We start from the raw sequence: 124,967 nt of genomic DNA on the forward strand, positions 1-124,967 counted from the left end.
AATATTTTTATTGTCTGGATAGTCCATCTGTACATGGTCATACTATCAACAAACTATCTGTTGATAAGCAACTGCTTGCTAAGGTTACTGTTAGGCTTAGGGTTCAGTTTAGGGCTAGGATAAGGGTTAAGGTTAGGGCTAAGGTCAGGGCTAGGAGATACAGCAGTTAGTTGAAATGTTACTGATGTAGTCTGTAGCACATACACAGACGGACCACCCAAATAAAGTTTTACCAATTTCTGTCCATGGCTGATAAGTGTTTGGTTCAGGTACTGTGTAAACAATGATGAAGGGGAATGAGATGACTTCTGCCCATTTGTCCTGCTCCTCTACCTCTGGTCCCTCACCCTTTACGGGGTAGAGAGAGGACCACCTTCCCTATGGTGAATATTAAAAAAAAAAAAAAAATGTACCTTTATTTAACCAGGCAAGTCAGTTAAGAACATATTCTTATTTGAATGTAGGATCCTTTTTGTGTGTGTAAGGGACTGTGCATGCATGCGTGTGTGTGTGTGTGTGTCTGTGTGTGTGTGTGTGTGTGTGTGTGTGTGAGGGACTGTGCATGCGTGTGTGTGTGTGTGTGTGTGTGTGTGTGTGTGTGTGTGTGTGCATCATTACTGCTCTTTCCCCCGCTGTAGCTCGAGCGGGGGCTTCACATTGTGTCAGGCTCAATGGAGTGGAGCAACGATTAATTGCTGAATTGCATTCTGGATCTGTTCTGTTTGCCACCATTTTACAGTTGTTCCTTTTCACACTGTTCATTAAGATGATATCTCACCCTCAGCCCCTGATGAATAAAAGGCTTACAGAAAGGCAAGGTCAGTGTTTCTTACTACAAGCCAGTCACTTAGACCTATCCAACAAAACAAGCCTTGTTGTAGGCAAGCTAGCAGTGTACATTGTGGCTTCATTTCAGTTACATTTTCCAATGCTTTGTCACTGTTTGTCTATCCCCATTGGATACCAAGACCTTCTAAGCCATTATGTGCTGTAGGTCTACAACGGTCTCTGATCTCACATCCATTTGGAGTGAAAATCCCTCCCTTGTTTTGGTTTCATATCCCTGCATGCCAGTGAAAGGTCACTCTCTGAATACAGGAGATGGGAGGAAAATAAAAAACAAATACAGACATCCCTTTGGGGGAGAGATTTCTATTAGTAATGGAAACACATGGAAATGTGATTTTGTCTGATCATATGAAGATGCTTGTTGTCATGAGGATGTGCACAAGGGGCTTCTTTGACATAAACCTTAGCGCCTGGCACCTTTTACCATACCTTGTTCAAAGGCATTTACATTTCTTGTATTGCCCATTCACCCTCTGAATGGCACACATATAGTCCATGTCTCAATTGTCTCAAGGCTTAAAAATCCTTCTTAATCCTCCCGGGTGGCGCAGTGGTCTAAGGCACTGCAATGCCACCAGAGACTCTGGGTTCGAGCCCAGGCTCTGTTGCAGCAGGCCGCGATCAGGAGGTCCATGGGGCGACGCACAATTGGCCTAACGCAGTGCACGCTAATCAGGTCACCAGGTGCATGGTGTTTCATCCGACACATTGGTGCGGCTGGCTTCCGGGTTGGATGCGCGCTGTGTTAAGAAGCAGTGTGGCTTGGTTGGGTAGTGTTTCGGAGGACGCATGGCTTTCGACCTTCGTCTCTCCCGAGCCCATACGGGAGTTGTAGCGATGAGACAAGATAGTAACTACTAACAATTGGATACCACGGAATTGGGGAGAAAAGTGGGTAAAAATTTTAAAATCCTTCTTTACCGTCTCCTCCCCTTCATCTATACTGATTGAAGTGGATTTAACAAGTGATATCAATAAAGGATCATAGCCTATGTCATGGAAAGAGTAGGTGTTCTTAATGTTTTGTATACTCAGTGTATATCCTTAGAGGGATAGGATCATAGCCTATGTCATGGAAAGAGTAGGTGTTCTTAATGTTTTGTATACTCAGTGTATATCCTTAGAGGGATAGGATCATAGCCTATGTCATGGAAAGAGTAGGTGTTCTTAATGTTTTGTATACTCAGTGTATATCCTTAGAGGGATAGGATCATAGCCTATGTCATGGAAAGAGTAGGTGTTCTTAATGTTTTGTATACTCAGTGTATATCCTTAGAGGGATAGGATCATAGCCTATGTCATGGAAAGAGTGGGTGTTCTTAATGTTTTGTATACTCAGTGTATATCCTTAGAGGGATAGGATCATAGCCTATGTCATGGAAAGAGTAGGTGTTCTTAATGTTTTGTATACTCAGTGTATATCCTTAGAGGGATAGGATCATAGCCTATGTCATGGAAAGAGTAGGTGTTCTTAATGTTTTGTATACTCAGTGTATATCCATAGAGGGATAGGATCATAGCCTATGTCATGGAAAGAGTAGGTGTTCTTAATGTTTTGTATACTCAGTGTATATCCTTAGAGGGATAGGATCATAGTCTATGTCATGGAAAGAGTAGGTGTTCTTAATGTTTTGTATACTCAGTGTATATCCTTAGAGGGATAGGATCATAGCCTATGTCATGGAAAGAGTAGGTGTTCTTAATGTTTTGTATACTCAGTGTATATCCTTAGAGGGATAGGATCATAGCCTATGTCATGGAAAGAGTAGGTGTTCTTAATGTTTTGTATACTCAGTGTATATCCTTAGAGGGATAGGATCATCTCAAATGTATGACAGATTCATCCTTCATCATATTTAAACTCCGATTTTAAGGGTGTGTAATCTTTTGTTGCTAAACCAGACAGAGAAGACCGTCCTTTCTAATCACTATTTCATTTGTTTAAGCTTGAAGGCTTCGTTATCTTGGATTATTTTAAAAACATGTAGGCATACATTTCTGAACACTTCCATTTCAGCAAGGGGTCCAATCTCATCTTAAGGGTGGAGGAAGGATGGAAAGCGAAAGAGAAGATTAGAAAGAACGCCACAGATAAAACCACTTTTTTGAAAATCACTGGTTATGAAAGTGATGTTTGTAGCTGTTTGTAGCTTCTTCTGGTAAAGACACACTTCTGGACACACTTCTGGACACACTTCTGGTAAAGATACACTATGCAGAAATCGCTCCGCCATTTCCTGGGTGCAAAAATGTGAATAGTTGGAAAAACAAGCAAGTATAGCGTAGAGAATCATTGTAACATCTAAACCGCTGTGAAATATATTTTACATAAGCAAAATTATTGTATTTTCAGCTGTTTGAAGTTGGTGTACAAAACTGAAAGTAAAAATGAAACTTAAGACTGGGAAGCATAGAAATAGCACATCGACCTTGGCCAGGTCGATGAAGACGGCTGCCCAGTACTGTCTTTTATCGATGGCAGTTATGATATCGTTTAGGACCTTGAGCGTGGCTGAGGTGCACCCATGACCAGCTCGGAAACCAGATTGCATAGTGGAGAAGGTGCGGTGGGATTCAAAATGGTTGGTGATCTGTTTGTTAACTTGGCTTTCGAAGATTTTAGAAAGGCTGGGCAGGATGGATCTAGGTCTATAACAGGTTGGGTCTAGAGTGTCTCCCACTTTGAAGAGGGGGATGACCACGGCAGCTTTCCAATCTTTGGGGATCTCAGACGATATGAGAGATGGAACAGGCTAGTAATAGGGGTTGCAACAATTTCGGAGGATATTTTTAGAGAGAGAGGGTCCAGATTGTCTATCCCAGCTGATTTGTAGGGATCCAGATTTTGCAGCTCTTTCAGAACATCAGCTGTCTGGATTTGTTCGAAGGAGAAGCGGGGAGGTGCAGACCTGTTGGCCGGGGTAGGGGTAGCCAGGTGGAATGCATGGCCAGCCGTATAAAAATGCTTATTGAAATGGTCAATTATTGTAGATTTATCGGTGGTGACAGTGTTACCTAGCCTCAGTGCAGTGGGCATCTGGGAGGAGGTGCTCTTATTCTCCATGGACTTTAGTGTCCCAAAACTTTTTGGAATTAGTGCTACAGGATGCAAATTTCTGTTTGAAAAAGCTAGCCTTTGCTTTCGTAACTGACTGTGTATATTGGTTCCTGACTTCCCTGAAAAGTTGCATATCGGGGGGCTATTTGATGCTAATGCAGTACGCAACAGGATGTTTTTGTGCTGGTCAAGGGCAGTCAAGTCTGGGGTGAACCAAGGGCTATATCTGTTCTTAGTTCTATATTTTTTGAATGGGGCATGCTTATTTAAGATGGTGAGGAAAGCACGTTTAAAGAGCATCCAGGCATCCTTTACTGACGGTATGAGGTCAATATCTTTCCAGGATAGCCGGGCCAGGTTGATTAGAAAAGCCTGCTTGCTGAAATGTTTTAGGGAGTGTTTGACCGTGATGAGGGGTGGTCGTTTGTACGCGGACCCATTACGGACGCAGGCAATGAGGCAGTGATCACTGAGATCCTGGTTGAAGACAGCAGAGGTGTAGTTAGAGGGCAAATTGGTCAGGATGATATCTCTGAGGGTGTCCATGTTTACAGATTTAGGGTTGTACTGTTCACTGAGAATGACATATATATAACTTACTATAACTATGTGAATTTGGTCAGGATGCCAAAAAAGTTACATATTGCAGTTAAGTAAACTGTTTTAGGTAACCATACCAAACATAACATGTCATAGTAATTTGAGGATGTAAAAAAATCGTTTACTATGTTATGTCTAGTCGATGAGACCAGGCTGGAATTATAAATCCTGCAAACACTTTGTAATGTCTGCACAGCTATTTGCTCACCCCGACAAATGGACAATAACCCGCAACCTTAAACTAGATAGTTCTAACTGTGAGCAAGTTCTCTCCTGTTCTCAAAAAAAGTAATGTACAGTACAGTATAATGATGTGAATCCAGGTTTTAGAACATATGACCAAACTGTCATATTCTCTTTTGCCATTACTGCCAACAGGGGTGAATTATTAGGGACCGCAAAATGTGCTTGTCCCCCTTGGATTAGGAATGTTCTGTCGGTAAACATTCCAAGGCTCAGGACATTTATTTTCATTGGCCACGTCATAGCGGGGGGAGACTGTAGACCACGAATTCCTCAGCGCTCCTGAAATCACAGACCTCTCTCTCGCCTCTGTTACCCGCACACATTCATCGAAATCCTCCTCGCAGCAGACGTTTGAACGAAGCCGCTTTCCAGAAGGGTATAGCATAATTGGCATAACAATAGATTCAATATTGCTCTTTATTCCTTGATTATTTAACCATTTTACCTGGCATTAACCTATAACAGTATTTCATTTTCCTTTCTCTCTCTTCCTTTCCTTTTTCTCTTCCCAGATGTTGCGAAGTGTCCCCTTCCTTGTACTGCTGGCCGTAGCGCTCTGTCAAACCGAGGTAAAAGTTGGACTCCAGATTGTTTTGTTAACTTGTGATCAATGCAAAACTTCATGTAATATTACGATTGTCATAGGTGATGCTACTCCGATATTAAACAGGAAAGGCTGTGTTCCCTTTACGGGCTTTCTGGTTTGGGGCTTTTATGCTATTCAGTCACATGACGGCACAGCTGAAGCACTTGAAATGTAGGCTAGTCTAGTTGTGTTTGTGATAAACGCAATAATTATAGTCTTTGTAGATGTATTTTAGATGCACTACAGCACCAAAAGTATGTGGACACCCCTTCAAATGAGTGGATTCTGCTATTTCATTACACCCGTTGTGACAGCTTTATGAAATCGCGCACATTGCCATGCGATCTCTATAGACAAACATTGGCAGTAGAATGGCCTTACTGAAGATCTCAGTAACTTTCAAAGTGGCACTGTCATAGGATGCCACCTTTCCAACAAGTCAGTTTGTCAAATTTCCGCCCTGCTATAGCTGCCCTGGTCAACTGTAAGTGCTGTTATTGTGAAGTGGTAGCTCAGCTGCAAAGTGGTAGTCCACACAAGATCACAGAATGGGACCGCAGAGTGCTGTAGTGTGTACAAATAATTTGTCCTTGGTTGTGATACTCACTACGGAGTTCCAAACTGCCTCTGAAGCAACGTCAGCACAAGAACTGTTTGTCGGGAGCTTCATGAAGCCTAAGATCACCATGAGCAATGCCAAGCGTCGGCTGGAGTGGTGTAAAGCTCACCACTATTGGACTCTAGAGGAGTGGAAATATGTTCTCAGGAGTGATGAATCATGCTTCACCATCTGGTAGTCCGACAGACAAATCTGGGTTTGAGAACTAATGTATAGTGCCAACTGTAAAGTTTGGTGGAGGAGGAACAATGGTCTGGGACTAGGCCCATTAGTTCCAGTGAAAGGAAATCTTAACTCTACAGCATACAATTACATTCTAGACAATTCTGTGCTTCCAACTTTGTTGCAACAGTTTGGGGGAAGGCCCTTTCCTGTTTCAGTATGACAATGCCCCCGTGCACAATGCAAGGACTATAAAGAAATGGTTTGTCGAGATCGGTGTGGAAGAATTTGCCTGGCCTGCACATAGCCCTGACCTCAACCCCTTCGAACACCTTTGGGATGAATTGGAACGCCGAATGCGAGCCACCAGGCCTAATCGCCCAACCTCACTAATGCTCTTGTGGCTGAACGGAAGCAAGTCACCGCAGCAATGTTCCAACATCTAATATAAAACCTTCCCAGAAGAGTGGAGGCTGTTATAGCAGCAAAGGGGGGACCAACTCCATATTAATTCCATTGATTTTGGAAGGAGATGTTCGACAAGCGGTGTCCATACTTTTGGTCATGTAGTGTATATTCTTCATGATGGTTCAAAGGTTGTTTTTTTTTATGGGAGAATTAAACGTGGCATTATCCAGGGCACATTTCACATTATGAGACTTAATTAGGGAGACAATTAGTCCTAGCCAGTTCAATTAAACTACAACAGGGACCATTACATTTTAATTGCAAGAGCGTTTTCCAAATCCATTTGTAGATTGATGCCCACACAGCACATTATTTTATCATCATGATTTGTAGGCCAACTAAAACAAGCAGAGATATTTCTCTTTGATGATGTAGTTTAGCTATGTTCGTGTCTTCTATATCCCATGAATTTCCCCTCTCAGTGTTTGTTAAATTGATGAAATGATAGTGTTGCATGTAGATGAGGATGCTCATTGTTTTCTTTGTCGCCATGGGTAACAAGCAGAGTTAATAGACAGCTGTGTGTGTGTGTGTGTGTGTGTGTGTGTGTAATAATGCTCTCCCGGGTGGGTCTCACACACTGGTGCTAAGTAAACACTGAACTAAAGTGATGGGAGATGAGGTGTCTTGAAACTGCACACTGTTAGTACTGTCACACACAGGCATGCGCACACAAACACACACCAGGTGTATGGGTCAGCACCGTACCTCATTTGGCTGTTGAGCACCAGCTGTTGAACACCTGGTTTGATGTCATGTATTTGGGACGTTCTCATGTTGACCTGTTTTAAGTGGGTCTAGATGTCACGTGTCAGTAATGTATTTGTCAATTGCTGTGTAAAGTAGGGCTAGGATTAGGTTGCATGTCATTGCAGATTATGGGGTTAGATTGTGGAAAACACAGATTTTCAGGAGTTAGGCTACTTTGTAATTGATTTGCTTTTCAGGATTACCATAGTGTTTGGAGTGAGATTATGGATCATGGTTTAGAAGGGGTTTCTTTTGGAGGTGACGTTTTTCAGGGTTGTAAGCACTCTGTCTAGACCTTGGAGGTAGACTGCAGGGTTAAGTAAGTGAGCCTCTACTCTACATTGTCCTTACATGTCCAGACAGTCATCATCACTATCAGTACCACTGTCTGCCACATTACTCACAGTGGAAACTCTACCTCCAGGCCCTCCGCTGACCTCCTAGTGCTGCCCCTGTCATTGCCTGCTGAAATATGTCCTTTTGTGTGAGTCTTTATTGGATCCGTGACCTCTCTCATTGGTGTGCTCTCTCATTGGTGTGCTCTCTCATTGGTGTGCTCTCTCATTGATGTGCTCTCTCATTGGTGAGCTCTCTCAGTGATGTGCTCTCTGATTGGTGAGCTCTGATTGGTGAGTGCTCTCATTGATGTGCTCTCATTGGTGAGCTCTCTCAGTGATGTGCTCTCTCATTGATGTGCTCTCTCATTGGTGAGCGCTCTCATTGATGTGCTCTCTCATTGGTGAGCTCTCTCAGTGATGTGCTCTCTGATTGGTGAGCTCTCTCATTGGTGAGCTCTCTCATTGGTGTGCTCTCTCATTGATGTGCTCTCTCATTGATGTGCTCTCTCATTGGTGTGCTCTCTCATTGGTGTGCTCTCTCATTGGTGTGCTCTCTCATTGATGTGCTCTCTCATTGATGTGCTCTCTCATTGGTGAGCTCTCTCAGTGATGTGCTCTCTGATTGGTGAGCTCTGATTGGTGAGTGCTCTCATTGGTGAGCTCTCTCAGTGATGTGCTCTCTCATTGATGTGCTCTCTCATTGGTGAGCGCTGTCATTGATGTGCTCTCTCATTGGTGAGCTCTCTCAGTGATGTGCTCTCTGATTGGTGAGCTCTCTCATTGGTGAGCGCTCTCATTGATGTGCTCTCTCATTGATGAGCTCTCTCATTGATGTGCTCTGTCATTGATGTGCTCTCTCATTGGTGTGCTCTCATTGGTGTGCTCTCATTGATGTGCTCTCTCATTGATGTGCTCTCTCATTGGTGAGCTCTCTCAGTGATGTGCTCTCTGATTGGTGTGCTCTCTGATTGGTGAGCTCTCTGATTGGTGAGCGCTCTCATTTATGTGCTCTCTCATTGATGTGCTCTCTCGTTGATGTGCTCTCTCATTGGTGATCTCTCTCATTGATGTGCTCTCTCATTGATGTGCTCTCTCAGTGATGTGCTCTCTCATTGGTGTGCTCTCTCATTGACGTGCTCTCTCATTGACGTGCTCTCTCATTGACGTGCTCTCTCATTGGTGTGCTGCTCTCTCATTGATGTGCTCTCTCATTGGTGTGCTCTCTCATTGGTGTGCTCTCTCATTGATGTGCTCTCTCATTGGTGAGCTCTCTCAGTGATGTGCTCTCTCATTGGTGTGCTCTCATTGGTGTGCTCTCTCATTGATGTGCTCTCTCATTGATGTGCTCTCTCATTGGTGTGCTCTCTCATTGACGTGCTCTCTCATTGACGTGCTCTCTCATTGGTGTGCTGCTCTCTCATTGGTGTGCTGCTCTCTCATTGATGTGTTCTCTGATTGGTGAGCTCTCTCATTGGTGAGCGCTCTCATTGATGTGCTCTCTCATTGATGAGCTCTCTCATTGATGTGCTCTCTCATTGATGTGCTCTCTCATTGGTGTGCTCTCTCATTGGTGTGCTCTCTCATTGATGTGCTCTCTCATTGATGTGCTCTCTCATTGGTGAGCTCTCTCAGTGATGTGCTCTCTCATTGGTGAGCTTTCTCATTGGTGAGCGCTCTCATTGATGTGCTCTCTCATTGATGTGCTCTCTCATTGGTGTGCTCTCTCATTGGTGTGCTCTCTGATTGATGTGCTCTCTCATTGATGTGCTCTCTCATTGGTGTGCTCTCTCATTGGTGTGCTCTCTCATTGGTGTGCTCTCTGATTGATGTGCTCTCTGATTGATGTGCTCTCTGATTGATGTGCTCTCTGATTGATGTGCTCTCTCATTGGTGAGCTCTGGCATTGAGAAGACTGAGTACAAGCCAGAGTGTGTAGAATGTGGCTGTGGAGTATACGGGGGAGGCATTATAAAGACATCTATTGTTTAAAGGTAATTGCCCTGGTAATATGCAGCCTGTTGACAGACCTCGGTGGGGAATGTTAAGGTGGGCCGCTAGTGCACTGTTTTAAGGCTGGCTAGGGGATTAGTTTAGTTATACAGTGTATTGGTATGGTGGTCTTCAGTGATCATTTCAAGTCTCAGTCCCTATTGTGTACTTAGTGTAGCAGCAGATACTGTACCTCAGGGTGTATGTGTGCGTGTGTATGTTTGTGTGTGTCTGCATGTGTGTGTGGAAAGGGACTGTGTGAGTGTCTGTGAGTGCTGTTGTTTGATGGCTTTTTATATTGCTGGCATGAGAATGCTAAGTTATTAAAATGTAGATGCGGACTTTAGATTTATTATGAAGGAGAGAATGCCCGGGTGCTTTCTGTGGCGAGACATTGCTGTGTTCGCAGATAAAAGGCTCAGAGACAGTACTTCTGAGCTCACGGCTATTCTCCGCATCTGTGTGGAGACTGAGGAGAGATATGCATCTGGTAAAAAAAATCCCCCCAAACGTTGACAGTGAGATGACAAGGCTGTGTGGAAACACATAGGCACACACACACATTTTCAAAGCCAGATCCATAACACCCACACACTTCACCTTTCTCTTCTCCAGGCATCCTGTGTTATTGCGTTAACCATGGTGGCCGGTGTAATGACACAATAGATCATTCAGTCATCACAACCACGGCTGGATCTGGCTTTGAAAATATTAGGCTTCAGGAGAGAAACAGAATAATGGCCCTCAAGGACACAGTGTACAACCCCCCTACTCACACACAGTGGATAGATACTCTACTCACACACAGTGGATAGATACCCTCTACTCACACACACAGTGTATACATACTCTCTACTCACACACAGTGGATAGATACCCTCTACTCACACACAGTGGATAGATACTCTCTACTCACACACACAGTGGATACATACTCTACTCACACACGGTGGATAGATACTCTCCACACACACACGGTGGATACATACTCTCCACTCACACACGGTGGATACATACTCTCTACTCACACACAGTGGATAGATACGCTCTACTCACACACAGTGGATAGATACTCTCTACTCACCCACAGTGGATAGATACTCTCTACTCACCCACAGTGGATAGATACGCTCTACTCACACACAGTGGATAGATACTCTCTACTCACACACAGTGGATAGATACTCTCTACTCACCCACAGTGGATAGATACGCTCTACTCACACACAGTGGATAGATACGCTCTACTCACACACAGTGGATAGATACTCTCTACTCACACACAGTGGATAGATACGCTCTACTCACACACAGTGGATAGATACGCTCTACTCACACACAGTGGATAGATACGCTCTACTCACACACAGTGGATAGATACGCTCTACTCACACACAGTGGATAGATACTCTCTACTCACACACAGTGGATAGATACTCTCTACTCACACACAGTGGATAGATACTCTCTACTCACACAGTGGATAGATACTCTCTACTCACACACAGTGGATAGATACTCTCTACTCACACACAGTGGGTATATACTCTCTACTCACACACAGTGGATAGATACGCTCTACTCACACACAGTGGATAGATACGCTCTACTCACACACAGTGGATAGATACGCTCTACTCACACACAGTGGATAGATACTCTCTACTCACACACAGTGGATAGATATGCTCTACTCACACACAGTGGATACATACTCTCCACTCACACACAGTGGATATATATGCTCTACTCACACACAGTGGATAGATACTCTCTACTCACACACAGTGGATAGATACTCTCTACTCACACACAGTGGATAGATACGCTCTACTCACACACAGTGTGTCAGGACCCGGTTACGAACCCGGGTCTCCGGAGTGAGAAACAGTCACTTAACCAACTGAGCCACGAATAGTCGGCAGAACCCAGAAGATGAGGCAGACACAGCAGTACTTGAGACGGTGTATTTAATGAAGTAAAAAGTGAAGTCCTTCAGGAACACATGTAACTCCACAACCTCAAAAGGAATTCCACAAGAACAAAGGTAATCCTCCAAGACAAAAAGGTAAATCCACAAGGTGGTAGGTATAGCACAAAAAGCCTCAAAAGATACTCAAAAATAAATAAACAAGAACAAAAAACAGAATTCCACAAGAGCGTCCACCGGGATCAACAAGAGTTAACAGAATACTAGGGCTGGGTGCTAACATACAAACACAGAGCAAAGGACTGAAGAAAACAAAGGGTTTAAATACAATCAGGGGAAACGAGGCACAGGTGCAAATAATAATGGGGTTCAAGGGAAAACAAAAGGTCAAAAGGCACAATGGGGGCATCTAGTGACCAAAAACCGGAACAACCCTGGCCAAATCCTGACAGAATCCCCCCCCTAGGAACGGCTCCTGACGTTCCTACCAGCTCTCTCAGGGTGGAGAGCCCTGAACTGACGAATGAGGTCAGGGTCCAGTATGTCTTTGGCAGGAACCCAGGAGCGCTCCTCGGGACCGTAGCCTTCCCAGTCCACCAGATACTGCCAGGACCGCTGCACCCGGCGGGAATCCAGTATCCGATGGACGGTATAAGCCGGCTGGCCTCCAATGACACGAGGCGGAGGGGGAGGTCTGTCTGCCGGGACAAGGGGAGAAAAAACAACAGGTTTTAATAAGGAAATGTGAAATGTGGGATTAATCTTAAGGGATCTGGGTAAGTGTAGGCGATAAGAAACTGGGTTAACTCTCCTGGCAACCTTAAAGGGACCGATGTATTTTTGGGACAGCTTGCGAGACTCCACCCGTAGTGGTAAGTCTCTTGTGGAGAGCCAGACTCTCTGGCCGGGGCGCAGGGTAGGCCCGGGACGGCGACGTCTGTTGGCTTGTTGTTGGTACCTCTGTGAGGAACGCATAAGATTAAGACGAGTCTTCCTCCACATAAGCCGACAGCGTCTGACGAACTTCAAGGCTGAAGGCACTCTGACTTCTGTCTCCTGGTCCGGGAACAATGGAGGGGCATAGCCAAACTGACACTCGTGCGGGGACATACCAGTGGAGGAGGAGCGCAAGGTGTTGTGCGCGTATTCGGCCCAAACAATGAAGGACGACCATGTGGACGGGTTGTTACGAGTCATACATCGGAGGGTGGCTTCCAGCTCTTGATTCATCCTCTCTGTTTGGCCGTTGGACTCCGGATGGTACCCTGAAGATAGACTGGCAGAAGCACCCATGAGTTGGCAGAAGGCCTTCCAAAACCTTGAGGCGAACTGGGGACCTCTGTCAGAAACCATATCTTGAGGAATGCCGAAGACTCGGAACACATGATTAATTACCAACTCAGCCGTCTCCTTGGCAGAAGGTAACTTAGTCAGAGGGACGAACCTGGCCGCCTTTGAAAACCTGTCGATTATGACTAGGATAGTAGTATTGCCATGGGATGGAGGAAGGCCAGTAATAAAGTCCAACGAGATATGGGACCAGGGTCTGTGGGGAATAGGTAAAGGGTGAAGGAGTCCTTGAGGGCGGAGGTGAGAAGATTTGCCCTGGCAGCACACGGGGCAGGCATTGACGAAAGAGGCAACGTCTTCTCTTATGGTAGGCCACCAGAACTTACGCTGGATGAACTCCGAGGTGCGACCTACGCCCGGGTGACAGGTGAGGCGAGAGGAGTGCCCCCACAGAAGGACCTGAGTCCTCACTGCCTTGGGGACAAACAACCGATTGGCAGGACCCCCTTTCGGGTCCGGTTCGATAGCTTGAGCTCGTCTCACGGTATCCTCAACTTGCCACGAAATCGGAGCCACGATCTTAGCAGCAGGAAGGACAGGCATGTCCGTGTCATCTCGAATGGCAGGAGCATAGACTCGGGACAGGGCATCCGGTTTGAGATTCTTCGACCCGGGCCGATAGGTGAGGATAAACTGGAATCGATTGAAGAAAAGAGACCATCTAGCTTGTCTAGAGTTCAACCGCTTCGCCTGCTGGATATACTCCAGATTTTTGTGGTCCGTAAGCACTTGAAACGGGTGAGAAGCCCCCTCGAGCCAGTGTCTCCATTCCTTCAATGCCATCTTAACCGCTAGGAGTTCACGATCCCCCACATCGTAGTTCCTCTCAGCCGGGGTAAGCCGGTGTGAGAAGAAAGCGCACGGATGAAGCTTCTTGTCTTCACCCCTCTGAGACAGGACAGCTCCAACACCAACCTCTGAGGCGTCAACCTCCACCACAAACGGTTCATCCGTAGTCGGTAGTATCAGGATGGGAGCAGAGAGGACGCGCTGCTTGAGTCCTTGGAAGGCCGTCTCAGCTTCTCTTCCCCACAAAAACCTTGCATTGCCACCCTTGGTTAAAGCTGAGAGAGGGGCTGCCACCAAGCTGAAGTTCTTGATGAACTTGCGGTAAAAGTTTGTGAAGCCCAGGAAACGCTGAACTTCCTTAACGGATTTGGGGTGGGCCAATCCGCTACCGCCCCTACCTTCCTGGGGTCCATTTGGACTCGACCGGGTTCCACTACAAATCCCAGGAATTGTACTCGGGATGAATGGAATTCACATTTTTCCGGCTTAACGTACAGATGGCTGTCTAGGAGGCGTTTGAGTACTTGTCTGACATGCTTTGTGTGTTCTTGAAGAGAGCTCAAAAAGATGAGGATGTCATCCAAGTAAACAAACACAAATATGTTAAGCATATCCCTAAGCACATCGTTTATGAGCGCTTGGAACACCGCTGGGGCGTTGGTCAGGCCGAAGGGCATCACCAAGTATTCATAGTGACCAGTAGGCGTGTTGAACGCGGTCTTCCACTCGTCACCAGGTCTGATCCGCACAAGATGGTATGCGTTCCACAGGTCAAGCTTAGTGAAAACAACTGCTTCCTGGAGCAGCTCGAAGGCTGTGGCCATAAGGGGTAGCGGGTAACGGTTACGGACGGTTATGGCATTGAGTCCCCGGTAGTCGATGCAAGGACGTAATCCACCGTCTTTCTTGGCCACAAAGAAAAACCCTGCTCCCGCCGGGAGGTGGATGGACGCATGAGGCCTGCTTCCAGAGCGTCCTTGATGTAGGTATCCATAGCAGCTCGTTCGGGTGGAGATAGGGAAAAGATCCGACCCCTGGGGGCAAGTGCCCGGAAACAGTTCGATGGGGCAATCATAAGGTCTATGGGGTGGTAGCATGGTGGCCCTCTGTTTGCTAAATACCAGTTTGAGGTCATGGTAACACTCGGGAACTCGGGTCAGGTCGATGGATTCTAAAGACTCGGGAGTAGAACTCGGGAATTCGGGAAAATACATGTAGCTTGGCACGTAGGGACCCCACTGCTTGATAGTGCCCACAGACCAGTCGATGTGAGGGTTATGGCTGTGAAGCCAGGGGTATCCAAGGACGAGAGGGAACTCGGAACAGGAGATCAAATGAAAGTTCATCAATTCCTTGTGTTGTGAAACTGAAAGTCGCAAGGAGGTAGTGACATGAGTGACAAGTCCAGATCCCAAAGGGCTTCCATCCAATGTAGTAACCCTCATGGGGTCACTTAGAGGTTCAAAGGGAACGCCATTCTCCTTCGCCCAGACACCATCCATGAAGTTACCTGCGGCTCCAGAGTTCACCAAGGCTTGAAGGTGAAGCTTGTGGTTGTCCCAGGAAAGGGTGACTGGAATGAGCAGACGGGAGTTGGACGGATGGGAGGAGGTTATGTTTCCCGTTACAGTTCCCCCCGGTCTGTACGGGACAGAGCGTTTCCCTGGAGCCCGGGACACGTGGAACGGAAATGGCCCGGTTTGCCGCAATATAGACAGCGTCGCTCCCTCATCCGGCGGTCTCTCTCAGCCTGGGAGATGCGTCCAATCTGCATGGGTTCCGGTGGAGCCAGCGAGGATAAAGGTGGGGACTCGGAGCTGGGACTGATAGGGGCTAGACGTCTACGGTTGAGTTCTCTCTCTCTCAGACGCTGGTCAATGCGTGAGGCCAACTTGATCAGGGACTCGAGATTGTCCGGTGGTTCCCGAGTGGCCAGTTCATCTTGGATAGTGTCGGAAAGGCCTTTCAGAAAGCACACAGTGAGCGCCTCGTTGTTCCAACCACTCGCTGCTGCCACCGTGCGGAACTGGATGGCATAGTCCGTCACGCTGCGCCGACCTTGGTGGAGAGTCAGGAGCTGTTTGGCTGAGTCAGGACCACTGCTTGGGCCTTGAAACACTCGTTTGAATTCCTCAGCAAAGGCAGAGTAGCTGGCACAGCAGGAACTATGGGCATCCCACACAGCAGTAGCCCAGGCCAGGGCTTTTTCCGACAGCAGGGTGATGATATATGCGATCTTAGACCGGTCGGTGGGGAACGACGAGGGTTGCAGCTCGAAGGAGAGAGAACATTGGGTGAGAAACCCTTTACAAGCACTTGGATCACCTGAGAACCGTTGGGGAGGTGGAAGACGAGGTTCAGCCAGAGGGTTAACTGCCATGGGTACGTGAATCTGAGGTACTGGGACGGGAACTGTTGCCGAGGTAAGTCGATCAGATATCTGCTTTATGGAAGTCAGCATCTCCGACAGAAGATGAGAATGTCTAGCCATTAAGGCCTCTTGCTGAACCAGGGCGGCTTCGTGGCGTTGGACAGTCTCCTGGTGGTGGGACAGCATGGCAACAAGGTCCTGGGAACTGGCTGCCTCTGGGTTCATTTTTGGCTCTGTGTTTCTGTCAGGACCCGGTTACGAACCCGGGTCTCCGGAGTGAGAAACAGTCACTTAACCAACTGAGCCACGAATAGTCGGCAGAACCCAGAAGATGAGGCAGACACAGCAGTACTTGAGACGGTGTATTTAATGAAGTAAAAAGTGAAGTCCTTCAGGAACACATGTAACTCCACAACCTCAAAAGGAATTCCACAAGAACAAAGGTAATCCTCCAAGACAAAAAGGTAAATCCACAAGGTGGTAGGTATAGCACAAAAAGCCTCAAAAGATACTCAAAAATAAATAAACAAGAACAAAAAACAGAATTCCACAAGAGCGTCCACCGGGATCAACAAGAGTTAACAGAATACTAGGGCTGGGTGCTAACATACAAACACAGAGCAAAGGACTGAAGAAAACAAAGGGTTTAAATACAATCAGGGGAAACGAGGCACAGGTGCAAATAATAATGGGGATCAAGGGAAAACAAAAGGTCAAAAGGCACAATGGGGGCATCTAGTGACCAAAAACCGGAACAACCCTGGCCAAATCCTGACACAGTGGATACATACTCTCTACTCACACACAGTGGATAGATACTCTACACACACACACACAGTGGATATATACTCTCTACTCACACACAGTGGATAGATATGCTCTACTCACACACAGTGGATAGATACTCTCTACTCACACACAGTGGATAGATACTCTCTACTCACACACAGTGGATAGATATGCTCTACTCACACACAGTGGATAGATACTCTCTACACACACACAGTGGATAGATACGCTCTACTCACACACAGTGGATATATACTCTCTACTCACACACAGTGGATAGATACGCTCTACTCACACACAGTGGATAGATACTCTACACACACACACAGTGGATACATACTCTCTACTCACACACAGTGGATAGATACTCTCCACACACACAGTGGATACATACTCTCCACTCACACACAGTGGATAGATACGCTCTACTCACACACAGTGGATAGATACGCTCTACTCACACACAGTGGATATATACGCTCTACTCACACACAGTGGATAGATACGCTCTACTCACACACAGTGGATAGATACGCTCTACTCACACACAGTGGATAGATACGCTCTACTCACACACAGTGGATAGATACTCTCTACTCACACACAGTGGATAGATACTCTCTACTCACACACAGTGGATAGATACGCTCTACTCACACACAGTGGATAGATACCCTCTACTCACACACAGTGGATAGATACACTCTACTCACACACAGTGGATAGATACGCTCTACTCACACACAGTGGATAGATACTCTCTACTCACACACAGTGGATATATACTCTCTACTCACACACAGTGGATAGATACTCTACACACACACACAGTGGATATATACTCTCTACTCACACACAGTGGATACATACTCTCTACTCACACACAGTGGATAGATACTCTCTACTCACACACAGTGGATACATACTCTCTACTCACACACAGTGGATAGATACGCTCTACTCACACACAGTGGATAGATACTCTCCACTCACACACAGTGGATAGATATGCTCTACTCACACACAGTGGATAGATACACTCTACTCACACACAGTGGATAGATACTCTCTACTCACACACAGTGGATATATACTCTCTACTCACACACAGTGGATAGATACTCTACACACACACACAGTGGATATATACTCTCTACTCACACACAGTGGATACATACTCTCCACTCACACACAGTGGATAGATACTCTCTACTCACACACAGTGGATAGATACTCTCTACTCACACACAGTGGATAGATACTCTCTACTCACACACAGTGGATACATACTCTCTACTCACACACAGTGGATAGATACGCTCTACTCACACACAGTGGATAGATACGCTCTGTTCTGAAGGAGATGAGGATGAGGACGTAGGATTAAAATGTTAGAATCCTGACTGTTTGTAATTAGTTTTACACTTGTTCTACAGTGTAGCCAAATACGAATTCTTGCGTCTACATGTTTATCTATTGTTTGTAGAATCAAAAATCCTAATGTTGGCGAGTAACATTTTTAGCAATGTACAAAACTACATTTAGCAGACTACTTTAGAGTCCTTGTAGAGGAGCTGCCTCTCAGGCTGAGGTATATTAGCTGACTAGAGCTGACAGTGACAGAGTTGCTGTCTCCCAGGAACCATGCTCTGTAGCTGTTGATGACTGTTCTCTCATTGGTAGGTGCTGCCTGGCTATAAATACCAAGCCCAGGTGGAGTGAATAGAGCAGGACCATGGGGGATTGAACAGCCTCTATTAGTCAGGACTGTTCTCATTTTTCTAGCTCTAGACACACAAATACAGAGAGAGAGAGAGGCAGGAGAGGTAGCATAGATGTCATGCGTCACTGTCTTCTAGGGTTGTTTTATAACACCATCCTCTCTCTCTCCTCTGTTTTCTGTAGCTAACAACGTTAGCTCCATCTCTCGTCATCTTGTGTGTGTTTATTTGTGTGTCTGTCATGGGAATGGACCAGGCACAGAGATAGCACTTGGCAGCATGCCCAAACATCAGGCCAAAAATGGCAGGCAGTTAATACCAAGCAGATACACACACACACACACACACAGCCTCATTTCAGTGCAGCTTCAATATGAAACGGTTTATGACTCACAGTAATTGAATGTGGACAATAGGACATGGTTGTTTATGCCAGATGAAATGTCACGGACATATCTAACTCAGCAGAATACTTGAATTGACACCTTGATGATATTTGTGTTCTCCAACAATCATCTGAACATTCCACTCCCTAAAATGGCTGTCCATTCTAAACATTCCATCATATATTGTAGAGGTCTGCAAACAGGCACACTTCCTTCTCCAAACACACTTCCAGCCATTAGCCCTGACTATGGCCCCATGGGGTAGTGTCTGGGGGCAGGGAAGCTACCCATTCCATGGCCTGGGCCCTCCTACCCAGAGAGACTGAAGCACTGCCCAGAACAGGCTGGAAGAGAAGTGAGGGAGAGAGAGGATAGAAAGAGAAAGGAGTGAGAAAATAGGAAGGTAGGGATTGAGAAGGGAGTTTAAGGGAGAGAGGGCCAGGGTTTGGAGTTGAGAACAAAAGAGAAAATGTATCATTTACAATAGAATTAAAAGATTTAGGCACAATACAGGAGACAATAAAGAGGGGGATATGGATATTGAAAGTGGGACAGCACGAGGGAGAGAGAGAGAGGGAAGCCTCCTCAGATTAAACAATGGAAGTGGGGGGACAGGGGTGTCATTGTCCTGCCTGTGAGACTGTGCCGTGTGCCCACAGGAGTAGAAAGGATGGCAGTGACACTCTGTTTTAGGGACTTTATTTTCTCAGTGACATTTTAACTTATAAGCTAACTTCCTTACTAATACCTTTCTTTGTCTCTCCATCTCTCTTTGTTTGTTTGTCTGTTGCATTTTGACACGTTCTTGAATCTCAAGGGCTTATGGAATATAAAATGTGGCAATGACATCACACTAACTGTCTTCCATTCCATACACGTATAAGAAAACAAAGTCTGGGTCCAAATACCCATACTTAGGTTTTAAATAGTAGGCTTTTTGAGTAGGATAAACGTTTTCTAGAAACACTAACAGCACACAGACAAGAAACAGAAACAATAACACCCGGGGAAGGATCCAAAGGGAGTGAGAGATAGGTAAGGTAATCAGGGAAGTGATGGAGTCCAGGTGAGTCTGATGACACACAGGTGCGCGTAACGATGGTGACATGTGTGCGCCATAACGAGCAGCCTGGTGACCTAGAGGCCGGAGAGCGAGCACACGTGACACAGATACCAGAGCATATACCACCAGAGAGTTTGTATATATGGATATTATATTTCTCTGTAACTCTCATATCCCCCTGACACTTCCTCCAGACTTACAGCTACGTTCACTCCTATCTCAATCTCCCTCCAATAGAAATGCTTGGGACATGATCCAGGCATTTCAACAATGTTATGCTCTAGTCTGTAGACCTTATAGTGTGGTGTCTAATGCTCAGCAGGGACTCCCTCCCTAACTCCTTTAACTGTAACTCAGTGGAGTGGAGTCTTGATGTCTCGAAAGTGTGAGGATACATATACAGTAGGATACAGACCCCTTTCGGTGGATATTTAAAAGTAGGATTTTAGAAATGGTGGTGCTGGCAACAGAAATGGTAAAACTCTAAAACTTTCTCTGGTTAACAGCAGTGATTCACTATACAGATAGCCACGCTAGCTTCACCCTCATGTTGGTGCTAGCAAGCAGGCTAGGTAGTGCTAGGTATCAACAGCCAATCCAGCAGGGGCTGGAAACTATAGTGAGCTTCGATTGGTCAATAAACTGTATGTACTTTTATTTCCCTCTCTTTTTCACTTTGCCTCCCCTCTTGTCCTCCCTCCCCTTCTTTCCTCCCTCCCCTGTTGGAGCTTAATAAGAAATGTGTGTCGGAGAGCTACGTGGGGACCGTCTTCTCTCTGACTGTTTAATTGGGAGGGGGAGTATAGGCATGATGTCATCAATGGTGAGATGCAGAGCATCTGTGAGTCATTTGTTTAAAACTCCCCTTACACACTTCTATAGAGGGGTGTAATGTGTAGGGGCATTGGTCTGTTCATTCATAGTAGCATGGATTAACGCTAATCTCACTGACCTTTCATTTTGGTTGTTGTTAGAAATACTGTGGTCACAAAGGTAGCTACAGATTCAGCTGCAGGTGAAAAGAGAGGAGGCAGATTAAGTGATAGGAGTGAGGGATGGGTTTCATCCTTGCCTTTAATTGGCTACATTGTGGGGCATTATCAGTCAATGCATTGCGTCGCCATGTTAGCGTGTTTGTTTACTATCTCTAAATCAATGTTCTATATGCTAATGAGTTCAGTGGTACACTCTGGGAAGGGACTAATGGTGGTTGTAAAGTGACCCCTCAGCAGGAAGCATTGATCCAGCTGCTGACTCAGTGGATCATCACACACACACACACACACACACACACACAGTTCTCATTTGACAGATTCAGCCCGGTGCTAAGGATGTGAAGGGGACTCTTATCGGCAGTGGAAAATGAATGAGGGATTTTCAGAGAAAGGCAGGAAAGAACAGAGCACCTTTTAACTTCAATCTGCTTCAGCATGGGGTCAATAAACCTGCGGCAGGAGTAAAATTGAGTTCAGACCTCCCTACACCCATCCCCCCTTTTCTTCCAGTCTCTGACTCATTTTCTGCAGCTCAATTCCTATCACTTCTCCCTCTCTCGGTCTCTGTTTTCTCTTGCCATCCCCCCTTTTCTTGTTATCATACTCTCACTACCCCTTTTCCCTCTTCTCCACTCTCCTTCTCTTCTTTCTCTATCACTCAGTGACTCTCTTCCCTTCTCTCTCTCTCTCTCCTCCAGGCAGCATTGCATGGCTGGCCTCAATTCACAGGGACATCTTACCCAGCCCTACATTTAAACAAGGAGAAGAAGGATAGAGACAGAAAGCAAGTTGTTGAGAACAGAGAAATAAGATGTGAGAGAAAGAAATGGGAAAGGGAGGTATAAATGAGTGACTGATACTTTTTTTAGATAAGCTGTGATGTCTGTCTTTCTTGGAACACCTGTTATTTTCCCATAATACACATCTACCACATGTAAAGGGAGAGAGAGAGAAGGATGGAGAGAGTATGAGATCATTGACTCACCAAGTTCCAGGCAAGAAGCAACTCTCCAGTCACAATTTTCATTTATACCTCATATAATGACTTCCATCATATTAATAAAATTAAGCCTGGTTTGTTATAAGGTCACTTTAATACAGTAGCTAGTGTAAGCCTATAGGAGCTCCTATCTAGCTATGGTTCAGCTAAACAGTTTCTCTAGCTAGCTTTTAAATTTGAGATTCTTCGAAGTAGCCACCCTTTGCCTTGATGACATCTTTGCACACTCTTTGCATTCTCTCAACCAGCCTCATGAGGTAGTCACCTGGAATGCATTCCAATTAACAGGTGTGCCTTGTTAAAAGTTAATTTGTGGAATTTCTTTCCTTAATGCGTTTGAGCCAGTCAGTTGTGTTGTGACAAGGTATGGGTGGTATACAGAATATTTGGTAAAATACCAAGTCCATATTATGGAAAGAACAGCTCAAATAAGCAAAGAGAAATGGCAGTCCATCATTACTTTAAGACATAAAGGTCATTCACTCTGGAAAATTTCAAGAACTTTGAAAGTTTCTTCAAGTGCATCTGCAAAAACCATCAAGCGCTATGATAAAACTGACTCTCATGAGGACTACCACAGGAAAGGAACACCAGAGTTACCTCTGCTGCAGAGGATAAGTTCATTAGTTACCAGCCTCAGAAATTGCAGCCCAAATAAATGCTTCACAGAGTTCAAGTAACAGACACATCTCAACATCAACTGTTGAGAGGAGACTGCGTCAATCAGGCCTTCATGTTTGAATTGCTGCAAAGATACCACTAACACCAATAATAAGAAGAGACTTGCTTGGGCCAAGAAACACGAGCAATGGACATTAGACCTTGGAAATCTGTCCTTTGATCTGATGAGTCCCAATTTGAGATTTTTGGTTCCAACCGCTGTGTCTTTGTGAGATGCAGAGTAGGTGAACGGATTATCTCCGCATGGTTCCCACCGTGGAGGAGGACTGTGATGGTGTGGGAGTGCTTTGCTGGTGACACTGTCAGGGATTTATTTAGAATTCAAGGCACACTTAACCAGCATGTCTACCACAGCATTCTGCAGCGATACGCCATCCCATCTCGTTTAAGCTTGGTGGGAAAATCATCTGTTTTCAACAGGACAATGACACAACACACCTCCAGGCTGTGTAAGGGCTATTTGACCAAGAAGGAGGGAGATGGAGTGCTGCATCAGATGACCTGGCCTCCACAATCACCCGACCTCAACCCAGTTGAGATGGTTTGTGATGAGTTAGACCGCAGAGTGAAGGAGGGGCAGCCAACAAGTGCTCATCATAGGTGGGAACTCCTTCAACACTTTTTTGGTTACTACATGATTCCATATGTGTTATTTCATAGTTTTGATCTCTTCACTATTATTCTAATTTACATAAGTATTCATAAGAGTCAATACTTTGTAGAAGCACATTTGGCAGTGATTACAGCTGTGAGTCTTTCTTGGTAAATCTCTAAAAGCTTTCCACACCTGGATTCTGCAACATTTGCCCATTTATTCTTTTCAAAATTCTTCAAGCTCTGTCAAATTGGTTGTTGACCCTTGCTAGACAACCCTTTTCAGGTATTGCCATATATTTTCAATAGATTTAAGTCAAAACTGTAACTAAGCCACTCTGGAACATTCACTGTGTTCTTGGTATCCAATTCCAGTTTATATTTGGCCTTGTGTTTTAGGTTATTGTCCTGCTGAAAGGTGAATTAATCTTCCCGTGTCTGGTGGAAAGCAGACTGAACCAGGATTTCCTCTAGGATTTTGCCTGTGCTTAGCTTAGCTCCATTTAGTTTATTTTCATCCTGAAAAACTCTGCAGTCTCTGAACTCTGAATCAGAGAGGTGCGGGAGCTGCCTTAATCGACATCCACATCGCCTGGGAACAGTGGGTTGGTTAACCACCTTGCTAAGAGGCAGAATGACTTTTTTTTACCTTGTCAGCTTGGTGATTCGATCCAGCAACCTTTCAGTTACTCGCCCTATGCTCTAACCACTAAGCTACCCCATAGTGGTACTCAGTAATGTGTTGTATCTAATTGAGGACTCCTCAATTAGATACAAAGGATCTCCTTTGTCTTGATCACGTTGAGGGAGATGTTGTTGTCCTGGCACCACACTGCCAGGTCTCTGACCTCCCTATAGGCTGTCTCATGGTTGTCGGCAAATTTAATGATGGTGTTGGGGTCGTGCCTGGCTGTGCAGTCATGAGTGAACAGGGAGTACAGGAGGGGGCTGAGCACGCACCCATCAGGGGCCCCTGTGTTGAGGATCAGCGTGGCGGCTGTGTTGTTACCTACCCTTACCAGCTGGGGGTGGCCCATCAGGAAGTCCAGGAATCAGTTGCAGAGGGAGGTGTTTAGTCCCAGGGTCCTTAACTTATTGATGAGCTTTGAGGTCACTATGATGTTGAACGCTGAGCTGTTGTTAATGAATAGCATTCTCACATAGGTGTTCCTTTTGTCCAGGTGTGAAATGGCAGTGGGAAGTGAAATAGAAACGGCATCATCTGTGGATCTTTTGGGGTAGTATGAAAATTGGAGTGGGATAATGGTGTTGATGTGAGCCATGACCAGCCTTTCAAAGCACTTCATGGCTACAGACATGATGAGTGCTATGGGTAGGTAGTCATTTAGGCAGGTTACCTTAGTGTTCTTGGGCACAGGCACTATGGTGATCTGCTTAAAACATGTTGGTATTACAGACTCGGACAGGGAGAGGTTGAAAATGTCAGTGAAGACACTTGCTAGTTGGTCAGCGCATGCTTGCAGTACACTTCTTGGTAATCCGTCTGGCCCAGCGGCCTTGTGAATGTTGACTTGTTTTAAGGTCTTACTCACATCGGCTGTGGAGAGCGTGATCACACAGTCTTCCGGTACAGCTGGTGCAGTCATGTATGTTTCAGTGTTATTTGCCTCGAAGCGAGCATAGAAGTAGTTTAGTTCGTCCGGTAGGCTCGTGTCACTGGGCAGCTCTCGGCTGTGCTTCCCTTTGTAGTCTGAAATGTTTTGCAGGGCTTGCCACATACGACAATCATCAGAGCTGGTTTAGTACGACTCGATCTTAGTCCTGTATTGACGCTTTTGCCTGTTTGATGGTCCGTCAGAGGGCATAGCAGGATTTCTTATAAGCTTCCAGGTTAGACTCCTGCTCCTTGAAAGCAGCAGCTCTATCCTTTAGCTCAGTGCGGATGCTGCCTGTCATCCATGGCTTCTGGTTGGGGTATGTATGTACGGTCACTGTGGGGACGACGTCATCGATGCACTTATTGATGAAGCCAGTGATAGATGTGGTGTACTCCTCAATGCCATTTGAGGAATCGCGGAACATATTCCAATCTGTGCTAGCAAAACAGTCCTGTAGCTTAGCATCTGCTTCATCTGACCACTTTTTTTTTTATTTGGTACTGGTGCTTCCTGCTTTAATTTTTGCTTGTAAGCAGTAATCAGGAGGATGGAATTATGGTCAGATTTGCCAAATGGAGGGCGAGGGAGAGCTTTGTATGCATCTCTGTGTGTGGAGTATTGGGGGTCCAGAGTTCTTTTCCCTCTGCGTGCACATTTAACATGCTGATAGTAATTTGGTAAAACAGATTTAAGTTTCCCTGCATTAAAGCGTTTTCTTGTTTGCTTTTAGCGGAATACAGCTCATTCAATGCTATCTTAGTGCCAGCCTCTGACTGTGGTGGTATGTAAACATCTACAAAGAATATAGATGAGAACTCTCTCTGTAGGTAACGTGGTCTGCATCTTATCATGAGAAACTCTACCTCAGGCGAGCAATAGCTTGAGACTTCTTTAGATAGCTCGAGATTTCATTAGATTTCGTGCACCAGCTGTTGTTTACAAAAATACATCATCCTCCGCCCCTTGTCTTACCAGACGCCGCTGTTCTATCCTGCCGTATTACCAGCCAGCTGTATGTTGATATTGTCGTCGTTCAGCCACGACTCCGTGAAGCATAAGATGTTCCAGTTTTTAATGTCCCGTTGGTAGTTTAATCTTCACAATAACTCGGTCATTTTATTGTCCAAAGATTTCATGTTTGCTAGCAGAATTGAGGGGAGTGGCGGTTTATTTGATCGCCTCCGACTCCTCAGAAGGCAGCCCGCCCTCCAGCCTCTCTTTCTCCGCCACCTCTTCACGCAGATCACTTGGGTTGGGTTCTTGTTCCCAAGTGAGCCGTATATCCTCCGCCTCGGGCTCGTCAGAGTCGTGAAAGGAGAAAAAGGATTCTGCTTGTCCGTGGTGAGTAATCGCAGTCCTGATGTCTAGAACTTATTTTCGGTCATAAGAGATGGTAGCGGCAACATTATGTACAAAACATTGACTCGCTACTTGTACCCCGTGTATATAGCCAAGTTATCGTTATGTATTGTGTATTTATTCCTTGTGTTATTACCTTTCTATTATTTGAAAATGTTTCTCTCTGCGTTGTTGGAAAGGGCCCATAAGTCCACTGTTAGTCTACATCTGTTGTTTACGAAGCATGTGACAAATACAATTTGATTTGATAAAAATGACACTATGATAACGCTACTGTACTTTTATATTTATATGGGAGGAATAAACATTCATTATTGATATGCTAACATTACTTGATCATGAAGCATATTGTTAGTTAGTTAGCTAGCTAGCAAGAAAATAAACCCTTTAATTGTCTGCACATGCTTGTGGATTGTTGTATTGTTCAAGAGTGTAATATAGTTTGGTTGCTTTATTCAATACTGTAATATGTTTTAGAAGAAAAGTTGCTTGGATTGTTAAATAGTTTGTGCTTACTAGCTAGAGGCTACTGGGATATTTACGGTCAATTTGAGCTGCCAAGAACATTGCGTTGCCAGACACAATGAAAGGGAAGGATGTAATGTGAATTGAAAAGTAGAAATCTCTTTCACCACCACACTCCTCATGCTCCCCTTCATGTCTCGTAGTGGAAATAGGATCTAAGCTGATTGATACCCATTCATAAGCCAATCATTAATCACACCCAGACAACTCTTAATCGCTATTGGCTCAGATGGGACAGAATGTGTTTTACCTTTTTGATTCAAATGAACAAAGTTCATTACTTTACCCAATATTTTAAGAGCCTCTGTGTGTTGTGTGTGCAGTGGCATACTGCCATTTAACCAGGATCCTTGCTAGGTCTGAGCAATCCCCCCCACGTGTCTCTCACTCTGAGCCTTGCATCTCCTGTCACCATAGCAACTCCCCATTTAGAGCGGGTGGAACAAAAACTGCTCTCTCACTCTGAGCACTCATTAGCTAAATGTCAGGGTGGTTCTGCAGGCTTTAATTGGAGAGATGGTGCAGTGGCGCTGGAGCTAAGCTAAACTAAGGATAGCTAAGCTAAACTATACTAAGCTTAGCAGCAGCAACCCATCTATTACTCTGCTGGGGTTATCAGAGAGGAACTGCAGGTTTAAACAAGCTCCTCTCTCCGGCCATCTGTAGCTAACTGTCTGAATGGACCATACCACTCTACTAGCCCTCGGGGGTGGGCTTTGAAGATGGATTACAGTATGACTCAAGCAATGGTGTGTGGGGTTGGGGGGTGTTAGTGTGTGTTTGTTTGTGCTTGTCTTTGTTTTTCTTCCACCAAACAGGGTTGTTTGTTAGTTTGTGTGTAGGGTGCATTTTAGTTTTTCCACCAAGCAGGGTTGTGTTTGTGTGTGTTTGCTTTTCAACCAAAAGAACAAACTTGTAGTCTGGTTGGCAATGACATTCACCCATGTCCCCTTCCTCCTCAATCTCTCTAGTTAGTACAGTACAATAGGCTGTGTAACCATGACCTCCATGGTAGCCTGACATTAGATTCCTGAAAACTGATTGGACAGAGGGCAGGTCACAGGAGCCTCCAGGGAGTTCCAGTTGTGATCAATGTGGGGAAGAGTTTTACTACATCTAGCAATCTGACTATACACCAGAGAACACACACAGGCGAGAGATTATTTAGTTATAATCAATGTTGGAAGACATTCTGTGGTGTGTGTGTGTGTTTAAAACAGGGTGTATCCACATCTGGAGTCTGAGCTGTATTTTCCTTTGGGCCTATTCCCATGGTCTGTGTGATTCTCATTCCTTTGCTTTCCTCGCTTGTGTGTGCGTACATCTGTGAGTCATGGAATGTGGTGGTACCTGTTCGGTGGAAAAGCTAACACGGAACCCAAACCGTCTGTGTGCCTGTGCCATCGTGCGCTATCGTGCATACATTTATTTTATCTCCCTACACCAAACGCGATCACGACACGCAGGTTATAATATCAAAACAAACTCTGAACCAATGACATTAATTTGGGGACAGGTCGAAAAGCATTAAAGATGTATGGAAAATTAGCTAGTTAGCTTGCACTTGCTAGCTAATTTGTCCTGGGAAATAAACATTGAGTTGTTATTTTACCTGAAATACACTGCGCGAGCAGTGTGTGTACAATAATTGAATAACATGGATTTCTACATTTATTTTGCGACACTCGCACACGCGATGTGTCCGGTCTGGTCAGCATGTAAGACACTCCTACACAAGCAAATACACACTAACAAACAACCCTGTTTGGTGAAAGGCTAAGACACACCAACACAAGCAAATACACACCAACAAACAACTCTGTTTGGTGGTGTGTTTGGTGGACAAGTAAAACATACACACACGCAAACACACACAGTTAGAACGAGAAGGGGTAGTTGGGAGGGCTGTGCAGCTACTCTCAGAGCTATGCTTGGCAGCTGGTAATTGGCTGGCCTGTTGCTCATGTGAACTACTTGGCAAGTTTACTGCCCTTGTTTTAGGGGAGAGGAGGCAGAGATTTAAAGAAACAAAGAAAATAAAGAGCAACAGAAAAATAGAAAAGTATGGAGAGATTGAATGAAACCAATAAAATGAAATCAAAATCCTTTAGGATTTTCAGACCGTTACTGTGTGTTCTGCATGACACCATATATTTTCTACACAATACAGTTGGTAGAGTTCTACTGTTCACACACACTCACTTTTGCTCATGCCATCCAAAACTGCCTCTATCACCACATTATGTTGGCCGGGTTCTTCCACTGATGAGAAGTCATGTTACACCCAGAAGTTGAGATTTACTACTGGCCACTTCCTGTTTACACCCCTGCGTGTCCTCTCTTGAGATGAGCTTAAGCATGGGAAATTACCCATTGTCATGGCAATGAAAGAGTGTCTTCTGGGAGTTTGTGGCGAAAGTTGTGCTGCTCCAGTAAGACAGACATCAGCTCTCGACTCCATGGCCGATGTAAGTAATTTAATCTCACCAGCCCTATCCCACCTGGACAAGAGAAATACCTATGTAAGCATGATGTTCATCAACTACAGCTCAGCCTTCAACACCACAGTGCCCTCCAAGCTGATCACTAAGCTCAGGGCCCTGGGTTTGAACCCTTCCCTGTGCAACTGGATCTCGGACTTTCAGACGGGCTGCCCCCAAGTGGTGAAGGTAGGCAACAACACCTCTGCCAAGCTGATTCTCAACAGGGGGGCCCCACAGGGGTGCGTGTTCAGCCCCCTCCTGTACTCCCTGTAAACCCATGACTGCGTGGCCACGCAGTGGTGCCAGGAAAATAACTTCTCCCTCAACGTCAACCAAACGAAGTAACTGATTGTGGACTACTGGAGACAGCAGAGAAAGCACGCCCACATCAACATTGACAGAGCCACGATGGAATTATTTTTATTAGGATCTCTTTTAGTCCTCATTTGTTCTCATCTTCCAAGAGTCCTTAAACATTCAAATACAATTTATGATACAATCATATGTCCACATATAACACACTGTTATAAACAACAGAGATAATACACTGCCATATTGACCAGATAAATACTCATAAATATGACAGTCTGAAAATATATTGGTTCCTTCATATTGGTTCCTTCATCTACCACAGTGAAGTTCCTCGGCGTGCACATCACTGACAACCTGAAATGGTCCCTTCACACAGACAGTGTGGTGAAGAAATGTGGAGGCTGAAGAAATTTGTCTTTGTCCCTCATAAAGTTCTACAGATGCACCTTTTGGGCTTTATCACCACCTGGTACGACAACTGCACCGTCTGCAACTGCAGGGCTCTCCAGTGGGTGGTGCCAACACATCACCGGGAGCACTCTGCCTGCCCTCCAGGTCGTCTGCAGCACCCAGTGTCACAGGAAGGCCAAGAAGATCATCAAGGACCTCTGCCACCTGAGCCACGGCCTGTTCACCCTGCTACCATCTAGAAGGCAGAGACAGTACAGATGCATCAAAGCTTAGACCGAGAGACTGAAAAACAGCTTCTATCTCCAGGCCATCAGTTAAATAGTAACTACTAGCCGGCCTCCACACATAATCCTACCCTGAACCTTAGTCACTGTTACTAGCCAGCTACCAACGGGTACTCTACCTTGCACCTTAGAGACTGCTGTCGTATGTACATAGTCATTGAACACTGGTCACTTAAATAATGTTACATACTGTTTCATCCACTTCATATGCGTTGGATTCTAGCCATGGCTCATCCTATATACTGTAACGCCATAGGGCGGGGCACAATTGGCCCAGCGTCATCCAGGTTAGGGGAGGGTTTGGCTGGGGTAGGCCGTCATTGTAAAATAAGAATTCGTTCTTGACTGACTAGCCTAGTTAAATAAAGGTTAAAAAAAATAGTTTAAAAAAATACTGCGATACACCTTTTCTATTCCTATACTGTACATGCTGTCTATACCTCATTCCATTATTTTATATATATATGAGTCATGAAAAGGGCACGACAAACCCTATTCACCCTCAGGAGACTGAAAAGATTTGGCATGGGTCCTCAGATCCTCAAAGGGTTCTACAGCTGCACCATCGAGAGCATCCTGACTGGTTGCATCACTGCCTGGTATGGCAACTGCTCGGCCTCCGACTGCAAAGCACTACAGATGGTAGCGCATACGGCCCAGCTTCCTGCCATCCAGGACCTCTATACCAGGCATTGTCAAAGACATTAGCCACAGACTGTTCTACCGCACGACAAGCGGTACCAGAGTTCCAAGTCTAGTTCCAAGAGGCTTCTAAACAGCTTCTACCCCCAAGCCATAAGACTCCTGAACATCTAATCAAATGGCCACCCAGACTATTTGAATTGCCCCCCGTTTTACACTGCTGCTTCTCTCAGTTATTATCTATGCATAGTCACTTTAATAACTCTACCTACATGAATATATTACCTAAATTACATGGACTAACCAGTACCCCCTGTAGGCAAGTCAGTTAAGAACAAATTCTTATAAACAATGATAGCTTAGGAACAGTGGGTTAACTGCCTTGTTCAGGAGCAGATTTTTACCTTGTTAGCTCACGGATTTGATCTAGCAACCTTTCGGTTAATGGCCCAATGCTCTAACCACGAGGCTACCGATCGCCCCACAAAAGATATGAAGATTTTTCCACTTTGCCAGCTCAGGGATTCGAACCAGTGACCTTTCAGTTACTGGCTCAATGCTCTTAACTACAAGGCTACCTTCTGCCACAATGTGAATATGACTAACAACGCAGTTTCAAGAGAAATAGCTCTTTAATTATTTGTTACTTTTATTTATTATTTTTTAGGTCTTTTTCTTGAAAATGCATTGTTGGTTAAGGGCCTGTAAGTAAGCATTTCACTGTAATACCTTTTCGGGCGCATGTGACAAATAACATTTGATTTGATACAACATCTGATTTGATATGAGCTTGTATTCGCATGCGCACGACTATGCACGTGTGTGCGTTTGCTGGTTGTATTATTGTGGTTTCTGAGGGGTTGAGAGTGATGGTGTCATTTTCGTGTGGTTTTGTAGTGAAACTGACAGTGTCTTGATGGAGAGTATTTTAGTAGCACACTGAACCTCACCCTTCTGTTTGAAACCACTGGCTCTGAGAATAGTCTAACAGTTCCACCTTGTGTCTGATATATGTTATCACAGTATTTTATCCAGGGCGTGTGTCCTTAGTGCTGACAGTGTGCTTACGTGTGAGTTTTAAATGCCAAAGCTGTGTGTGTGTGTGTTTTCAATACTAACAGTGTGTGTTTTCTCTTTCCTCAGGAGGTGCAGACTAAGAGTAAGGTTTGTGCCAATGTGTTCTGTGGCGCAGGAAGAGAGTGTGCAGTCACTGAGAAGGGAGAACCCAGCTGCTTGTGTATAGAGGTGAGTCCAATCATGGTCATATGCACAGTATACAGTGTAACCGGTGCTATGAAATGCTTACTAGAAAACTTCCTCACCATGCAATGTTAACAACAAGTACAAGACTAGAGCAATAGTACGTAAATAGTCAACACAAATATTACACTACTGTTCAAAGGTTTGGGGTCACTTAGACATTTCCTTGTTTCCCATGAAAACATACATGAAATGAGTTGCAAAATTAATAGGAAATGTATTCAAGACGGAGGTAGAAGCTGTTTAGAAGCCTCTTGGACAAAGACTTGGCGCTACGGTACCGCTTGCCGTGCGGTAGCAGAGAGAACAGTCTATGAATAGGGTGGCTGGACAGTTTTTAGGGCTTTCCTCTGACACCGCCTGGTATAGAGGTCCTTGATGGCAGGAAGCTTGGCCCCAGTGTTGTACTGGGCTGGTCGCACTACCCTCTGTAGTGCCTTGCGGTTGGAGGCCGAGCAGTTGCCATACCAGGCAGTGGTGCAACCAGTTGTCGATGGTGCAGCTGAAGAACCTTGTGAGGATCTGAGGACCCATGCCGAATCTTTCAGTCTCCTGAGAGGGAATAGGCTTTGTCGTGCCCTCTTCACGACTGTCTTGATGTGCTTGGACAATGTTAGTTTGTTGGTGATGTGGACACCAAGGAACTTGTAGCTCTCAACCTGCTCCACTGCAGGTGGTCTTGATCACGTTGAGGGACAGGTTGTTGTCCTGGCACCGCACAGCCAGCTCTTTGACCTCCTCCCTATAGGCTGTCTTGTCTTTGTCGGTGATCAGGCCTACCACTGTTGTGTCATCAGCAAATTTAATGATGGTGTTGGAGTCGTGCCTGGCCGTGCAGTCATGAATGAACAGGAGGGGGCTAAGCACGCACTGCTGAGGGGACCCTGGGTTGAGGATCAACGTGGCGGATGTCTTGTTACTTACACTTATCACCTGGGGGCTGCCCGTCAGGAAGTGCAGGATCCAGTTGCAGAGGTAGGTGTTTAGTCCCAGGGTCCTTAGCTTATTGATGAGCTTTGAGGGCACTATGGTGTTGAACGCTGAGCAGTTGTCAATGAATAGCATTCTCACATAGGTGTTCCTTTTGTCCAGGTGGGAAAGGGCAATGTGGAGTGCAATAAAGATTCTTGCCAGTTGGTCAGCGCATGCTCGCAGTACACGTCCTGATAATCCGTCTGGCCTTGCGGCCTTGTGAATGTTGACCTGTTTAAAGGTCTTACTCACATCGGCTGCGGAGAGCATGATCACACAGTCTTCCGGAACAGCTGGTGCAGTCATGCATGTTTCAGTGTTATGAGCATAGAAGTAGTTTAGCTCGTCCGGTAGGCTCGGGTCACTGGGCAGCTCTCGGCTGTGCTTCCCTTTGTAGTCTGCAATGGTTTGCAAGCCTTGCCACATCCGACGAGCATCAGAGGAGTGCAATTGAGTAGTGCAATTGTAGTGTGCAATTGTAGTGTGCAATTGTAGAGTGCAATTGTAGTGCAATTGAGAGAGTTGGATAGCAAATACTCTACAGTTTCTAAAACTGTTAAGATAATGTCTGTGAGTATAACACAACTGATATGGCAGGCGAAACCGCGAGGACAAACAATCCCCCAAAAGAATTCAGCCTACCACTATTTTCAATGGCTGTCACTTTTATTATAAGGCGAAGTCCTCCCGGATTGTAGTTTCTAGGGCTTCCACTAGATGTCAACAATCTTTAGAAAGCGTTTCAGGCTGGTGTTTAGACAAATGAGCCAGAAAAGGTAGTTTTTCTAGGTGGCTCCCATTTTGGCTGTAGTGTTTCCAAGCGTGTAAATGAGAGCGCGTTCTTTGGTATTTTCCTCCGGTAAAGACAATAACGATTCTCCGTCTTAAATTGTATAGTTTAGTTATGTATTAGGGGACCTAAGGTTTGATTATAAACGTTGTTTGACTTGTTTGGAAAAGTTTATTAGTATCGTTTGGGATTCATTTTGTATGCATTTTGATGGAGGGAAACTGGCTGGATTATTGACTGAAGCGCGCCAGCTAAACTGAGTTTTTATGGATATAAAGAAGGACCATTTGTGATGTAACTGGGACCTTTTGGAGTGCCAACAGAAGAAGATCATCAAAGGTAAGGCATATTATATCACTATTTCTGACCTTCGTGTCGCACCTTCCTGGTTGAAATATGTGTTTCATGGTTTTGTATGCGGGGCGCTGTCCTCAGATAATCGCATGGTGTGCTTTCACCATAAAGCCTTTTTGAAATCCGACACAGCGGCTGGACTAACAAGAAGTTAGGCCTTATTTTGATGTATTACACCAGTGATTTTAGGAAAGTTAAATATTTATAATTCTGTAGTTTGAATTTCGCGCTCTGCAATTTCACAGGATGTTGGCCAGGTGGGACGCTACCATCCCACCTGCCCATAAGAAGTTAACACTTTGCCTGTTTGATGGTTCGTCAGAGGGCATAATGGGATTTCTTATAAGTTTCCGGGTTAGAGTCCCGCTCCTTGAAAGCGGCAGCTCTAGCCTTTAGCTCAGTGCGGATTCTGCCTGTAATCCATGTCTTCTGGTTGGGGTATGTACGTACGGTCACTGTGGGGACGACGTCATCGATGCACTTATTGATGAAGCCAATGACTGATGTACTGGTGTATTTCTCAATGCCATCGGAGGAATCCCGGAACATATTCTTGTCTGTGCTAGCAAAACAGTCCTGTAGCTTAGCATCTGCTTCATCTGACCACTTTTTTAATTTATTTGGTCACTGGTGCTTCCTGCTTTCATTTTTGCTTGTATGCAGGAATCAGGAGGATAGACTTATGGTCAGATTTGCCAAATGGAGGGCAAGGGAGAGCTTTGTATGCGTCTCTGTGTGTGGAGTATAGGTTGTCCAGAGTTTTTTTCACTCTGGTTGCACATTTATGTGCTGATGGAAAGAGATTGCACGTTTGCTAGCAGAATGGAAGGAAGTGGGGGTTAAATTTGATTGCCTACAAATTCTCAGAAGGCAGCCCGCACTTTGGCCCCTTTTTCACCACCTCCTCTTCACGCAAATCACAGGGATCTGGGCCTGTTCCCAAGAAAGCCGTATGTTATTCGCGTCGGGCTCGTCAGAGTCATGAAAGGGAGAAAAGGATTCTGCTAGTCCGTGGTGAGTAATCGCAGTCCTGATGTCTAGAAGTTATTTTCGGTCATAAGAGACGGTAGTGGCAACATTATGTACAAAATAAGCTTTTTTTTAAAGTTACAAACAACGCAAATAAACCGAACAAAAAAACACAATAGGTTGTAAAACTTCTGCCTTCCTCTCCGGCGCCATCTTACAGCTTCTTCCTCTTTCGAGTGTCTGTGTTCTTTTTCCCATCTTACTCTTTTATTTGTATTGGCCAGTCTGAGACATGGCTTTTTCTTTGCAGCTCTGCCTAGAAGGCCAGCATCCCGGAGTCGCCTCTTCACTGTTGACATTGAGACTGGTGTTTTGGGGGTACTATTTAATGAAGCTGCCAGTTGAGGACTTGTGAGGTGTCTGTTTCTCAAACTAGGCACTCTAATGTACTTGTCCTCTTGCTCAGTTGTGCACCGTGGCCCCTTTGCACTGATCTGTGAAGGGAGTAGTACACATCGTTTTACAAGATCTTCAGTTTCTTGGCAATTTCTCGCATGGAATAGCCTTCATTTCTCAGAACAAGAATACACTGACAAGTTTCAGAAGAAAGTTCTTTGTTTCTGGCCAATTTGAGCCAGTAATCAAACCCACAAATGCTGATGCTCTAGATACTCAACTAGTCTAAAGATGGCCAGTTGTATTGCTTCTTTAATTAGAACAACAATTTTCAGCTGTGCTAACATAATTGCAAAAGGGCATTCTCATGATCAATTAGCCTTTTAGCTACAATAGTCATTTACAACATTAACAATGTCTACACTGTATTTCTGATCAATTTGATGTTATTTTAATGGACAAAAAAATGTGGAAATTTCTAAGTGACCCCAAACTTTTGAACAGTAGTGTATATCACTCAAATATTGTATAAAACAACAGGACGTGATATATTGAAGAGAAATACAGAACATACTGACTTTAGTATGAATATACAGTCCTTGATAGTGAGCTTGTGCGTGCGTGTGTGTGTGTGACTATGCATGTGTGTGCCTGCATGTGTGTGTGTGACTATGCGTGTGTGTGTGTGTGTGTGTGTGTGACTATGCATGTGTGTGCCTGCATGTGTGTGAATAAGAGAGTTTATCAGCATGTGAGGGTGTTGTGTGTCCAGGTATGCCACTTTTGGCATGATTTTTTTTATTCAGGGTCATTAAGAAATTGATGATCTTTTTATTCAGGGTCATTAAGATGCCTGATCTTTTTATTCAGGGTCATTAAGACTATCTCTTTCTCTCTTCTCCCACCCTCTCCCTTTATTGCTCTCTCTCTCCTCCCACCCACCTTCTCCATCTCTCTCTGTCTCCCTCTCTTTCCTTCTCTCTCTCTCTAGAGCTGTAAGCCACACAAGCGTTCAGTGTGTGGCAGTAACGGTAAGACATACCGCAACCACTGTGAGCTCCACCGAGACGCATGTCTCACCGGCCTCAAGATCCAGGTGGCCCACGACAGACACTGCCAGGGTGGGGGAAAAACATGCACATACACACACACTTTCTTGTTAACTTTGTGTGTGTATAGCACATGACTATTGCTATCTGATGCCTATGTACTCAGGGGCATAATCTCTGGTTGTCATGACACAGTCAGTAATACGTGTGAGCTGTCAGGTCAGCTGTTGGCCATATAAGGCTATCCTATCATCATCCGACAGACAGGCGACATATATGGTCCCAGGCTCATCTTCGATTTAGCTAGTGTTGAACTTTGAACCTATACGCCCAATGACCTCTTGTCTGTCTGTTGGCCTGGACATTGATCAGCTTGAAGAATAAGTTACTCTCCTCTCCTAGTGTCACAGAGAGGCCATCATGTCATGATGTCCGTGGGCATTATTGGTTATTGTGGCAATGTGACAATGACATGATGAAAAACACTAGATGGGAAACAAACACTAGATATTGTAAAACAATGAAATAAAGCTGTTCTCTTTCTCTCTGTGTGTTCCTCTATTTTGTATCTCACTCTCTCTCTCGCTCTCTCTGGATCTCTCGCTCTCTGTCTTTGTCGTCTGCAGAGAAGAAAGCAGAACATGCAGCCGCCAGCCCAGGTGAGTGAGTGTGACTTGGGAGATCTGTGTGCTCTGAGCCAATAAGAGCTCTGTATCTCAGCTCTTATTTCCTCTAGTCCTTATGGAGCTTTATGAGACATAGTACACCTCTCTCATAGCTATATCAGTGCTCTACTGATCTCTTATTGCACTTGTGATAAGCACTCTTCAGTTAACTGATAGGGAATGTGCAAGGTTAGGGCTCAGGACTGTACATTTGGGCACATAATGAGCTGGGAGGTACTGGTGTGCTCTGGACAGAACAGATTGTGGATTTTGACTGTGTCACATCTCTCTGGCTCTGCCCCCCCCCCCCTCTCTCTCTCACTCGCACACCCCTTCTCTCTCTCTCTCTCTCTCACACACCCTCTCTTTCCTTCTCTCTCTATCTCTCTCTCTCACACCCTCTCTTTCCTTTCTCTCTCTCTCTCTCTCTCTCTCTCTCTCTCTCTCTCACACACACACTCAACCCCCTCTCTCTCAACCCCCTCTTTCCTCTTTCTCTCTCTCTCTCTCTCTCTCTCTCTCTCTCTCTCTCTCTCACACCCTCTCTTTCCTTCTCTCTCTATCTCTCACACACACACTCAACCCCCCTCTCTCTCAAACCCCCTCTTTCCTTTTCTCTCTCTCTCTCTCTGTCTCTCCAGTGGTGTGTTATGTAGCAGATCGTAATGAGTTGAGGCACCGTGTGATCCAGTGGCTGCAGACTGAGGTGGTCCCAGACGGCTGGTTTGTCAAAGGCTCCAACTTCACTGAAATCCTGGTGAAATACTTCAAGGTGTGTGTGTGTGTTTGTGTGTGTGTGTCAAACAAGCGTTTCAGTTGTGATATCTGTTCTATGAAGTCCGAAACTATGAACTTGAGACATGTTTTGTAGACGCACATATGTTTTGGACCATATGGAAAATGAATTAGTCATACTGATAAACATTGTCTTCACCTTCCACATAGCACATAGCATTTGTCATCAGCTGTTACAACTAGGAGAGGTGACTGGAAACTAGAGGTCGACCGATTATGATTTTTCAACACCGATACCGATTATTGGAGGACCAATAAAGCCGATAAAGATTAATCGGCCAATTATTTTTTTCTTTTTTTTCTTTTTTGTGATAATGACAATTACAACAATACCGAATGAACACTTATTTTAACTTAATATAATACATCAATAAAATCAATTTAGCCTCAAGTAAATAATGAAACATGTTAAATTTGGTTTATATAATGCAAAAACAAAGTGTTGGAGAAGAAAGTAAAAGTGCAATATGTGCTATGTAAGGAAGCTAACATTTCAGTTCCTTGCTCAGAACATGAGAACATATGAAAGCTGCTGGTTCCTTTTAACACGAGTCTTCAATATTCCCAAGTAAGAAGTTTTAGGTTGGAGTTATTATAGGAATTATAGGACTATTTCCCTCTATACCATTTGTATTTCATTAACCTTTGACTCTTAGATGTTCTTATGGGCACTTTAGTATTGCCAGTGTAACAGTATAGCTTCCGTCCCTCTCCTCGCTCCTCCCTGGGCTCGAACCAGCAACACAATGACAACAGCCACCATCGAAGCAGCATTACCCATGCAGAGCAAGGGGAACAACTACCAGAAGGCTCAGAGCGAGTGACGTTTGAAACGCTATTAGCGCGCGCTAATTAGCTAGCCATTTCACTTCGGTTACACCAGCCTCATCTCGGGAGTTGATAGGCTTGAATTCATAAACAGCGCAATGCTTGATGCACAACGAAGAGCTGCTGGCAAAACGCACGAAAGTGCTGTTTGAATGAATGTTTACGCGCCTGCTTCTGCCTACCACCGCTCAGTCAGATACTTAGATACTTGTATGCTTGTATGCTCAGTCAGATTAAATGCAACGCGGGACACGCTAGATAATATCTAGTAATATCATCAACCATGTGTAGTTATAACTAGTGATTATGATTGATTGATTGTTTTTTATAAGATAAGTTTAATGCTAGCTAGCAACTTACCTTGGCTTACTGCATTCGCGTAACAGGCAGTCTCCTTGTGGAGTGCAACGAGAGAGAGGCAGGTCGTTATTGCGTTGGACTAGTTAACTGTAAGGTTGCAAGATTGGATCCCCCGAGCTGACAAGGTGAAAATCTGTCGTTCTGCCCCTGAACGAGGCAGTTAACCCACCGTTCCTAGGCCGTCATTGAAAATAAGAATGTGTTCTTAACTGACTTGCCTAGTTAAATAAAGGTATAAAAAAATTATTTGTTTAAATCGGCGCCCAAAAATACCGATTTCCGATTGTTATGAAAACTTGAAATCGGCCCTAATTAATCAGCCATTCCGATTAATCGGTAGACCTCTACTGGAAACTATTGGGTCTTCACAGGAGGGACACCCCTAGACCTTCAGCCCCTCTCTCACACTGGCCAGCCTATGGTCTCCTGTACCCACCACCCCATACCACTAATCACATACCCCCATCTTCATTCCCTTACACTCTCAGACTGGCAGTGTGCTGATTTAAACACTCAGAGGGTAACTTCTATCCCATCATCCATCCCTTCATCCACCCTCTCTTCCTTTTCACCCTAAATCATCAAAGCTACCTCAGACCCTGCCTGATCATTTCTGTGACAGCCATCTCAGTCATGTTAGTGGACAGCCCGTAACTCTCCTTAATGACCGTCCTCATCCTGTGGTGAAGGACCCCTGGCCCTGCCACTCTCCCATTGGCTCAGAGAGGGCCTTAAAGAGGAATTGCCGTCAATGTTCAGAAAAGTTGAATTTGTCTCCACTGGTTACTGTTTCTTCTACACACATGGAAACATGAGAAAGATTCATGTGATATCAAAACACCATTCTTCTCCTGTCTCCTCCGGTCTCCTCATTGGTCTGAGAGTTCCATTAACTCTCCACAGAGACAGAGCACAGTGATATAATGGAGCTTTTAGTATACAGTGCGTTCGGAATGTATTCAGACCCCTTGATTTTTTTCCACATTACAGCCTTATTCTAAAATGGATTGAATAAAATAAATTCCTCAGCAATCTACACACAATACCTCAGAATGACAAAGTGAATACAGCTTTTTTGAAATGTATTAAATGTATTAAAAATAAAAAACAGAAATACCTTATTTACTTAAGTATTCAGACCCTTTGCTATGAGACTCGAAATTGAGCTCAGGCGCATCCTGTTTCCTTTGATCATCCTTGAGATGCTTCTACAACTTGATTGGAGTCCACCTGTGGTAAATAAAACCTGTCTATATAAGGTCCCACAGTTGACAGTGCATGTCAGAGCAAAAACCAAGCCATGATGTCGAATTAATTGTCCGTAGAGCTCCGAAACAGGATTGTGTCGAGACACGGATATGGGGAAGGGTACCAAAACATTTCTGCAGCATTGAAGGTTCCCAAGAACACAGTAGCCTCCATCATTCTTAAATGGAAGAAGTTTGGAACCAACAAGACTCTTCCTAGAGCTGGCCTGCCGGCCAAACTGAGCAATCGGCGGAGAAGGGCCTTGGTCAGGGATGTGACCATTGTTCACTCTGACAGAGCTCCAGAGTTCCTCTGTGGAGATGGTTGTTCTTCTGGAAGTTTCTCCCATCTCTGCAGCACTCCACCAATCAGGCATTTATTATGGTAGAGTGGCCGGACGGAAGACACTCCTCAGTAAAAGGCACATGACAGCCCTCTTGGAGTTTGCCAAAAGGCACCTTAAAACTCTTAGACCATGATAAACAAGATTCTCTGGTCTGATGAAACCAAGATTGAACTCTTTGGCCTGAATGCCAAGCGTCACGTCTGGAGGACACCTGGCACCATCCGTACGATGAAGCATGGTGGTGGCAGCATCATGCTATGGGGATGTTTTTCAGCGGCAGGGACTGGGAGATTAGTCAGAATCGAGGCAAAGATGAACAGAGCAAAGTACAGAGAGATCCTTGATGAAAACCTGCCCCAGAGCGTTCAGGACCTCTAACAGGGGCGAAGTTTCACCTTCCAACAGGACAACGACCCTAAGCACACAGCTAAGACAACGCAGGAGTGGCTTCGGGAAAAGTCTCTGAATGTCCTTGAGTGGCCCAGCCAGAGCCCGGACTTGAACACACTGTGTGTAGATTGATCAGAGGGGGGGGAAACTATACATTTTAGAATAAGGCTGTAATGTAACAAAATGTGTATATATATATATATATACATACAGTGGGGGAAAAAGGTATTTAGTCAGCCACCAATTGTGCAAGTTCTCCCACTTAAAAAGATGAGAGAGGCCTGTAATTTTCATCATAGGTACACTCCAACTATGACAGACAAAATTAGAAAGAAAATCCAGAAAATCACATTGTAGGATTTTTTATGAATTTATTTGCAAATTATGGTGGAAAATAAGTATATATATATATATATATATATATATATATATATATATATATACACACACACACAGTATGTCTGTCAATCTCTCTATAGAATATAACTCTGACTGTTAAAGATGTATCCCTTCAAGAAGCTTTAATTCGAGGACGGCTCTACACTGTAATGGAAAACTAATTTATACTGTAATTCTGGGTATTATCAACTGTAAAATACTGTGAAAGCATTATACTGCAGCATACTGTAAATTATGATGCATTGTGGGAAAATGTAGTGGGCAGGAAATAGTTTCTGTATTTCAAATAGTACTGTAATTCCACCCCACAGAAAACAGTACTGTAGCTTAATTTTGGAGTGCCAAGAACATTTTGATCACTAATGGGTATTGTTGTTTTTTGAGGTGCCCTTTGCAAGATGCCTTATTTGTTGAACCCGTTAATGTGGGTGCTGTACCAATTTAACTCATGTGTTTATAATGCCCCATCAATTTAAAATGTAGAAGGGATAGAGTGCAGTGGCAAGTCTTAAACCTTTGATCTGTTTTGCCAAGTAATTGCTGCCAGTTTGGAAGCCTTTGTTACGGCCTCTTGTGGAAGTGATATAAATCACCAAATAATAAATGATATGCTGTACTGTGTAAATACATTACCTTGCAGCCAACCTTTCACCAATTCCATGTAATTCCAGTAAAATACTGTGAAATCTCCCCCACAATTACTTTCATTCATTAGTTCATTAATTTATTCATTATGATTACATTAGCATTTACTTTTTTACATTGCAATACAGTACATTGGATGTATTCAACTATGTCATTACACAGTACTTGCTTTACCATTGTATTTAGATTACAGTAGGTATACTGCACTATGAAATACAGTGTCTTACTTACCGATAGCTGCCTGTCAAATTCACTTCAACACCTTTACAGTGCAGGGTTGTCAGGTGACCGATGACCACTGGTGATGACCGCCACAGACAGTCTCAAAGTGCAAAGTTCACTGTGGATTAGCAGTCTTGGAAGGAGAATTTTTATCAGGTAGAGGGAGATATTTAGAAAATGATTGAGAGAGGAACTGATATGACCAGAAGAAAAGTGAGAGTGTGTGGGGGTTTATGCTTAAAGGCTCAAATATATGTATTATTATACCCAATCCCCCCACTCTCACTTTTCTTCTGGTCATATCAGTTATTAGGTTATTATTCACTTTTATGATTTTATATTGGCCTACAGAGGCCCATGACACTCTTCTATTCTCTACTCCTACTAACTCTGCTAGTTTCTGTGTGCATGTGTGTGTGTGTGTACAGAACTACGACAATGGTGACTCCCAGCTGGACTCCTCAGAGCTCCTTAAGTTCATCCAACATAATGACTCCAACGTGGACATGCAGTCATATGCAGACCAGGAGAGCAACAAGCTGCTCAGGTCAGTGTGTGTGTGTGTACTTGTGTGCATGCTATTTCACCTTTATTTGTATATATATATACATTATCAGTCAAAAGTTTGGACACACCTACTCATTCAAGGGTTTTTCTTTATTTTTACTATTTTCCACATCGTAGAATAATAGTGAAGACATCAAAACTATGAGATAACACATATGGAATCATGTCGTAACCAAAAAAGTGCATTTTATATTTGAGATTCTTCAAAGTAGCCACTCTTTGTCTTGATGATAGCTTTGCACATTCTTGGCATTCTCTCAACCAGCTTCATGAGGAAGTCACCTGGGATGCCTCTCAATTAATAGGTGTGCCTTGTGGAAAATGTTTCCTTCTTAATGCGTTTGAGCCAATCAGTTGTGTTGTGACAAGGTAGGTGTTGTGTACCGAAGTCCAAGTGCATATTATGGCAAGAACAGCTCAAATAAACAAAGTGAAACGCCAGTCCTTCATTCAAGTGCAGTCACAAAAACCATCAAGTGAAACAAATGCTTCGTAGAGTTCAAGTAACAGACACATCTCAACATCAACTGTTTAGAGGAGACTGCGTGAATCATGCCTTCATGGTCGAATTGCTGCAAAGAAACCAGTACTAATGGACACCATTAAGAAGAAGAGACTTGCTTGGCCAAGAAACACGAGCAATGGACATTAGACCGATGTAAATCTGTCCCTTGAGATTTTTGGTGTCTTTGTGAGATGTAGAGTAGGTGAACGGATGATCTTCGCATGTGTGGTTCCCACCGTGAAGCATGGAGGAGGAGGTGTGATGGTGTGGGGTTGCTTTGCTGGTGACACTGTCATTTATTTAGAATTCAAGGCACACTTAATCAGCATGGCTACCACAGTATTCTGCAGCGATACACCATCCCATCTGGTTTACGCTTAGTGGGACTATCATTCATTTTTCAACAGGACAATGATCCACCACACCTCCAGGCTGTGTAAAGGCTATTTGATCAAGAAAGAGAGTGATGGAGTGCTGCATCAGATGACCTCATCTCCATAATCACCCAACCTCAACCCAGTTGAGATGGTTTGGGATGAGTTGGATTGTAGAGTGAAGGAAAGGTCGCCAACAAGTGCTCAGCATATGTGGCAACTCCTTCAAGACTGTTGGAAAAGCATTTCAGGTTAAGCTGGTTGAGAGAATGGCAAGGGTGTGCAAAGCTGTCATCAAGGCAAAGGGTATCTACTTTGAAGAATCTCAAATATAAAAGATGTTTGATTTGTTGAACACTTTTTTGATTACTACATAATTCCATATGTGTTATTTCATAGTTTGAATGTCTTCACTGTTATTCTACAATGTAGAACATTTTTTTTTAAATAAAGAAAACCCCTTAAATGAGTAGGTGTGTCCAAACTTTTGACTGGTGCTGTTTATATTATTTATATATATATATATATTTTAGCTCAGTAGACAGAAAAATATGACACTTTACAAAACAGGTAATTCACACATTCTCATAGATCATCATATAATGTTTGCAGCCTGTCTACGTGTGGTGTAAATTTGAGCCATTTACACAACATACTGTAAATGTATATGTGTATACCTATAAAGTACCTATATCATATACAGTATCCATATCATATTCTCAGCTGTACGGTAGAGGGTTTCTGAGGAGCTGATGCTATATTAAGCCCTACTGTCCCTCTCTCTGAGCCTTAAACCCTGTGTGGCCCAGGCCTCCTGTGGGTGTACATGATCAGAGCCTGGGTGTCCACTGTGCTGCTCACTTGAGAAGTGTTGCAATGCTTCTGCAGGTTTGGAGATAAGAAGCTGATGTAAGAAGCTGATGTAAGAAGCTGATGTAATCAGCCACTTCTATTGCCCACACATGAGTCGGGCCCTGAGTTTTTACAGGGCATGTGACTTGACCGGGAAAAACTCTTGGTCCTACAAATGAAGCATTGAAAATAATATTATGTGGGCAAAAGATTCCATTAACTTCACTTTATCAGACACCCAGCACAGTCAGACACTATGCCCAATAACCATCTCAACAGCTATACAGAGCATTCGCAACATATTCAGACCCCTTGAATTTTTCCACATTTTGTCATGTTAAAGCCTTATTCTAAAATTGATTAAATAGTTTTTTCCCCTCATCAATCTACACACAATGCCCCATAAAGACAAAGAAAAATGTGATTTAAAAAAATGTTTTTTAGCTAATTTATATAATAAAAAACACTGAAATATCACATTTACATACTATTCAGAACCTTCGCCCCAGTCTGAAGTCATGTGCACTCTGGAGTGGGTTTTCATCAAGGATCTCACTGAACTGTGCTCCGTTCATGTTTCCCTCGATCCTGATTAGTCCTGATTAGTCTCATGATACTGCCACCACCATGATTCACCGTAGGGATGGTGCCAGGTTTCCTCCAGATGTGACTCCTGGCATTCAGTCACTAAGTTCAATCTTAGTTTCATCAGACCAGAAAATCTTGTTTCTCATGGTCTGAGAGTCCTTTAGATGCCTTTTGGCAAACTCCAAGCAGGCTGTTATGTGCCTTTTACTGAGGAGGGGCTTCCGTCTGGCCAATCTACCATAAATGCCTGATTGGTGGAGTAATGCAGAGATGGTTGTCCTTCTGGAAGGTTATCCCATCTCCACAGAAGAACTCTGGAGCTCTGTCAGAGTGACCATCGGGCTCTTGGTCACCTCCCTGACTAAGGCCCTTCTGATTTCTCAGTTTGGCCGGGCGGCCAGCTCTAGGAAGAGTCTTAGTAGTTCTAAACTTCTTCCATTTAAGAATGATGGAGGCCACTGTGTTCTTGGGGATCTTCAATACTGCAGAATATTTTTGATTGATACCCTTCCCCAGATCCCCAGATTGTGCCTCGACACAATCCTGTCTCGGAGCTCTACGGACAATTCCTATGACCCGATGGCTTGGTGTTTGCTCTGACATGTACTGTCAACTGTGGGACCTTATATAGACAGGTGTGTGCCTTTCCAAATCATGCCCAATCAATTGAATTTACCACAGGTAGACTCCAATCAAGGTGTAGAAAGATCTCATGATCAATAGAAACAGGATGCACCTGAGCTCAATTTCGAGTCTCACAGCAAAGGGTCTGAATACTTATGTAAATAAGGTATTTCTATTTATTTATTTGCAAAAAAAATCTAAACTGTTTTTGCCTTTGATATTATGGGGTATTGTATGTAGATTAATGAGGGGAAAAATGTATTTAATCAATTTTAGAATATGGCTGTAACGTAACAAAATGTGGAAAAAGTCAAGGGGTCTGAATAATTTCCGAATGCACTGTACTTAGTTATGAGTACAGGCAGTGAATGTGAACCTGTGTGTGTGTTTCTCTCTGCTCTTCCCAGGAGCCTATGTGTGGACGCCCTGATCGAGATGTCCGATGAGAACACTGACTGGAAGCTGAGCTTCGATGAGTTCCTCAACTGCCTGAAGCCCGGCTTCAACCCACCTGAGAAGAGTGAGCTCCCAGACACATGACCGTTGACTCAATGACTCTATGATGACAACACTGCACAACACTGCACACCACTGCACAACACTGCACACCACTGCTGACACCACACATGTTTTTTTCTCTCAGTTCATTACACAAATACCTCTATATCAACCTCTTAGACACATGCAGTCAGCATGCAGTATGTGTTTACAGTGCATGGGATGTACATATGTTAATCAAAATAGCAAATTAATTCACCACAACCATAGGCAAATCCACTGTAACTCACCCTAACATACTTGAAATTCACTGCAACAAAAACATCTCAATGTGATTTATTTACAGACAACTGTATCTGTATTTTTTCTTTGGTATTTTGTACTGTACTAAGTTGATCAGAAGTTGTGCATTAATGATGTAGGGGAAAGTTCAGTGTGATAGGAAGAGTGGTTCTGGGAGAGAGCCCTATGACTTCCCTCACAGCTGCAGCACACATTCCAGTCCGGAACACAGAACCTACCCTGGGGCCTCACCAGAGCCAAAGTCATAGATAATAGAGTGCTTTAACATACTGTACACACAGTCTATATCCTTCTAGTGCTCTCTTTCTGCTGCGGACTACAGCACTACTCAACTGCGCTAAATGTTTTATTTAGACAAACCGATTCAAGTAAAACAGAGGATATTTAATCATTTCTGGTCACTTGAACAGACATTATTGTTAGATCCGGTGTGTATCTATGTGCCCCCTCTTCTGCAGAGTGTGCCCTGGAGGATGAGACCTATAAGGATGGGGCTGAGACACAGGTGGAGTGTAACCGCTGTGTGTGTGCCTGCGGCAACTGGGTCTGCACCGCCATGACCTGCAATGGTGAGGATAGGCACACTGGCTCATCTACAAGTCACCTGAACCACATACTGGGCTTACAAATAAGAACTCAACACCTGTCTTTCTCTCTCTCCAATTGATCCTGTAATTCTTTCTTCCTTTGCATCTCTTTCTTAGATAAGACAGCGGTCGTCGAGGAGACCGGAGAGGCAGGGCAGGAGATGACCGAGGAGGAATGGAGCCTCCGTGTGGCCGAGCTCAACAAGCACCAGGTCAGCAACGGGATGTCAAAGTTCAAGGGACAGACCGGGCCGCCCTCCAATATCCCCAGACATATGGGGTAGCTCTGGAATCTGTCTATAAACAGTTGGGCGAGTTGTGCTTTATTGATGACTATCCTTGTGTGTGTGTGTGTGTGTGTGTGTGTGTGTGTGTGTGTGTGTGTGTGTGTGTGTGTGTGTGTGTGTGTGTGTGTGTGTGTGTGTGTGTGTGTGTGTGTGTGTGTGTGTGTGTGTGTGTGTGTTGCTTTAGTTAAATTCACGAGGGAGCAGTTCTGGCTCTCCACAATAGCAGAGTCAGCGAGTTCATGTACTCTGTCCTCAAATACAAAAAAGTGATCCAATATTGCAGTTAAGAACCGGTAGAGATCCCTACACAGGAGGAACTAGGGGACAGTCATTCTCCACACTGTGTAGAGTAAAATGGGGTATTGAGTGTGGCTATTTATTTGTAACTATCTAACTAGGGCTACATGGCATACAATTATTATTATCATTACAATATTTAACTCTCCTCCCACATATGCTTTCTCTCTCTCTTACAAAAACAGGAAACAGTGGAGAAGATGAAGGTCAGCACAAAGGAGGCCTAAGATGCCTAAAGAAGGAGGGCGTGAAGGAAAGAGAGAGAGAGAAAAGACTTCACTCTTCTTCCATTGATAAGGCCCTGTGCTGTTCCTGAATTTACTCATATGTTAATTATTATAGCTTTTTGTTTATGTGTGTTAGATGCAGGGCAGTCAAGAGTATTATTTGGGGAGTTTCTTGAGTTAAGTACTGTCTTCATGTTCTATTGTTTTACTGCACCCCTGCACTAGGAATGGGGCCATTTTTACTGCTGACTTTTTAAATATTGTTTTTCTATCTATACATTATAAACACAGTATTTGTTGTTATGTTTTTTTTTTTGTAAAATAGCAAGCGGTAAATAGTTGGCGATGAGAAACATTTGAGATGTTTGGAGTGAATTGTTGGGACACCTTTCTCCATCAAGGAAATAAAATCACCTTTAAAGTCCTTCCAGATGTGTTAGAGAAATGTTGAGCAAGACCATGATAGTGTCTCATTGAAGGGGAAGGGGATGTCTTACTACTACTTGATACTACTTGACAAATGCCCTTCTCCCTCCATGACTAGCAGCATAGTTTCAGGCCTTAGTGGATTGTCCCGTTTAGTTAGAATCCTTTGCTTTTTGGCAAATGTGTTTGCTTCTATGTACAATTTGTTATACGTTTGATTTGGAGATCATATGTGATTGCAATGGCTCCTGTGCTGTATTCTGTCGGCTCTCTCTGGTGCTTGTTTTAGAAACATTAAAGCCTAGATTGTAGAATGAAAGCAACTAGCACCAAGCACAGAGCTGAGTACAGCATGGAGAGAACTAAAAACCAAAGCCTGACGATGACTAGGATGTTGATGTACGAACCCCTCCAGGCAAAGTATTTCTCTGGACCCAGCAACAACACTATACCTGTGCTTGTCAAAGATCAGTCATAAGGATTAGCCTCGCTGTCAGCTAATGTAGCTTAGATGCATCTCTAACTCAGAGTGCATGCTTATATGAAGTAATGTGTGTCTGTAATGAAGGGGTGTTTTTGAGAGAGTGTGTACTGCCTACAATTGTGTGGTGGTGTGTCATATTTGTTTTGTTATGTTTTATTTGTCAAAAGTCCCACTTATCTTGAGAATCGTTTCTGGTTATATCAGTGCCTTAAAACCCAAACATAGGCCTGCAGAGACACTGTAGAGGTCTTGTGTCCTGCAACCTTTAAACCACAATTGGAATGGGCAAGACTATTCTTGGCAGAATTTTGGTATAGATTTTGAAGCTATGTGGTTTAGTCCTTGTTAAATGTTTGTCTAAAAGTTGAATAGCTAGGTTAAAACTAGGTTTATATTCTAAAATGAATGCAGAGTCTATAATGAATATGTATGTCAATAAAATAAAACCCATACAGTGCTACAAATGTCTCAACCTCTTGTAAGTGTGTATGTGTGTAGTGATGGGGAGGAAATGTATGTTACATACATATTGGGATATTTTTGGCGATATATCGTATCATATAAATTTCACAATATTATTATTAGCTAGTTTGCTGTACCTGCACAAAAACTCCAGTATTTCTCCTTCATAGCTTTGTTCTCCATCATCTTTTGTTCAATAAGGAGCCTATTTGATTTCACCAGTTTTATTTCAATGACTGATCAAAACGTGTTTTCTCGTGGCTCTCAGTATAGAATCACAGTACATATAGAATCGAAAGTATTGTGAGACTCTTGAGTATTGAGGGACATATCGTATCGGCACCTAAGTATTGTGATAATATCGTATAGTGAGGTCTCTGTCAGTGTTGTGTGAATGCGTGCCTGTGCTTGTGTGTCTGTCTGTCTGTGATCCTTCATATCCAGACACTTCAATGAATCACATTCATGCGTCAGAGCTCAGTCTATACGAGAAGTGTTGCTGTTGTGGTTTTCTACAGAAACTCTAGCCTACATTCCATTGATATTGCTCCAAGAGGCAGTGTTCCAATGTCATCTGGTCAATACAGTGGCTGTAATTTGAGAACACCTTTTAAGTCCCTTAACATTCAAGCCTCTTGTGGTTTAATATGTGAACAAATGACAAGTTTTTATAAAGTGCAAGGACAGTGTGTTCCCAGGATAGTAAATAAAAACAATGTTATCTGTTAAAAGTCTGATCATTTCTGATGTCATGTGTTTACCCAGAGACAAGTCTGCCAGTGGTATCTTAGCACAGGTCACAGTGACCTACTGAAGATCAATTCATTCTTCCATTCAGTCATCTGGTCCATACAGTGGCTGTAAAATGAACATAGCTTTTAAGACACTTAACATTGCAAACAGTGCATATGTTTGTATTCTGCTAGGCAGCATTGTGTTTTATGATGGATATGGGTGACTTGAGATTGCTTTTATAACCAAGTTGTGCAAGTCACATTTTTTTTTTAATCTACACACTCGTGGGCGTTGCACAATGTAATACTACTGGATGATTGCATAATATCCAAGGGCAAGGGGACCAGGGAGCAGACTGCAAATTGAGTGCATTACCACCGTCAACTTTCTCCCAGTTTTACTTAGTTATGCACCAATTACAACATTTATGCACCACGATTATTCGGTTTACTAGTAAACGGTGACAAACGTCGTGATGTTACTCTATAACTAGATAAGATCCAACTTAGACAATGCATGTAAACCAATGAAAGGGTTAAATTAGGGCGGAACTACTACTGGCCAACCCCGAAACATGTACTATATATATACTAAACAGTTGCTTTGTTGTACCAGCCAGGTTCTGACAAATCACAGTGAGCTATTCTACACAATCATCTTTTCCCGAAACAGGTTGATTTATTTTCTGTCAGATGCAGTTGTAGCCCACTGCTTGGGAATACATTCTTAGCGACAATGTGGGTCGCCACCGTTCGGCTATTTCAAGGAATATTGATTTGAAACAGACGGAAACTCGGGGCCATTGGACTCCCATAAAGAGTTTGCAACCCCACGTTGTTCAGAATATTGAACAGTAGCCTACACTGCGAAATGGATTTGCATGAAGGAGCCGCAAACGGTCATTGTGAGGGTGTTTTAGACCTGTCGCGTCGGAATTTGAACAGTTTGAGCTTGGTCAATATCAGCGAGGAGCAAAAGAGGGACACCAAGCAGTTGTATCTAAGCTTCAATCGATTGGCCTCGCTGTCCGGATCAGTTTGCATGTTCTCCAACCTCGAGTTTCTGGACATTAGCAACAACGGACTATCGGTCATCTGTGAAGACATTACTCGGTTAACCAAGCTCAGAACACTAATATCCAAGAACAACCGTCTGGACGAATTCTCGCTGCCTAAGGAGTTTGGATCTTTGCCGTTGGAGGTGTTGAATCTAAGTGGCAATCGATTTGAGGAGATGCCAGCGCAGTTCCTGAAGTTGCAGCGGCTACAATCACTTTCCCTTGGGGGAAACCGATTACAAAGTATTCCTGCAGAAATAGAAAACTTAACCAGGTATGTAGACTACATAACTTGACGTGCACGGCCTCGCCAGCTGCTAAAGGAAATGATGGGTCGTTCGCAAACGAACGGATCTTCATGTTGAACGTCGAGGACCGAATCGTATTAGTGAAAGAGCTGTCCATTTGACTCGCCGAGTTGCATACTCCGTTTTGAGGTCAAAACGTTTTTCTGCAAAGTTTCAAAATAAGTATCTAGAGGGTGAAACAAATAGTGGGGAGAGCGCGTGAGTCTGGTCCACGCAGATTGTTGTTTTTTTTCAGTGCATTTTTAGGGGGCAACTTTCTTTTCAGGCGATCTAACAGTGTGGCCAGTTAAACATTTAATTTCAACGCGAATTTCACAATCTGACATAATGGTAGCCTACTTGGCTTTACATTGGCGATTTGCATTTGTTTCGTGATTCCAGGTTGATTTAAGCATTTTGAACAAAGAGCCGTCTGGGAGCCAAATGAACCGGCTCTTTTACGTGAACGGAGCCAAATGAACCGGCTCTTCTACGTGAATGGAGCCTAATGAGCCGGCTCACGGAAACCGTTGAATGCCCATCACTATATAGCTACAGCGTTGTCGCATTAGCTTGTTACAATGTAGCAGTTCACCGTGGTTTCCACTAGATAGGCCCATAGCCAATTGTGACTGCGATCATAAAAGTTCAGGAAAACCAAACTTGCTGCTTTTTTGTTGCTTAATTTAAGGTTTGGGTTATGCATAAAGTTAGCAGTGTGGCTAAGTTTAGGGTTAGGTTTAAATTCAAACATTTTAAAATAGGCTGGTTTTAAGATTTTGTGGCTGTAGTAACAAGTTACTATCGTTCCACAGTGATTGCATCACAACCTTTCACATAGTATCAGGCAGTTGACACTTTTGCTAACTATCACAATGACCAGCTTAGGCCTAGTGTGATAAGGTTTACCGCGACGAGTGAGTTCAGTGGGTACAGGCCATTTCAACTGCCATTGCTGCTGGGAGTTTGGGTTGTTGTGAAGGCTTAAGTGATGCCGTTACATCAATGCAGAGAGGTGGGAGCAAGCTGTGCTGTGCTGTCTTGTAGCCTAATTCCATGGATGCTTACCTTTACAAAAAACAAGCCGTCAATTCTTCTCTCTCCTAATGGGAACTTGGAATACAACACATTTCTTATCCCTGGATTGTGGTACGTTTTCTGAACCATATCTCATACCAGCTCCGCAGTGTCTTAATCTAAACAGGAAGCCTGTCCGACCCCACTGTTATCAAGCGTAGGGTCAGGATCTATTCTGGCTAGGGTTGGGGCATGACTGACTGCCTAAGTTGCTCAGAGGAGGACATTAATATGGTTCATGTGGTGGGGTACACATTGCGCAGTATACACCGTAACAGCCTCTGGGATGACTAACTCTTACTCATCAATTACACACACACTCACTTCCACATAGTCAAGTCACACATGTATGCAGAGATGTCATGAGACACACATTCAAGCCTCTCGTGGTTTAATCTGTGAAAAAATGCCAAGTTTGTATAAACTGCAAGAGCAGTGTTTTCCCAGGATAGTAAAAAACAATTATCTGCAAACAGTCTGTATTTCTGATGTCATGTGTTTACCCTGAGACAAGTGGTATCTTAGCACAGGGCACAGTGACCTACTGAAGATCAATTCATTCTTCTATCTACCCCAGCCCCCATACAGGTCACATTCTTCTGATATCAGTGGGCACAGTTTAGGATCTGACTATATAGCCAATTAACATGATAAAAGAGAAGGCATTGTGAAGTCAGATCAGTGGAACTGGGATGTGGGTCATCTCAAGCGGTATTAAACAGTAGCCTATTTATAGACTAACCAAAGATAAGTGTGTAAGTACTTTGACTTCAGCTGCAATAGATCCTGATTGGCGTTAATAGTTCACTAACCCTGACCCTATTGGCTGACTGTCATCAACTGATTTGATCATTGCTTTTTAGTGACATAACATACTTTTTATATGGGCAAATAAAACTCATAGGAAGATGTAAAACTTTCCTTTTTATTCTACACCTGAGGGTGGTTTTAACCTTCTAGACTTGGACTTGTATCAACTCACCACCCAGGGCTGTTACTTGGGACATGTAGTTAAATACACTGAAGAGGAACAATGGGTACATATTGAAGATGAGCATGTTCATACCCAGAATCCTTTGTGTCTATTTTCGAAGGATAAAGCAAAGAACATTAACAACTTCATAGTTATGAATACTATAACAATGGAATTAAATTACAGGTTTTATATCATAATTTCAATTTGAGATATTTTGGACATTAGAGCAAACTTGAGGGAATCTTATTTGAGGCAGAAGTATATTCCAATAATGGGTAAGCTATACAAAACCTTGCAGAGAGCCTCATTTATTCAGTCTCTTAGAGGAAAAATAAACTATTGGAACCAAGACTTTAAAAAAATAAGATATTGGCACAAGATGGCGAGAATGTTGGAACATAATTAACTAAATGAATTAATGAAAATGTATGCTTATTCCAGTATGAACTAGAATTTATTATACAATTGCCAAAATTCCCAAATTCCACAGCACAACGTGTACAACTACAATGACTCTGTAATCCATGCCTTCTGGGAATGGTCTGAAGTCCAAGAGGTATGGGTGGAGTTAAATGTGGCTGTCAGAACTATTCGTCTTCAAATTTCAAGCCATGGCATATGACGATGCAGTAAGATACTTCTTCTTGTTAATCATCTTGAAAGATTTGTTTACTTTAACACTGGAAATCAACCAATCCTCCTTTAACACAATGGAAAGGTCATGCATCATTATCTAAATGCTGAAAGTGCTTGGGCGATGGAGAAAAACAAAATGGTGCAGTTTGAGGCCATGTGGCGGAGAGTGGGGTGTGAGCATGAGGGTCTGGGCAGATGTGATGTAGTTGCTGTTTGTGTGATGTCATATTGTAGGTGTATTGTTGTTTTTTATCCTACAAAGGAAAAAGTGGACTCTGCTTCAAAATGGTATATTATACTCTGTAGTTGGAGAACGTTATACTGCTTTGAAAGTTGAAGGTGTATCCCCACTTGAGAAGAAAAAGGCCCAGTACATACAAAATGTATATTTAAAAGAAAAAAAGTTCAAATGCGATTTGACACTAAGGTTGGAATACTACTGTAAACTTGTGAAAATTATGTTAATGCCCTTTTTATTGTAAGAGCTTTTTGAAAGGACTGCCTGAAATCTCAGCCAATTTTGGTGGGTTGGAATTTTGGCCTTCCATGGTGACCTTCCATGGTGATGTCACCATGTGGTATATTTTGTTAATAGACCAATAAGAAAGAGTTTCAAATAAGGGTGGACAGTATCCAGATTTTCATACCGTTTGTGTACCGTGCTGGGGAATACTGTATTACCAGAAGTGCACACAGGGGGCACTATAAAAATACTCATTCATATTTTTTGAGGGGTGCGCATAACAATTTAGGCAACAGGGTTCTTGATCCAGGATGGGATTGAATGTCTCTGCTGTAACCCCAGGTCTCTAGTGATGCAGTGCCTTAGACCTCTATGCCACTCGGGAGGCCCATTTCTGATCATTTTAATCGAAAATAATCAGTTATTTAATTGTTACCCAGAAACAGAACTCCAGGGGCCCCACCCGCCCGTGTGGGTAACTGTACAGAGGAGGCCATTATGCGCCAAGGACACAGAATGGCCTCCTCTGTCCCAGTTGCTGCGGTCATCATTTCTGCTGACGGATCACTCCCTGCATCTCCCTTTCACTCCCTGTTTCTCTTTGCCTGCTGCTCCCTCTGTTCCCCTCTCTCTCTCTCTCTCCATTTTCCCAGTGTCCAGCTGTCCTTTCACTCGTTCTTCCTTTCAGAGGGAATGTGATAATGTGATGAACACTTGAATGTGTACATTTCTGTTTTGAGATTTGTGGATAATACATTTATCTGATCTTTTTCGAACTGCCTCAGTCGGTCATCTGTTTTGTATGGGACTACCCCACATGGTTGTGGTGTAGGCTAAGCAGCAGACATTTGATTACACTCGACCTAAACTTCACTCTAGCCATGAGAGAATGTTTTGGACTCTCTACCTCTGGCGGCCCCTACGCAAGTCAGAGTAAACCCATGCAGGCTAAAGACTGAGCTAGAAATTCCGGCACTTCTCTGTGGTATGTGTACAGTGTGTGTCTCTAGTGTCTTCCCTTTCAAACTGTTTGTTCAGCAGCTCCACTGCTCGAGCCCTTTGATGCCTTTCACTCACTCTGTTAACACATCGCTATCACATACAGCATCTATGTCAACATGTGGGGACCCCAATGTAGTACTGATGTGTCAAAACATGGCTAGCCACATATGCACTTAGGACTGCCCAGTAAACAGTATGTTATGGTGTTTTTGATGTCCCAAAGACCATCTGGGTTCATGCTGTACTTGTTATTGTCATGTTAATTGTCACTTGATATGATGCTAAACATATTTAAACCTCTCTGTCAGTCTGGAGCTTCTGTATTTGGGTGGTAACCTGATCACGTCTATTCCTCCTGAGCTGGCCAACCTGCCCTACCTCAGCTACCTGGTCCTGTGTGACAACCGCATCCAGGGTGTACCCCCGCAGCTCACCAGGTAACCATAACACTAACCCTATCTGGCGCATACTGCCACAGCTCACCAGTTAACCATAACACTAACCCTATCTGGCGCATACTGCCACAGCTCACCAGGTAACCATAACACTAACCCTATCTGGCGCATACTGCCACAGCTCACCAGTTAACCATAACACTAACCCTATCTGGCGCATACTGCCACAGCTCACCAGGTAACCATACCACTAACCCTATCTGGCGCATACTGCCACAGCTCACCAGGTAACCATAACACTAACCCTATCTGGCGCATACTGCCACAGCTCACCAGGTAACCATAACACTAACCCTATCTGGCGCATACTGCCACAGCTCACCAGGTAACCATAACACTAACCCTATCTGGCGCATACTGCCACAGCTCACCAGGTAACCATAACACTAACCCTATCTGGCGCATACTGCCACAGCTCACCAGGTAACCATAACACTAACCCTATCTGGCGCATACTGCCACAGCTCACCAGGTAACCATAACACTAACCCTATCTGGCGCATACTGCCACAGCTCACCAGGTAACCATAACACTAACCCTATCTGGCGCATACTGCCACAGCTCACCAGGTAACCATAACACTAACCCTATCTGGCGCATACTGCCACAGCTCACCAGTTAACCACAACACAACTGTAATATAACTCTAACACAATAATACTGCCACAAGACTGTGATAACCCAACCATATTCAAAGCATACCTCCACAACAACTCAACTGGTTAACAGAACCACATCCATCGTGGACTATCATAACCTAAACAAAGTCTAGATTTTTGTCTATAATACTCATAACAATGACCATGCCCCCTCTCTCCCCTCAGGCTCCACTCCCTGCGTTCCCTCAGTCTCCATAACAACCTGCTGACCTACCTGCCCCGGGAGATTCTCAGCCTGGTCCACCTGCAGGAGCTCAGTCTCCGTGGCAACCCCCTAGTTGTGCGCTTCGTCAAGGAAATGACGTATGACCCTCCGTCGCTGCTGGAGCTGGCGGGACGTACCATCAAGAGCCGGAACGTTCCATACTCTCCCTGCGACATGCCCTGCCACCTGCTGCACTACCTAGACCTGGCCAGCAAGTGCCCCAATCCTAAGTGTGCCGGTACGTTTACTACAACTAGCTTCTCATTGGACTGTCTGTATTTCTGTACCTGTCTTTGTCTTGTCTTGTCTGTATGTAATGTATTATGTGTCCTATTTTTAGTGTACTTATTCTATCTTTCTGCTTTCTCTCTCCACAGGTGTGTACTTTGACTCATGCGTGCGCCACATCAAGTTTGTGGACTTCTGTGGGAAGTACCGGCTGCCCCTCATGCACTACCTGTGCTCCCCAGAATGCACCTCACCCTGCAGCTCCAACCCCCAGAGTGACGCAGAGTCAGAGGATGAGATCAGCGTGCCCGCTGACCGCCTGCAGAAGGTACTGCTGGGATAGCAGGAAGTGGAGAGTCCTCTGGTCGTAACCATGATAAAGGAATGAAATCTGACCCCTCTGGTCTCTCGTGTGTGTGACGCTAGACTCCGACACAACCACAGATATGAGAGATGTCTTTAGAGGTGTGTGTCCCCGGGAACCTATTGACTGTCAGTAGCAATCTAAAATTGGGGGACAAATTGTGAGGGATCTCCTGGATAAGCATAGGAGGGCAGTAGAAAACAGAACTATTGCCAACTCGCTATGTTAGCCATTGAAAGGGGTTTTCATGATTTTCAAACACCATCACGCCTTTCCTAAGAATCAGGATATGAACAATGTGAGATTTCCAAGTGCCGGAAAAGTGTGTGACCCAGTACTCTGTGAAAGCTTTGTTTTCTCTCACACACAGGAAGTCGATCTAGGTTGGCAGAGTGTGTATGGACACCTCACAGCACAATACACACATTTACTGTGAAAGGAGAAGACCTAACTTATCTGACAAGATGCAATGAAAGTTGATATTTCCAGCCCTGGGTTTTCTCTAAATATAGACTGTTCTAGATGTATTTTGATCTGTGTGGGAACATTTACACAATGTCCCCAGAAGGTACATGTTCAAGGTGAACAGGTACTACAGTAGTTGGCCTTTAAGACATTATTAAGACTAAAAATGCTGGTCTATTGTTACAATACTATGAAGAAGTGAAATTAAATGGAAGGAACAGCAACAAAAAAACTACTTTTTGAACCCTGAAATATGTGACAATTCACCATTTGAGTTTGTCTTTTGTTTCCTGGAAGTGATTTTCTATTCGTGATCCTAAACCAATGTGAAAAAATCATATTTCTTTTGTAGCCTGTACTGCGCTTATACAAATCCATCATTCCACTGTCTGACACACATTGGCTCACACTAATACAGTGCTTTTATTGAAGATGACTTATGGAATATAATATAGTACTCATACAGGTTGACGATCTGTACTAAAGTATGTGCACTTTTCCCCTTTAATATAGACTGTACAGTATATAAAATCACTAATAAAGTTTGATTTGAATATGTAAAATGTGTGGGATATCTGAATGGTGAGGTATAATGTGCAACATCAGCTGATCTGTCTAGTTAGCTTATAGTCCACATCCCGTATCTGCTGAAGCAATAATGACTTCTCCTTCTCCTGACGTCATTGTTTGCTATGTAGACTAAACTGTGTGGAAGAAGAATCAGTGAGCCTGTCATTCCAAATAGTTTTGTTTGTTCAACCACAAGTGTTCAGAGAGCTCAAAGTTCTGTGTCTGTCTGTCCTGCCCTCCTCATTCAGGCCTGGGATCGCTTGAACTCTGACCCCCTTTATCTGTTCTCTCTGACACTCATTTCACTGTGAGAAGCTGATGTGCTGACAGGGTTGTGCTCCGAGTGCTCTCAGTATCTGCTGGATATGAGTGTGATGTATTTGAGATGTTCTCCACCCCCATGATTCCTTCTCCCAACATCAGGTATTTCAGAGCAGCCTACCTACTGTATGTTACATCAGCCAGGTGTGTGTGTGGAGCTGTTACATCTATTTCCTATGTCAGTGTGTGTGCGCGCTTGTGTGTGTGTCAGCTGCAATCCGAGACAGACGCTGAAGCGGCCATGACGAAACAGCCAGAGTGAATTAAACAAGGAGAGGAGATGAGCACTCTGTCACCAGTCAACACAGGTCAGGAGTGGACACTCACAGATCACAAGTCACAACTCTGATACTTTGAAAACGAAACAGGGTAGTCTAAATCTTGAACTCAGAATTCAGAGCATAACTAAGAGCTTGGGACGAGTTGGATCTCTTCCATCAGCACAGTTGCGACGACTCTTGTCTGTCAGCAGTAAATGGAAGGGAAAGACCCAAGATCCACAGAGTACCGATACTCTGGACAACTGAACTGCCTGCTGAAGGTAAAGACAGATTGTGTGTACACATATAGTACTGTATGCAGGCTACTTCCATCTGATGTCTGACATTAAGGGTTTTGCTCTGCCCTATAGAGTCTACAATGCACAGTAGAGGTGATCTGTGGGTTAAAGAACAGTGGTTTGACAAGGCAGATTTTGATACTGTAAGCCTCATCGCCTTTACTACACCATTCATTCAAATCAGCTCACCCTCAACACTATGACTTGGCTGCGTGTGCCTCAACTGACGAACATTCCTGACCTCACACGTGATGAACTTCATGTCTGTGCATATGCACAAACACACGCATGCCCACTCACAAACACACACACGTGCACACTCCAGACCCTGACAATTGGACAATTGTCCTGGGATTAGCAGGGGACTGCTAATCTGCCGCCTCCGGGTTTCCTGGGGGAGGGGAGGTGGTGATGATGGCACGAGGAGGGAGGGGTGTGATTGTCCACTGTTATGTAACCATGTTAGATCACCATGGTGATGAATAAATCATAGAAAAACATCTAAGATCACACCCCTCATCTCACTTCTGTCTGCACTCCTTTATCCTCCCACCTTTCTCTCTTGTTGCTTCTGCCTGCAAACTTCTTGTTCTACTCCTCTCTCCTAATCCATCTTTTCTCTCTCCTTATGTCTTTTCCAGCACCTCTCAAACCTCTCCATGCTGTTGTAATTTATTATAACCTCTCTCCAATCACCTCTGGCTCTATCTGCCTCTCTGTTTGATATGAGTCACGTTGGGCCTTCTGGATCTGTGTGTCCCCTTCATGTGGCCAGAAGCCCACTGCGAGAGAGGCCTCAATTGCCCCTTTAGTGGAGGCAATTCAGTTACAGCATCAAGGAATAATATACACAACAGAGTGCAGGTCATCTAGGAACCTGGCAAAGCATGGAAGGGTTTCAGTGTTCCAGAGACAGATTTGGGTTGCAAACAGGAAGCGTACATTATCAGGCAGATCTGGACATGCCACAGGGAATGGTCATGATCCCTGTTTGGGGAAGGTCAGGGCGGGGCTGGAGTGGAGAGGTGGTTGGTGGAAGTATGTGATGCCACATTCTGAAGAACAATCCATTTCCGCCTATCAAAGGCGGTGGATTAGGAATAGAGAGTGGAACTCAGTGGAAACCTGGCGCACTCTGGAATCAATGCAGCACAGGAAAGGGTTTATGATATGGCAGGAAATGGGCCTCAGGATTTCAAATCACAAAAACAAAGAATTTAGCACTATCTTTTCTCACTTTATTTTGTCTTTGGCCCATTCATATACAGTAGTTCAGTTCAGTTTACATTCAATGTAATGAGAAGTTGTTGTGTTTTAGAACAGTTACAGAGACTGCAAGCACAGGGAGTTTCTCCAAGGACGGGGAGTTTCTCCAAGCACGGGGAGTTTCTCCAAGGACGGGGAGTTTCTCCAAGGACGGGGAGTTTCTCCAAGCACGGGGAGTTTCTCCAAGGATAGGGAGTTTCTCCAAGGACAGGGAGTTTCTCCAAGCACGGGGAGTTTCTCCAAGCACGGGGAGTTTCTCCAAGCACGGGGAGTTTCTCCAAGAACAGGGAGTTTCTCCAAGCACGGGGAGTTTCTCCAAGGACAGGGAGTTTCTCCAAGCACGGGGAGTTTCTCCAAGGACAGGGAGTTTCTCCAAGCACGGGGAGTTTCTCCAAGCACGGGGAGTTTCTCCAAGCACAGGGAGTTTCTCCAAGCACAGGGAGTTTCTCCAAGAACAGTGTTTCTAATTTTCTCATGATATTTTTAGTCAAGTTCAATCTCTCACTGCTCTCCAATAACATTATTATCTCGTCCCCACCCACCCTCCCCTCCCTCTCATACCCATCAACCCTCCCTCTCATACTCCTCCCATCCACCTGCTCCTCCTTAAAAGAAAATCAAGTTTTAAAATACAGAAATCATCCCCGTATGATTCATTTTGCATTATATGATGGAAAACGAAGCATCATATGATCCAAAATGCATCATACAGGAAATATTTCTGTATTTTGAAGTAAAGGAAATATATTGAAACAAATACCAAAAAATACACTATATATATAAAAGTATGTGGACACCCCTTCAAATTAGTGGATTTGCCTATTTCAGCCACACCCGTTGCTGACAGGTGTATAAAATTGAGCACACAGCCATAGTCAAACTTTGGCAGTAGAATGGCCCGTACTGAAGAGCTCAGTGACTCTCAACATGGCACCGTCATAGGATGCCACCTTTCCAACAAGTCAGTTTGTAAAATTTCTGCCCTGCTAGAGCTGCCCCGGTCAACTGTAAGTGCTGTTATTGTGAAGTGGAAACGTCTAGGAGCAACAACGGCTCAGCTGTGAAATGGTAGTCCACACAAGATCACAGAATGACAGCCGAATCTGGGTTTGGCGGATGCCAGGTGAACCCTACCTGCCCGAATGCATAGTGTTGGAGGAGGAATAATGGTCTGGGGCTGTTTTTCATAGTTTGTGCTAGGCCTCTTCGCTCCAGTGAAGAGACATTTATTTATATTTTTTTACCCCTTTTTCTCCCCAATTTCGTGGTATCCAATTGCTAGTTACAGTCCTGTCCCATCACTGCAACTCCCGTACAGACTCGGGAGAGGCGAAGGTCGAGAGCGCGATGGGACAAGAACATCCCTGCTACCAAACGCTCCTCTAACCCAGACGACGCTAGGCCAATTGTGCGCCGCCACATGGTTCTCCCGGTTGCAGCCGGCTGCAACAGAGCCTGGACTTGAACCAGGTTTTCTAGTCGCACAGCTAGCATTGCGATGCAGTGCCACTCAGGAGGCCGAAGGGAAATCTTAATGCTACAGCATACAATCACATTCTAGATAACTCTGTGCTTCCAACTTTGTGGCAACAGTTTGGGGAAGGCCCTTTCCTGTTTCAGCATGACAATGCCCCTGTGCACAAAGCGAGGTCCATATAGAAATGATTTGTCGAGATCGTTGTGGAAGAACTTCATTGGCCTGCACAGAGCCCTGACCTCAACCCCATCGAACACCTTTGGTGAATTGGAATGCCGACTGCGAGCCAAGCCTAATCGCCCAACATCAGTGCCCAACCTCACTAATGCTCTTGTGGCTGAATGGAAGCAAGTCCGTGCAGCTATGTTCCGACATCTAGTTGAAAACCTTCCCAGAAGAGTGGAGGCTGTTATAGCAGCAAATAGTGGACCAACTCCATATTAATGCCCATGATTTTGGAATGACATGTTCGACAAGCAGGTGTCCACATACATTTGGCCATGTAGTGGAGTTTTAGGTGGAGTTTTCCATTAACTCAAGCTGTCCCAAACTGCTCTGGTGCTGTTTCTCTATAAAATATTTAAACTCCTGGTAACCCGAGTATTGGTGCAATCAACCTGCTTTTATGGAACAACCCACCATCAACCTGATCTTGGGGGAATCCGATAGTGATCTCTAAACAATGACTGAAACAGAGATGACTTCATCACTAGTGAGCTTCAATGGGGGGACTGACGTTGCGATAGTTGATCTGAGTGTTGAGGTCAAGACATTGATCTCAGAGGTTTTTGTCTGTTTGTGTTAGGATTCGCCTACCGCACGTCTGCATTTCATCATTATGTGTCCAGTTGATGAATGGTCCACCCTCAGGAATTTGTTGGATAACTTGGCCATGCATCACAGTAATGCAGAGTTGATGAAGGATCCACCCTCAGGAATTTGTTGGATAACTTGGCCATGCATCACAGTAATGCAGAGTTGATGAAGGATCCACCCTCAGGAATTTGTTGGATAACTTGGCCAGGAATTAGTCATGCAGAGTTGATGAGATCATGTTGCAGCTTGTCTGTTAAGTGCATGGTAAGCAGCAACCACGTGACCCTCCATTAGTAGAGGTGTCACTATTAGATGGTCCACTAGCGTCAACAGTCCCATGTTAGATGCCCGATGGTCAGGTCAGCATGTACAGTATAAAGACATTTCCCTGAAAACAGGGGCGGCAGTAAGGAGTCATTGATGTCAGTGAACAGCTCCACCTACTGTCCTACTGGACAGACACAATAGATGTGTTATTTGAGCAACACAGGATAACAGGAACACAGGATAACAGGAACACATGATAACAGGAACAATGGATAACAGGAACACAGGATAACAGGAACAATGGATAACAGGAACACAGGATAACAGGAACAATGGATAACAGGAACACAGGATAACAGGAACACTGGATAACAGGAACACAGGATAAGAGGAACACAGGGTAACAGGAACACTGGATAACAGGAACACAGGATAACATGAACACTGGATAACAGCAACAAAGGATAGCAGGAACACTGGATAACAGGTACACTGGATAACAGGAACACAGGATAACAGGAACACAGGATAACAGGAACACAGGATAACATGAACACTGGATAACAGGAACACAGGGTAACAGGAACACAGGATAACAGGAACACAGGATAACAGGAACACATGATAACAGGAACACTGGATAACAGGAACACAGGATAACAAGAACACTGGATAACAGGAACACAGGATAACAGGAACACAGGATGTTCTGATCTGACCAGATGTCACCGGTTCCTCTTAAAGCTGGGATCTCACAATATCACTCTAACTGCTTTCTGTCACACACACACACACACACACACACACACACACACACACACACACACACACACACACAGGTCATATCAGTTTAAATAGGCGTGATGGTCCCTCAGATAGCTGGGGATCTGCCCAGGCTACCAATATGTTTACAGTCCTCCTGACAATGACCACACACCTAGCACTGCAGGGAGGAAGGCAATAGAAGGAAACTGTGTGTGTCCGTGTGTGTCAGAGAGAGATAGAGAGGGAGAGAGAGACTTTTGGGTGATATGGGTCATCTTGGATGGCAGGCTTTGTATGTGGTTGAAGATAAACCTTGTCTCTCTCAATTAAATTCAATTTAATGGGCTTAATTGGCAATGTTTACATTGCCAAAGCAAGCGAAATAGATAATAAACAAAAGTGAAACAAAAAATTTAATATGAACAGTAAACATTGCACTCACAAAAGTTCCCAAATAATAAAGACATTTCCAATGTAATATTATCAAATCAAATTTTATGCACAGAATACAACAGGTGTAGGTAGACCCTACAGTGAAATGCTTGCTTACAAGCCCTTAAGGAAATACCTAAAAAAGGATCAGTGTCCCGTCCACGGGACGGTTGAGCTAACGTAGGCTAATGTGATTAGCATGAGGTTGTAAGAAACAAAACAAAAATCCCAGGACATAGACATGTCTGATATGGGCAGAAAGACTAAATTCTTGTTAATCTAACTGTCCAGTGTACAGTAGCTATTACAATGAAAGTATACCATGCTATTGTTTGAGGAAAGTGCACAGTTATGAACTTGAGCAGCAGTAAATCACAATAGCGGGGCTATGTTCAGGGGGTACTGGTACAGAGTCAATGTGGAGGCTATATTCAGGGGGTACTGGTACAGAGTCAATGTGGAGGCTATATTCAGGGGGTACTGGTACAGAGTCAATGTGGAGGCTATATTCAGGGGGTACTGGTACAGAGTCAATGTGGAGGCTATATTCAGGGGGTACTGGTACAGAGTCAATGTGGAGGCTATATTCAGGGGGTACTGGTACAGAGTCAATGTGGAGGCTATATTCAGGGGGTACTGGTACAGAGTCAATGTGGAGGCTATATTCAGGGGGTACTGGTACAGAGTCAATGTGCGGGGGCACCGGTGTCAAGGTAATCGAGGTAATATGTGCATGTAGGGAGAGTTATTTAAGTGACTATAAATAGATAACAACAGAGAGTAGCAGCAGCATTCTGGGGGAGGGGGGGGGTAGGCAATGCAAATAGTCTGGGTAGCCATTTGATTAGCTGTTCAGGAGTCTTATGGATTGGAGGAAGAGGCTATGTAGGAGCCTTTTGGACCTAGACTTGTCGGTCCGGTGTCACTTGCCATGCAGTAGCAGAGAGAACATAGACTGTTGTCTATGACTAGGGTGGCTGGAGTCTTTGACAATTTGTAGGGCCTTCCTCTGACATCGCCTGGAATAGAGGTCCGGGATGGCAGTAAGCTTGGCCCCGGTGATGTACTGGGCCGTACACACTACCCTCTGTAGTGCTTTGAGGTCGGAGGCCGAACAACTGCCTTACCAGGCGGTGATGCAACCCGTCAGGATGCTCTCGATGGTGCAGCTGTAGAACCTTTTGAGGATTGGAGGACCTATGCCAAATCTTTTCAGTCTCCTGAGTGAGAATAGGTTTGTCGGGCCCTCTTCACGACTGTCATGGTGTGCTTGGACCTTGTTAGTTTGTTGGAGATGTGGATGCCAAGGAACTTGAAGCTCTCATCCTGCTCCACTACAGCCTTGTCGATAAGTGCTCGGTCCTCTTTTTCCTGTGGTCTACAATCATCTCCTTTGTCTTGCACCACACGGTCAGGTCTCTGATCTCCTCCCTATAGGCTGTCTCATCGTTGTCGGTGATCAGGCTGCTGATCACTGTTGTGTCATCAGCATACTTAATGATGGTATTGGAGTCGTGCCTGGAAGTGCAGTTATGAGTGAACAGGGAGTACAGGAGGGAGCTGAGCACGCACCCCTGAGGGGCTCCCGTGTTGAGGATCAGCATGGTGTGTTGTTACCCACCCTTACCACGTCGGGGTGGCCCGTCAAGAAGTCCAGGATCCAGTTGCAGAGGGAGGTGTTTAGTCCCATGGTCCTTAGCTTAGTGATGAGCTATGAGGGCACTATGATGTTGAACGCTGACCTGTAGTCATTGAATAGCATTCTCACATCAGTGTTCCTTTTGTCCAGGTGTGAAAGGGCAGTGTGGAGTGCAATAGAGATTGCATCATCTGTGGGACTGTTGGTGCGGGATGCAAATTGGAGTGGGTCTCTGGGATAATGGTGTTGATGTGAGCCGTGACCAGCCTTTCAAATCATTTCATGGATACAGACATGAGTGCTACGGGTCGGTTGTCATTTAGGCAGGTTACCTTAGTGTTCTTGGGCACAGGGTCTATGATGGTCTGCTTGGTATTACCGACTCAGACAGAGAGCCAGTTGGTCAGCGCATGCTCGGAGTACACGTCCTGGTAATCCGTCTGGCCCTGCGACTTTGTGAATGTTGACCTGTTTAAAGGTCTTACTCACATCGGCTGCAGAGAGTGTGATCACACAGTCACCTGGAACAGCTGATGCTCTCATGCATGTTTCAGTGTTACTTGCCTCGAAGCGAGCATAGAAGTCATATAGCTCATCTGGTTGGCTTGTGTCGCTGGGCAGCTCTCAACTGTGCTTCCCTTTGTAGTCTGTAATAGTTTGCAAACCTTGCCACATCCGACGAGCGTTGGAGCCGGTGTAGTATGATTCGATCTTAGTCATGTATTGATGTTTTGCCTGTTTGATGGTTCGTCGGAGGGCATAGCGGGATTTCTTGTAAGCTTCTGTGTTAGAGTCCCACTTCTTGAAAGCAGCAGCTCTACCTTTTAGCTCAATGCGAATGTTGCCTGTAATCCATGGCTTCTGATTGGGGTATGTACGTACAGTCACTGTGGGGATGACGTCCTCGATGAACTTATTGATAAAGCGAGTGACTGATGTGGTGTACTCCTCAAGAATCCCGGAACATATTCCAGTCTGTGCCAGCAAAGCAGTCCTGTAGGTTAGCATCTGCTTCACCTGGCGACTTTTTTATAGACCGAGTGATTGGTGCATCCTGCTTTCATTTTTGCTTGTAAGCAGGAATCAGGAGGATAGAATTATTGTCAGATTTGCCAAATGGAGGGCGAGGGACAGCTCTGCACCCATCTCTGTGTGTGGAGTACAAGTGGTCTAGAATTTAGGAAGCTCTCTCATCCATTTATATGCAGATGATACACTCTTATACTCCGCTGGACACTCCCCAGATTTTGTGTTAAATGCTCTACAACAAAGCTTTCTTAGTGTCCAACAAGCTTTCTCTACCCTTAACCTCGTTCTGATCACCCCCAAAACAAAGGTCATGTGGTTTGGAAAGAAGAATGCCCCTCTTCCCACAGGTGTTATTACTGCCTCTGAGGGTTTAGAGGTAGTCACCTCATACAAGTACTTGGGAGTATGGCTAGGCACTGTCCTTCTCTCAGCACATATCAAAGCTGCAGGCTAAAGTTAAATCTAGACTTGGTTTTCTCTATCGTTCTCTTTTGCCCCAGCTGCCAAACTAACCATGATTCAGATGACCATCCATGCTAGATCACGGAGACATCATTTATCGATCAGCAGGTAAGGGTGCTCTTGAGCGGCTAGATGTTCTTTACCATTTGCCCATCAGATTTGCCACCAATGCTCCTAATAGGACATATCACTGCACTGTAAACTGGTCATCTCTGTATACCCGTCGCAAAACCCACTTTTTGATGCTTATTTATAAAACCCTCTTTGGCCTCACTCCCCCCTATCTGAGATATCGACTGCAGCCTTTATCCTCCACATACAACACCTGTTCTGCCAGTCACATTCTGTTGAAGGTCTCCAAAGCACACACGTCCCTGGGTCACTCTTTTCAGTTTGCTGCAGCTTGTGGCTGGAACGAGCTGCAACAAACACTCAAACTGGACAGCTTTATCTCAATCTCTTCATTCAAAGACCCAATCATGGGCATCTTACTGACAGTTGTGGCTGCTTTGTGTGATGTATTGTTGTCTCCACCTTCTTGCCCTTTGTGCTGTTGTCTGTGCCCAATAATATTTGTACCATGTTTTGTGCTGCTACCATATTGTGTTGCTACCAACACAACACTACATAAAGAGAGACCTAAGACAACAACATAGCAAGGCAGCAACACATGACAACACAGCATTGTAGCAACACAACATTGATGTGTGTTTTGTCCTACATTTATATTGTATTTATTTATTTATTTTAATCCCAGGCCCCCATCCCCACAGGAGGCCTTTTGCCTTTTGGTAGGTCATCATTGTAAAAAAGAATTTGTTATTAACTGACTTGCCTAGTTAAATAAAAGTTGAATAAAAAATAAAAACATACTGATAGAAATTAGGTAAAACTGATTTAAGTTTCCCTGCATTAAAGTTCCCGCCACTAGGAGCGCCGCCTCTGGATGAACATTGTCCTGTTTGCTTATGGCGGTATACAGCTCATTGAGCGTGGTTTTAGTTCCAGCATCGGTCTGTGGTGGTATGTAGACAAATACAGATAAAAACTCTCTAGGTAGATAGTGTGGTCTACAGCTTATCATGAGATACTCTACCTCAGGTGAGCAAAACTTTGAGACTTCCTTAGATATCGTGCACCAGCTGTTGTTCACATATATGCATAGGCCCCCGCCCCATGTCTTACCAGAGACGGCTGTTTTGTCCTGCCGATGGAGTGTATAACCCTCCAGCTGTATGTTCTTAATGTAGTTGTTCAGCCACATAAGATATTACAGTTTTTAAGGTCCCGTTGGTAAGATATACGTGCTTTCATCTCGTCCCATTTATTTTCCAGCGATTGAACATTAGCTAGCAGGACTGAAGGCAAGGACAGATTAGCCACTCGTCGCCTGACCTCACCCAGATCTTTTCCCACTAAATCTCAGTTTCCTTCTTCAGCAAATCACAGAGATCTGGGCCTGGTTGGGTGTCTGTAGTTGTATATCCCTCCCGTCCGACTCATTGAAGAAGAACTCTTTGTCCAGTTTGAGGTGAGCAATCGCAGTTATGATGTCCAGAAGCTCTTTTCAGTCATAAGAGACTGTGGCAGCATCATTATGTACAAACCAAGTTATAAACAACGCGAACAAACAAACAAAATAGCATGGTTGGTTGAGAGCCGATAAGACGGCAGCCCCCCCCCTCCGGCGCCATCGTATTATGTCTATAAACAGTGTTGTAAAGATGTACAAATAGTTAAAGTACAAAAGGGAAAATAAATTAACATAAATATAGTGTCACGTCCTGACCTTAGTTCCTTTTTTATGTCTCTATTTTAGTTTAATCAGGGCGCGAGTTGGGGTGGGCATTCTATGTGTTGTTCTATGTTTTTGTATTTCTGTGTTTGGCCTGGTATGGTTCCCAATCCGAGGCAGCTGTTTATTGCTGTCTCTGATTGAGAACCATACTTAGGCCACCTGTTTTCCCACTTTGATTTGTGGGTAGTTGTTTTCTGTTTTGAGTTGCTGCACCTTACAGGACTGTTTAGTTTTCGTTTACTCTCTTTGTTATTTTGTTTAGTGTTTCTGTTCTAATAAATATAACATGAACACTTACCACGCTGCGCATTGTTCCGATCCATCCTATTCCTCATCAGAAGAGGAAGAAAACCGTTACATATGGCTTGTATTTACAATGGTGTTTGTTCTTCACTGGTTGCCCTTATCTTGTGTCTCTCTTGCTTTGTGTTTCTCTCTCAACTCTCTCTCTCCCCCAAAACATAGCTGTCAGTAGTCTACATGTGACAGTCCCCAGTCCCTGCATGCAGGCTCACACCGTAAATCCCTGTGATGTTCTAATAACACCTTTATGCCTAGGTTGGCTGATGTAACACGCGCTGAATTATTTACATGGGGTTCGGCTGCAGAGCGAGCTGGAAGGAGATGTTTTTTTCTGGAACTTTGTTCTCTCTCTTTATATATATATATATATATTTTACTTTAATTTGTAAATTGTTCATCCCTTTGCAGTAGGCCTACAAACCTAATCGCCATCTGCCCTCTCCATAGTAATGGAGTGATATTGTTTTAAATACATCTGTGTTTCTTTCCACTGTATTGTGGGGTATTCCAATAATATGTATTGGTACAGTAAGGGGATGCCCAAGCCTGTCCCACGCACCACTCAGTCCCATGTGACTGTTCAGTGTCACCTGCTGCCCGTCAAAGTGAAACAATGGTGAACACATGTATTATTTGGCAGCCTGGTATCAACCATTTGAACATAGCGTGTACGTGGTGCGATTTTTAGCATGGAACTCCCATTCAGATGGTACAGAAGTAATGTAATTTGAGACATGAAAGCAAACTGTAGCCTATAAGCAACACAGCCATGGGCCTAACCATTACTTTTCTTACATAACCATTCATAACCACTCCCTTTGATCATGTTAAAAAAAAAATATTTTGGAAAAGTTGTATTATTACATTTCCTTTAAAACAGCTCCTATATATTTTTGTACATCATTTTATACACATAAAAACGTCATAAAAGCATTAAACAAGGCATACGAATTTTACATTTAAATTGGTTAAAAAAGTACATGTTTAAACCAATAGAAACAACCGTAAATAAAATTATTTTTCTTTGTAAATACATCAAATCTGTTAAAAGCCATTTAAAATGTGTACAAATGATCTAACAAAAGTTAAACATTTTTAAGACACGAAAACATCAAAAAAAAAGTAACTTTGTTAAAAAGCTGTCTTCGGTCCTTTTATCAAACTCGCCTCCTCCTGCTCTTCCGAATCAATCACTGTGCCGTCCTTCGGGGCCCAGAGGATATCCCTCCCCTAGACGCATCGTCCTAGGGGCCGCAGCACTGTCTGGACGTGAACGCTGTGTTGTGGGGGACTCTTGGGGGTTGTGGGGGGTTTGATCATTTTAATACTTCACTTCAACGGTTAGTTTTGAGTAACATTTGGTTGAGATGTCAACTGACGTGAATTCAACGTGTCACCATGTCATCAGATATATATTTGTTGTTTAAATGACGCGGAAACAACACTGATGTAACCACTTGTTGCCCACTGGGAGGCGACACAGGCAATTTCTATTTCCGTGGGTTTCTCGGCTGGGGAACTCAGTCAAAAAGAAACAAACGGTAGTGTGTTTGGTGAAACTGCATTGTCAAATACCCCCTTGTCAAATACCCCCTGTGCTCCCATGTTCTCTATTTGCAAACAATATGTGCCCGCGAGTTGGCTACAGCTTCCGCGCTACCCACTAACGTTAATTACAGCGACACACACACTCCCTTCCTCAATATCTCACTCCCCCCTGCTCATGAAAACTTGTTGCAATTCTGAATGTACTTTTTCTCACTGACACCAGGGCAAATTTTGGGATAGGATTTAGGAGAGTTCTCATTTGTCATAAAAAGGATTATCAAAGAAGTCTTCGAATTGGATTCTTGGGAGTGTTTCACAATGGGTCGCAGTGGAGTTGGAGCTAAACTTCACTGGACAGTTTGTTTTACTTGGTGAGACGCCAGCGATGGAGCGAGGACAGCGGCGAGGCGCCGGGACACTCTACGCACCATACGGACATTATTACCGGGAAGTTAGCTACTCCGTCAGGTTCGTCTGCATACGTTATCTTTCTGTTTCGTCTTCTCTCTGTTAATAAATTGATCCTTAATTATCGAGAGACGGAATCATAGACCATAACACCGAAATTAGTTGCTAATATGTGTGATTGTGCTATTGCAAAAATGCCCACCCGATGTATCTATTTTTTAATCAAATAAAGTTTGAAGATGTGCGTTAGAATCATAGCTTTTGAAATGGAATGTGATTTTAAACTAGATTTTCATGAAAACCTATATGATAAACCAGTGCAGGGAAGTATGCCATTCATTGAGTTGGTGGTAGACTTTTGAGATTGAAAATTAGGATTTGAACCCTGTACGTTTTTTAAAATTAAAGGCCCAGTGCAGTAAAAACGTGAAATTTCTGTGTTTTATATATATTTCCACTCTATTCGGTTGGAATAATACTGTGAAATTCCAGTAATGCCTGTCCTACTAGATTCATTCATTTATATTAATTCAATTTTAAAAATGTATCAGCGAATTAAAATAGAACAAATATCCAGGGAATGATGGCCTTGTTAGTGAATTCTATAAATATTTTCAGGAGGATATTGTTGAATTTGTATTTAATGTTTTTAAGGAGGCAATTGATTTAGGGGTCCTGTCTGTTTTTATGACACAATGACTCATTTCTGTAATACCCAAACCAAACAAAGATCCTATGATAGAAAATTGGAGACCAATCACATTAATGAACAATGATGGAAAGCTACTTGCATCCATCTTTGCAGAAAGACTTAAAAAGGTCTTGGCCAAATCATGATGATACCCAGTCTGGTTTTATGAAGGGGAGACATATATGTAATAATATTCCACTAGTACAGGACTTCATAGACTACAATGAAAGATAGCTTTATTTTATTTGTAGACTTTTATAAGGCATTTGATACAGTTGAACATTATTTTATTTTTGAGACTCTTCAATTTTTGGGGTTTTGGTCAATATTTTCAAAGTGTAATTAAGACATTTTACAATAATAGTAACAGCTCTGTTAAATTATCCCATGGAACTTCGCATTAGACGCGGAATAAAAGAAGGATGCCCAATTTCTCCTTTCTTATTTGTATTGTTTACACAAGTTATGGCACTTCATATAAATAAGGATTGTTTTATGGGTAATCAGATACAAGATAAAGAGATAAAATGTTCACAATTGTTTTTGAAAGATCATAATGAAGTCAGGAAAGCTATTGAGGGTATTACAGTTTCTCAGTCGCTTTGGTGCATTTTTCACATCATCACTATCATGTGCAAAATAATAAGTGCATTTCTCAGAACAATTTGTACAAACTGCAATATACAATAGATATGTTTCTAAAGCTAGTCAGTCACTAAAAAGCCTTAGTACATCTCTCAAAAGTAAATATTCATGCCAATGATCATGTCAGGGTCATCAGAATGATAAGTCATTGAGTCATTGTTCACGAACAAGGTCGCCAAAATGTTTAGGCATGTTGTCAATGTAACTGTTTACTTTGACAGTATTACCTGATGTAAACTTAGGCTACAGTTTGGATGACAGCTACTGTATTGAAAATGCACAAGGCTGCACTTCTATGGCATATATCAATTTCAACAGTACTATTTACATATTACTGTATGTGGGTTATTGATTGAAAGAGACTGGACAACCCAAGGGGCACAAAGGGAAAAAAACGAAATTAGAAAGAAACACAGGAAACCACCTCTAAGGCACAACTTTGCCCGCAGCACTGTTGTGCTGTCTCTACACATCCAGACGTTCCTGTCTGTCAGCCCACATATTCTCATCCACATCACACCGGATATTTTCCCTTCCAATGCAATGTGGAAAGAACCGTTTGGAATGCCTTATCCATCCTCTGCAGGCGTCTACATGCTGCATCCATTGCAGCCAGCAGGGTCATCTGTGTGTGTGGCTGACGATCGTACACTTTCCACCTCCATGCTGAAAAGAACTCCTCAATTGGGTTAAGGAATGGTGAATAAGGTGGGAGGAATTCTATGAGCATCCTCGGGTGGGTCACAAACCATTGCCTTATGATGTTTGATCAATGGAAACTCACATTATCACAAATGACCACATACTTTGGCAAATCCTCTCTAAACAGACCCCTCTCATCATCAGGGATGAGAGTCTCTAAAAAGTTGAGTAGATGCTGGGTGTTGTATGGCCCTATAAGGGGGATATGGGTTAGGACACCATGCTCCGAAATAGCAGCACACATGGTGATATTTCCTCCCCGTTGGCCTGGCAAATCCACAGTAGCTCTGTGACCGATGATATTCCGACCCCGCCTTCTGCATTTGGTCAGGTTGAAGCCAGCCTCATCCACGTATACAAAGTTGTGAGAGGGTTAACTTGATTCCAACTCCATTATACGCTATATCACAGAACACACAGTTGAATTTGTTTTGGTAAGAGAGAGTGACATAAAATGTACATATATTGCATGTTCCTTCCACAGCAATGGAAATGTGTGCAGTTTATGCTTACTGTACTATGTATCACTATAAAATGTTGCTGTAAAGTAGTTACATAGATATATGTTTTACCTGTACATACTGGTACCGTAGCTCCTTAACACGGTACAGCTGTTTCATACTCATCTGGTTTCTATGCAGCACCCTGTCGATGGTTGAGATGCTAACCGTATGGATGTTTTCAAAGACATCGTTGTCTTCTATAATGGTCCTTTGTATTTCCCTGAGTCTCATGGCATTGTTTGCTCGGACCATGGTGCAAATAGCCTCCTCCTGTTGAGGTGTGAAAAGGCGTCCTCTGCCACCGGTTTGAGGTAATCTTGCAGTCCTATGTGGGGAAAAATGCAGTGATGCATCGCACACTTTCACATAGACAAAAACTATGCGAACACACATTTTACTGTAAAACATACAGGTGGGTGCATGTAAGGTGCAGTATGTATCTGTATAGAGTATTTTTCTGTATGCTGTGAAATACAAGTGGACTACTGTAAGATGAAGCATTGTAGGAAGTATACAGTATACTGCTTATATACAGTAACAGTGCACTGTACATTGGTGGACATACCTGTTCTCTCTTCGAAACGTTTGAACTATTGAGGACACGGTTGATCTCCCAATATTCGGCTGCACCCTTCGACCCGCCTCAGCCATTGTAAGGCCATGATTGACAACATGGTCTACAATAGTGGCCCTTATGTCATCAGATATGCGCCTATGTCCTCTTCTGCCTCTTCCTCTGTTTTGCTTTCCACCACACATCCTTGCTCCTCTTCCTCCTCCTCTTGGCTGTTGACCCTGTTCGTTTCCTGGTCCATCCATTATTGGAAAATTGCAACTCTGTTTTGTGGTCTGTCTATATATGCTTGCCAATTGATTCTTCATGAGATGCACCTTTGACCAATTTAGACAACTTGATTGATTGTTGATTGTTGGTTGAACTAACACTTTACATTCCTTCATGAGTGAGGGTCAATTTCACCTGCACGATTCCTCAATTCACGTTTTTGTACAAAAGGTCTAATAGAAATGTGTAAAACTATGCTTGACAGTTTATGACAAATAGTTCAACAATTTTGCATGTAATGGCTTATGCAAGGAACTAATGCCTAGATGTTTTGAGGGGTAAGACTATTCAACATAGAACCATCTACTATATTTTGATCAACATGACATGAGCAATTGATAATGTGGAAAAAAGCTGACACTTGTACATTATCAATTGCAATTTGTTCAAAGGAATAAGAAATTGCTTTAATGATGTGCACAAGTGACTAGATGATTTGGAATTTGTACAAGTAGCATCAAGAATTGCACTTTTGATCTAAGAAATGCACCAAAGCGACTGAGAAAAACTGTAATGCCTTTTCACATGTGTCTTGTTTATCTCTGTATATTAGGAAATGTGACTTAAACTCAGTATGTAATATCCCTGTAAAAGATGTGATCACATATCTTGCTATTAATGTACGCAAAGATCAGAAAGAAAGGGCCAACTTAAATGTCTCTCCTATTGTAGAGAAGATTGTAAGGAGATTTAACTCCTGGTTATTAAGAGATCTTCATCTGGACGTGTACTTTTATCAATCTGAAGGTCCAGATGAGTTTATACCTCCCTTGCCTTGGATGTTCCTCTGTCAGTAACTAAAATGGTTGATACCAAACCTCATTATTTAATAAAAGCGGTAATATGTAGCACCCAAAGTGAGGGAGGGTTGAAGGCTCTGGATTTTAAAACCTCTAATATAATCTTTAAGATCAAATGGATAAAACACTATTTAAGAAATAAGGATTACATTTGGCATATAATCTCTCATTTAATATTCCAACAGTTTTGGGGTCTAGAATTCTTACTTAAATGCAACTTTGATGTGGGTAAAATCCCTATTAATCTTGCTAACTTTCATAAACAAGTACTTCTAACTTGGAACCTCATGTACAAACATAATTTTTTATCCACATAGATATACAATTTGGAATAATAAAAACATAAAATATAAAAACAAGTATTTTTTTCCAGAACTGGTTTGACAACAGCATTATCTCGGTTAAACAATGATTGAATAATGATGGACAACTATATGATTATCCAGAATTCAGGAGAACACACAATGTTACATTCACTCCTGAGGAGTATCAGATTGTTGTTAGAGCTGTCCCTAAAGGTGCTATTCTTCTTTTAGGAGAATATAACAGACTCCAAGTGCAACTGTTGAGGATTTTGTAGCCTCAATACAGCTAGAAGGAAGTGACATTTTAAACTATAAATGTAATAACATGTATATAAGAAACTATGTCAACATGTTACTATTCCCTCTGCTAGAATATACTGGAATGAAGGCCTAGGACAAATGAACTGGAACAAAGTCTCGCTGTTGTCTGGCAAATATTGTATATCTAATAAGGTGAAAGAAGTATCATACAAACTCATTCATAGAATCTACCCTGTAAAGACCTTTATTATACACAGATTTAAAATAGCTATTGATAATAAATGTGTATTTTGTGGTTGTGACCCAGAAACTCTTGACCATTTATTTTGGGATTGTTGTGTCATAAGATTTTGGAGTGAGTTAAAATATTTTATCTTAAAAGAAACAACTATTCATGTTAATCTGAGAGACTCTGATATTCTGTTTTATTTTGAATCAAATGATATGGACTCTGATTTAGCTTTTATAAATACAACAATGATACAATTATACAATTATCTGCTGCAAAGGATACGTTAATTAGAGTTACCAGCCTCAGAAATTTCAACCATAACAAATCCTTCACAGAGTTCAAGTAACAGACACATCTCAACATCAACTGTTCAGAGGAGACCTTCATGGTTAAATTGCTGCAAGGAAACCACTACTAAAGGACACCAATAATAATAAGAAACTTGCTTTGGCCAAGAAACATGAGCAATGGACATTAGACTGGTGGAAATATGTCCTTTTGTCTGATGAGTCCAAATTTGAGATTTTTGGTTCACACCCCCATGTTTTTGTGAGACGCAGAGTAGGTGAACAGATGATTTCCGAATGTGTGGTTCCCACCGTGAAGCATGGAGGAGGAGGTGTGATGGTGTGGGGTTGCTTTGCTGGTGACACTGTCAGTGATTTATTTATTCAAGGCACACTTAACCAGCATGGCTACCACAGCATTCTGCAGCGATATGCCATCCCATCTGGTTTGCACTATATGGGACTATCTTTTGTTTTTCAACAGGACAATGACCCAAAACACACCTCCAGGCTGTGTGAGGGCTATTTGACCAAAGAGAGTGATGGAGTGCTGCATCAGATGACCTGGCTTCCATAATCACTTGACCTCAACCCAATTGAGATGGTTTGGGATGAGTTGGACCGCAGAGTAAAGGAAAAGCAGCCAACAAGTGCTCATCATATGTGGGAACTCCTTCAATACTGTTTGAAAAGCATTCCTCATGAAGCTGATTGAGAGATTGCCATGAGTGTGCAAAGCTGTCATCAAGGCAAAGGTTGTCTACTTTGAAGAATCTCAAATATATATATATATATTTTTGGTTACTACATGATTCCATATGTGTTATTTCATAGTTTTAAAGTCTTCACTATTATTTTATAATGTAGAAAATAGTAAAAATTGTCTTAGTTGGTCTTAGTATTTTGTGTTTTCGTTATTTATTTGGTCAGGCCAAGGTGTGACATGGGTTTATTTTGTGGTGTGTTTTTGTATTGGGGTTTTAGTAGGTATTGGGATTGTGGCTGAGTAGGGTTGTCTAGGAAAGTCTATGGTTGCCTGAGGCGGTTCTTAATCAGAGGCAGGTGATTTTCGTTGTCTCTGATTGGGAACCATATTTAGGCAGCCATATTCTTTGAGTGTTTTGTGGGTGATTGTTCCTGTCTCTGTGTTTGTAGTCACCAGATAGGCTGGATAGGTTTTCACGTTCCGTTTGTTGTTGTTGTTGTTGTTGTTGTTGTTGTTGTTGTTGTTGTTGTTGTTGTTGTTGTTTTATTGTATGTTTTTTCGTCTTCATTAAATATGTATCAAGAATACCACGCTGCATTTTGGTCCGATCCTTGCTACACCTCTTCGTCTGAGGAGGAGATAGTAGAAAACCTTAACAGAATCACCCACCACAAGAGGACCAAGCGGCGTGGTGACAGGCAGCGGCAGTAGGAGCTACGAAGTTTGGAGTATACGACTTGGGAGGAAATAGACAGGTGGGCGGTCGACCCAGAGAGAGTGCCGGAGTCCGCCTGGGATTCGTTGGAGCAGTGCGAAGAAGGTTATCGGAGAATGGAGTTGGCGAAGCAAGCATGGCGGCACGGACGGAAGACCGAGAGTCAGCCCCAAAAATTTCTTGGGGGAGGCTCAGGGAGAGTGTGGCAGAGTCAGGGTTCAAACCTGAGCCAACTCCCCCTGTTTATCGTGAGGAGCAGCGATCACAGGACTTCTGGACGTGGGAGGAGATATTGGACGGAAAAGGACCCTGGACACAGCCTGGAGAATATCGCCGCCCCAAAGAAGAACTGGAGGCGGTGAAAGTGGAGAGGCGCTGGTATGAAGAGGCAGCACGGCGACGCGGATGGAAGCCCGAGAGTCAGCCCCAAAAATGTATTGGGGGGGGGGGCTCAGGGAGAGTGTGGCAGAGTCAGGGTTCAGACCTGAGCCAACTCCCCCTGTTTATCGTGAGGAGCCAAGGAGGAGACCAGAACCAGAGCCGGTGTTGGAGGTGAGTGAAGCAGAGACTGTGAAGGAGTTAATGGGGAAAGTGGAGGAGAGAGTTATGAGGGAGTTGCTAGGTTGGTGCTTTAGGTACGATATTCGCCCGACGGAACTTGTCGGGGATTTGATGGCACCTGGGTCAGCGCTCCATACTCGTCCTGAGGTGCGTGTTAGTCGGCTGGTGAAGATTGTGCCAGCCTCACGCACTAGGCCTCCTGTGTACCTACCTAGCCTTACACGTCCTGTGCCAGCCCTGCTTTCAGGCTCTCCAGTACACCTTCACGGTCCAGTCCATCCTGTGCCACCTTCACACACCAGTCCTCCGGTGGCAGCTCCCCGCACCAGGCTTCCTGTGCGTGTCCTCGGCACTGTACCACCAGTGCCAGCACCACGCACCAGGCCTTCAGTGCGCCTCGCCTGTTCAGCGCTGCCAGAGCCTTTCTCCTCTCCAGCGCTGCCGGAGTCTCCCGCCTGTTTAGCGCTATCAGAGCCTTCCTCCTCTCCAGCGCTGCTGGAGTCTCCTGCCTGTTCAGCGCAGCCAGAGCTGTCAGTCTGCATGGAGCAGCCAGAGCTGTCAGTCTGCATGGAGCAGCCAAAGCTGCCAGTCTGCATGGAGCAGCCAGAGCTGCCAGTCTGCATGGAGCAGCCAGAGCTGTCAGTTTGCATGGAGCAGCCAGAGCTGCCAGTCTGCATAGAGCTGCCAGTCTGCATAGAACAGCCAGAGCTGTCAGTCTGCATGGAGCAGCCAGAGCTGCCAGTCTGCATGGAGCAGCCAGAGCTGCCAGTCTGCATGGAGCAGCCAGAGCTGCCAGTCTGCATGGAGCAGCCAGAGCAGCTAGATCCGCCAGTCAGCCAGGATCTTCCAGATCCGCCAGTCTGCCAGGATCCGCCAGTCAGCCAGACTCTTCCAGATCTGCCAGTCAGCCAGACTCTTCCAGATCTGCCAGTCAGCCAGACTCTTCCAGATCTGCCAGTCAGCCAGACTCTTCCAGATCTGCCAGTCAACCAGACTCTTCCAGATCCGCCAGTCAACCAGACTCTTCCAGATCCGCCAGCCAGCCAGGATCTGCCGGATCCAACTACCTGCCTGAGCTTCCTCTCAGTGCTGAGCTTCCTCTCAGTGCTGAGCTTCCCCTCAGTGCTGAGCTTCCCCTCAGTGCCGAGCTTCCCCTCAGTGCCGAGCCTCCCCTCAGTGCCGAGCCTACCCTCAGTGCCGAGCTTCCCCTCAGTGCCGAGCTTCCCCTCAGTCCCGAGCTTCCCCTCAGTCCCGAGCTTCTACCTCAGTCCCGAGCTGCCCCTCAGTCCAGTGGGGTCCTTGGTGAGGGTTATTAGGCCAACGTCGGCGGCGAGGGTCGCCAATCATAGGACGCGTTACAGGGGGACTAAGACTTGGTTGGAGTGGGGTCCACGTCCCGAGCCGGAGCCGCCACCGTGGACAGACGCCCACCCGGACCCTCCCCTATGGGTTTAGGTGTGCGGCCGGGAGTCCGCACCTTGGGGGGGGTTCTGTCACGCCTTGGTCTTAGTATTTTGTGTTTTTGTTATTTATTTGGTCAGGCCAGGGTGTGACATGGGTTTATTTTGTGGTGTGTTTTTGTATTGGGGTTTTAGTAGGTATTGGGATTGTGGCTGAGTAGGGTTGTCTAGGAAAGTCTATGGTTGCCTGAGGCGGTTCTTAATCAGAGGCAGGTGATTTTCGTTGTCTCTGATTGGGAACCATATTTAGGCAGCCATATTCTTTGAGTGTTTCGTCGGTGATTGTTCCTGTCTCTGTGTTTGTAGTCACCAGATAGGCTGGATAGGTTTTCACGTTCCGTTTGTTGTTGTTGTATTGTATGTTTTTTCGTCTTCATTAAATTTGTATCAAGAATACCACGCTGCATTTTGGTCCGATCCTTGCTACACCTCTTCGTCTGAGGAGTGGATAGTAGAAAACCTTAACAAAAATAAAGAAATACCCATGAATGAGTAGGTGTGTCCTAACTTTTGACTGGTACTGTACATATTATTCAATATTTTCATCCAAACTGCTCACGGGGTCTGCATAGCTGTCACGCCTGCTGCCGCTCTCCCTCTCAGGTGCTTGAGGGCGCCAGGTTGCCTTTAATTACGCACACCTGTCACCATCATTACGCACTTCTGCCCTCATTGGACTCAGCTGGACTCCTTCACGTTTTAATTGCCTTCCCTATCTGTCTGTTTCCTCCGTTTCATCCCCGTGTCAGCATTATTGTTGTTTCTGTTTCCCCTGTCCAGACGCTGTCTATATTCTGTTCCTGTCCGTGGTGATTAAATGTTCACTCCCTATACCTGCTTCTCGTCTCCAGCGTCGATCCTTACAGAATGCTGACACCACTATACGAAGCATCAGGGAGGTTTTTGTTTTTTGTTTTGTTGGTGATGCTGGGTCCAGGTGCTGTGGCCAATGGAACCAGGGGTGTCTCAGTTGGCTCCTCGGGCTTCCACGCCTTAGCTGGCTAGAGAAGTTTCCTTGTCCCGGTTGGTTTGGCAGGCTCCCATCCCACGTCATAGCTCAGCTGGCTCGTCGGGCTCCTACGCCTCAGCCGGCTCATCGGGCTCCCATCCCACATCATGCCTCAGCCGACCCATCAGGCTCTCACGCCTCAACAGGATCGTCAGGCTTTCATGCTTCAGCCGGATCTTCAGGCTCCCATGCCTCAGCCCGCTCGCCAGGCTCCCATGCCTTGGTCGGCCCGTCAGGCTCTCCCAGGGGGGATGCCGGGTGGCGCCCCTAGGGGGAGGAGGGGGTACTGTCACACCTGCTCTCGCTCTCCCTCTCAGGCTACCTTTCATTACACACACGTCACCATCATTACGCTCATTGGACTCAGCTGGACTCCTTCACGTTTTAATTGCCTTCCCTATCTGTCTGTTTCCTCTGTTTCATCCCCGTGTCAGCATTATTGTCGTTTCTGTTTCCCCTGTCCAGACGCTGTCTATATTCTGTTCCTGTCCGTGGTGATTAAATGTTCACTCCCTGTACCTGCTTCTCGTCTCCAGCGTCGATCCTTACAACAGCCAGGCGCTAAAATAGAACTTGGTTCTAGTTTAGATACTTAACTTGCTGAAAGTCTGATCCTCCCTTCTACTCATTGATTTTTACAAGCATATACCCATGTGGGTGATTACAAGATGTGAGAGCTGAGCGAGGTTAAAGTTGGTTGCCAACCACCATAAAAAATCCACAGAAGAGAAGAAGAAGAAAGAAAGATGATTGAGGAGAGATTCATCAAGTTTATCATGTTTATCTCACAGGACAAATTAGCTAGCAACAGCAAGCTAGCTAAATGTCCAAGAATGCTTCATGTGTGTTTCGACCTGTCCCCAAATGAATATAGTTGGTTTTGGTATTTTAACCTGTGTGTCATGAACGCGTCTGGTGGGGATAAACTAAATCTAAATGCGCACAATGGCAGATTCATGCGCGGAGACGGTTCGATCAGCATGTAAGAGCTGTTTGAAAAGACTGCCTGTAATTTCAGCCTGTTTTGTTGACATCACCAGGCAGTAAATTAGTTAATAAACCAATAAGAGAGTTCCAAACCTCTCTGCCAATAACAGCTATTTTTCATTTTTCCCCTCCCAACTCAGACCACTCCCAGAGAGTTCTGCCAACATTTTTGCTTGCGAAATTGCTCTTTATTAAGAAGCCATTCTTTTTTTTTTTTTTTACCATTTTATCACAGTAAGGTTACCCAGAAATGATTTTATATTCAGATTTTAAAAAAGGCTGCATTGAACATTTAATTGTTTTAATTTGAGATTTTAATATTTTTCACTCATTTTATTTTCTCAAATATTTTTTATCAGGGGATTATAAGACAAAGCAGACTGTTTGAAACATGCTTATTTTCAAGCTGTTTAAAGTAAAACACATTCTGGAATTTATTTAATGTTTATGGGTATGGGAGACCAGGGATGAAGTTAACACTTTCAACACACTCTACAAGCAGAGACAAGCTAGACTAACTCTGCACCAGCTGTGATCTAAGCCCACATCATGTAGAGAAGGTGCTAAACCGAAGTAGGATGATTTTATTAGCAAAAATGTGTTTTCGAAGAGGAAAAGCAGAAAACCGAAATAAAAATAATCGAATCTATACATTTTCTCCCCGTTGGCTTTAAGCAAGGGCAAGCAATGCCAATAACTGCATTCTTACACTTGATCATCTTTAGAATAAATTGCTAAATGGATTACAGCGTGAGGTGGAATGTTTCAATAGTGCCCCTCAGAACACTGGTCACGCTTTGTCCAGCGGTGCTGACCGCATGCAGTTCACCCACTGCTCCCGCGCCACCCTTCTTAAATAGAGAGAGGGGATTGGGTCAGGCAAACTGACAGGGACAATACATGGATGAAACATCATTTCTCTATTTAAAGGGTGGACAATAGTAGAAACATAGCCACCTATCACTGACAGTCCTACTGGCCATTGATGTCTGACTCTACATCATCTAACAGGTGAACATAATGGATGTAGCCGAGTGAGGTGACTAGTGAAAGTTGTCACGAGGCTAACTATAAGCTCTTACAGTAAAGTTGTCTTCTCTGCCCGAGACCAGGACAAATGTAGACAGAGACACGCCTTATAACCATTATGCAGTGTACTGTCAAAACATGTCCGTCACCTTGCAGCCGGGGCTGGAATTGGCTTTCATGTGCGTTGCTCATGCTGAACTCCGTGTTAGGTGTTAACTGACCTTTGTTGACCTCGTCAAGGTGGCATACTTTTCAACGTGTTGAAACTGATGGAGAGGATTTTTAAAAACCGGTGGAAAGCCTCTTTGGCCCGGTTGTGTCTGCAGGAATGTCCAACGCTGTGATCTAAACTGGGAAAATTATGAAAGAATACGAGGAAGGAAACTACAGGCAATTCCCAGACCCCCAGAAAAGAAACGGAAGAAGTCATTATTCATTGGACAAGACAACTACAATTCATGTCATCTTAATCGGCCTAATTACGACTTATAATTTCATAATGCTCTCTGATATAAGGCATGGTTGTTTGTATGCTTACAGGCTTTGGTGGCATTATAGTAACTTGTGTCTTTTAACTGGTAGTTGTTAAGGGTTGTTGGCCAGAGAGGAAGCATGTACATTCGGATTATCCTTGTTTTAGTCGATAACTTACTTACCCACTGAAATTGAAAAACAATCCTGGCACTAGACCTCTGATTATAGATCCAATGCAGGCACTTTAAAAAAATCTCAATATCAAATCATTTCTGAGTAAAAATGAAGTTCCTTATTGTGATTGTTTAGAATTAAAATGGTCATAAATTAACAAAAATAGCTTCTTAGCAAAGAGCAATTTCTCAATCAAGAATTTTGCTAGTACTGTCTGGGAGTGGTCTGAGTGGGGAGAACTGAAAAGTAGCTGTTATTGGCAGAGAGGTTTGGAACTCTCTTTCGTATTGGTCTAGTAACCCCTATACTCGTGGGAATTGGCCTATATGGATCGGGATAAATTGAAATGTTTCTTACAGAAGAAATATGGAAAGCATACAGTATGCATAACCATGGAAGCAATTAAAGGGAACAGTTGGGAGATTATGGGATTTTTTTTAAACTAAAGGTGAGAACACAACAGTTCACCTGACACACGACTGAATCCAAACATTACACTGTTAATTTTATGTGCATTTGACATTTACTGTACTTTTTGCCACATTTGTTGATAACGAAATCTGAAAATACTCTGGATACATTCAGTAACATGATAAGAATATTCCTGGAGAATGTGGGGTAGGTACAACATAAGACAAACAAATAACAAGGGTTTGAGTAAGAGGCCTAGTTTCACGCTTTTAATGTCACATGCACAAAGTACAGTGAAATGCCTTTCTTGTAAACTCAAAACCCAACCATGCAGTAATCAACTACCTCTTTCCCAACTGTATTTAATTAATTTATTTATTTTGCTCCTTTGCACCCCGTTATTTTTATTTCTACTTTGCACATTCTTCCATTGCAAAACTACCATTCCAGTGTTTTACTTGCTATATTGTATTTACTTTGCCACCATGGCCTTTATTTTGCCTTTACCTCCCTTCTCACCTCATTTGCTCACATTGTATATAGACTTGTTTATACTGTATTATAGACTGTATGTTTGTTTTACTCCATGTGTAACTCTGTGTCGTTGTATCTGTCGAACTGCTTTGCTTTATCTTGGCCAGGTCGCAATTGTAAATGAGAACTTGTTCTCAACTTGCCTACCTGGTTAAATAAAGGTGAAATAAAAAATAAAAATCAATAACAATGTAATACTAAAAATAACAAGGTAAAACAAAAACACGAGAAATAAAACTAAGAAGAACATGATAAAGTAAGTAAGCATACTATATACAGGGTCAGTCAGTTTCAGTATTTACAATGGTCAGGGATACTGGAGTGGTAGAGGTAGATATGTATAGGGGAAAGGTTACTAGGCATCAGGATATATAATAAACATAGTAGCAGCAGCGTATATGATGATTGTATGTGAGTGGGCGTATAAATGTATGTGTATATTATGTGTGTAAGGAAATGATGTGAGTGAGTGTTTGTGTGTGTGTCGGAGTGTCAGTGTGCTTGAGTGTGTACAGCCCTCTGAGTGTGCATAGAGACCATGCAAACATGTATTACAAGGGTCAACTCAGATAGTCTGTGTAGCCATTTTGTTATCTATTTAGCAGTCTTATGGCTTTGGGGTAGAAGCTGTTCATGAGCCTGTTGGTGTCAGACTTGATGCACCGGTACCGCTTTCCATGCAGAACGAGAGAGAACAGTCTATGGCTTGGGTGGCGTGAGTCTTTAATGATTTTTCCGGGCCGTCCTTTCACACTGCCTGATATACTGGGCTGCTTGCACCACCCTCTGTAGCGCCATGCGATAGAGGGCGGTGCTATTTCCATACCAAGCAGTGATGCAGCCAGTCAAGATGCTCTCATTGGTACAGCTGTAGAACCTTTTGAGGATTTCAGGGCCCATGTCAAATCTTCTCAACCTCCTGAGGGGGAAGAGGTGCTGTTTGCACCTTCTTCATGACTGTTGATGTGTGTGGACCATTTGAAGTCCTTTGTGATTTGGACACCGAGGAACTTGAAGCTTTCGACCCGCTCTACTGCAACACCGTTGATGTGGATGGGAGACGGGCCCGCCCCCCCATTTCCTGTAGTCCACGAACAGCTACTTGGTCTCACTGACATTGAGGGAGAGGTTGTTGTTCCGGCACCACACTGCCGTCCTCCCTGTAGGCTGTCTCATAGTCGCCGGTGTTCAGGCCTACCTCCGTCGTGTCATCAGAGAACTTGATGATGGTGTTGGAGTCGTGCGTGGCCATGCAGTCGTAGGTGAACAGGGAGTACAGGAGGGGACTAAGCACACCAGTCCAATGGGTCAGTGGCGGCCCTCACACCCAGCATGATGTTGTTATTGTCGAAGCCTGCATAAAATGCATTGAGTTTCATCTGGTAGAGAGGCGTTGTTGGGCAGATCGTGTCTGGGTTTTCCTTTGTAATCCGTAATGGACTGTAGCCCCTGCCACATGCGGCGGGCGTATGATATGGGAATCTGAAGTGCACATTTGGATTCACAGGTGTTTGGCTTGCTTGTATGAGATCAAAGCAGTATTTATTATAATCCTCAATGGCTTTTCTTTCAAAATACATAGAGTGCTCGTAATTTACAGCATTTCCCTCACTCAGACAACAAACATTTAGTAAAAGTTGCCCAATTAGCAGGAGTGATGGGGACAACTTCTTGTCACACGCAATGCTCAAGTTCAGATGACTGTCAGTCAAAACCCATACAGAGCTGTGAAGCGCAAACTCCATCACACCTAGACAGGCAGAAATGTCATGCATCTTTTCAAACAGCTTTAAACTTAAAGGACATTATCATCATTTTCACAATTTCACAGTATTATTGCAACCTCATAATGTGGAAATGTACACTCAGTTTATTAGTTACACCATCCCGTTCACGAAAATGGTTTGCTCCTACAGACAGTGAGTCACGTGGCCGCGACACGTAACTCACTGTCTGCTCAGTGCTCACTGTCTGCTCAGCTGGATCGTCGGGCTCCTACGCCTCAGCCGGCTCATCGGGCTCCCACCCCACGTCATGCTTCAGCCGGCCCATCAGGCTCCCACGCCTCAGCCGGTTCGTCAGGCTCCCACGCCTCAGCCGGTTCGTCAGGCTCCCACGCCTCAGCCGGTTCGTCAGGCTCCCAAGCCTCAGCTGATTCGTCAGGCTCCCACGCCTTAGCGGGATCGTCAGGCTTTCATGCCTCAACCGGTTCGTCAGGCTCCCATGCCTCACCAGGATCGTCAGGCTCCCATGACTCAGCTGGTTAGCCAGGCTCCCATGACTCAGCTGGTTAGCCAGGCTCCCATGCCTCAGCTGGTTAGCCAGGTTCCCATGCCTCAGCTGGTTAGCCAGGCTCCCATGCTTCAGCTGGTTAGCCAGGCTCCCATGCCTCAGCTAGCTGGTCCTGCGCCCAGGCCTCAGCTAGCTGGTCCTGCACCCATGCCTCAGCTAGCTGGTCCTGCACCCATGCCTCAGCTAGCTGGTACTGCGCCCATGCCTCGGCCGGCACGTCAGGCTTGCCCAGGTGGTATGCCAGGTGGCACCCCTAGAGGGTGTGGTACTACCACGCCTGTTCCCGCTCCCCCTCCCCCTCTCTGGCGCTCGAGGGTGCCAGGCTGCCCTTCATTACGCACACCTGTCATCGTCATTACGCACAGCTGCTTAATATTGCTCTCACCGGGACTCGATTACTTTGTTAATTGCCCTTCATTATCTGTCTGTTCCTCAGTTGGTTCCCCCGTGTCAGCATTATTTTCGTATTGTCGTTATATTCCCCGTCCAGACGCTGTTCTTGTTTTGGTTTGATGTCCGTTTTCCCAGTAAATGTTCACTCCCTGTACTTACTTCTTGTCCCCAGCGTCGATTCTTACAGCTTGCTGTATAAAAAGGCATTATTACTCTTCGACTGAACATTAGAATAGGCAAAACGAGTGACCTACTCGGCTTTGCGCATGGTATGATCTTCGGTGCCAGGCGCGCCGGTTCCATTATCTCAGAAACAGCCAGCCTCCTGGGCTTTTCACGCACAACAGTCAGTCAGCGGCAGTCCTGTGGGTGAAAACAACTCGTTGATGAGAAGGGTCGAAGGAGAAGGACAAGAATGGTGCAAGCTAACAGGCGGCCACAAACAGGCATATAACAGCGCAGTACAACAGCGGTGTGCAGAAAGGCATCTCGGAAAGTTTGTCAGTCCTTGCCACAAATGGGCTATTGCAGCAGACGACCACACCGGGTTCCACTCCTATCAGCTAAAACAAGAAGAAGTGGCTCCAGTGGGCACACGATCACCAACACTGGACAACTGAGGAGTGGAAAAACATTGCCTGGTCTGACAAATCACTTTTCCTGTTGCGTCATGCTGATAGCAGGCAGAATTTGGCATAAGCAGCATGAGTCAATGATCCCATCCTGCCTGGTGTCAACGGTACAGGCTGGTGGCGGTGGTGTAATGGTGTGGGGAATGCTTTCCTGTCACACGTTAGGTCCCTTGATACCAATTGAGCAACATTTGAACGATACAGCATCTCTAAACATTGTTGCTGACCAGGTGCATCCCTTCAAGTCTACAAGGGGATCTGACCCGGTACTAGATGGGTGTACCTAAAACAACGGGCCACTGAGTGTATATAAAACACAGGAAAATCTCATTTTTTGACTGCACTAGACCTGTGAGTAGTCACACAGCATAGTGAGAGTAGCCTACCCTGTCATCAGCCTGCGACTCTATCGATACTGAGAGACAGTTACAGCCCTGGGGATGTCTTAGTCAGCACACAGACAGTGACACATAAAGCACACACACACACAATTGTCAGTTAGGACACACATAAACACATGAATCTAGACCCAGTTACAGACAGATACACACACACACACACACACACACACACACTCCCGCATATATGCACATACACACAACTATAAACATAAAGATAGATGTACACAAACGACACGAGTCAGTGAGGTTGTTAAAGGGGTACTGTAGAAGACAGATCGAAACATTGTATGACGTCATGTTCCATTGTACATAATTATATCAGCGACATGTCAGTGTAACCCAGGTGTAACCTCATAAAACACCTATAATCCTATGGTTCTTCTAGCTGCTGCTTGTTCTGGTTTATGGATGTATCTGTTGTTTATTTGTCAAGGACCAGACCACTCACTTATATGCGGGACCACTGTCTTTGTATTGTAAGTTACCTGTCAAGCTCAATAACATCTGTGGTGTTTCGGTAAGTCACATAGAACAGGATGATATTACAGTGAAACTAGTGCACAATAAATACACTCTCACATACATACATCTAACTGTGGTCATATATTATGTCATTCAGCTCTGTGTTGTTTTGTGGAGACTGAGGACAAGCAGAAGCATGCAATCTTCCTCTCCAATTGGCCAAATCCTGTGCTCTTAGTCGGGTTTGGTCAGACCTCGCTGTGGCCTTCTAAGTAAGCATTGCCTTTCCCTGGAGCTTTCCTGAAGTTTCTGTGGTAATTGTCTGTCCAATCTACCCTTATTCACAAAGCTGTGTAATTTTTACTGTCACATTAATTTAACATTTACATTTGAGTAATTTAGTAGACACTCTTATCCAGAGCGACTTACAGGAGCAATTAGGGTTAAGTGCCTTGCTCAAGGGGCAGAGGCAGATTTTTAATCTAGTCGGCTCAGAGATTCAACCAGCGACCTTTCAGTTACTGGCCCAATGCCCTTAACCGCTAGGCTACCTTCCGCACACTCCATTCTGCCTACCTACCACACACTCCTATATGAATCTAGTGTTTCAAAGTTCACTGTCAGTGTGTTTCCCCTTAGACTACACTACACTTCCTATGAGCAGTGTGACTGGGCGCTGCTAACACCATTCCTGTCCTGTTAGATTGGGACCTTTGTAATGGCTCCATTCCTGTCCTGTTAGATTGGGACCTTTGTAATGGCTCCACCCTGTGGTGAGCATTGAGCAGTGTGCTGAGTTAATTTATTTATGTATTTATTTAACCTTTATTTAACTAGGCAAGTCAGTTAAGACAAATTCTTATTTACTATGACGGCCTACCAAAAGGCAAAAGGCCTCCTGCAGGGACGGGGGCTGGGATTAAACATATAAATAAACAAAATAAAATAAATCTTAATCAAAATAAATAGTAGTAGGAGACTTGGGTATAGTTTTTTTTATCTAGCATTACTTCTGCACTCTTGTGTTTTGTGAAACTCAATATTTCTACCCTGGTGGGAGACTGGGAAGAGAGAATATGAGTTTGTGTGTTATTAAACACATGTAAGAACGGTATTAAATATGTGTTTGTGTCTCTCCTCTCAGTTTACCTGTGTCTGTATGTAGTATTGTAGTGTGTTGAAACAGTTAATGACAGCTGTGTGTTGTTCTTCAGGATGTGTGTGTGAGGGCTGACAGACTGGGTCCAGCCATGGAATCAGAGCAGAACTGCAGCTCTTACTGTGACTCCAGACTCTGCCTCATCCACCCTGGAGTCAATACACAAAAGGGCCTGGAGATACTGCAGAGACTATGTACCCTCAGCACGGTAAACACACGCACATGCACACACACACACACACACACACACAAACACTTGCTTTTGTATTGACCTCTGTGCCCATTGCCCAAAGTGTCCGCCCACTGGGCACACAGTGGTTGGATCAACGTTGTTTCCACGTTGTTTCAATAAAATGACATTGTGCCAACGTGGAATAGACGTTGAATTGACATCCGTGCCCAGTGGGAGGGTCAGGTGTAAGGTTGGTGTTACACCGTTCTAAATGATCTCTTTTCAATTTAATGAGCTAAACTAAAAACAAATCATGTGAACATTGTGATATTTTTCTGGAATAATTGTATTACAACAGTGAAAAAGTATGTATGTAGAGAGTTCACCCATATACAAAGTTATCTGCTCCTTTAAGAGATGGAAAAGGAAGCTCAATGTATTTCAATGTGTCAGGAGGAGCCTGGTGCTGAAATGAAACTGAACAGCAAAGCTGAATGTTGAGTACCCGAACACACTTTCTCCTTATACATTTCTTTGAGCACTTGCACTAAGTCTCCTGCACGTGGAGTCCTCAGGATTCAAGAGAAAAAAAAAGATCCGCCAACAACACCCATCATCTCAGGTAAGAGCCCACTGGGCACTGACTTCAATTCAACGTCTCTTCCACGTTGGTTCAACCTAACCAGTGTGTGCCCATTGGGAAGAGAAAGAACAAATCTTCTCATTTTCTTATGTATCATAGCTTCTCTTGTTTTCTCTGTGTTTAGAATTCCAGCTTTATTGTTTATTTAATAAATGAAATAAGTGAGAAGGAAATACATACAGTAAGTGTACTTATTTTGTAAATTTTGTAAATGACAAAATAACACAGATTGCTGAGTCACTTTCTGTTTATTCGCAGGCATGGCATCATTTAGCACTGTACTGTCTGAAGATCAGTTCCATTCTGTCTGTCGGAATGTTTTCAAGAATCCAGTCACAACCCCATGCGATCACAACTTCTGCGTGGCTTGTATCAACGAATACTGGAGAACCAATGTCATGTGCCAGTGTCCACTGTGTAAGCACACATTCCCCAAAAGACCTGAGCCAAAGGTCAATACTTTCATTTCTGAACTGGTTGATCGCTTCTGGGCACGAGGTCAAGGGAATGACACCAACCACTTGGAGCAAGCGGCAGCCAAACCTGGAGCTGGAGAACTGAACTGCGACTTCTGCATTGGAGGGAAGGTCAAGGCCATGAAGTCTTGTCTAAATTGTCAGGCTTCACACTGTGAGACTCATAAGAAGGTCCCAGCTGTAAAGAAACACAAGCTGATCAACCCTGTGGGGAATCTTGAAGAACGATTGTGTAAGAGGCATGATAGACCTCTGGAGCAGTTTTGTAAGACTGACCAGACATATGTGCGTCAGTTCTGCACAGAGACTTGACCACAATGCCCACAACATCGTCTCTCTAGTGGACAAAAGCAGGGACATGAAAAGCTCAGCTGGAAAAGATGGACGTTGATGTGAAGCAAATCATTCAGGGTCGACGGCAGAAAGTTAAGGAGATTAAAGGAACAACACAGTCCAACAAAATAAATGCAGAGGAAGAGATAAAGGAAAGCTTGCAGATCTTTACAGAATGAATGTGTTGGAAGGCTGAGCTTATTGGGGCGGTTGAGGAGAAGCAGAAAGCAGAGGAGAGGCAGGCTGAGCTTATTGGGGCGGTTGAGGAGAAGCAGAAAGCAGAGGAGAGGCAGGCTGAGCTTATTGGGGCGGTTGAGGAGAAGCAGAATGCAGAGGAGAGGCAGGCTGAGCTTATTGGGGCGGTTGAGGAGAAGCAGAAAGCAGAGGAGAGGCAGGCTGAGCTTATTGGGGCGGTTGAGGAGAAGCAGAAAGCAGAGGAGAGGCAGGCTGAGCTTATTGGGGCGGTTGAGGAGAAGCAGAAAGCAGAGGAGAGGCAGGCTGAGCTTATTGGGGCGGTTGAGGAGAAGCAGAATGCAGAGGAGAGGCAGGCTGAGCTTATTGGGGCGGTTGAGGAGAAGCAGAATGCAGAGGAGAGGCAGGCTGAGCTTATTGGGGCGGTTGAGGAGAAGCAGAATGCAGAGGAGAGGCAGGCTGAGCTTATTGGGGCGGTTGAGGAGAAGCAGAATGCAGAGGAGAGGCAGGCTGAGCTTATTGGGGCGGTTGAGGAGAAGCAGAAAGCAGAGGAGAGGCAGGCTGAGCTTATTGGGGCGGTTGAGGAGAAGCAGAAAGCAGAGGAGAGGCAGGCTGAGCTTATTGGGGCGGTTGAGGAGAAGCAGAAAGCAGAGGAGAGGCAGGCTGAGCTTATTGGGGCGGTTGAGGAGAAGCAGAAAGCAGAGGAGAGGCAGGCTGAGCTTATTGGGGCGGTTGAGGAGAAGCAGAAAGCAGAGGAGAGGCAGGCTGAGCTTATTGGGGCGGTTGAGGAGAAGCAGAAAGCAGAGGAGAGGCAGAGCTGAGGCTTATTGGGGCGGTTGAGGAGAAGCAGAAAGCAGAGGAGAGGCAGGCTGAGCTTATTGGGGCGGTTGAGGAGAAGCAGAAAGCAGAGGAGAGGCAGGCTGAGCTTATTGGGGCAGTTGAGGAGAAGCAGAAAGCAGAGGAGAGGCAGGCTGAGCTTATTGGGGTGGTTGAAGAGAGGCAGGCTGAGCTTATTGGGGCGGTTGAGGAGAAGCAGAAAGCAGAGGAGAGGCAGGCTGAGCTTATTGGGGCGGTTGAGGAGAAGCAGAAAGCAGTGGAGAGGCAGGGAGAGGCAGGCTGAGCTTATTGGGGCGGTTGAGGAGAAGCAGAAAGCAGAGGAGAGGCAGGCTGAGCTTATTGGGGCAGTTGAGGAGAAGCAGAAAGCAGAGGAGAGGCAGGCTGAGCTTATTGGGGTGGTTGAGGAGAGGCAGGCTGAGCTTATTGGGGCGGTTGAGGAGAAGCAGAAAGCAGAGGAGAGGCAGGCTGAGCTTATTGGGGCGGTTGAGGAGAAGCAGAAAGCAGTGGAGAGGCAGGCTGAGCTTATTGGGGCGGTTGAGGAGAAGCAGAAAGCAGAGGAGAGGCAGGCTGAGCTTATTGGGGCGGTTGAGGAGAAGCAGAAAGCAGAGGAGAGGCAGGCTGAGCTTATTGGGGCGGTTGAGGAGAAGCAGAAAGCAGAGGAGAGGCAGGCTGAGCTTATTGGGGCGGTTGAGGAGAAGCAGAAAGCAGTGGAGAGGCAGGCTGAAGGGCTCATTAAAGAGCTGGAGATGGAAATCACTGAGCTAAAGCAGTGACGCTCTAAGATAGAGCATCTCTCACACACCAGGGACTACTTTCACCCCCTCCAGAGCTTCCCATCCCTGAGCAACACTAACCACCAAGGACTGATCGGAGATCAGGAGTCAGAGTGTTGAGTATATTGGGACGGTGAAGAACGCTGTGAGGAGAGCTGGCTCTCAGTTTGAAGAGACACTGAACAAGGAAGTGAAGAGATGCTGAGCTGAAGATGATACAGCAGTGGTCAGTAGATGTAAATCTGGACCTTGATACTGCCCACCCAAATCTTCTCCTCTCTGAAGATACGAAACAAGCAAGACATGTGGGTAGAAGACAAAACCTACCTGGCAACCCAGAAATGTTTTTCTACATTTCCAGCGTCCTGGGAAAGGAGGGCTTCTCCTCAGGGAGATTCTACTACGAGGTGCAGGTGAAGGGAAATACTCTCTGGGGTGAAGGAGTGGCCAGAGTGTCCATCAACAGAAAGGTTATTGCAGAAAAGCCTGAGAATGGACTCTGGACTGTCCAGCTGGGAAAAGGGAATGTCTACCAGGCCGGCACCACAGACTCTACCCCCCTCTCCCTGAGTAAGAAGCCCCAGAAGATAGGGTCTATGTGGACTATGAAGAGGGTGAGGTCTCCTTGTACGATGCTCATACCAGTTCTCGTTTCAACTTGTTTACTGGTTGTTCCTTCACTGACAAACTTTACCCATACTTCAACCTTGGGTTTTGTGGCATTGATAAAATGTCAGCACCATTGATCATCTCTCTGGGAGACAATCTGATTTTCCATACATAGATTTATATTCAATCACTAGAGAGGTATATATTTTGTTGTTGTTGAGGGGTTACAGGTATAATATTTAAATTCAAATCAATTCATTTTCTCAATTCATTATTTCACACCCCCAACCTCTCATCTCATCCCATTTCCCCAACCACACCCAGCCAACATGTATCCATTCAACCCCGGTTGTACATACTGCCAAATCCTCTAAAACAACATTGGGAGGAAGCTTATGATAGAGAAATGAACATTCAATTCTCTGGCAACAGCTCAGGTGGACCATCCTGCAGTCAGCATGCCAATTGCATGCTCCCTCAAAACATGAGACATCTGTGGCATTGTGTTGTGTGACAAAACTGCACATCTAGAGTGGCCTTTTATTGTCCCCAGCACAAGGTGCACCTGTGTAATGATCATACTGTTTAATGAACTTAATATGCCACCCCTGTCAGGTGGATGGATCATCTTGGCAAAGTAGAAATGCTCACTAACAGGGATGTCAAATTTAGTGCACAAAATTTGAGAGAAATAAAAATTTTTATGCGTATGGAACATTTCTGGGATGTTTTCTTTCAGCCAATGAAATATGGGACCAACAATTCACATGTTGCGTTTAATATGTTTGTTCAGTGTAGATATATATATTGTATCTTGCTCAGAAATCTGGAATCACATTTGCTGGAGTCTATTACGATTGTATGATGACAAAGTGAACATGTAGCTCCTTACTAATCCTGCCCCAATATATGCATCTGTATCTGAAAAATGGTGTGTGAAAATATTACATTTAATCATCTTTGCATAAATAAAATTATCTGCAATGGGCACACTGCTTTTCGATATTTTTGTTATTTGGTCAAATCCTCAGTAAATCTTCTGTGGCTACAACAAAAACAGCATTATGAACTCCTACATAATATGAACAGAAAGTGTGAAGGTATTGGATAAATGGCAACCATAAAGATACATGGTTCAGCTGACAGTCATGTTAAGGGTTAATTCATCCATGTACTTTACCTTTGAGAGAAGCTGCAGTGCAGCCTAGCAGTGAGAGACAGGGACAAGCCATGGTAAATGGCACTCTAAAGTGAGACTGGAGAACTTCATGCTTAGGCATAGCAAAATTCCCTCACAGATCGCTCTACAAGATTGAGTACAAAATATACTGACTTTGACACGGCTGCACCTTCTGAATACACACACACAGAGGTGAGTAGATGTTTGTGAAAACAGCTAGCTGGAGCTTGTCTGTGAAAACAGCTAGCTGGAGCTTGTCTGTGAAAACAGCTAGCTGGACCTTGTCGGTGAAAACAGCTAGCTGGAGCTTGTCTGTGAAAACAGTTAGCTGGAGCTTGTCTGCGAAAACAGCTAGCTGGAGCTTGTCTGTGAAAACAGCTAGCTGGAGCTTGTTTGTGAAAACAGTTAGCTGGAGCTTGTCTGTGAAAACAGCTAGCTGGAGCTTGTCTGTGAAAACAGCTAGCTGGAGCTTGTCTGTGAAAACAGTTAGCTGGAGCTTGTCTGTGAAAACAGCTAGCTGGAGCTTGTCTGAGCAGTCAGCTGTGAATGTCCTCACCCGCTAGTAAATATTTCTGTTTGTTAAGATTCTGACTCGCTACAGGCAGATATGTCCATATCTAGAGTTTTATTGGCTCTTGTTCACCAGCACACACAAACACATAGAAGTGGTCTTTGTGATACATATGAAGGAATGGACTTGTGGTTTTAATGGATGCACGCAAATCTTCCTAGTAAACACAATGACAACTTGGTCAGCAGCCAAACTTGCGTCTTCTATGTCTATGACATAATGCTGGTCCGCAAACCATCGTTAAAGGTGCATGCTGCCCCCTATTGTGCTGGAGTGTGTGGGCAATCCCGGTTTACAACATGTCTCAATCCTCCTACCTCACTCAGTACTTCTGAGACAATAAAAAAGAGCCCTACTAACTTCTAATAAACCCTCCCCCATCCCCCAAATCCCTTCCACCCCCCCAACCTCAATGACCCTACACTTCAATCTTTCCCTCTCTTCAACATACATACAACAATATAACAGCACATGCTACATCTTTTCATCGACAATACAGTCCAGACACAAACCATTCACATGCTTGCCAACCAGATGTAATAACGAGTGGGGCCTCCCGAGTGGTGCAGCTGTTTAAGGCAGTGCATCACAGTGCTTGAGGCGTCACTACAGCTCCGGGTTTGATCCCAGCCTGTGATACAGCCGGCCGTGACCAGGAGACCCATGAGGCTAAGCACAATTCGCTCAGCATCGTCCGGGTTAGGGGAGGGTTTGGCCGGCCAGGATTTCTGATAGGTGAGAATTGTCTGTTAAATGAATGATTAGAATAGTCCGCCCTGAAACATAGAATTGTATGGAATTGATTAGAATGTATAAAAACATAATCAATTAATGTGTAGTCCTAGTCAGAATTAGGGTAAAACAATATGTCTTTATGGTATTATAAACACAGACTGTCTGAGCTTGGTGCCGACCTGACTAGAGATTTGGGAGAGAACGGGGAGTACGTCTCAAGGACAAGGTCACTATCTCTGTCGGCTGGGTAGTGAGACAGACAGTGTGTGCGTATGTTTGTGTGTATGTGTGTGTGTGTGTGTGTGCGTATGTTTGTGTGAATGTGTGGGCGTGAGTCAGTATAAAATGAATTGATTTGTATTCTTGACTTCAGAACGTTCCCATGAATAAACATTTAACTGTGGGAGACTGGGCCTCTGTCTGTTTTCATTTCTATCAGTATCTTACAAATCCTGACATAGCAGACTGAGTAATCATGCAAGCTGACTCTGGTCGCCAGCTGGACGGTGTTTCCTCTGACACATTGGCGTGTCTAGAAGCAGTCCGGCTTGGCAGGGTCGTGTTTCGGGGGACGCAGGGCTCTCGACCTTCGCCTCCTATGAGTCCGTAGGGGAGTTGCAGCGATGGGACAAGACTGTAACTACTAATTGGATATCACGAAATTGGGGAGAAAAAAGGGGTAACAAACAAAAAATGTCCCAAGCACAATCGAGCAAACACCCCCTCCTCCTTCTTAGTCTAACCTCTTAATCTTGGTCCACCAATCTTTCTTTGGAGGGCATATAAATGCCGGCCCTTGGGAACTTGCGTCTTCATCTGCCGACAGCGATGGCCACTCTGACCTGGAGTGGGAGGGGTCACAGTCCAAATGTGCATTTGGGCACTCTGATTAGTGGAAACCAGGAGGTTGTGATAGACAGCTGAGAAGGGGAGAAATCACCCGAATGAGTCTGTGGGGAAAGTCACGTGCAAAAGGCATGGGCTTTTTTACAGGTTATTTCATTTGTGCTGCATTGCGTCTGTTGTATGTTATGTTTAGGGCCTTGTGTCTTGTACAATCATGTGACATGCCTGGATTTGAACCTATGTTCAAAGATCTTTCATCAAACTGTCCCCATTTCTTTTTATATCAGATGGTCAAGCACCATCCTCAGAGAATTGCTTAAATATTTGTTGTAATTCTCATTTATGGATAACTCTTTTAAATGCAGGATAAAATCTTGCTATGTCACGTGATTGCTCAGAACACAGGGCCTTAGTTATGTTGTGGTTTAATCAAGCTTCAACACCTGTCAAAGCCCAGTTCTAAATATCGTTAAGGGGATAAATACAGTTGAATTGAGTTTTTGTATTACATTACACTTCACTGTGTTATGCTGATTGACACATTGTGTTATGCTGATTGACACATTGAACAAGTGGGAATGTCCTCACAGTGCCCTTTCTTGTTTTTATCTCTTAAGAAATATTTGTTCCTAAACACCATATTTCTGAATCAAATCTAAAACCATAATGATACGTTAGCATCACTGTTTACATGTATTGCGAAAGCTAGTTGTGCATAACTGCGTAGTGTGGTTGTCTACAACCGTACACTAGAGAAAAAATGACAGTAAAAAATCCTGGTGTCAAGAGCCAAGAGATTTCATAAAGTCCCATGTGGTTATCTGTTGGATGTCTTCCCAGACCCAGACATGGCTTCCACCAGCAGCCTGCTGTCTCAGGAACAGTTCCTGTGCTCCATCTGTCTATACGTGTTCACTAGCCCAACCCCATGTGGACACAACAAGGACTGCATACATGGGTCCTGGCATACCACCAGCCCGTGTCAGTGTCCCATGTGTAAGCAGAAATTCAGCAGAAGACCTGATCTCAAAGTCAATACTTCCATATCTGAAATGGCCAATCAGGTCAGTTGAAACGAGTGAGACTGTTACTTTTTACCCAGGACCAACCGCTGGACCAAGACCAACCCCAAGCTGTCCAATGTGGAGAAGTACCCTGTGACGTCTGCACTGGGAGGAAATGCAAGGCCTTGAAGTCCTGCCTGGAGTGGCGGGCCTCTTACTGTGAGATTCACTTGGAACCTCACCACGTACTGACCACCTTCAAGAAACACAACCTGATCAAGCCTGTGATGAACATGGAGGACAGAGTGTGTAAGAGGTAGGAGAAGCTTCTTGAGCTGTTCTGTAGAAGTAACCAGGCATACATGTGTCAGGTATGCACTGAGAAAAGACACAAGAAACACAACACTGTCCCATTGGAGAAAAAAAGGAGGCTTCATCTAGTGAACATGGAAGATGTCATGCAGCAGATGATTCAAGGTCGACTGCAGAAAGTGAAGGACATCAAAGACACAGTACAATCAGGCAGAATAAATTCAGAGAGAGATATTAGGGAGAGCTTGGAGATCTTTACTGCTCTGGTGCGCTCCATTCAGAGAAGCCAGGCTGAGCTCATTGAGGTGATTGGGGAGGAGCAGAAAGGAGCAGAGGCAGGCTGAAGGAGAGACACTGAGCTGGATCAGCTCTCACACACTGAGGACCACCTTCACCTCATCCATAGCTTCCCATCCATGTGCACCCCTCCTCTCACCAAGAACTGGTCAGAGATCAGTGGTCAAAGTGTTGTGTACGTAAGAACAGTAAGGAGAGCTGTGAGTAGAGCTCGGTCCCAGTTTGAGAAGTCACTGAAGATGAAGTGAAAAGATTGTGTGACACAGAACTTACAAGAATTAAGCAGTGTGCCTCCCTGACAACCCTGAGAGGTTTTACCCTGGTATCAGTGTCCTGAGGAAGGAGGGCTTTTCCTCAGGGAGGTTCTACTACGAGGTGCAGGTGAAGGGGAAGACCGAGTGGGACATAGGAGTAGGGAGAGAGTCTGTCAACAAGAAAGGAGGGAATAGCCTAAACCCTGTGCGTGGCTACTGGACAGTCGGCCTGAGGAACAGGACTAAGTACTGGGCTCTGCAGACCCCCCTGTCCCCCTGCCACTGGTCGAGAAGCACCAGAGGGTGGGCGTGTATGTAGACTGGGAAGGGGGGCATGATGTGGAGTCCAGGTCTCATATCTACTCATTCACAGTTACATCTTCGCAGAGAGACTCTGTCCATACTTCAACCCCTGAAAGAGTAACGGTGGGGTCAGCGCCATTGGTGATCTCTCCCGTCAGTGACCTCATCTCCTCACCTTAATCTTCCACCTCTACTTAGAAGAGGACACTGAGGCCTTTTCTAATTTGCATTTGCGCAACTCCTGCATCCTCTGTACTCTCTCTCCTCTGTCCTCTCTCTCCTCTGCCCTCTCTCTCCTCTGTCCTCTCTCTCCTCTGCCCTCTGTCCTCTCTCTCCTCTGTCCTCTCTCTCCTCTGTACTCTCTCCTCTGTCCTCTCTCTCCTCTGTCCTCTCTCTCTCCTCTGTCCTCTCTCTCCTCTGTCCTCTCTCTCCTCTGTCCTCTCTATCCTCTGTCCTCTCTCCTCTCTATTCTCTCTCCTCTGTCCTCTCTCTCCTCTGTCCTCTCTCTCCTCGGCCTCTTTTTGAAAAATGTCAAAGGTAATGAAGGAGAGGCGGCGAGGAGAGGGAAAGTGGACAAAAATGAGCTTGCATGAAATCGCTCATCATCAGGCAAATTATTTTATTCCAAGCCTATGGAATAAAAGTGGCTCATCTAATTCATGCTGATACATTTGTTTAAATAATCCATAGGCCTAATGGACACATGCTCAAAGCTCACACTTTTGATAGACTTAAAGGGGCAATCTGTAGTTGATACATCCATTTTTGGACATTAATAAATATAATTTAAAGATAACATTTAATTGTAGTATTGTATGTAGTAAAAGCGATGGGTTAGAAGAAGCCAACATAACCAACCCATAAAGTAAAATGTAACATCCATATATGGGAAGCTATGTAAACTTTAACATTGATTTATCCTGCAATAGATGTCGTTCAATTGGTAACATACATTTTATTCTTCTTCTAATGCCTCTTAAGGGGAAAGTAATCTAAAAGTAACTGAATGGGTAAGATTGAAGTTTGGGTAATCCAAAAGTTATGTTACTGATTACAATTTTGGACCGGTAACTGTAACGGATTACATTTAGAAAGTAACCTACCCAACCTTGCCAACCACTTGGTTTCCAGGTCACGGAAGAGAGAGGAGGGAGGGTGGAGGATGGACTTTTGTCCAAATGAGAAAAGGCCTGAGTGTTGTGTCAGTTTTATTTGTTATAGAAGCTTTTGCAGTATGATATATTTTCTCGACCTTATGTAATGTGTAGTTGATTTAAAAAATATATATTGAAAGTAGTCTGTTTTCTGTGCATTCGGCTTGCAAAGTTCTATGCAATAAATGTTTTAGGTGATGAAAATAAACACTATACAGGTTGAAGGTTTTGGGGAAACTCCAATCATTCCAGAAAGCTAATAATAGCAGCCAAAACACATATAATACTTTTAACACATTAAAAACATACACAAACACACACACATACCAAAAGTTTTGGTAATTACTCATGTTTCTTATTTGCAACAAACTCCTAATTGAAATGTGATTGATATCTACTGTAGATGGAAGGGGAGCTGCAGAGGCGGTCTCTCTCCCCAGTGCTCTGTGCAGTTGTCTGGACCATGCTCTCCTGTGGCATTTTGCTGACTTTCTGCTTCCTGCTCTTCACCCTGCGCTTCAAGAACAACAGGTACATGCACACACACATACACAAACCCACGTTTAAAAGCATATGCACTTGCTCAAATCGATAGACAGGCGTGAACAGTTTTACCTTTATTTTGTTGATATGTGTGTGTATTTCTCTCTGTCTCAGGATAGTGAAGATGTCCAGTCCTAACCTTAATGTGCTGACTCTGTGTGGAAGTATCCTCACCTACAGCAGTGGCTTCCTATTTGCTTTTGAGGAACGCACCCACCTACAAGGGGGAGGAGCCAGAGCAATACTCCAGGTAAGATACACCCACTACCCTGCTACACTCTTCCCCTTCGCCCCTCTCCACTTTCAAAACGACACATTCTGTGTAGCGGGTAGAACGTCACATTGACGCAACGCTGATGGCAAAGCAACACAACGCTTATAGTGGAGCTGAAGTATCACACAGACACACACAGACATACACGTTGTTCTGATGATGCCATATTGGGTGATATTATGGGGTGTTACTGTGTTGTATCCTAGGCCAGGATCTGGACATTGTGTATTGGCAGCACTCTGGTATTTGTGCCCATCCTGGGGAAAACATGGCGGCTCTACAGAGTATTCACCCAACGTGTTCCTGACAAGAGAGTGGTAAGCCGTCTGCTCCTCTCACTCTGTCTCTCTGGTCGAAGTGTGTGTTGTGGTGTTGTAACTCGTCACTCCTCCTTTGTGTGCGTGTAGAGGGGGAGGGTGGAGGGTAAATGCTTGTACTTCTTAGGGCTGCAATCCCGTTAACGGGATCGATATGACAACAGCCAGTGAAAGTGCAGGGCGCCAAATTCAAAACAACAGAAAAATTCCTCAAACATAAATTTATCTTATACCGTTTTAAAGGTAATCTTGTTGTTAATCCCACCACAGTGTCCGATTTCAAATAGGCTTTACAGTGAAAGCACCACAAACAATTATGTTAGGTGACCACCAATTCACAGAAAAACAGCCATTTTTCAAGCCAAAGAGAGTCACAAAAAGCACAAATAGAGATAAAATGAATCACTAACCTTTGATGATCTTCATCAGATGACACTCATAGGACTTCATGTTACACATTACATGTATGTTTTGTTTGATAAAGTTCATATTTATTATTCTGCCCTTGAGTTGCGTTCCCATGCAAAACTAGACAGATAGCTAACAACTAAGTCTTCAATAAAACTCCCAAGGCGTGATTTTTCTTGAATGAATATATTGAAAATGTTTATGTTGTGAAACTGCAAAATACAGAAAAGAATATACTTTAGTGTTCAATTCACACCGACATACTGTAGCTGTACATTAACCTCTTGCCTCTACTTGGGACGCTTGCGTCCCAACTAGAGCTCTGGAAATGCAAATGCGCTACGCTAAATGCTAATAGTATTAGTTAAAACTCAAAAGTTCATTAAAATACACATGCAGGGTATCAAATTAAAGCTACACTCGTTGTGAATCCAGGCAACTAGTCAGATTTTTAAAATGCTTTTCGGCGACAGCATGAGAAGCTATTATCTGATAGCATGCACCAATACACTACAACAGAAAAGCACAGCAGGGGACGTAAACAAAATAATTAGCATTTCGGCGTTACACAAACCGCACAATAAAATAGAAAACAGTCATTACCTTTCACCATCTTCTTTGTTGGCACTCCTAGATGTCCCATAAACACTATTGGGTCTTTATTTCGATTAAATCGGGCCATATAAAGCCAAGATATCGTTATATGTAGACTGTGTGATAAACGAAAAAAACAGCGATTTCACAACGTAACGTCATTTTTTAAAATTCAAAAAGTAGACGATAAACTTTCACAAAACACTTCGAAATACGTTTGTAATGCTACTTTAGGTATTAGTAAACGTTAATAAGCGATAAAAATCATCCGTAGGCGATGTAAATATCATTAGCTGTCGTCTTGGAAAAAATTTCAGGAGAGAGCTCTTCCGGAATGATCTGGGCGGAGACCGGAGGTAAGTCGTGCCCCTCTTTCGGTTCAACCAAGAATCAAAGATGATTCAATTCACAAGACTCTAGACAACATGGGGATGCTGTGGGAGTTGAATGCTCGGTCTTATCTAATTCGGCTCACTGTTAACAATTGCTGGAAGTGGCGCAAGGATATTTATTTCCATTTTCTGTGATCAGGTTTTCCTGCGCTTTCCGATGTAACGCACGTTATGTAATAGCCACAGTCGTGATTTAACCAGTTTTAAAAACGTCCGAGGGTTTCCTATCCACACATTCTAACCATATGAACGTACTATATTCCTGGCATGAGTAGCAGGGCGCTGAAATGTTGCGCGATTTTTAACAAAATGTTCAAAAAAGTAGAGGGTCGACTGAAGAGGTTAAACATTTGAAGTTGCATAAATACAAAGCACGCGCTAAGGTACCATGCATCTGGCATGATGCCAAACCATATAGCTAATTGTTAACCATATGGTAATTGGCTCCTTTCATTACTCTAATAATGTATAACCATCTATGTAGAATAACAAAGCATATTACACTACAAACAGTAACAAAACTACAGTATTGTATATTTTACAATTTGTTTGCATGACGCATGAGCAAAGTAATACAGCTAACGACATACATTAAAGGCATTGCAATTTCTGAGTAAATGCAACCAACATTGATATGTAAGCAACTCTATCAATAACAAGATTATCATCATTAGCTAAATGCTTGAATCGAACTTACAAACAAATATTTTTCCAAGGCTGAAGCGTGACAAGAAATAACTACATTGAAAGACCTGCACCGTAGCGTTGTTTGTAGCTGCTTCTATGCGTGCAAAACAAATTCTGTACTTCCTGTTTGCGTCGTCTTTCTAAGTACCAGAAAGCGCCACTAGGGGGCAAATAACACCATTGAACACAATGAAAATCCAATTTAACCATTGTAATAAAATAATCTGTTACCTTCTAACAGGATGGCAGCACATTTATATATAAAAAATCTCAGTATAGATTGGCGCGTTAGGTTCCCTAGTTCCAAAAACATCCGGTGATATTGCAAAGAGCCACATCATTTTACAGAAATACTCATTATAAATGTCAATAAATACAATTCTTAGACATGGAAATATAGACATACCTCTCCTTAATGCAACCGCTATGTCAGATTTTTTTTTTATAACTTGACGGAAAAAGCAAACCATGCAATAATCTGAGACGGCACTCAGAAAATAATTAAAATTATCCGCCATGTTGGAGTCAACAGAAATCACATTATAAATTTTCCCTTACCTTTGACGATCTTCATCAAAATGCACTCCCAGTTCCTAGTTCCACAATAAATGCTTGATTTGTCCATTATTTATGTCCAAGTAGCTACTTTTGTTAGCACGTTTAGTACACAAATCCAAACGCTCGTGCAGGTCCATCCGAATGTCGGACGAAAACTTCAAAAAGTTCTATTACAGGTCGAAGAAACCTGTCAAACTAAGTATAGAATCCACCTTTAGGATGTTATCATAAATCTTCAATAAAGTTCCAACCGGAGAATTCCTATGTCTATAGAGAAGTCATGGAACGCAGGTTGCTATCATGTGAAATGCGTGTGACCAGGACCTGGCTCTCTGCCAGACCACTGACTCAAAGAGCTCCCATCTGGCTCCACAACACAGTAGAAGCCTCATTCAAGTTTCTAAAGACGGTTGCCATCTAGTGGAAGCCCTAGGAAAGTGCAACTTCATCCATATCCCACTGTGTATTCAATAGGGGCTGGGTTGAAAATCGACCAACCTCAGATATCCCACTTCCTGTTTGGATTTCTTCTCAGGTTTTTGCCTGCAATATGAGTTATGTTATACTCACAGACATCACTCAAACAGTTTTAGAAACTTCAGAATGTTTTCTATCCAATACTAATAATAATATGCATATATTAGCAACCGGGACTGAGGAGCAGGCCTGTTGACTCTGGGCACCTCTGGGCACCTTTCATCCAAGCTACTCAATACTGCCCCTGCAGCCATAAGAAGTTAAATGATCTGTGTGTCACAGAGTGTATGTGTTGCATGGTGTGTTACTGAACTCTGTGTTTCAGATCATCAGAGACATCCAGTTGATGGGCTTGGTATCTCTGTTGATTCTGCTGGACCTGCTGGTTCTGACCGCCTGGAGTCTAACCGACCCGGTCAAATGTGCTCGGTCCATTGGGGCTGTGGTCAAGGTGGTGGAGAGGGACATGTCCTACTCTCTGTCTCAGCTGGACTCCTGCTCCTCTCTCTACTCAGACCTGTGGCATATCCTCCTCGCCGTGATGAAGGTAAAGCATATAACTGGGAGAAATACTCAGATACACATAAGAGAGCAAATAGTTGCTGTTTCCCCTGAGTTTGTGTTGGTTTGTCATGGTAAACATGTCATGAACGTTATGTGGTTGTGTTGCGGTCTCTCCAGGGTGGCCTGCTCCTGTATGGGACCTACCTGGCTGGTCTCACCAGCAACGTCAGCCTCCCTCCGGTCAACCAGTCCCCCACCATCATGACCGCGGTCAGCCTGGTCACCCTGTCCACGGCAGTAGGGGTCCCGGTGTCACGGTTCCTGCAGGCCTGGCCCAACGTGGTCTATAGTATGGTGGCTGGGGCCATCTTCATCTGTACCCTCGCCACCAACTGTATGCTGTTTGTACCTCAGGTGAGAGAGACAGTTAGCGCACATCACTAGGGGTATGCCGAGTACTCTGACAAAACGAGTATTGTAACGGATATGGAGAATATTCCGAATATCTAATGATCCGTGATCTGAAAAAAGTTTTCAGCTGCCAGCACGCATTTCTCTTTCACTAAAATAGTGTGAAGCGCTGTGTGCTCTAAACAACTATTGTCTATTTTGTCTGTCTGTAAAGTACCGGTTGAGCCTGCGACAACAATTGGATTAGAACAAGCCGTATAACAAGCCCATGCTTTCTTGCTATTATTATTTATTCTGGACCAGACATGTTTACAGAGTGACGGATTATTAGAAAATAAAATGACAAGTGTAGATTGTTTATTTTGATTGTACAAATGTTGTGGCAGAAGTGTCAGGGGAGAAGTTTTGCTCCTCTGTAAAGTTAAACAGTACATGGGGCAAGTGAATTAGCCTATCTTCAATAAATGCAGGCAGTAGTAGCCAGCCATGTATTAGGCATGTTTTTTTTGCCTATTTTGCCTAATTCAATAGGACTAAGTAAGAAAATCGTGCATTTTCATCTGTCGGGGTCTTATAACAATGTGTGTGAATGAGTGAAGGAACATAACAATGTACTCTGAGTGATAGCACAGTAATGAAGGAACATAACAATGCACTCTGAGTGATAGCACAGTAATGAAGGAACATAACAATGTACTCTGAGTGATAGCAGAGTAATGAAGGAACATAACAATGCATTCTGAGTGATAGCACAGTAATGAAGGAACATAACAATGCACTCTGAGTGATAGCACAGTAATGAAGGAACATAACAAACATATACAATGAACATAACAATGCACTCTGAGTGATGAGTAATGAAGGATAGCACAGTAATGAAGGAACATAACAATGCACTCTGAGTGATAGCACAGTAATGAAGGAACATAACAAACATAACAGTAATGAAGGCATTCTGAGTGATAGCAGAGTAATGAAGGAACATAACAATGCATTCTGAGTGATAGCACAGTAATGAAGGAACATAACAATGCATTCTGAGTGATAGCAGAGTAATGAAGGAACATAACAATGCACTCTGAGTGATAGCACAGTAATGAAGGAACATAACAATGCACTCTGAGTGATAGCACAGTAATGAAGGAACATAACAATGCACTCTGAGTGATAGCACAGTAATGTGCACTTGATGTATAGGCTTTACCGGCATTTAAACAACTAGCTCTCAGTCTCACTAAAGAATTAGACATCTATGTTTCTCAAATGTCACATTTCGAAATGTTCAAGGTTAAGTTTAGGCATTAACTCTGAATGGTTAAGGTAAGGGTTAAGGTTCTGGATAGTCTTAAAACAAAAATTTAAAAAACACAACTTTCTATCACTGGATTTGAACTTGCAACCTTTCGCATCAGAGGCAGATGCTTATGCCCATCCACCATCCCTGTCCACAATACCCTGAAACCTACTTGAAGGTAACAGTGCTCACGGTTGCCCCTAGTGGTCAGTTTCCACGTCATCTCCCAACGTCCTCAGACATGGATGGACGTTGAATTCTGACTTGTATCACAGGTGACCTGGCTGCATTTGAAGTGTACTTCCGGGTTTTACAATCATGAGTAAATCAAATTACGAGTATCAAGTGTGATAAAAACAGTTAAAATTAAAAATACGAGTATGACGAGATTGATGTGCCCCTACACATCACAGACAGACAGAAACCCCCAGGCCCAATTTGAGATTTGAGTGGCTACGTGAGTGTTTCCCATACCTTGCCATTGTGTGTGTTGTGTGTGTGTGTGTGTGTGTTAACACTGGAGTGTGACTCATACAAACACACATTGGATCTCCATGAGTCAACATGGTGCAGCCTGCCCCAACACATTAATGACTCCCCATAAGTAGCTGGTGGTCAGCTGATGCAATGATACAGGAATGCATCCTGGATGGAAAGGAAGTGCCACACCCCTGGAGATTCCAAGGGTGTGGCACACGTGTCTGACAGTTATCCGACTATCCATCATAATCCCCCTCTTTCTCTACCTTGGCCTCCCTTTCTTCCCTCCCTCTTTCTCCCCTCTTTCCAGTTGACCCAGTGGCGTCGGTTTGAGGAGGAGCACAACAACCCTAGTCAAATGGCGAAGTACTTCAGCAGCCCCAGTAAGAGTGTCCAGTCTGTCTACAGCCAGGATGAGATCTACTACCTCCTGGGGGAGAACAACTCCATGAAGAGGCTCCTCAATGAGGTAGTCAGTGTGTAGGCGATGTAGTATTTTATCCCTCACTTGCCCTCTAATGGTTATAGAAGGTGGTAAATCTCCCCCTTACTGAATAAAATGGTCCCTACATGGTCCTGTATTCAATATAATCTCTTTGACTCCTCAACACTAGAATACATACCTACCTAAACTCATTTGCTTTGTATTCTGAGTACTCTTCTATTCATCACTAACTTCCCATATAACCTTTAACCCTACACGCATCTTTAACCTTTCACCCAACTCTTTAGGTCCCAGATTGTTGTTGATAATGTTTTTTGTATTGAAGGGGATTTTAAAGCTTGTTGTTGTCATTTTGCAGAAGAATGCTGTGATTGACAGTCTGCAGGAGCAGGTGAACAATGCCAAAGACAAGCTACTGTGCCTCATGTCCAGTAGCCACCCCCACGAGGACCAGGAAATTGACTCTTCCACCACCAACCTCCACTCCTCATTCACCCAGACCATAGTTGTGCAGTCGGACTGCCTTCCAACTCCCCTGCCACACAGGGACATAGCAGAACCTCCCCTCTCTTCTCCTCCCTTTTCTGCACCTCCTCTGTCTGCTCCTCCCACTACTTCTGCTGTCTATACACCTTCTGATTCTCCCTCTACTCCTCCACCTGCCCTCTATCCTCCCCCAGGGGATGGTGTGAATGTTAAACAGTGGAGTGTAGAATTTGGTCAAGACATCCAGGGTGCAGGGATGGAGACTGAGACAGGGTGGTGTAAGGTTGAGGGGACTGGGTCCCAGCAGCAGTGTGGAGGGGTGAGGTCTAACCTCCCAGTCTCCCCTAAGCCCTCTGTCTTCTCCAGGACAGGAGTCAGGACACCAGGGAAGAGGGCAGGGACAAAAATCACACCCTCCTGTCAGTCAAACTATGTCACTACTTCTTCCCATCTCTTTCCGGTGGGAAAGTCAGAACCCTCAGGTTGCCATGGCCATCCCGTGTTGCCAAGGGTTACAAGCGTCAGGCCGGCAGGGTTTGTGAGCAGTGAGCATCTGCAGGAGATCCTCCAGGAACTGAGTGTGGTCCCTGTCATGGAAACGGCCCTCCGCTCACCCAATCACAGCAGGGGGATCAGGAGACCCACTCTGCCCTCCTCGACCGACCCCTCAGTCCGCTCTCCTCTCTCCCTCCATGCCCCTCGCACCCATCATCCCCCTCTCTTCTTCCGATACCCCAGTATCTCCCCCTACGTGATGAGGAAACGCAGACCTCCATTCCATCAACCCAGAGGGGGGCCTCCGCCCTGTTACTACCCAGGGTCAGAGACTCCTCGCTGGGGAAGGAGGAGGGATGCTGGATCCTTACAACTAGATAAGCACCCCTCAAAAACACAACCCCAGCTCGAGCCTGTTGGCACAGAGACCAGTCCCCTCCGCCCTGAAGACAGTGATTCAGAGGAATGGGAAGAGGCAGGGCATAGAGCAACAAATAGGTGTGGGAGGCATGGCTCGAGGTGGGAGCACCGGCTACCACCCCCTCGAAAATGTTCCATCACCCCCTTCTCAGGACACACCCACCCAGGCCCTTCAAACGGGGAGGGGTGCGGTGAGGGAGGGCTAGACCGAGACTGTGGCAGGGACTCTTATGGTTACTGGGACTCAGACTCCAGCAGCTCGGCTGACTACTGCTACTACCACCGACCCTACTGCGATGCCTGCCTGCCACACGGCTCCCACCCCTCCAGCGACAGCTCCTCCTCATACTCCTCGGACAGTGAGTACGGTGGCGTCGCTGGCCTCTGCCGCTCCACACACCCTGTGGTCAACTTCAAGGAAGACCTCAATCCCACCTTCGTATGAGCCTGTCTGGAGCCTCATTTGAATGGGTGCTGCGGAAGAATCATTCAAGTCAAATTGTGTTGTAATTTACTTTCAATGGCCAGTTCACGGCAGAACAATTGAGTTTACGCACTGTTGTAACGCTATTGAGAAGTAGTAAATTGAGTGTGAACTGATGTAAATGCTTTCCTTGTAGGCCTACCCATCCAACATGGCTATTTAGAAGGCAAAACATCTGACTTTGCATTCATGGTAATGTTCTTCCTTATCTACATGAGGAGTATCCTTGCAACACATTACCTCACAACAATCACCTTAGAAACTCTTTCATTTGGTTGCAAGTGTTTTAGAAATGGGACCAAGTTGGGGTGTGTTGTTCAATGGATCTAGATTGCTGTATGATGTCTGGGATCTGCTTTTAATTGATTGACTTTGTCTTTCATTTATTGCTCTAACTGACAATGTCTCTAGGTTATGTTATAGAAAATGTATATTTGTAGCTAAATATGATACAGTATTTACAGTAGATCATATAGATTGTTACATGTTACAAAAAACAACTTTTATTTATCTGTTACCACATACATTGAACTCCAAAAGTATTGGGACAGAGACACATGTTTAGTTCTTTTGGATATGTACTCCAGCACTTTTAAATTGAAATTATATAATGACTAGGATGTTAAAGTGCAGAATGTCAGTTTTAATTTCAGAGGATTTTCATCCATATCGAGTAAACCATTTAGAAATTACAGCAATTTTTGTACATAGTCCCCATATTTTAGGGGACCAAAGGTATAGAGACATTCCAGTTGAAGCTGGTTGAGAGAATGCCAAGAGTTTGCAACCCTGTCATCAAGGCAAAGGGTGGCTGCTTTGAAGAATCTCAAATATAAAATATATTTTAATTTGTTTAACACTCTTTTTGGTTACTACATGATTCCATATGTGTTATTTCATAGTGTTGATGTCTTCACTATTATTCTACAATGTAGAAAATAGTCAAAATAAAGAAATACCCTTGAATTAGTAGGTGTGTCCAAACTTTTGACTGGTACTGTATGTATTAAAGTAGTCCAATGACTACAGCAAGCTTGTGACTCTACAAACTCTTGCTTTTTGTTTTTCTTGTGTTTCAGATTATTTTGTGCCCAATAGAAATGAATGGTAAATAATGTATTGTGTCATTTTGGAGTCACTTGTAAATTTGAGTAGAATGCTTCTAAACACTTCTACATTAATTTGGATGCTACCATGATTGTGGATAGTCCTGAATAAATCATGAATAATGATGAGTGAGAAAGTTACAGACACACACATATCATACCCCCAAGACATTCTAACCTCTCACCATTACAATGGCATGGTAGGGTAGCATTTTTTGTGGGGTATGATATTCATGCAACTGTAACGTTCTCATTCATCATTCTTCACGACACATTCAGGACTGTCTGTAATCATGGTAGTATCCACATTAATGTGGAAGTGTTTAGAAACCTATTCTATTCTTATTTACAATAAAAGTGACTCCAAAATGACACAATATATTATTTACCATTTATTTATATTGGGAACAAAATAATCTGAAACACAACCAAAATAAACGGCAAATGCATCCTCCAAGTTTGTAGAGTCACAACCTTGATGTAATCATTGCATGCTATGAATGTGGGACCAACACTAAACTTTTGACTACTTTAATACACAGAAGTGAATTTGTCCCAGTACATTTGGTGTCCTAAAATGGGGGGGACTATGTACAAAAAGTGCTGTAATTTCCCAACGGTTCACCCAATATGAATGAAAATACACTCATTGTATCATTTCAAATCCAAAGTGCTGGAGTACAGAGCCAAAACAACAACTAAAATTGTCACGGCCCCAATACTTTCAGAGCTCATTGTACATACCACAGATGGCCTGTGTCACATTCATTGGGGAGTAGGGGACCATAGTAATGGCTGGAACAGAATTCATGGAACGGTATGGAACACATTAAACACATGGTTTCCATGTGTTTGATAGCATTCCATTAACTCCATTCCAGACATTATTATGAGCCGTTCTCCCCTCAGAAGCCTCCTGTCAATATATATAGTAAATCATATGTAGGCCCATTGTAACCCTTTTGACTGAGTTGTAATGACTTTTACGCTTTTGTTTACCTTTTCAAACATCAAAATCCCTCAATGGAGTACTGTATGTTGGTATTTTTATTGATTTGACTGTTTGTGTGCATGCGTGCAAGTGCACAATGTACTGAATGTATTGCATTTTAATTGGAAGCTCTGCCTCCAATAACAATCAATTGTAATTCTCTGTGAGCTGATTGATTATCTATATAGCCTATTGGCCTGTCCCCTTCACCCAGTATGCCTGAGGTTTGCTTCTCTTTCCCACAACCGGCTGCCAATGCTTCTCATAAGAGGATGCAACTTCATTCATGTTCAGAATGAACGAGTTTATGTAAATTGGTTATTTTGCTGGCGTTAAGGATACAGAATCTGCACAGTATTTAAAGCTGATATGATGCTACTGTGTGTGCTGTGCCTTATAGACTTTGATCAATTCTCTAAACTCAAAGTCTACTACTAAACATGGAAAATGACGCCATAAAACTGTTCCCTGTTGGATTAATTGTAACTGAACTAGTTAATTGAACCATTAAGAATACATGAATAACATAGTTCATGTTTCATAATTCCCTCATAGCACCAAACTGAGATAGACAAAAGGTCAAGACATTGAGAAGCACTTCCCTTTTAATCAGTCAACTTCGGTACAAGACTGTTTTACGTTGCGCAAACTAAACTGCCCCATAGTGGTAGAGCGTGTTTACGCCCTGGACGTTGTGTGCTGAAGGTTATACTTGTTCTCATAAGTTGTCTACTCACAAATAATTGGTTATTCTTCAATTTGCTGGTGCAATGAGTAAGATGACTAAGAAAACGACTGATACGACGATGGCTAAACCGGGTTCGGGTTCAAGATCATCCCCTCAGTCATACGGTTATAAACTTTCTCTGAAAGATACTCACCATCTGTATTTAGTTTGTCTCGGAGCACGTTAAGGCAGCCCTCGCTCAAACCATGTACTGCGTACAAACTCCCTGGAAAGACGTGTAGCATGTTTGAGGAATTTTGGAATTGCTTATGGCGATTTTCCTTTCTTGGATGCCGGTACCTCGGCTGGGACCGGGGTGCAGGAAGCAGAGATGGATTGGGTGGTCAAATATCTTGTTTGTCTGGGCATGGGGTATGCGGTGGCTGCCTGCGCCCAACCCGGCTCCTGTGTGCTCTGTCACCTGTTACGGGAGAACAGCCTACCTGGTGCATGTGAATGCCTCAGTCAAGCACTGCTTGCCTCTCTTCCCAGACTTGTTGATAAAGGGCCCAGTCCCACTTCGGTGATCCGGTCCTATGTGGATTTTCAAGACCGGACTAGCTAAACGAGCGCTGCATAGTGTGCTAGCCAGGTTGGCTAACTCACTGAGGCGAGCTAGCTATTACTAGCTATTCCTGCCTCCCCACTGTAGAGTTGCTGGGGTAGCTCTCTTGTTTAGTATACGTAGTGTTAAGTCTCTTGGTTATTCTAAATGGACTGTCCTGCGGTCAAAGAGGCTGCTAGCCTAGCTTATGCTAAAAAAGCTTCCTGGCTAACGTTGGCTAGCATGATTAACTTCCGGCGAATAAAACTTACTAGCGTTCCCTCAGCTTTATGGCAACCCCATTCGTATTTTCAGTTCCTGGATTTGGAGGGAGAAGGTTACAGGTTTTGCGTGCACCTCCAATGAAGAAGGAGCCCCCCGGAGCAAGGGAACTTTAAACGGGTCTGAGTGACCAGTGCGCCCCTCCCCAAAAGCATTACTGTGACAACAGTGCCCCCATGTTTGGCAAACTTGGTATTACGTCAGCCATTGCCAGAGCCCCCTGTTCCCGTAAAGGGGCCGGGCTTCATGCAGGCTATAAAGTCTCACGTAAGTACAACATATGTTGGAAGCTTATCTATGTTTAATCCTGCTCCCTCTGCGACCCCGCGTTCCACAGTGTTCACAGGGTTCAAGGGGTATATCAATCTCCCCATTGTGAGAGTGACAAGTTGGGTCACTGTCCACAAAAGGGCACCCCTCCCCCAAAGATGGCTCATTACTGGGATTCATTACTGATTACTGCCTGTAGCTCACTAGTCCCAATGAGATTTCTAGTGATACAGGTTATATGCTTTGTAGGCGATTAGTTGTTGGTAACGGAGTCGAGGAAACGGGCATGGTTGGACACGACCACGCTACTATCCCACACTCAGTCTCTGTGGTTCATTTGAGCCCCCAAATGAGCAGTCTGTTTTTCATAGCTGTCCCATTCCCAGCTAGGTTTCAAGGCACTTTGTCACCAGTACCTATGACTGGTCGATAGGGTATCCTCCATGATAAAGTTTTTATTTTTAATGTGTGCAGTCCAATGCTGGGTGCCAGCCAGTTACCGGAACGCATCTTACCGCCTAAACAGAGTGTAGTTGTGACAACTGTACCCCCAAGTTATATATATATATATAAATTATTGTCCAAAATGCACAACTTCATTTTTATGCTGATGATACTGTTATTTACTGTTGTGCCTAGTCTCTTACAAAAGCTTTCCAGAACATGCAAACTGCTTTTTATACTGTTCAACATACCTTGTGTCAATTGAAGCTTATCCTCAATACTGACAAAACTAAACTAATGGTGTTTTCTAATGCAAGAAATAGACCTCTGAACCTTTCACCTATTACTACTTGTCAGGGCAAGGAGATTGAGGTCGTAACCTCATATAAATATCTTGGAATTTGAATTGATGACTGCCTCTCTTTTAAATAGCATATTCAACAACTTACAAAAAAATTGAAGCTGAAATTGGGATTTTATTTTGGGAACAAGGCCTGTTTTTCTTTTGAAGCCAGAAGGAGGCTAGTGTCAGCTACATTTCTGCCTTTACTAGACTATGGGGATATTTTATATACTATGAATGCTTCCGCTCAGTGTTTGAGATCAATTGACACTCTTTACCATGGCACTTTGAGATTATTTTAAACTGCTAAACCTTTACGCACCACTGCACTTTGTATACCAGGGTTGGCTTCTCTAGTCACTCGTAGGCTCAGTCACTGGTATACTTTTATATACAAAGCCTTTACACACCACTGCACTTTGTATACCAGGGTTGGCTGGCCTTCTCTAGTCACTCGTAGGCTCAGTCACTGGAATACTTTTATTTACAAAGCCTTTACGCACCACTGCACTTTGTATACCAGGGTTGGCTGATCTTCTCTAGTCACTCGTAGGCTCAGTCACTGGTATACTTTTATATACAAAGCCTTTACACACCACTGCACTTTGTATACCAGGGTTGGCTTCTCTAGTCACTCGTAGACTCAGGCACTGGTATACTTTTATATACAAAGCCTTTACACACCACTGCACTTTGTATACCAGGGTTGGCTTCTCTAGTCACTCGTAGACTCAGTCACTGGAATACTTTTATATACAAAGCCATTTGGGGTTTACTACCTTTTTATTTGTGCATTTTTATTGTTCAGAAATGTGGTGGGTACTCTCTTCGTTCGCTGGACTTTATCCTGCTAACTGTTCCAAATGTCCGAACTGAATTTGGTAAAAGGGCTTTTATGTACTCGGCGCCATCGTCTTGGAACACCTTACAAAATACTTTTAAACTGGAAGAACTTGTCCCGATTGGTGTTTTTAAATCACTGATGAAGGATTTTGAGGCTGATTCCCTGACCTGTCAATGTTTTTAATTTGCTGTTTTATACTCTTGTGAATTCAATGGGTTTTACTAGATTACTTGTAGTTTCATGTTGTCTGTCTGTAATTTTTTTGTAATGACTTGGTGCTGCCTATCTTGGCCAGGGCGCTCTTGAAAAAGAGATTTTAATCTCAATGAGCCCTTCCTGGTTAAATAAAGGTTAAATAAAATAAATAAAAGTGGCAAGGCCAATCGGGGTACGTCACTATCACCAGAACCTTGGCACATAAACATTGTTTTTTCAGCTGACTTCCACGGTGTTCATGGGTGTTTAAAGTGTTGTCTCCCGCATGTGAGTTCAATGAAAAGTGTTCCTTCTCCCTTTTCAGACACAGGTTGTCAAGAGTGTTGGAAATGGAAGAAGAACCAATCTCTCCCAGTCCAAAAGGTGGTGTTCAGATGGCACTTCACGGGAGCCTCACTGTGACGCCACGATACAGGCTACAATTTGATGAACATCCCCCATGTTCCCGAGGCCTCAGTGCTCGTTTTGAGGGAGGAAATATTCTCTGTCTCCAGAAGCAGGCAATCCGAGTGGTTCCAATGTCAAAGATCCTGTCACGAATCGTCGATAGGAACGGACCAAGGCGCAGCGTGAGTTGAGTTCCACAATCTTTATTACACCATGAAACTACCAAAAACAACAAACAACACGACCGTGAACGCCGTAGTGCACAAAACACAAACAATATCCCACAACGCAGGTGGGAACAAAGGACAATTTAAGTATGATCCCCAATTAGAGACAACGATAATCAGCTGCCTCTAATTGGGAACCACACTAAAAAACCAACATAGAAATATAACGACTAGAACACCCCTGAGTCATTGCTGGGACTGCTGGTGCAGCCGGTGTTCCTGGTTACAAAAAGGGACGGGACTTTGCGCCCCATTCTAGACATACGTGCCCTCAGCAATAGCCGTGATTGGCTGGTGGGGGGGCAAGCACTGTTACACACATCCATGCTAATGGAGTCGAGGGGGCAAGCACTGTTACACACATCCATGCTGATGGAGTCGAGGGGGCAAGCACTGTTACACACATCCATGCTAATGGAGTCGAGGGGGCAAGCACTGTTACACACATCCATGCTGATGGAGTCGAGGGGGCAAGCACTGTTACACACATCCATGCTGATGTAGTCGAGGGGGCAAGCACTGTTACACACATCCATGCTAATGGAGTCGAGGGGGCAAGCACTGTTACACACATCCATGCTGATGGAGTCGAGGGGGCAAGCACTGTTACACACATTCATGCTGATGGAGTCGAGGGGGCAAGCACTGTTACACACATCCATGCTGATGGAGTCGAGGGGGCAAGCACTGTTACACACATCCATGCTAATGGAGTCGAGGGGGCAAGCACTGTTACACACATTCCATGCTAATGGAGTCGAGGGGGCAAGCACTGTTACACACATCCATGCTGATGGAGTCGAGGGGGCAAGCACTGTTACACACATTCATGCTGATGGAGTCGAGGGGGCAAGCACTGTTACACACATCCATGCTGATGGAGTCGAGGGGGCAAGCACTGTTACACACATCCATGCTAATGGAGTCGAGGGGGCAAGCACTGTTACACACATCCATGCTGATGGAGTCGAGGGGGCAAGCACTGTTACACACATCCATGCTGATGGAGACGAGGGGGCAAGCACTGTTACACACATCCATGCTAATGGAGTCGAGGGGGCAAGCACTGTTACACACATCCATGCTAATGGAGTCGAGGGGGCAAGCACTGTTACACACACCCATGCTACTGTCCCGTATTCAGTCTCTAGGCTTCATAAGAAACCAGAAAATGAGCTGACTGACTCCATCTCAGCACAATCTGTTTCTGGGTCTCACGCTAGACTCCTGTATCATGCTTTTCTATCCCCATGTAGGTGTCCGGGTTCCGGCTCTGCTTAGCCACATTTCGGATTGTGTCACACATTGCGTTTTTACCCGTGCCTATTCCTACCTGGGATGATGGCTTCTGTGATGGAAGTCTATCCCGTGGGGCTAGCCACTCACCTGGACACATCTCGCAACCAAATCCGGTTGCTTCGGGTGTCCCTGTCAGGCCTATGGGCCTTGGTCCAGTGTAAGGACCCTCTGCTATTATCAGGGGGCTCCCATGGGCTGTGTTGTGTCCAGCAATGTGATCATGACAGATGTATCCCTCCAAGGGTGGGGTGTGCTGTATGAAGACAACTCAATTCGGAAGGTATGGAAAGTGGTGCAGAGCGCACTGCATATCAATTAGCCAGAGTATCTGGCGCTCAGGCGCTTTTCCCTGTTTTTATTGGGCCGGCTTGTACTGGACAGAAACAACAATATGTCAGTGGTGGCATGTATCAACAGATGGGGAGAGACTCTTTTATCCAGGTGGGACACTCTCTCAATGTTACTTCGGCAGGGCTGATGTAGATCTCTACGCATTGCAAGAAAACGTGCAGTGTCGTCTATTTGCCTTGATGATGGACCCAAGTGCTGCTGTGGCACACCAGTGTTCTTGGATCCTCCTTTACCTGTTTCCTGCCAGCGGTTCTTATTCAGCCCACATTGGAGTGGGAGCGGCGCGAGGGCTTACCATTGATTCTTGTGGCTCCTCGTTGGCCCAGGCAGCCTTGGTTCACCGAGATCATTTGCCTTTACGCCGGGACCCATGGAAACTGCTGTTGCACTGGGACCTGTTATCTCAGGCTCTGGTGTAGGGCAGAGATTAGTTAAATAATGCCAATTTAATAATGTTTACATATCTTACATTACTCATATCATATGTACATACTGTATTCTATACCATCTATTGCACCTTGCCTATGCCGCTCGGCCATCGCTCATCCATATATTTATATGTACATATTCTCATTCACCCCTTTTAGTTTTGTGTGTATTAGGTAGTTGTTGGGAAATTGTTAGATTACTTGTTAGTTATTACTGCACTGTCGGAACTAGAAGCACAAGCATTTCGCTACACTCGCATTAACATCTGCTAACCATGTGTATGTGACCAATAGAATTTGATTTGATGGACCTGGCCCCTAAGAGGGCTAATCTGATGGATAGAAGTTTACCTACAAATGTTATTACTACCATTCAGTCTGCAAGGGTGTCCTCCACCAGAGGGCTGTATGCGTATAAGTGGCAAGCGTTTGAGCTCTGATGCCAAGATTATGTTCCTACAGGAGCTTTTAAAGCATCATCCCCTTTAAAAGTGTGCATGGCCGCTGTCTCATCGTGTGGGAATTGACGGAACCTCACCTGGGGCTCACCCCCTGGTGGTGCGGTTCCTGAAAGGTGTACGTCGTCACATACCAGTCTCTAAACCCATTGCGCCCACATGGGACTCGGCGTTGGTTTTGGGGCCTTTGAGCCTCTGGAGTTGGTGGATCTGAAGATCCTCTCCTACAAAACCTTCCTGGACATGACTTTATCTCCCTGGCATATAGCAGCAAAGGGCAAGGGTTACATAGGGTTACGTATGCGCCCACTCCACCAGGAGTCTGGCAGCATCTTGGCCTTTGTTTAATGGGTTGACTATAGGAGATATTTGTGCTGCGGAGAGTTGGGAATCACCACGCATTTTTGTGAGGTTTTATCACTTGGATGTCACTGCTCCCGGTACAGCACACAATGTAATACCCAGACTGCTGCATCTGTCAGAGCCAGGTCTGGGTGGTCTGCCACATGCTGTTTAATTTCGTATCTGTTGGGGTTGGCTTGAGCGTGATTATATTTCCCCATAGTATGTTGTACAGAAGTTGACTGATTGAAGGGAATTTAACGTTATGACTATAACTACTGTTCTATGAAGGAGGGAAACAAGGTACAACACCTGTTTGGCCCTGCACCACCCATTCCTGGGCTTGGTGAAGAGCAGTATTACATTGACGTAATGAATCCGAGCCTCACGCTTATCCCCTGTGGAAGGCGGGGCTTCCAGCGAGTCGTGGATCTTATTGGCCTTGTGAGGCATGATAGTGGATCCTTCAACCAAAGTCACGAAAGTGCGACTCCCCATAGTATGTTGCGCCTCGTTTGCCTCCTTCAGAGAACGGTAGCTATAGTCATAATGTTACGTTCTCTTTCTCTCGTATGCACTCATCTCTCCTCAAGGCTCTTTCTACCCACAGTTTTTCTTGCTAAGAATACACTGATCTGTGTGTGTGTGTGTGTGTGTGTACAGTGGGAAGTGTTAAGTGCTTAATTTGTAAGTCGCTCTGGATAAGAGCGTCTGCTAAATGACTTAAATGTAAATGTAAATGTAATGCTTAAAGAGAAAACAGCAACTCCTTTTTATCCTGCATTCGTCATCACCACTGAAAGACCACTTTGATACGGCATCCTCAGATCAACATAAAAGAGTCAAAATAAACAGCATAAAATAACCATTAACTTCTTAGATTGCAGATGACTTGAGTAGAGCAACCAGCAAGGTTGACTCATTTATATTCTTTAAGATGGTTTTATTTTCAATATCATTAATGCACATATTGTGTGATAGGGGTGTCAGTCTTTAGTGGTGTCAGTCTTTTCCCCACATATATATATAGTCATATATAGTATGAATAACATTGTGTTTATTCACCTGGCACGAATGTGTTAATATTGTTTTGTATGCACGCACGCACACACACACACACACACACACACACACACACACACACTACATTCTGGAATCTTTACTCATCCTTCTGCCAGGCTGCCATTTTGGCAGTGAAAGTGTCAGTGTCTGCATCCTCCCCAATCAATAATCTCCAATGTGACCAACTCAGACCAGAGAGAGGCTGATTATTACAGAGCTGGCGGCAGGGAGGGGAGAGGGAGAGGTAAAAGAAAGAGAGGGGTGGAAAAGTGGTGGAGAAAGGAAATCTTTAAAATCAGTTCAAGTCAGGCTATTACAGATTCACATTTCTGACATCTGGATAATTTGTGAAATTACCCATTTTACCCAACTTCTACCATCATCAAAAAACATAAAAACACAGCTTTTGTCCTCAATTTACCCTTACAAATCTGTGTAGGAAATTGAATGTTAATACCAATGCATTCAGAGTGTTTGAACACAATAAGCATGATGTGGCTTCAAACAGAAGCTTTGGAGAGCATTTGGGTCTATTGTGTAGGCCTATAATAGTGTACCAACCAATCACGGTGAACTGGGCTCTGCTGCCTTAGTAATGAGCATAAGCATAATGACTTGGGTGTGTGTGTATGTGAGGTTGTGGCTTCTCATACTGTAGGCCTACAAATGTAATGTCATTGTAGTGACATAAGAATAGGCAATGATCATTAGGCCTACCCTCCAACCACAGCCTGAGTGAGATTTGGTTGGGGGGTCATCGTGGGAAAAACATTTTAATGGCCCCCCTCTTGACTGTGGAGAGAGAAATGTACATTTTTAAGTTAATTTACTGCAATTCTACACCTATTGTCATGGGGCAGAGAGAACATTTAGCAATGTTGTAACAAATGTCATGCAATTCTACTAATTTTGCCATGTGCAGGGAGAAATGTTTTTAAGTTTTACAGCTAATTTCCTGCAATTCTACACATTTGCCATGGCTTATGCCATCAGTGGAAACTCCTCAGAGGAGGAAGGGGAGGACCATCCTCCTCAGAAATGTATATATATTTGACCAAATAATTGATTGAAACACACTGTTTTGCAATGAAGATCTACAGTAGCCTCAACAGCGCTCTGTAGGGTAGCACCATGGAGTAGCTGGAGGACAGCTAGTTTCGATCCTCCTCTGGGTACATTGACTTCAATACAAAACCTTGGATGCTCGTGGTTCTCAACCGCTTCCATAGACTTACACAGTAATTATGACATCTTCTGGAGGACGTCCTCCAACCCATAAGAGCTTTTGCAGCATGAACATATTGTATCCACCCAATCAAAGGAATCCGAGAATGGACCTAGTAATGAAGGCATGAGCTACAGCTAGCTAGCACTGCAGTGCATAAAATGTGGTGAGCAGTTGAAGTGAGAAGCTAAAATGTGGTGAGAGGAGAGAGACAGACAATAGTTGAATAGCTTTTAACAAATGAATTTCTTCAAAAATGAAGGAAAAGCAAGAGAGAGAGAGAGCTAGCTCTATTTCATATTTTTCTTCACTTTCCTTTTCACTTAATTAGCTAGCGAATGCAGCTAGCTAGTTTAGCCTACTCAAACAACCAGCTCAAACAGGGAGGGATGCTATGTTACCTAGCTGGATTTGGCTATCCAACACTGGAACTCTTCCAAGTCAAGGTAAGCGTTTGGTTTTATTAATTTATTGGCACCCGGGCCCGCCGGTGTAACTGCTAAACTTCTTGCTAACTGTACACTGTACTGTATGATTGTAGTGGGCTTACTAACATGTTAGTTCTAGTAGCTATTTTGTTGACTTGACGTTAGCTAATTGGGTAACAACAATGTAGGCTGTGTGTAGCGGTTAGCGGTTATGATATGAAGGTTTGGCTTAGAAAGGTTTTTTCGCCTGGTCGCAGACAGCTGATGTGTTGTGCACTGAAGTCCGCAAGCGAAGGGAAAAGGTGAGAGGAGAGTGCGTAGATGTGAGAAGGAATTGTGCAAGGAGTATTGAATGTGTCAATGTCTGTCACCTTGATAACAAAAATGTATCTCGACCTTTGCACCTACTTTGTACATTTTAATTAATGATGTGTATAAGGAAAATGTGAGTATCATGTAGTAAGTAGCCCTACGCCTATCGATGTTACATTGAGCCGGGTGAATGGAATATGAATGACAGGCATCCAATATGCTGTAATAGAAGTAAAGCCATGCTAATAAATAAATACATTGTCCTCCCTCATTTTAAATGGCACTGACTGCCACTGCTGTTATCTGAGTGAGAGTGACAAACAAAAGCAATGGGGGCCCCTGCATCCATAATTGCATTTGCATATACAGTTGAGCAGGGGTGTTTTCAGGATTTCTACACATGGGGAAAAACATTTTGCAGGAAATTTGCCTTTGATTAATTTTTACATTTATTTTCACCCCAATTTTGTGATATCCAATTGGTAGTCTTGTCCCATCGCTGCAACTCCCCTACAGACTCAGGAAAGGGGAAGAGCCATGTGTCCCACGAAACACAACCCTGCCAAACCACACTGCTCACTTAACCCAGAAGCCAGCCGCACCAATGTGTCTGATCAGTTGGTGACCAAAGTCAGCTTGTAGGCACCCAGCCTGCCACAAGGAGTCGCTAGAGTGCGATGGTACAAGGAAATCCCAGCCGGCCAAACCCTCCCCTAACCCGGATGACGCTGGGCCAATTGTGCACCACCTCATGGGTCTCCATGTGCACCGCCTCCTGGGTTTGAACCCAGTTCTGTAGTGACACCTAAAGCACTGTGCTGCGCCACACGGGAGGCCTAAAATGTGCCTTTTATAAACACATTTCATGCAATTCTATGTAAGTTACATGTTAGAAGATATTAACAGACTATTTATTTAATACCACACAAATGACCGAAATGAGTTGTTACTCTGACAAACTGAAAGCAATAAAAACAACCTGGTCTTGAATGCAAACAATAGCCCAGGCTATGAGAGAGACACAGATTGTACACTATTAGGAGGAATATACAACGAGTGTACAAAACATTAAGAACACCTTCTCCCTTTTGCCCTCAGAACAGCTTTAATTTGTCGGGCATGGACTCTACAAGGTGTTGAAAGCGTTGCACGGGGATGCTGGCCCATGTAGACTCCAATGCTTCCCACAGTTGTGTAAAGTTGGCTGGATGTTCTTTGGGTGGTGTACCATTCTTGATACACACGCAAAACTGTTGAGTGTGAAAAGCCCAACAGTGTTGCAGTTCTTGACAGAAAATGGTGCATCTGGCACACATAAACAACCCATGTCTCAATTGTCTCAGGGCTTAAAAATCCTACTTTAACCTGTCTCCTCCCTTTCATCTACACTGATTTAAGTGGATTTAACAAGTGACATCAATAAAGGATCATAGCTTTCACCTGGATTCACTTGGTCAGTCTATGTCATGGTAAGAGCTGGTGTTCTTAATGTTTTGTACACTCAGTGTGTATATATACTGAACAAATATATAAACGCACATGGGCCTATTCTCCCCATGGCTGCACCACTGCCCAGTCATTAGGACCTATTTTATTTCAACTGACTGATTTCTTATATGAATGCTAACTCAGTAAAATCTTAGAAATTGTTGCATGTTGCATTTATATTTTTGTTCAGTAATATTTAGGCTACAATTTGAGAGTGTGTGATAAAGGGGTTGGAGATATGTTCATTTCGACATTACAAAGAATTTAAAAAATCAAACATGGCAACACTGCCATGTTGCACTGAGCTTTGCTGTTGGAAAACAACATAAATGTACGAATTTCAGCTGTCCCCGATTGCACCTCCCCAACTTCACTCCTCGATTTTCGTCTGCAGTCGGTTGCTTCAGCCTTACTACTCAAACAAGCCCATTGATCTGTTAATTTGACTGTCACGGGTCGCCAGTAAAAAGTAGCATTAATTGCGCGCCTAATGCTATTGGGTAGATTACCGGTTGCAGCTTTTCAGCCATTGGTGCAAGTACCATTTTTCTCAGTT

General features: G+C 44.1%; 3 protein-coding genes and 1 pseudogene across 3 annotated transcripts; all 4 read left to right on the top strand.

The window, feature by feature from the left end:
- Window positions 1-5,038: 5,038 nt before the first annotated feature.
- Window positions 5,039-48,519, top strand: LOC115112519 (follistatin-related protein 1-like). The gene is made up of 11 exons (XM_029639615.2): window positions 5,039-5,129; window positions 5,266-5,322; window positions 32,113-32,214; window positions 36,702-36,831; window positions 37,386-37,418; window positions 38,066-38,196; window positions 43,086-43,204; window positions 46,575-46,687; window positions 47,427-47,537; window positions 47,673-47,767; window positions 48,325-48,519. The coding sequence occupies exons 2-11, from the start codon at window positions 5,266-5,268 to the stop codon at window positions 48,364-48,366; spliced, it is 933 nt and encodes a 310-aa protein (XP_029495475.1). The 5' UTR covers window positions 5,039-5,129; the 3' UTR covers window positions 48,367-48,519.
- A 2,547-nt stretch (window positions 48,520-51,066) lies between these two features.
- LOC115112503 (leucine-rich repeat-containing protein 58-like) lies at window positions 51,067-58,911 on the top strand. Its single transcript, XM_029639602.2, has 5 exons — window positions 51,067-51,804; window positions 56,280-56,408; window positions 57,252-57,529; window positions 57,669-57,847; window positions 58,254-58,911. The coding sequence occupies exons 1-5, from the start codon at window positions 51,344-51,346 to the stop codon at window positions 58,317-58,319; spliced, it is 1,113 nt and encodes a 370-aa protein (XP_029495462.1). The 5' UTR covers window positions 51,067-51,343; the 3' UTR covers window positions 58,320-58,911.
- A 12,873-nt stretch (window positions 58,912-71,784) lies between these two features.
- LOC115112569 (probable G-protein coupled receptor 156) lies at window positions 71,785-111,735 on the top strand. The gene is made up of 9 exons (XM_029639652.2): window positions 71,785-72,068; window positions 90,733-90,885; window positions 101,772-101,899; window positions 102,026-102,161; window positions 102,392-102,502; window positions 105,944-106,165; window positions 106,300-106,536; window positions 108,618-108,776; window positions 109,111-111,735. Exons 2-9 carry the CDS (start codon window positions 90,769-90,771, stop codon window positions 110,596-110,598), a joined length of 2,598 nt encoding a protein of 865 aa, XP_029495512.2. The 5' UTR covers window positions 71,785-72,068; window positions 90,733-90,768; the 3' UTR covers window positions 110,599-111,735.
- Window positions 98,893-100,394, top strand: LOC135563520 (zinc finger protein RFP-like; annotated as a pseudogene).
- Window positions 111,736-124,967: the final 13,232 nt, after the last annotated feature.

The sequence above is a fragment of the Oncorhynchus nerka genome, linkage group LG3 (genome assembly GCF_034236695.1).
Source record: "Oncorhynchus nerka isolate Pitt River linkage group LG3, Oner_Uvic_2.0, whole genome shotgun sequence".
Lineage (NCBI taxonomy): Eukaryota > Metazoa > Chordata > Actinopteri > Salmoniformes > Salmonidae > Oncorhynchus > Oncorhynchus nerka.

Coding starts and splice junctions, on each gene's coding strand:
- LOC115112519 (XM_029639615.2), top strand. CDS start 5,266: ATGTTGCGAAGTGTCCCCTTCCTTGTACTGCTGGCCGTAGCGCTCTGT. Junction 32,215..36,701: donor CCAGCTGCTTGTGTATAGAG/GTGAGTCCAATC, acceptor CTCTCTCTCTAG/AGCTGTAAGCCACACAAGCG. Junction 43,205..46,574: donor GAGAGCAACAAGCTGCTCAG/GTCAGTGTGTGT, acceptor TGCTCTTCCCAG/GAGCCTATGTGTGGACGCCC.
- LOC115112503 (XM_029639602.2), top strand. CDS start 51,344: ATGGATTTGCATGAAGGAGCCGCAAACGGTCATTGTGAGGGTGTTTTA. Junction 51,805..56,279: donor GAAATAGAAAACTTAACCAG/GTATGTAGACTA, acceptor CCTCTCTGTCAG/TCTGGAGCTTCTGTATTTGG. Junction 56,409..57,251: donor GTACCCCCGCAGCTCACCAG/GTAACCATAACA, acceptor CTCTCCCCTCAG/GCTCCACTCCCTGCGTTCCC.
- LOC115112569 (XM_029639652.2), top strand. CDS start 90,769: ATGGAATCAGAGCAGAACTGCAGCTCTTACTGTGACTCCAGACTCTGC. Junction 101,900..102,025: donor CTGCGCTTCAAGAACAACAG/GTACATGCACAC, acceptor TCTCTGTCTCAG/GATAGTGAAGATGTCCAGTC. Junction 106,537..108,617: donor GTATGCTGTTTGTACCTCAG/GTGAGAGAGACA, acceptor CCCTCTTTCCAG/TTGACCCAGTGGCGTCGGTT.